The sequence below is a fragment of the Megalops cyprinoides genome, chromosome 17 (genome assembly GCF_013368585.1).
Source record: "Megalops cyprinoides isolate fMegCyp1 chromosome 17, fMegCyp1.pri, whole genome shotgun sequence".
In the NCBI taxonomy this organism is placed as follows: Eukaryota; Metazoa; Chordata; class Actinopteri; order Elopiformes; family Megalopidae; genus Megalops; species Megalops cyprinoides.
In genome coordinates this window covers 3,974,627-4,118,805 of record NC_050599.1, presented here as the reverse complement: position 1 = coordinate 4,118,805, position 144,179 = coordinate 3,974,627, and the positions used below count along the sequence as shown (strand labels likewise).

At 42.0% G+C, this 144,179-nt stretch overlaps 1 protein-coding gene across 2 annotated transcripts; it reads left to right on the top strand.

Moving 5' to 3' along the window:
* The first annotated feature begins 58,873 nt into the window (after positions 1 to 58,873).
* epha7 (eph receptor A7) lies at positions 58,874 to 122,652 on the top strand. Of its 2 annotated transcripts, none has more exons than XM_036549267.1 (17): positions 58,874 to 59,039; positions 60,910 to 60,974; positions 62,821 to 63,490; positions 77,486 to 77,641; positions 85,094 to 85,429; positions 108,598 to 108,722; positions 109,975 to 110,143; positions 111,209 to 111,317; positions 112,577 to 112,632; positions 114,830 to 114,943; positions 115,487 to 115,672; positions 116,166 to 116,227; positions 116,452 to 116,661; positions 116,988 to 117,137; positions 118,900 to 119,093; positions 120,473 to 120,628; positions 121,724 to 122,652. In XM_036549267.1, the coding sequence occupies exons 1-17, from the start codon at positions 58,946 to 58,948 to the stop codon at positions 121,836 to 121,838; spliced, it is 2,967 nt and encodes a 988-aa protein (XP_036405160.1). In that variant the 5' UTR covers positions 58,874 to 58,945; the 3' UTR covers positions 121,839 to 122,652. The 2 variants fall into 2 exon arrangements, with proteins under 2 accessions (XP_036405160.1, XP_036405159.1); XM_036549266.1 differs by having other exon boundaries at positions 114,818 to 114,943.
* Positions 122,653 to 144,179: the final 21,527 nt, after the last annotated feature.

Genomic DNA, 144,179 nt, shown 5'->3' with positions numbered 1-144,179 from the left:
AATCAGTGATTTACTATGTGCTAGATGAATTCCCCCCAGTTAGACAAACTGCAAATGGATTCTAAGTATGACTTACAGAATTTTATAATACAAAAGTGTTCTCAATAGCTCCTGCATGCAGTCCACACAACATAATTCAGGTATGAAATTCAAATGATAAATATGTCTCCAATCATCTGTAAAAATGTTCCCTGTTTCAAACTGAATTTCACTGCCAACTAATTTATTTGAAAATGTTCGTAAATTGTACTCTTTGTGGTACTTAAGTTGGAGTGGATCCTGATTTGTTTTGTACAGGCACAATATCCCCTGAAACACAAACCGCAGAGAAGAACAATATTTAAAATATGCATAATTCATGGTCTGTTTGACTTTTTACGAGGTGCTAAAACCAGGACGATATACACCACTCAACACTCTATGCCATGGCATAAATTCTTGATACATTTTATGAACTGCATTGCCTTTTTGTGTTTATACAAACTCTAATAAAAATCTGAATCATGACAGAGAAGCATTGCAGCTTTCCCATGGCTCAAATAGGAACTAAAACACACACGCACACACACACACGGGTTTGCCTATATGGGGAACAGCCATCACTGTTAAAAAAAAGTTTTTCTGGCGCCAGAATGTTAAACTAAATCACCAAGGGACTACAAATTATTTTCACACAGCATTTTCAGTAAATATTACCATATATAATATGACTTATTTCTTTCTATATTGATATTTGAATAAACAAACGAAGAGAAATTCTGTATTTTCATTCAAAGTAAAAGCACAATGTGGCGAATATATCGCCACTGTCTGGTCTACAACCCCCACGGAGACGCTTTCTCCGCAAACTGGGTGGATCTATAAAAAAACGACTCGACCTAACAAATGGCACATGTTGGCGTTCATAATTTGTCTGATGTTTCAACATTCCTTGAGTGTGCCTGCAGGTTGAAGAAGTGAAAAAGAATACAGATGTCAAACAAGGGGATGTGCCGGGTGTCCGTTTCTATAAACACACCCATAAATCATGCGTCGGCGCTCTCGGTCCCTGCGTCTCTTTCCGTGGGCAGGAATTCGGTCTGTGGGAAGGCCTGTCATAGATCATCATGATAAGAGAAGGGGAGTACATCTTTTACAGGTTGAGACCGACGCCGTTGCTCCACATGCAGGCATCTCTGTCTGCCCGGCCGTGATGAATAGACAGGCGTTTTCGTGAGAGCGGGACGGGCGGTGTGACAAATTCGCCGCATGTTTGAGTGACGCGTGTGTATGAAGGATGTGCATGGTGTTGCCTTTCACAGCGACCGAAACTTTCCTCCGTTACATAATGGCTTCACGGTAACTGTACTGTATGGTCACTCTAGGAAAAAAAATACGAACATGTTATGAATGACCTCACTGTATGGCCACTCTAAAAAAATACAAACATGTTAAAAATGACCTCACTATAATAATAATAACAATCCTATTCCAAATTTAAATGGGGCATTCATGTTTATTCGGACCTTAATGTTATAGAAACCACTGTCCAATTTCAGAAAGACAGAACAGTCACTGCACTGCATGGGAAAAAAAATCAAATGTTATACATTACCTCACTAATTTAAATTTTTAAATTGGGTCTTTTTTTATTCAGACCTTAATATTATGGCAGGGGCTCTCAGAAAAGAAAATAAGGATTTGAAAAATAAAACTTTGTTTTGTTGTGTGTGGGTTCAACATTAGAACTTCTGACAGTTACCATATGTGTTCTAATCAGCATTGTACTAGAATCAAAACTGTATTCTGTAATGCACAATTGGTTATTTTTATATTATTATTTATTGTATTATATTTAATGGTTAGCACAGGCAGTGCAAATATTTTTTTATTGGTAAAAGCATACATGAGATGGGGTTAAACAGATATAATTTCTCTTTGAATAATTAACAAATGTGAATTAAATTGGGACAGTGCATATTTTGAAAAGAAAAGTGACGATACAGTTAGTGTCCCTTGTGGCCATTACTGAGTATATAAAGATATTGAATTCATGGCATGATTTAGATGCTGCAAACCTTTTTTTTGTAGGTCACAGTAATTACTTTATCAGTCCTGTGTGGCCAGAGATCAATACACCGCTTTGTTTTCATGAAAATGAATAATTAAACATACACTTGGAGTTGCCACCGAGGATGTATATTTAACTCTTGAACTCTGTAAATGCACTTTGAAATCATACTAATCAAATTTCAAACAAACGGAGAGAAGCTGAAAGGGTCCAGTATTTAAAAAAAAAAATGTATGCAAATGAATCTTAGATGCCATTTGCTCACTGTTTGGATATCGGTTGATGAAGTTTTCCGTCAATATGTGACATGTTGACGCAAACCAGAGGACCACATGTGCTCATGACAGTTGTAAAAGAGATGAGTGATTCACGTGACCTTTTTTCCCGGGTTGAATATCGATTTCAGAACATCTATTGACAGGAAAGTGATGACCCTTCGTGAGACCACCACCAGCAAACACGTGGGGCACAGAGGCATGTCCCTCAGGTCATTATTGACATAGCTGTAGTATACGGTCACGCGGTTTGCAGCACGACAGAATGCAGATGCTTCCCTGGAACGATGAGAGAGCGTTTTTGATGAGGAGATTTATTTTGATTCTTAATTTGAAGCCAAGTGAGCGCAGCAGAGCTACCAAAACAAAAAAAAAACGGAAGCATACGCCAGCATTACTAAAACCAGTTCTCAATGAGGCATATTGTATCCATCTATTCAAGATCAACAAAGCTAATGTTTTTTTTCCTCATTTTAATTAAAAAAAGGCATATGATGATTTCATCAGAACTGTAAATATGGCTATAAATTTAATTTTCGACAATTAACTGGAACATACTCAAGTTTCACATCCTGCATAAAGGTGAGCATGCATGTGGTTGAAAGCTCCATTCATCACTTGTCTGATAATGCTGCCTGTTTTGATTGGATGTCACAATATAATTGATACATAAGCAGCCAATTCACCATGAGGCCAGGTGGACATTTTGGAGTTGATTGACTGCATGGTCAGTTTTGACCATGAGGAAAAAAAAGGGGGAACTGTGTGTGGTGAATTTAGTGAATTAGGCTCCGTTTCCTCATTCTGCATCTTCTGCACCCACACATGCCCCCGAGGCCCATGAAGGATGGAGAGGTAAACAAAGGCACAGCTACGCATGCACACACTCACGCACACACACAGCTGTCAGCTCCTGTTTGTGTGACAGCAGCACCTACTGTCAGCGGTGGCTCAAACTCGCCCGTTTTGTTTTCTTTCCCCTTTTTGCGGCGTTTCCGTTTAATGACAGGGTTTTTTTTGGATGTTTCAACCATCTGGTTATCAGGCAGATCCGGGAAAAATATTTAATCTAAGGTATATATCCAAGAGACACAAACAACTTACTCACCCTGCTAAATAATACTCGGGAAATACAATATCCAAAGAATCTAAGAGCAAATGTGACAATCTGACTATTCCCTCCTTTCAGGCTGTTCAATAACTGTTGAGTTGCCTCACAAGTTATGCTGCATTTTACGTTTCTCTGTTGAAAGGGTAAGTTAGAGACATATTCAAGGTACATGCATCTTTATGAATATTTATTCTTGACAAAATGCGCTTTCAAAACAAACATATTAATACCCATGGTTGAGAAAAAAAATGGAATGGCACTTCCTCCGGAAGGAAAAAAAAAAAAAAAAAAAAAAAAAAAAAAAAAAAAAAACTTTTGAAAGCTCACTGATTTGTGATGTATATGCTTGCATCGCCTGTCTCTCACATACATGGGTGACTTTTGATTTCCACCAAGCGGGAGCCATCCGATGTCACTCGATCCTTTTAAACTGAACACATGTGACAAGCTGTCCGGCCCCGACACCAGAGGCCTGCCCCTTGGAATGCTGGGAGACTGACACACGGGTGACCAGATGCACGCAAGGGCCCCCGCGACAGAACTGCGTGAAGCTAAAGTCCCTCAGAACGGGAGGAGGACGAGAAGCAGGCGAAACCGAGAGCGTGAGACATCCCTGAGCGACCAGCCGAAAACAAAAAAAAGGTACAAGATGTTGATCAATTCACAGTGGTGATTTTGATTCGGAGGATAATAGAGTACTCATGGCATCAGTCACAGACTAATTACACACTATCCCCCTTATTAATGGAGGGCAATCAGAACCTCTCAGCAGCTCATTTGCCAAAATACGCGTGAGCTGTTGATAGAACAATTGAAACAGATTGCTATTTTCTCTAATTCAAAATCCTGAAATCAGAAGCAAGCAGCTCAACAGTTGAGGTTGGGGAGGGGATTTACACCCAGAGATCACTGTTTCATGACCTATTCACCACCTTAGATTTCTATGTGAACGACTTGTAAATGTAGAAAGCAATTGTTAACTTTAGTGGGTAGAGCTATATGGAGTTATATTAACATGAATGGATGCACTTCTGTTCTATTGTGCTGGAAGTTGCCCTGCATAAGAGCATCTGCTAAATGCATGTAACGTATTGTAATATGGAAACTGACTGAAATTAGAAAAAAGCAAGTTGCATGTGATGTTCATTTAGTTAGTTAAAGGCTGAACCGCAGTAATGGTCTACATGGAAATATGTGTAGCAGGGAGGGAACTCCGTTATTTACATCAGCAAGAATAAGTGTGTTGTATTTTCTTCCCCTCTTGGAGCCTAAAGTGATAACAAATGCCTACAAGGAGGCAAAGTTGACAGTTCTAGGGCAGCAATGAGGCAGTGTTGCGCGCAATCAAAAATAATTCAGACAAAAAAAAAAACGTCACGCGCTTTTCAGAGATGTTTCTGAAAGGCGAACATACATTTACCGTAAAATCAGCTTCTCCATCTCGCTCAGTACCTGCCATCACGTCACAAGACGACAAGTCCAACGGAAAAAAAAAAAAAAAAAAAAATGACCCACATATCCTGACACTTTTAATGAAAATAGATGATGGTACGCAATGTATGGGACTAGAAACCTGACAGTCTGTCTCCCTCCATCAGTGTCCGGCCAGCCTCGATCTATTCATTAGGTTCTTCCCAAGGAATGAAGACATCTCTGCTGACGTGAAGCATAATGACGCATTTGCATTGGCGGGATCTCACCTTGCTGCATTGTCTTTCCTGTCAAATGAAGGTATTATTTATTGACAGACATGTGTACGGACAGCAAGCTGTCAGCATGACAGTATACAATCTAGTCTGTGATGATTATATATTAGTATATGAGATGTATGCTTTAGGTTAATGAACACATACCTCCACAGTTCAGATGTGAATGTATGGAATGTATATGAGGGAGCAGTGTGACTGTTTTTTTTTTTTTTTTTATAAAACTAGTCACGTTACATCAATTTACCCACAAGAGTTTGTGATTGCAATCATCGGGGGTCAAAGGGCGTGGTGTGTAAAAATAGCAACTGACAATCCATTACCTTTGATTTACACACATGTCAATAGCCAGATCGTTACAACATTTACTGGGATAAATCACCGCTCTCCCAGGCAGATATATTCACCACAACATACCTTACAGCTGACAGCTACTAATTGCCAAAATATTTACATGCTGCTCGGAGGCCAGGGCTGTGTCGGAAATCAGTCCCTTAATCTGCTATTTCAACAACATGTTGTCCAAAAGCAATTACCCATTCGGAGTTTCTGTTGGAAACGTCTTGACGTCTAATTGCCAAAGCGGCATTTTTACACGGGGGTCAGATGTTCGCATGAGGATATGTCAGTCGTCACTAACATGACGCCTACTTTCTGGCTCTTAAACTTTCACACATTCTTTATATATTAAGATATACTAGGAAAACAAACTATTTTTTGCAGTGATTTTGATCTATTTAATAAATGAAATGGGAGAAGACAGGAGGTAATTCGGAACACAGTACTAATTGTAAAAGTTTCCTCATAAGCTGTTTGTGAAACCCTCTTTGTGGTGCAGCCTTCATTGTTTGGTCAGTTTCACCAACATGGCTGTGTGATGTTAACAGGGTTTATCTGCTGGCCAACAGTGCCATACACACACTTGTTACGAAACCTGCGTCACGTTTACCCTGATGAGTAAAACCTGCTGCCCAACAGTGGCCCGCAATAAGCATTGCTTACCGAGACGAGCTCCAGCCACGGAGTTGTGAAACTGCTGAGCTGCACAATTGTCATCTGTGAAAAATGGTGCTGGAGGGGAGAGGGGACCGAAATAGCAGGAGGGCCGCTCAGCAAGAGGAGCAGCACATGTCGTCTTTCGGGGGGGGACGCGCTCCTGCAACTCCGCCCAAGACTCCGCCACAATCAATCACTGCTCCGCGCCCTCGTCGGGAGCTCATTCCTGCCTCTAATCTTTCCACCGATAAAGATCAAAGGTGCACGGGGTTGCGTGCCTGCTGGCGAAAGCTGCCTCGCCCCCTTCCCTCGGAGCGCCTCCAGGAGGCAGAACGTGCCGGAGCTGCGGTGTTTACGTCGCGTAAAAAAAAAACCCCACAAAATTACGGCTGAGACCAGATCGCACGGCTGTCTGTGTCTGTGGAATGGAAGGTTCTGGATTCCAAATGTCACGTGACACTTGTTTCCATCTCACTCACAAATAACAGCCAACGGCTACTGGTCCTCTCTGAGCCACTGAGTTAATTATGAGTCAGAAATTACTCACTTGGGTGTGGATTATGGTCATCTCCATTGTGAAGCCAGTTCCATGGCTTCATGTAACAATACTGGCCTGACTAATATAGTGTCAACATCATATAGTGTCAACAGACATTTTAAAGGAATCTGTGTGGTAACTCTTCTGTTTCTTTACCTTTTGAGAAACAAATAATCGTACTGTTTGAAGTATTACCTTTATTTCCTCTTAAAAAAGAAAATGAAACACTCAATTATTTTCAACAGAATATACTGGAAGAGCTAAACTTGTTTGGTATACAAAGGCAAACATGTAGATCCGCAAGTTATTAATTTATCATACCCACCATTAGTGACAGTTCAATAATACATACTAACGGTACCCTGCGCGTTTTAGCTGCTGTGCTCTAAAAATAACTAGCGCTCCCAACTTTATCTGCGAGGAAAGCAGGAGTGCAGAGAAGTGAAACGTCTTGATTTCGGCGATGCGCGAGATTTACCCCATGCAGAGTGGCAGAATGGAGGGGTGACGGAGCAGTATGCATAATTCATGAGCCTAAATTAACCCTGAGTGGAACCCCTCCATCAATCAGAGGGATCAGACACCACTCGGGGGGGTGCTGGGTGGGGTGGGGTGTGTGTGAAATGGGAGCGGATTGGGGGGGGGGGGGTTCTTATCTTAACAGAGTAACACACAGCCATGTGTTCTAACTTGCCACCAGAATTAGCCACCCACTCTGTCAACAAGTGGCATGTACTTTACGGAAACAGCGTATGGACAGAAATGGGGGACGCATTCAGGAGAATCTAGAAAGTTTCTTGAGGAGCCAATTTGTCAAGATCAACGCAGATGTTTTTTTTGACAATCGATAGATGTTCTCTGACAGCCAATGCTGCTCTTTTGAAACTCGCAAATGACTCGAGGGATCGGCGCGGCTGTAAAGATGAGAAGACAACAGACAACTTCTTGAATAAATGAAGGATTACTGCTGAACTCAGGGGCATTGCAGGTTAGGCTATACTGCTTGCCTGTGCGTGTAACATGCTAAGTGAGGTCACCCTTTCAAACCGGAGAAGTAATATGAGACGTAAAAGAAACTTCCTCTTCATCACTGACAGCTTTCTACCTGGAAGAGCTCTGATGAGGCTCCCATAGCATTATGTTTTATCATAAACATCCTCACATCCTATTCTGTGGGAGTGTTATTTGCGTCTGATCAGCCTGGCTGATATGCTGTAATATACTGTTGATATACTGGAGTTTAGAAATTCAGCTTGTCAATATTCATCTACCAGAGCAAGCACGCCTTTACAATGCATGAACTACCTCTGTGAAATAGGAACCCACTTTATTTATTTATCATTTTACGTTCCTGAAATACAGGATAATGTTTTATTGATTGAACAGCTTCTGAGAGGTGCATTTGCATGAAGCCTTTTTGCACCTGCATCAAACTCCTTCTGAATTCTTCAAGTGCAGACTCTTAATATTAAAACAGAACAACAGGGAGAAAAAAAGAAAAAGTCTCATCTCTGTATTGTCACATTTGGAATCATGCTGATGCATCCATTTCCGTGTCCTTCAGATCCGCTCAAATGTTTATGACTCATATGTTTCCAAGTGTTTTTAGATGTTTTTTAGATGTGGAGTCACTCAATTATTATACTTGGAGCTGGTGCTGGCCTGTGATGTACCATCATGACAACAATGGATTCTGTGAGGAAAGCTAAGACCAAGCTGAGTCTGAGGGAGACATTACCGGTCACTTAGCCAAGGCTAGTCTACCTTGGATCTTACCCCAACGAATGCATTAGTGCTGTTCTTTGCAGTATTGTGCTGTCGGAAATGAAGTCCTTTCATAGGCACATTAAACTACAGTCCTTCATACAAGCTGCATTAGAGATTCAAAGCATTATTCAGCGGAGAGAAAGGCTATTAACTCTACTTTCTGGGACAAGTTCCAGCTCTGATCAGAATTCTGCTGTGTTTAAATCCCCATAAGAGTTCTTCAAACAGGCCTGGCGTTTTCTTTCCACAGACAAGCCGCAGACACGGAGATAATAATGTTAGCCGTGGTGGCCTTATATCAGGATCACTGTTTGTTTAACTGCATATTCATTGGCTTTGCACTGATAAAGCTGCGCGGACACCTCCCTCACGGACACCGCAGAGGAAGTACCATGGCACTTTGGAGGAGGCAACCGTTTCATTCTTTTTTACACTGGCGTTTTGGGGCGGCAGTGTAGCATAGTGGTGAGGAGCCGGGCTTGTAACTGACAGGTTGCTGGTTCGATTCCCTGCCGGGGCAATGCTGCTGTACCCTCGGGCAAGGTACCCAACTCAGAATTACCTCAGTAAATATTGGGCTGCATAAGTGGATATTTGTGACCTCATTGTAACCTATGTAAGTTGCTCTAGATAAGGGCATCTGCTAAATGACAATAATGTGCGTTAGAGAGACCTTGCTGAAGTGACATGGCGGGAACCAAACAGGAGCCTGTGGATTCTTGCAGCATACACCAATCTCTTTTTGATTACACAAGGAACAATTGTGCGTGTTTGCTTACCGACTTGTACTCTTTCAGTGGGAATGCTACAAATGAACGCTGACAGCACCACACAAACAAAATGCTTTGTGACGATGTACTTTTAATTGCGGAGTTTCCTTTGCGTCGTGACTGAAATGTACAAATAGAAGCCGCCACCTTTTTTTTGGTCTAATAAAAACAGATGACAAAGATGATAATTATTACCAATATCATTACTCATGCAGTCTCAGGGAAGTACCCTTTGATTAAGCATCTTCTGTGTTCGCGTCCTACATCTGTCTTGTATTGCCTTTTTTGATTTATTTTTCCTCCTTTGCAGGAGGGGAAAAAAAGAAAGAAAGAAATAAAGAAACAGAAAAAAAAGTCTGTCTGATTTTCAAAGGTACTGTACCTTTGAACATAATTAAAGGGAACATCCTTCACAGTCAGTCTGCATGTGCTTCTTCAACAACCCGTCTGAGATGTTTGAAATTCTAGGGACATTTCCACTAGATTTCCTGTTATGGCATATTTCCTCCAGAGTTTTCTGTGCAATATTCTCAGAGCCTCTCCAATACCATATACAGTTTTTTCTATTTGGGTCAAGCAGCAGACGAGCGTCTGTAGATAGGGAAGCTGTCAGAGGAACCCTTCACTTAGCAATGATTGACATAAAGAGGCCTCCTGAACAACTTAGTGCCATCTTCATGTACGGTGCAGCAATCGAAAAGCACAAAGCATTGTTTCCTGACACAACAGCAAAGCGTCAACCGACACGTCCATCCCTATACTGCGTGCTGAATCCTGCTCACCAGAGGAATATCTTTGCATTTTGTGGTAGCCATACTAATGTGAATGATTCCATTGACAGCACGATCACCTTGAAAGTGTCACAGGAGAAAAAAGTAATGTTTTAATTTTCCCACAAAAAGAGGACACCTGAAACTTTTTCTTTTGTATGTGGAGGCAGTATACCTGAGAAAGGGTAAACTTTCAAAAATCCAGCAGTAATGTTCTTCCTCTGTGAGTCTCAGCACTTAATGAGAAGAACAGATGTCATCAAGAAAGCATCAAGTGTCCTCCAAAGACTGCCGTAGGAATCAGTCTAAGACATCACCTGAGCAGAGAAAAAATTGTTTTTGCACGATGCATTGAACAGTGCCAAAAGGACTTCCAAGTCTGAACTGTCGGTTCTTGAAATTTGCTGTGTTAAATGTATGGGTGTCACCTGGGGCATTACCTTAATTCACTGGCTAAGACATTACCCGGGTGTCCATCTGCACCAGAAATGGGCATGGGGTTCGACCCATGGTCTAATTACCTTAAAACCAGCTGGTGAATGAAGCCTGTAGCACTGGCGTGCAAGCGCAATGCCAAGTGTCCAGCTTTCGCACTGTTAATGAGAAATCCTCCAATGCTTTTTTTCTTATTATTTTGTGCATCTAGTCGTTTGTGCCAACAGTACCATACACCGGTTCCAGATGGTTCTCTGTATGTCAACCTCTTGAGTACCATTCAGACTGTGGTCTTATTCATTGCAAGACTACTGCCTCAATGCCAGTCGCTATGGCCAACATCTGCTAATGCGCCATCTGAAATATCTATGGACATATGCTAGAGTAGTAACAAGTTATACATGACAGTTTCTTGTTTAATGAATCCTATTTATGAGACGGCACTAATACTATTCACATCACATACATGTTATTAAAAATAAATAATAAAATGCATGATTCAAAGGGGCATTTTGAAGTTATGATTCATGGGTGCAGAACATGTTTGTTGATATTTTTTGTTATATGTTCAAATCCTACTCTTTCAGGTGGGTCTATTCTGAAAGCAAGTTGAGAAGATGCTGAATCTTTATGGAACGTGGTCAAAATTAGACCAAGCCCTCATTTCACATTCCTTGCTTGTGGTTCTCATTTTCTTTCCCCCCGCCAGTCAAACCAGGATGAAATAAAATGAGAGAATGCGGTTCTCTCTAACTACTGCACCCTGGGATAGCTTTGATGAGAATTAAAAAAGCAACCCAACCATCTTTAAAATAATTTGTCGACTGCAATCCTGACTTCTTACTTATGGCCATGAGTTGCTGCAGTTACCTTCGGGACCCATTCACTATGACCCAGTGATAAGTGGGTTTGGAGTCAAGCGGTTTGAACAGGAATATGAAATACAGTGTTGTCTATATAAATCTGTAAAGTTGTGGACCTTAAAAAAAAAAAAACGGTGAACTCACCCTTTGAGCCAGGTTAAGTGGGAACATGGGGACTGAGTTGTTTGAAGCCATCTTGTTAATCGGGGCTGTGGACGTGGCATAACCTTTTGGTTTTAATGTGTTTCACATTGCGGCACCAGGCTGGCCTCCCTGCCTGACAGAGCTGTTATAACTGTCACATCACTGGCTTGCTTCCAGCAGATAAGAGGACTAATATAAAAAGAACACTGAGCACTTTGCCACCGTAAATGAAGGAACCTGACTCGATGACAGGAACATGTGTAGGATAACACCGACAATCCACGTCAACCTCCGCTGAGTCACACAGGCTAAAAGGCGCCGTTTGAATATCGTCTGCTTTTTAAGTGCTTTTTTATGGTAATCCGGTTGAAACATTTAAGTTAATTACAAAAGAAATAAACAAAGAAATTGAAAGTGAAGTGATCAAACTGCTATCACAACAGGATCTTAAACCTTCGGGTAATTTGTTTTCCACTGAATTTTCCAGGAATTAAGAGGTCAACCTCTTGTTGCCGTTTCCGCCCTGAAATAAGTAGGCCCCAAAGTAAGTTTGATCCATTTGTAGATTCGCAGCATCAATCAGCTCCTCCTGTCAGCCTGTCGGAGACAGAGGCCCGAGTTCTTAGGGTTATACTTTGTGTTTTGTGTAATGAAAATACATGCGGTCACACTATGTATTTCCTGGGACGGTTTCAGAGGGGTGCTTTCAAGAGAGGATCAACTGTCTGTCTCATCAATCACGGAATATCCGTCTGGCAATCACTCAGTAAGTCGGCGACGGCGTCGCCATCAATAACGCCGCTCTGACAGCCGGCTTCAAGGGGCCATAATAGTCCTCCTCCCTTGAAGTCCAGCCTGAACAACTCTCTCCAGCAGAGCAGGCAGCTCTCTGCACTTATTTAAATGAAGTCACGGAGCTCCGTGTGAGTCCGGTGGAGGACAAAAAAGCAAGGAGGCCGAGACCATGAAAAGCGATTAACATTTCCACAGATTGTAATTCCGGGCAGCACCGTCGCCTCTATTGTCTTAAACTAAACGGATGAAGTGTCTGTTTACTCGCTTATTTCAATAGTAATTAAAATGATAAAATGGCTCGATCGGAGCAGGAAACAGCGAGAGAATTGCAGGGTGTTTTTTTTTTTTTTTGTCACTTATGCACCGAGAATCACGGGGCTGGTTAAATCAAATAAACACCACGGATATCACCACTTCCATTCTTAATCAGGTCATGAAAGCTCTCCATTCTGGGACCCCTCCAAGCATGACAAGTAATAAATCAGTCCTTATTTGATTTCTTTTTTTGGCTTGTTTATTTTTATAATACTTTTTTTCATAAGCATGACACTTTATTCACAGAGTTATTTTTTTGCATTTTTTCCTGTGAGATTAAATAGTGGAGGTGTTATATCTCATGTTGTTTCATGTTTTCTCGGTACCATGAGGCATTTCTAAATAAATGGCTTTAAAGAATAATGGCCAGTGAGCTACAGTGTGGTGAAGAGTACTTCTAAAGCCGGTGTTTGAAAAATGTGGCAAATACTAGCTGCATGAGTGACTGCTGGGAAACTATTCAAGAACCTGCTTTGAACATGAAAGTATGTACACTAAAAGGTATTTACTAGGATATACTAGGATAGGATATACTATACTAGGAGATACTAGGAGGAAGAACTGCTGATACTCATAACTTTAACTATATATTCCTCTGGGAAAATGACATGGGAATGGCATAATCTGAGAAGTGATTTACATGATATTAAAACAAGAATGCTGATTTTTTAAGGCATTTAAGCAAGCATTTTCAGTTTCAGATCAGATACATTGAAATATGATCAAAGAAATGCGTTTAACATCCTTCAGGTTCAAAGGCGAAAAAGTAGTGCACATAATTCGAATTTCATAATATTTCATCAACAAGAAATAATGAAATAAGTTAATTTTATAGTTTGATCTTAACTTATGAAAAATGGATGTCTCTTACTCATAATAGTTGTGCAAAGCTAATATGACACTGTAGGTCATTAAATATTAACTATTTAAATGACAAACTGGCTGGAAGATATTTGTCCTTTGAAAGTATGAGGTTTAGCTCATGTAGAATTAGTTCAGGTTTAGCCAAATATAAGTATTGCTACAACCACATCAATCTCAACCCTCACTCTTTCATTGTATGGAAGTACATATTTTCTGAATGTCAGTTTATTGGGTGTTATATGACTGACACGACCAAGCCAATTTCAGAAGTCAGGTGCTTTAAGAAGAGAGGTTTGCAGTCCTGCTTCCAGAATACTCCAGATCCAGTGGTTGCTCTAGGCATTTTATGGTGGCAGGTTCGATTTTTAACTTGATCGGCAACATTTTTGCAAGTCATGTTATGACCACCAATTTTCTTTTCTGAGGTGTAATTGTTTAATTGATACTTTTGCACATTCCTAGCATATACAATTACATACATATAATTACTAATTATGGCCAAGGGCCTGCCCTTTACCCACAAACTGCACAAACTACAGCCAATACCTGATACACATGCTAAATTAGACATGAAAGAGAATTCTGGGAAGGTTATTCACATTTGTGTCAAATGTGTTGGGCATCAATAACAGATATAACGCATATTTGTGGATAATGAGCAGTAAGTGTGTTGTAATTTAGTAATATTAGCAACATTAAGAGATAAAAGAAACAATAGCCTGCATTCAGAAATTAACTTTATAGTTATGCATGTTGAACTTATTCACTGGGGCATTCCAATCTTAAAAGAGTTGGAAAACGAGGCAAAGGCCCTACTTCATAAACTGCATGCATGCTTGTGTGTGTGCGCGAATGTGAATGTCATAACATACAACATAATGGATGAGTGGAACTGGAATAGTTTACAGGAGTTCTGTATTCATTTAAAGTCATGTAGAGAATCTCGCTCTTCTCACCGTATTTAGTCACAAGGACACATGGAGTCTAATTCGTTGATCAATAGTTTGTATAGTAATCAACAGGAATTAGTTGAGTAAAGCAATGTGACCTGATCATTGGCCAGGAATATGGAGGCCTTTGCTCACTGCCTGCTTGGCGGTTTTATGCCTACCTCTAGCTAAGACCTGCTGGTATCCCATTTAGGTAAGTGGATGACAGTCATTTCTCATCCTAGCCTGTTGTACTCAACAGTAAGCAGCCTTTTCCTCACTCATAGGCATTGATTGGTGGTCTCACACACTCAGGAGGGTTTAGGCCATAGCATTGCATTACATTTGGAGAAGCTGACCCACACTTCTCACAAAAAAAATGAAACAGAAGGAGAAAAGGAACCAAAAAGAAAAGGTAATCCCCCCCCCCCCCCCAAAAAAAAAAAAATCAGCAAAACCACCAGCCCAAGCACACAGCCACAGTATACTACTTACAGAAAAAGTTCCCTACTCCAGCCACACTCCTGTTTTTAACCACTGCCAGTTAAGGCAGGTGTGGCTCATTAACCAATAGCTGGCCTCAAACAATTAGACAGACACTGAAGACATTTGCATCTAAGCTGTTTCCAATGACATTTTAGCATAGATCTGTTATTGGCAAATTAGTAGGTGATTTAAACAAGGGTACCAAGGAACATTTACACAGCATTTAACAATACAATTAAACCACTAAAAGGATTCTCTTTTATCCAGTGTGACTTAAACAGCTGACAGTTCTCATCCCTTTATACAGCTGGGTATTTCCTGAGGCAATTTGGGTTAAGTGCCTTGCCCGGGGATACAACAGCAGTGCCCCAGCGGGGAATCAAACCGGCTTGGGCCACAAGCCCTGCCCTGTGCCAACACCTCACACTGCTGTCATGATAGCGCTACTTCTGTGGCACCTGTGACCGGTCAGGTGTGTTACCCCAGCTGGGGCTTCTGTCCTCAGCCTACAACCACAGACACCTGCAACTCAGCTCATTTCCCATGAGTCTGTGTGGGAGGAGACTCTGATGGCTGACCTCTTTTGACCCTGCAGGTCATGTGGACCATGCCCACGATTACTGGTTGATAAGGTTACAAATTAATGTGGCTCTTCCGTAGTGTGTACCCCTTAAAAAAGTATGTGAAGACAACTTCATGTTCCTCATTTTTCTTTTCTCCTTATCTGAGTCATCTTCTTCTCTTTATTGCTGTGTATTTTTATATTATGTTAATTATGTTAATTTTACTAAAAACAAAAAGATTTGCAACTGTGAAACAGTTATTGAGTAAGGTTTTACCATATACCGATTATGCATCACTAGCACTATAGAAGAATATAGATATACCATTTAAATGAAAATTGCACTTCTCAGATTATTTATTTTTTGCACCTTAACCAGTGATTTTTGCACCTGCTGTCCTAGGGGACTGTAGACAAAATTTAATCCAGTTTAAGTAACTAGCAGCAAGGTCACTCTAAAAAGACCTTTGTTTCCATCTCAGTAAAAGTCACAGTGTCAGAGATACAAAGTAGTCTAACACAATTATCTTGTTTAGAAACCACACACAGAGGTAATCTTATATGTGTTTATTTCTCTGTGAGACAGGGATTACATGGCTTTTGAGCAAATTTACATTTAGAAGTGCTTTGTCAATTTGCTTTCAGGGCAGTTGCTTTTCTTGACTTAAAAGGGTGAAATGAATTACTCTTCCCTGTCAACTCCTATCCATAACAAAACATTTAAAAAATGAAAAAAAAACATATAATTGAGAGCAAAGATACTGTATCTTGGAATGTCAGAACAAGTCTGTTGTTTTATCTTTTTAGTTTAAGAACAGTTTATGCCACTATAACAAGATATTCCGGTTTTCACAATCATCTGGTTTACTGTCCTTTGAATAACATTGACAGTTACAGAAAGCAGTAATCTCCTCAGGCTCAATACAATCATCCTAAAGTCGTCAAAATCCTTAAATGTCCCAAATGTCCCGAAGTTATTACTTTGCACTTATTAAATTATGACGGATTGTTCCTTGATAATGCTGCCTGAATAATAAAGAGAGGACATGAATATTCATCAATAAATGAAGGATACAGTAAATAACTTTTAAGTAAAAAGTTTTTAATGCCTCATAATTAGTTTTAACATGAGTGAGACAAAGTAGATACAAACCACTGATTTTTTTCAAACCTGACAGCCTTTTGCTGTCAGAAAGGGATATCTTGCATTTTAGGCTTTGTTTAGGGTGAAGGGGCTCTCCGGTGCCATCTGATTTATATTTGTGGGACACATTTTTTCAAGTACATTTTTGCTACAACTTTGAATCCGTTCCAGGCTCCAGTTTCTAATTTGATGGGAGATTATTGTAAGCGTCTGTCCTGCAGCCAGCCTGGTTTCTACCAGCACAATGGGAGGCCGAACACTCAGGCGAGCCATTTGTGTGTTTACTTTGCTCCTTTTAATACACAGCTTTCATTTTAACATGAGCACCTACATTAAATGTACAGATGCCTTATCATCTGTTACTTTTCCTTGAACCCATTACTATTTTTTTTTTTTACATTTTTTCAAAGAATGGATATAAAATCCAGTATTTTTTCAACCAAGGAAGCTCTTTTTTTCCTCTCTATTTTCTCCTCATTTTATGCCTTGTGATCAATAAGCTCTTTGTTCCTTTGATCACTGTGTCTATATGCGCCCAGCACACATAAAAACTGATTTTTGTCCTGAGCCCACAGACACAACCTGCGGGTGGATCCGCACTCTGTGAGAACATATGGGGTCAATTAGACCGAGTTGGCTCCTGGAAGGATTTCAATTGATCCACAATGGGGACCTGCAGAATAGGTGGTCTCAGGCCATTTGGCAAAGCAATTGTGGGCAGCCTGTGAGTTAGCAACATGAAAGTATCAGGTGTTAGCCAGCAAATGATCCGGGAAAGGTGAAACCGTGACACCAGATTGGCTGACTCCAGCCTTGTGTCACTGCTGTTTGCAGACAGACTAGTGAAACTGGGCTGGGAATTGGTTGGTGCTACACAGTTTTGTACAGCCACTCTGCAACAGAGAGAATGCATAATCCTGGAAGCACGCTTGCCCAGGTTTTCCACATCATAGGTTAATGCTCACTGGGAAAAAAAGGAAAAAAAAACACATTTAGTCTCAGTCAAATGTTGGTGTTTTTTTCCCCCACCACGCTTTGCATTCTTTGTTTGATTCAGTCTTTAAAATTTTAGTTTGACTGCGTTTAGCATTGAATTCCATGTAGTTGTTTCTGCTTTCACCATCCCCCGGCTGAATTTCTAACAATGGGATCTGCGGAGATTTCCAGACACAACGTTTGATGCAGTATGACACAGAAGAACAACAATGTGGAATAATTCAAAACACACAGTAGCAGGATGTATTTTTTGAATTGTGGTTAAGTATAATTTAAGTAAAAGCTGAGCCCTTGTAATGCTATACACATGCATGGGGATTGAAAGTTGGCTTGTTGGTGTCCCATTTGAGGAAAACTTAATTTAGAGGAAAATAGGGTAATATATTCCAGGGGACTTTATCTGAGACTAAGAGCATGTTCTTGGATCACCTTCCATCTGCATGATTTAATGCCAAAAGAGAGTACAATGGAGCCTCACAATATATCTGTAATTGAGAAGCCTGGTTTAAACAACACGTATAACTGCTTATTTACCACTCTGTAGAACAATGAATTTTCAGGTAAATAAACTACTAAACAGAGCAATGAATAACTTCCCACAATGACATTTCCTCTGTGACAAAAAAGCTATTTTACTTTGGATTTTGAGGGTGACCTTTCCGTTCTCATGCATCATTTATGTTACCTCAGAAAATATCTTCCAAAAGGCAAGGAAGGAAGGCCCGGCCAGCCTGAGCTGAATACATCTGTATATCTGCGGATGGCCCCTCCATGTATCTTCATTACACCATGTGTGTGTATGTGTGTGTGTGTGTGTGTGTGTGTGTGTGTGTGTGTGTGTGTATGTGTATGCACACGCGCATGTGCATGCACATATGTGTGCGTGTGTTCATCTGCAGGGTGAGAAGGAAGGAAGGAAGGATAGGGATGTCAGGGAATGCTGCAGGTTCAAGGGACAATTCCGCCTTTCAACTGCTTCTATTTATTTCCTGCCTGAGCGCTGTCATCGTAGCCCGACTAGATGAAAAGCATTGTCGTGTAAAGAAACTGAAATGAAAATCCTACTCGACCCAGCAGGAGAAGGGGGGGGGGGGGTATTATCCCCGACTCAATGGCTCTTCCCCAGGATAGTATCTAATTCTGGGAGGAAAATTTCTTCATGTGGCCACCTGCCGTCGTCAGCTTTGTCCCGGGATCACAAGTTGTTCTGGGTGACCGGTCTTAGGACACGGCGAGAGGAATGCACTCAGCCTCCCTGCTGACATTTAGATCTCTTTATTTTCTCAGCGCTTTCATTCAGCCAAGAACAACCGGCCGGAGTGAGGGAAGAAATGCCACAGAGTCTGTGTCCAGGATTGAGGGGGGGTGGGGGGGAACCCTCAGACAGGGGTTCGAGAGGCAGCTCCACCGGCACTGTGTTCTCTCTGCAGAGCCTCCTTTCAGAACCAGGCTGGTGGGCCATTTGACCAGCAGAGACCGAAACAGTCAGAGCGCTCTGCTTTTTCCGGTACTCTGCGGAAAGAATAATCCATCCATTTCTTTTAAAAAGGAGGCTTTCATCATTTTACAAAAAGAAAAATGGAGTGATTTTTTTTTCTTTTGTTAATCTCCAGTCACAAAAATCTTGTACTGCAAATAATGCATCTATTATACAGCAAAGCTGTTCAGCAGTGGGTAAAATGAGAAATGGTTGTTATATTATTAGTCAATATAATATTTCTTTTTAAAGATGTCCGCTTGTTAAAATATAAATATACATAATAAAAATGGATCAGCATCTTAATCATGGCTAAATTATTTTATCCCTTTTTTATATTCATTTTGGGTCTCCACACTAGTGTCTACATTACATTACCTTCATTTAGCAGATGCTCTTACCCAGATTGACTTCCACCACAAAAAAAGTGTATCCATTCAAGCTGAATGAGCAACAGTGTCAGCCCAGCCTGCTGTAACACAGTATATTATCCAGCGCAACCCTCACCAGGGTTTTTTGTTGGATGTGTTGCTGTCCACCTGCATCGTGCGGCCAAAGAGGGATTCAGCCCATAGAATGACAGACGCTGCTGACTCCAGCACTCCCTGAATAGCAAGCTCTTTTCCAGGCAACGGGTGGGTGTAATTCTGTGAGGACCCCTTACGCAATTTAACAAAGACAAAAGTTCCCACACAAAGAAGCTAAGAAGAAGAAAAAAAACAGAGGCCCAGAGACAATGGTTATAGAGACACTTTCATCCTCGGCATGTTAAATCTGCTGATCTAGCCATGATAATTAATAGCCAGCTGCATTTTCTCCTGCTTCCTTTCAAGACACCAAAATGGTAAGTGTTCCCAGGGGTGTTGTGAGTCCCGCTTGTTTCATCATAGGCAAACTCTGAAGCAGGCGTTGTTGATGTTTCTGCATCATTGCTATTATTTGGAACTCATGTTGGACAGCAAGACATTACGGGCCAACTGCAAAGTGCACAGATCTTAGTTGGGTTTGGAAGCTGTGGTTAAATGAAAAAAAAGCCATTCCAGTTCTGATGGAGTTCAGTGGTCTGTTTGTTTAAAACAAGCTTTAAATTCCTACTTGAGTCTCTGCATCTGGAACTCTTAGATTTATAATAAGATTGAAACAAGACAGAGAGACGTCTATGTCAGAGAATATACTGATGCATCTAGGGTCTAAAAGGAGGGGTTAATCAATTAAAGCCAGCTTCCGTATAACTGATGGTGATAGTTTGACCTGAAAACGATGCAAAATGTCTATGAACCTGCTGTGTTCGGGTCAGTTGAAGTTGTGAGAGGCAAGAGTTGAGTTACCACTATTCCTGACTCTTAGTCAATTGCCCCCACCCCCCATCATATGCTCACATTAATATGTAATGACCAATGAGCTACCATTTGGGGTGGGATTATATCAAAACCACCAAGCCACTGTAAGTGACAATGCAGCGCCATTGAAAATAGTTTGACCGCATTCAGGCAGATCAGCTCAGTCTAATCACCTGTCCCACAGCATGTCCAATGGAAAGCAATCTATTATGCCAATTACCGAGTGATATGATCGCTGTGATTGTCTGCACAATCCCACTTCCTTTACTGTGCTTCTCTATGGCTCGAAAAAGTCACTTTCCTGAGAAAGGGTGCTGGATTAATATAGGACAACTTTTTTTTTCACTAAAATGCATTTTCTCTTAAGATGACATGCTGGTGTTGATTGAATCCTGGCCTTGGTGTCAGCTTACTTATCACGCCCTCATCTAATGTACATCTGCCAGATGTACACTGCCTCTAAGTGCCTGTCTGCTGTCTGAAGAGACTCTCATAGGGTGGCCGTGATAATTTAAGATTGTTATTCTGTGGCACTTCTCAATTTACAATCTTGTGATTCTTCCTTTAACTTATTGGATAAAAGGAAATACATGCAATTGGAACAGGAATAATTTAAAACACGCAAATACTGTTGACTAAAGGTGGTGCATATTTATTTAAATACCTTTTACTTGCCAAGGTGGTTAAGTTGAAACAGAATACATTGGAGTCCCTTAGACAAAAAAAAAAAAAAATATACGACAATGCCAAATGTACAAAAGGTGATATTCAAAACTTCTAGCCTTGAGGCAAAATATGTGCCTCAACTCTGTGAAAATAGTTTAGGACAAAGAGACTTACTTTCAAATTGGCATAGAAGCCAATATAAAACACATTTTTTTGTAATCACATGTATCATTTTAAATTCGGTTTACGGCATGCTCTATTCCTGCATTTCAAGGTCTCTGCTTCCAGTAATCCTAAACAGAGAGGTGTTTCTGTGCTCTCTGGCCCGGGCCTGTGCACGCAGCTTTCTGATTGGACAGTGTTGCTCACAGAACCCCTCTTTGTTGTTGGGCCTCAGTGGCTCAAGAACACAAAGCATCATCTAACCCCCTTTAATTCATGCAAGATGGCTAAACATCATGCTGATTGGGTATCATAACCGCCCCATTTTCCTTTGTCTCAGGGCAGGGGGAGAAGTGTGAGCCTGCACACAGCTCCATGTGCAGGGGAACCATGTTCTGCAGGAGACCCTTGTCTTAGAACATTGTTTTTTTTTTTTTTTTTTAACAAAATAGTACATATACACATGTAATACTTGTTAAATAATTAATCTGAGAGAAACACTTTTTAACTGGTTCTGATACTGTTGAGTTGTAGAGAGCACGATACCTGTTGACTGTCAGCACTCAGCATAACAACATAATCTAACTTACATTTACATTTATTCATTTGGCAGACACTTTTATCAAAAGCAAGGCAGAGTACAACACCAGCAAAAAGCCACATAAGGAGTCAACAATATTAGAAGGGCAGCATGACCAAGTTTCAATAGTTGGCCAGACAAGGTGTAAGCTAGCTGGTGGAGGTAAAAGTGTGCGAAACTATGATTGAATTTAGGTGAGTGTGGAAGAGCTGTGTCTTCAGATTTGTCCTGATAATAGTGAGACACTCAGCAGAACAGACGAAACTCTACCAACATAGCAATTCAGTTGTGAAAGAAACACCTTGGTCTGCTTAAAGACGGACTGGCACACCCATCCACCACTCTCTTTCTCCCTCTCTTCCCTGAATATTTTGAGCTGATGAATGATCATGAAAAAAAAGACTGTGGGGGTTTAATGACTGAAATGTACGCTAATTCGCAGGCTAGTTAGCACTCATTATCAGACAGGATTCATCAGATACATAGAAGCGGTGCACTTAGCAAAAGCGCTGAGGTGCAACAGCTGGCATTTGTAACCGATCTAATCAGTCAATGGAAATATGCGTTTGGGATCTAATGAGTAATGGCTATTTTTTTCTTGTACTACTTATTTTATCTTCCATCTCTCCAAACCACTAATAAGTAACATTTTGGATTTTGGAATGCCATAGGGTGCAATAATCAGAACCAAGAACTGAACCTTTTGCGATGGGACGGGGAAGGGAGTGAATCATATGTTGGGGTGTACACTGCACGGTACACTGAAATACTAATGATAACAATAAGAAGGGATAGAAGAAAAGAAGAAGGTGTTGTGGCAGACATTTCTGACAGTTTTGTATAGTCTTTGTGAACCTTATGATTAAAGGTTTGTTTGACATTGCATTGTGTCATGATATTTTTGCTCAGAACAAAACTGCAGACTCAGCTTTTTTTTTCAAATGAAGAAGAATCTTTCAAAATGAAGAATTTTTTTTTCTCTCTCTGTGACATGACAGAAATCTGACTTGAAGGCAATAAGGTGCCCTGCAAGTGTCTTTATATTTTATATTTTACACACAGCTTTTTGGAAGGTTTTGTTTTGTTTTCTTTTCATTACATATTTTTGCATTAATTCACAACATGGATGCCTATGATGTCTCAGAGTTCAGACAACAACAGCAGAAACACAACTGTGATACACCGATTATAATACTTTTTATCATGAAATATTTTCTCACTCTGGAAAGCAGACATTGTTTACAAGGAAACCGCGGGAAGTAACATATCGCCATTGCTCTGAAAAATGCATTATTTTCACATAATGTATATGAAACGTTCTGGAAAGGGAATGTCTACATAAAACTTTCCAGATGGAGAAATATGTGGTGGCAAGCAGACAATTTACCATTATACATATAAAAAAACCACCAACTGGGAGGCATTTTCTAACAAACCAGGTAATCTGAAACAGTAGCAAGGCTGTGTTAAAAAACAGAGGAATGCGCAAGCGGGAAGAATCAATCACACAGCCCCACCTGATTATCAAGTGAAACAGACCATCAACGCTACACAGAATCTTTGTCTGTCAGTTCTGTGGCCACATTAATCATCTGGGGTCGCGCCAAGCCAAATATGAGAGTACAAAATACCATCAAATTAGTGTGTTTTTTTTTTTTTGAACTACACAGACTTTCCGTTTTCTCCTTACGGGAAGCCCCGAGAAGGCTGTGGTGCTGACTGTAGAGACGTGCACATCTCCATCTACCAGGCCGTGTGCCTCATGATTCAGTTAATGCCTTTGGTTTCTCGGGATGTTGATAATCAATGCAGCCTTAATGTGACACAGCGTCCTTGGAGAGTTTACACTGGGGTGTACGCCACAGAACATAAACATTCTATATATTGTTTTACATGACATGTTTTTACAATACAGTTATATATATATATTTTAAAACTCATGGTTTCAGTTTGTCTAAAATATCTTGTTAGCAGGTGATCCAGACACTGTATACTGTAATTTTTTGTGCATTTGGGTTGCTTCAATTCTCTTGTTTTCTTCCAATTTCTGTTTGTTCCAAACGTCTTAATCTTATTCTTATGCTACCCAGTATGTTCAGCAGTAGCTAAAGACATCAAATGATAACAATCGGAAAACACAATTTTTTGTCACAGGGAAGGGCAATCTAAAGCTGTAAGATTGAATTCCAGCCATAACAGTATTAATAAACATTGATTCCCTTTTGGATGTTGATATGCAATGATTGCTATGAGCAGTAAATGCTATGTCATCTATGGCTACACTGTGTACACTGGACCCTCCTCACATCAAATGCAATTACGCTCTTTTTGCTGGTAGTCATGGTGAAAGACCATGAATTATTTCTCCAGAGCTTCAAGAGGATACGGTTACATTTGGGGCTAATTTGACATTAAGGGCCCACATTTGTTTTGAAGGGTACATGTGTTTTCTGACGGGGACAGCAAAGACCTCAGATAACTCAGGCTGCAGTTCAAAGCGGCAAACCCTTTAATGTCAACAACGCAGCTGTGTTTACACAAATGCCTTTAAAAGGGTCAGCATTGGGTAGCCCAACAGGGATGGTGTGATGTAATACGCCTGTTAGGTGACCTCTCGTTCCTGCCATTGCGGGACTTTGAGGGATGTTTCCGCGGTGAGCCGAAGCCAGGGCACTGGCGAGACCCATGCGGTAACATGAGAGACAGCCGCAGTTAGAGAACATTAATATTCCTCACGGCTTTACCGCTACACCCACGTTAACATGTCAGCGTTTCTTACTCCAAAGACTTGAGGACAAATCAACAGGGATGCAGGTATATGGAACGAGTCCTCTAAAAGTCACTATCTCAGGAGAGAGGAGCACAAACAAGGTTGCAACAGAAAGCCAGCTCTGAGCCACTGGGAGCCAACTGAACCAGTTCTCTCTCACCACCTTACTGCTCCAGTGATTTTGCTCCTTTGGGCTGACAATGGTCTCTATTGAGCGAAACCACTACGGTGGGGAGCAAAAATACAATGCCGTTCTATTGGTTTATTTATGGTTATGTTTACGGCAGGTGGAATTTAATGAGACCTTTCTCCCAAGTAAATTGCACCTCAGTGTAAAACAAGTACAAGTTTTAAAAAGGAGCAAAAAAAAAAACAATTAATGCAGACTCATTGATGGAAAAAACAAAGTCCTTTTAGAAAGTTTTATTGAATGTAAATTTGTCCTTGCGGATGGGTCATGAAGCATTGCCATCGTAGCCCTGAATTGCCTTTGATGATTCTAGTCTTATTTAATCATGAAAAAAATTATTCTAATTTTAAATTGGGTTACACAAAGTTCATAACTACTGGGATGATATATATAACTCATTGTAGCATTGCTTACTTTCTGAAAGTCTGGAGATAACCACAATACTGTGCAATTTTTTTTTTTTGCTGTTGTTTTGTTCAGAAAATTTTTGCTTTAAATTACATTTCCTTATATCACATATTCCTGCATGAAATATGAGCAACATTTTAGTTTATTTTGGCAATAAAGCAATCTATGTGTAAGTAATAAAAGGCATACAGGTAGTTATAGGAAGTGCATCCCCACAGGAAACCGCAGAAAAGTATATTTCCTGGTACAAAAATAGCAAAAATATCACCTCTGCATGTATCCTATGTTCCTTGCTTTTAGCAAAACATTGTGGTTCAACACAGTTCATTACAGCGGAGATCATTGGGCATGGTTAAGGTATTAATTTTGTAAGGGGGATTAACAATTTTACCTGAGGGGGTGTCTAATCCTCTTATTTTGTAATTTGTCCTTAATTCAGAGTTACTCTTATTTACTAACCAATGGATTCAGTCTGAATTTGTCCTTACATCCATCGGTGTATTATTGTTTAAATCTTAGTTGACCTTATGTACCTGCAGAAAGTCCCAAATGAGAAGCAAGGACAAAAAATTGAAACAAAATAAAATAGCAGTGAGTGAAACTTGAGATCCTTCATGGTGCTTTTTAAAACCCGGGAATCACGACTGTTTGTAATTTCCATATTTTACAGCATGTGTTCTTAAACCACAAATGTACTTACACACGTGTTGCACATTTTCCTGGGCCTGCTTTAGTTTACCTTTTAGCCAGTAATGATTTTATGAAAATTAAATATATAAAAAAAATCGAATACCGCCATAATATTTCAAATATGAGCACATGAAAAAAAAGTTTTTTCAATTAATTTTTTCACACGATTTACATAGAATTTACAAATATGTTCACAGAATTGCTTCTATAATTCTAATTATCTAGTGGTCCAGACTTTTTCAGATAACACCTGTGGTGGACTCTCAGACTAAACCAAGACAGAGACACAGATATGGCTACTAAAATAAAAACCAATAAATCAATAAAACCTATTTTATAAACCGAATACAGGTGGCAGTTGTTCAGTACAAAAATGACAAAAAAAAAGTTTTATTTTCTTTTAAACGAGGCTTTTGTTAAGGGGTTTTTATAAATCTAGAAAAAACAGAGGGCCACTGCCAGATGACAGGATCTCCTGCCTCCTTAGAATCAATAAAGTTAAACACAATACGGCAAGAGCCTAAGAGCAAACTGTGTCCTGATGGAGGATTCAATAGCCCAAAAGAATGCGTGGGAATGGAGGATCGCTGGAAGAAGCCCCGGTCTCACAAATTCTGCGCTGTAATAGAATGGGAAAGAGCAATTGACCCATGAACCAGCCTGAAAGAGAAATCACTTGTTCCAGTAATGACTTTGCTTTCCACCTCACCAGAGATTGCAGATATATGGCCCCTGGTCGGGCGGAATACAAATTCTCTGGACCTCGAACCGAAGCCGAGCCCGAGTCTGCGCCCGGGATTTATGTTCGATTTACTCGTGAGCAAAGCCGGGTCTGTGGGAGAGTGGGAGTCGTGTGAACGTGCACAAAAAATTTAAACTGGAAATTATTTGTCATGATGAAGATCTATCTGTGAATATTTTTGAAAGTGGAAAAAAGCCAGACCATGGTAAAGTTAGTCCCTTCAAATACCCTGTTGGAGCATTTTTTTTTCCTTGTTTCATAGCATTAATCTCCGTTCTTGCACAGCTGATAGTGGAAAAAGTAGAAATGTAACCCATGCTAATGTACAGAATTCCCCACTTAGTCTACTAAAAAAGGCATCCTGTTACAAGACAAAAAAGTAGGTGCATGTGCTAGATTTGAGGTGGGCGCTTATCTCACTTATTAGGAAACGTCCGCAAGCTAAGTATTTCAAACATATACTCTGTAACACATTTACACAGATCCAACATTCAACAATACACAAAGGTGCTGATAATGAAAAAAAAACAAAGTCATTCATTGTTCCAGTCATCTTTGAGTGGATCCAGCGTTGTGTGTTTCTCCATGTGTTAAATTGGCCATGCCCCGACCCCCCCGCCACCCCCCCCAAACCTCCTTGTGATCCTGATAAGTGGTATTAGCTCCCTCCCACAGTCCATGGCCTCCCCCACGCTCCACCCCCTCTGCCTCTAGTCATGTTTTAATCGTCCCTGGTGTTCCATCGGAGTGAGACCTTATCCCCCCCCCCCCCCCCAAAAACCCCTCCACCCCCCACCCGCAACCCCCCATACCCCGGATTTCACTCTCTAATGCCTTCCTCCTCAACTTATCTGTCTGCGCGTTGCACTCTCTCCTGGTGACAGCCTTTCCCAAACCACTCCCTGATAGTCGAATATCTCCGTGACCAAAACATGCCCCACACCACGCGCCCTCCATTTTTTTTTTTTTTTTTTTTGCCTGGAGCCCGACTCTGGTCATCTGTCTTCCTCAAATCTATCTAATGGTGTGTTTCCCAGGCTCTCTACACGGCCAAGCCAGGTCTTTGCAGGCCTGAGAATCAAATGGCTCCGCTGTGTATTTTTAGAGCCTCAGTAATAGAAATATATGGAGAGCTCCGTGTGGGCAGAGTCGCAGGCTGACAGATAGAAATGTGCGCATCGGCTCTAAAAATGTTTACCATTTTCCCTTGGCAGCTCAGAGGAGTTGACGGGACCCCGAACACAGGGAAAAGTCCAAATAAATAAAGAAATAACCCATCACAAGGGCATAATTCTGCGTTTCAGAAATGCACAAGAATTTTTACACTGCGTGTGTATTTATATCTCTCCAGGGACAGCATGCATTGATAATTCATATTCAGCTTAGTCAAATGGACTTTCCATGTTAATCCATATGATACTCACCCAAAGGAGACACCCTCCATCGAGAAGCTTGCATTTGTCAGCAAAAAAATGTTCAAGTGAAACTTTCCTTTGAATTATAAAAATGAAAAAAATTGAGGGAGGTATGATGTAATTATCATGACTTTGTTACAAATGATGTCAATGACAGTTCTGATACTGAAATGACTACTACATAGGTAAATTAAAATAAAATTACTACTGCTGCTTACTACTGAAGCTCTTGTGGATATTGTTTTCTCTGATTCATTCACATCTCTCTGCAGAAAGGGGATAAAAAATCAACTTTTCAATGTACAGTTTGCTTAGCTTTTTTGATTCCTCTTTGATGAACTATAGCAGTAATAATTTTAAAATATTTGTGTTACCCACAGTGTTACTGCACATTACACTATTAGCTAAATCAGCCACTGTGTAAGACAATGATAATAAACATTATATTTAAAGCAAACAAAAATGACTTCTTTGGGAAATTCAACCAATAATTTAAGGGAGTAATTTTGAGTATATCACAACAGTATGTTTTGCAGGCTCTTCAGCTAGCAAAGTGTGTGTTGCTAAAGTTTATGTTGTTGTACTGATTTGTTTTTGTGTTTTGTGAAATTCCTCTGGCAGCGTAACATGGTCAATGCACAGTGGTGTCATGTTTACTTTAACAGAGAGCGAGAGGAGGAGAAAGAGCCATCAGACGTACATCTTTTTTTTTTTTTAAATACTTTACCTAAAATGCAATGGGAGCACTGAAAAGTTTCTTTTTGACAGAGATACGATGTGATTGTATTTGCAAACAGCCCTGATGAAATAGTGGAAAAAAAAAAGAAGAAAACCCCCATCTGTTTTCTGGTTACATTTTCAAACATTCCACCGAAAGCCAACAGCATGAAAGGATTAGCTATGCATTTCTGAGGATAAGATAGTGAAATGAGAAGGGATACTGTACGGTGCAACAAATGCAGCCTTCCCTTCAACTTCGGAGAGAAGGTCATTGTTGAGAAGTACGCACGGTATATTTGGAAGGAGTAAAACTGTCTCTGTGTGTAACCTGCTGCCTTGTTCGTTGGAATGTTTCCTTCGAGATATTATTAGGGTCAGGCATGGAAAAGGGCAAGACGTTAGGTTCCCCCTGGGGGGCTTTTCGGGAATAATTTGGGGAGAAGGTTACATTTCACTTAAGAGCTTTTAAAAGGAGAGGGGGTGCCAGAAGGTCACACAAGGAACAACCATCAATTAAAGAGCAATTAGTGACAGAGAAACAGCTCCATTTGCAAATACAGTAGCAAAAATTTTTAAGGCAATATAGGGGAACCAAACATAATCCAACTGAAATGCATATGTCCAGCACTGCGTTCCAGCACTTTTGAGAAAGGGATACGACACAATATAAGTGTTCCTGGCTGACAAAGCAACAAAGGGCAGCTGTTACAGGAGTCTCCACCACGAATAGAAGGAAAGGAGAACTTTTTTTTTTTTTTTTAACTTTTTTAGCTCTGAGACTGGTAACTGTCACTTTCAATTGCCAAAAGATGACTTATGGTCCTGGTTTGAATGGTCTCGTCTCGCAAAAAATTTAATTGCTCCCATTGTTACGTGCCTTCGCCTCTCCCTGTGTCCGTTCCCTCGGCATATCAGGTTAAATATTAATTGTCTGCTCTGGGGAGATCACTTATCGTGCTGAAATCAAATACCGCAAACATTCCCCTTCTGTGACTGCAGAACGTTTGTCCTTAGTTAGGTTCCATTGTTTTGGCAGAATCATTAGAACACTGGAACTGGGAATGTGTGGAAAGGGAGAAGGTGGCCCCACCTGTCTGCAGTGCACAAAGCTACACATCACAAAAAAAACTGATGACACGCAGAGTGACTGCAAGGTAAATAACAAAAAGAACAAGCCCCAAAAAAAGGGTGCGACCCGTGTATGCTTCAGGTGCAGTTATTGGCGTCTGTGCTATGGAAAAGGGGGTACTTATTCAGTGCGCCCTGATTTACTGAAAGCAGAAGGTAAAGCAAAAGGTGTTGCATAGTATACACTACAATAAACACAGTTTGGATTTTCTGAAACAAAGTGGGTTTTCTGTTCTCATTTTTATAGTCCTGTTAACACGGACCTTAGCTTTGTCTGGATGGCGAGATTGCAAAGGAGCAGAGCCAACCTTGAGCTGTCATTCTATGGAACAAGGATGTGCGATGCACGTAGACCATCAAATGTCAAATAAACAGTGGTGCGTTTCTATCACAGCTACTTCCCGAGTGTCAGGGAAGCTTTTCAAACTCATGATCCATGCTGAGATTTCAGGGTGAAGGAGAAAGCGATATTACTGGGTGTGTTAGAGAGGGATAACATCAGAGTCTCAAAGGGATTTTTTTCTTTTTTTTTTTTTAATGACACAATGATGCCTTTGAAACGGTTGTCAGATGGGGTGGGCTCATTCTCTTTTGGGTTAAAATGTCCACATGCACGTGTATGTATGGGCACATGCGTGGCTCAGAACAGCCTCTGCCCGTATGGGCCTCGTTCCTGACCCGCTGACCTGCTGACAACTGCATGTCCCTCTCTTTCTCTCTCCCTCTATCTCTATTTCTCTCTGAGTCAGCTCACCCTGTGTGTGGGGGGGGGGGGGGTTAGGGGGCCATGACCGGCCCAACCCAAACTCCTAACGACACCCTCCGCCCCCCCACATGCACCTCCAGCCACGCTTGTCACAATGTCATTACTATGTCCACTGCCAGCTTCGTGACTGCCCCCCCGAGATAAACCGCATTCCATGCTCCTCTATATAATTGATGCTGACAGGAAGACGAGTGTCATGCAACTGCCTTCTTTCTCTCTCTCTCTCTCTCTCTCTCTCTCTCTCGCTGCCATTACCGTGTAAAAAGACAGAGGGAATTAAAAAAAAACAAACAATCTAGGGATAGACAGATTCAGACATGGCTCTGTCTCTCCCGTGACTCGCATAAACCTTTCACCGCAGAGGTATCAGATACGGCCTAACCATGTTTCTAAGGTGAAGGATCTCAGTTACCATTAACCAGAGTCTGTGGAGGCACAAATGCCATATGTCTGTCTATTTAAAACCGGGTCGCATTATCCTGCTAATTCATCCTCGTCAGGTGGTCCCTGGGAGGTCTTAAACTATTTCGGTCAACTTCATAGATCCCAGCCTTTCATGACATGTTGGATTACACACGCCGCAATTCCTCGAATTAAGCAAACTGAGTCCATCTGTATTTTGTCATTGTGAATTTTTTTCTCCACCTCTTTTTTTTTTTCGAAGGCTACATAGATGGCACTCGATGCAATCGTATTACAACAGCGGGGCTCCCCGCATTTACCATAGTGTAAGGACAAAGTGGAGTGTTATCGATTGGCTGGGCGATGTTGCCGCTGAAAATAACACCAAAAACATTTATAGGATGGAGCAGGATGGCTTCCCTGCGAGTAAATCAATCTAGTTCACACTGGGGGCTGATGTGAGGCAGTCAGGTCCAATTTCATTCACAACGCTTCCCTGCCGACACTGCCATGTGTACACCCGACTGCTAATTGGAAGGACCGGCGTAAATTGCAGCAAAATTATACGTGACCTTCTGTTTTTTTTACAGAGCAAATACAGCTAACCTATCACATATCTTTGCTAGTTGTTCTTAGAATGCCATTACAAGTACATATGAAAGCTAGCGTTTTGCTAGTTGAAAGAATGCTCGTTTTTTTATGTTGGTAAATGCTGACCTTGTCAGACATAGTGTCTCTGTTGACACTTCCATTCTTGTTTTTGTTTTTTACCTCTTTTTGCTTAGAATTAAACAAGCACATTAAAGTTTATCCGATAGTGGTGGCAGCAGCAGCAGGCAGGCGGTGGGGGGGTAGGGGGGGGCGGACGTGCATCTGTAGTAAAAAGCTAGTGTTATAACATGCTTTAAAAAAAAATTTAAGTTGCCTGCTGACCAATATATCCTCGGTCCATTTAAACATTTCCACTCAAAGTGGATTTCACTCAAAAGGCTTCCATGAAACAAAACAAAACAAAATTTTTTTTTTGTTTCTTTGTTGTTTTGTTGCTTCTGTTGTTGTTCCAAGCTTTGTGGTTGTGATTTTTCCAAATGGTAAAGTTTGGCTGAATTCCCATTGGTTCTTACTCGTCCTCTCATTCACTAATTAGTTCCTCTTCAATCAGTGCGTACCTTATGTTTTGCAGTCATTTTTGATTACTTTATTGATAGGAAAGTTAATTGTGAAATCGTGGCCAGAGGGAAAAATAATTATCTGATAAACCTGCATCACAATCTATAAAACTGGAACAGCAAAAAAAAAAAAAAAAAAAAGTAATACTATAAGTCAGAAGAGTGAATTTTTTGCTGTGCTGCAGCTGGTTGGTTTCTGTGGAAGAATTCTCAGTTTGTGGAAGACCCGGACATATGCTTTGTAGATTTGAAATAGACATACAACATGAGATGAAGAAGGGCTCTAGAGGCTTTGCTGACATGGAGTGAGACACGTGAACGGGTCGCACGGAAGATCAAGAGTATCCGATGTGAAACATGAACGTCTCGGAGTGTAAACTGAGATTTTCATGTTTCCTCTGGCCAGGGATGTCGCGCCTGCTACTCCTGTTCCAGCCGTGCTCAATCACAAACCAAAAACGAAAAAGCAGAAGGGAGAGCCATGGATTGCGCTAAATTTGAGGTGATCCTCTGCTATAAACCAGGTGGTTCATTTCGGGTGTGCAGCCATCTTAAACCCAGCCGAATGAACAACACACCAGTAAATCAGTTTTTAACAAGACAGTTTGTGATGTAGCACTGGGTGCCAAGTTTCCTTCTGTTAAAACCGTACCCCTCACTTTAACTCTCACATCCCAGGCGTGTTGAGCGTCCGTGCCACTCTGACCTTAAAACAACTCGCTGTGAGGGCCTTCCGGGGGGGGGGGGGGGGGGGGCAAACCGTCCCATGAAGCACCATTTTGGCCGCGCAGCTTTGCAGTAAAATCGATCGATCAATCAGTCGCGGATCAATAGAGCATCGACTCGCTCAGCGTGTCACGGGACAGAGCAAACATTTTCGCTCGGCTCCCTCCTCCAGCCTCTCGCACCTACGGCCTGCAGAGGTGACCCGCTGCCTCTGCACGTAGCCGGGCTGCCGCGGGGAGTGTTCCTGCGGAGGGGGTGGGAGGGCGGTGCGGCTCTCTGACACGGAGAACAGATGCCGTACGCTAACAAACAGCACAGTGGGCCACAGCCTCCCGCTGTGACTGGAGTCTTCTCCGTCGTAGCAACAGGAAGCCCGAGACTTACAGCTGCCTCAGTCCAGGGCCGGGTCGGAATCCGCACAGGTGCTATGTAAATCAGCACCAGGTTTGTTTTGTGCGATTGTTTTTTTTTTTTTTTTTTGGTTCCCTTTGTGTTTTATGGTCCTCTGGTGCCTCGGTTACTCGTTCGAAAAAAGAGCGCCGTTTGTAGGAGTAGCTCATCTTGATGAGTTACTCAGAGAATCAGCAGGAAATCTGCTTTGAACTTACAAGTACATTACCAAGGGTACAATTTTGTGACCTAAAAATGGAAGACATATAACTATCTTTTAGATATAAAAAAAACACATTTTAAATTATGGAAATACAAATATCCTTGGCCTAGAAGAGTAGCTGTAAGATCTTTGTGTTTAATGTATTACGTGCATTTTGGTTACACAGCTTGTTTGTATATGCAAATGAAGACATTACACCCCTAAGTGATTTGATTTGCATACTGACACATAAAAATGCAAATGAAAGAGAAGTGTTAACAATCAGATTTTAAGTATCTTTAAATATCCTGTTTATTGAGACAAACAGTCTGCATGTGCTGAGAGAGGGAGTCATTATAACAGTCATCAGTCTAATTAGTTTGACGTATATACTTAGGGTGTTGTGTGCATTGTGTTATTTTTAACTGGTCAGGTGAAGCTTTGTGAACCAAACCTGGGTACTTAATGGGGCTGACGCCATGTATTGTCACTCAATGGCTGATTTGAACCAAAGTTCTTTGCTCCCCATGATAAAAAAAAAAGTCCAACTGATTTACAGGAAGTAATCAGTGGTGGATAGACTGAATAGTGTTTGCTGTTCATACACATGAAATGTTTTTGAAGGGAATAAAAACAACCAAGCCAAATTAAGAGAAAATATAATTCAATTTTTAAAAATTTAGGCCTTTTTGTAATTAAATCACCATGGGCTAGAGAGCCACCATAGAGCCACGTCATTACGTCATTGTCTTGCTTTCCTGCTAGTGCCAAGCACAACAACAAAAATGGCGGACTACATTGTCTCTTTACAAGTGTTGCTCCCGGCTTTGCGAGCCTACATTGGCATCCAAACATGACTGGTCCAATGCATTTGTGCTGCCCGTCGTCATTGCTATGGAAGGCGATTACGTTCGGCAATGTTATGAAGTAGCATGCTAACGTTAGCTACTGTTACCAAGGTTACTGTTACTGTTACCAAGGTTACTGTTACCAAGGCCAGCTAGCTAGCCATCATTGTTTCGTTCGTAACATTGATGTGAGAAATTATTAGCTCGCTCTTCCTTTTAGGCAGACTAGGCGCTACACTAGCTTTGGTTTTTTTAAAAAATGGCAGTCACAAAGTTTTAGTTGGTCTTGTTGGTCACGATAATCCCGCACCCAGCCCCTGACGTAAGTGGTTCTTGGTTTTAGACCAGCAAAGTGTTGGTGCCGCTCTCGAACCAGTTTTCCTGGCCGAGAGCCGGTTCTTTGACTGTCGAAACGTGAAGAACTGGTTTGAGATTAGGCACCGGCTCCGAACCGGCCCTTGAACTGCCTTGGTGGAAAAGGGGTCACACACACAATACATTCTGTAGAGACACTGATGGTATGGCCGGTCAGCGTCCACGAACATCTTTAATAAAGACGCTGGAACACAGAGTCCAGACTATGGCTAAAACCTGATTTACAAACATGTTCTGAGTCTGCGTCTGAAGAACAAACTCTTCGAACCAGCAGGGCTGCATTGTCTGCTGTTGTAGCTGACCTCTCCTCTATTAATTTGGAAACAGTACACGCTAGCTACCTTCTCCATCAGAAACAATAGTGTCTCTCTCTCCATTGCTTAGCTAAATAATGTAACTAGCTAGCTAATGAGGGATGAATAGCTTTAAGTTAGCTAAACAATGCTAGCTAGGTGGTCCTTAGTCTGTTGCCAGAGATTGTATTTCATCAGTTAGTTGCTGTAGTTTCTTTGTTATATCAGACAGCGCTAGTCTCTCCTCAGCTAAGCTCAATTTGACTAAATGGCAGCCAAAATGTTGTAAACAGGAAAGGGTTTGGCCTGAAATTAAGGGCGCTCAGGCTGGAGGTGAGACAGATTTTTAAAAGGAAAGTGACAGCTTCTACATAAAGGACCTTTTTGCCTGTCTCCAACGTAACAGCAAGCAACAGAACAGATACATGACCTGTAGCGCTTGCATGAAATCAATATACAATATATAATAATAAAAAAATTTAAAAAATCATAGCATGCAACCAATGTGTACTAAATATACAATTAAAGTTTAATAGGTCACAGTCTAAGTTTACAAAGAGCTTTTTTTTTTAGAGGTTGTGGTTTTAAATGACCTTTGTGTTATTATAATATTACTGGGACTGGTTGTGTTGGACTCATTTTTCATGGTGTAACTTTCTCCATGGTATTTTTCTTTGCACTGCTGTGTAAAATGTACAAACAATGAAAAGACAGACTTCTTCCCAACCCCAAACAATTAGTTTCAGCTGAAAGCAGTTTGGACGTTTATAACCACACATCTAATAGGACACAATCTACGCTGTCAGTGCTTGGTAAAAATCGCACCCTCATACCATAATTCTCTGCAGCCAGCTCTGAGACATACTTCTACTTGGATCAGTCTGGCAATGTTTTACTACACCTTTCCTTAAGATGACAAAGTAGTTTTGATTGAATCCCAGCCTAAGGGTACAACAGTATGGGGACTGAACCCACAATCCTCTACACCACTCTGCTGCCTCAGTGACGAGGATCTGAACGGCTCAGAATAGGCTTACTTTCCCATCCTAACACTACATATACACTTTATATACATGCATTTTCAGGTCAAAATGTAACAATAGCTAACAATAGCTGTTAGACTTTAGAATATTTGAAGCTGGTGCCCTCTGAGAAGTCCTGCATTGTATTACATTTGATGTGCTTTGATTTTACAAATCTTCACAGCTTCCAAAGAGTTTCTTTGCATATACAAGTTCCGCCCTCACTTTTCCTCCAGAAATATGCTTTCATGTTACATATTATATAAGTGCAGAACTTTTTTTTTTGTCACGGGCACATTTTAATGATCTGCTCACACTCGCATGCACAAAAGCAAGCTTGAACAAACATATACAGACATACACACACACACACACACACACACACACACACACTACACACTGCACTAACTGATCCGTCACACAAATTCACAGTAAAAAGTACTTATTACATAAACTGAGTTCGGCCAAAGTGCACAACAGTGCCAAGGGCTCAAAAAATAAGATGCAAACATGCATTTAATTAATCTACCATGAATATTTCAAAGTTACATCCCTTTAAAGCAGGATTATTATTTGGTATCTAAAGTTATGGATAAATTATGAAGAGAAACAGGCGCAGCTTGCCTGCATTTTAATTACTCCCTACTGCAGGGGAAATAAAAATTACTTTTCATCAGCTGCCAAATAGTCTACCACCTACAGTAGTGGAGTGAGTCTTCCACATTGTGGAGTGCCACTCAGGCAAACGGTGCATTCCAGGCTGAGCCTTGGAATACGACATGCAGTGCAGCAGTTTAGATTTAAAGTAATGGTTGGTCTGTGATCAGTGTTGTAGGGAAGTGTTTCAAGGTTTTACGCAAAACGCAGATACAATGGAAATGATTGCGCTAAAAATTGTGGGGCGACTGGTTGAGCAAGCTCTTTCTCTCTCTGTGTCTCTCCCTGTCTCTGTTATATTACAGAATAAACTGTATACTCTTAGGTAGAATTATAAAAGTATAATGTATATGCATGTCATTTTTCCCCACAGTTAAAATTGTATACTTGTGAGTTGTGTCTTTTCTTCAACATTTGAAAAGGTTGGAAATTTACTGAATGCCATGGAAACATGAAGTATTTAAGAAACATCTTAAACCATGTTTACGGCGTTAAGGAGCAGGATTTTTTTTTTTTTAACATTTTTTTTTTAGTTTTTTAATAAGTTATCAAGTGTTGTCCTGCAGGTCCACTGAGCCTTTTAGCTCTTGCTCAAACATGCTCCACTCCATGTTGGTGATTTGCAGCACAATCTCCTCAGTCTGACTGTGAAAAAGGTCAGGCCTGGGTGCTTGTCTCGTCCCTGGTCTTAAGCTGATCCACAAGCCCCCCTAATCTCCTTAAAACTGAGGTTCCAACTGCCTGTTCATTAGCCAATCAGCAGGGTCTGGGAACTTCTCTGTGCTTAATGTTCACTTGATGTTACACATTTAAACGGAGTAAATAGTCTCTGTGGTTTCGCTTCGTTTAATTGAGCAATAAACTTGAAAACTACCAATGAATCTACGGCACATATTCTCTTTAATGGTTTTTAATGACTGGAAACCTGCAATGTTCCCTGCATTGAAGGAAACTGGTGTCATGGTCGATTGTTTAAATTGACTGTAATGTCTTAGTGTAGACAGAAAATAAACAATTGGCAATCAGGTGCATGGATTCTTAGTTTTCTTTTTCACACTGATGGGGGCAATTGGAACTGAAAAAAAATGAAAACGGAACCGAAGTTCAATATTTGAAGAATGACCCAAAAGACTCTAAGCTGTAATACCAGCTTTCAGATGGGCTGCCATTAAAATAAAACTGTGAGATGGCTGGACTTAGGTAATTCAGCCTACATGACATAAGGCAATGTAAGTGTTGTAGACTTCATGAGTGTAAATGGAGGAGACATCCCCGTGGGTATTTTCAATAGCTTTGTCCACTTACTCAATTAGCTGTGATTACTGACCTGGCAAAGTAAAAGCTCCCCATTCCCCACTGAAGCCGCTGTGTTTTAACAAATTTGTTAAAAGGGCATTCTACCATCTCCTGCAGATCCCACAAAGGTGAAGAATCTTACTGCAACTCACAGCGACGGAGAGAATACATTAGAATATAAAATACGTAATCAGTTATTTTTAAATAAATGCACTGCAATTTGTCATGTCACTGGGACTGTAAAGATGCACCTCGGCGTAAACAAATTTTTTTTTTTTCATCCTCACAATATCGATTAGCATTCTTCTGTTTTCCAGAGTTCTGGAATGGACTTTCTGACCCCATGGTGCGTTTTCACAGAGAGTTAAGAGGGAGCGCCATGTACAGTCCATTCCGCCCAATTTCAGGCCTGTGTGTCCTCCGTGCTGTCATGGGGTGACAGGTAACCCGCAGGGTGGCAGATGAGATCTCTGATATGGTGCTCTGCCAAAAAAAAAAATCTCCAGTCCTCCAAGAATGCTTTAATTCCCTAACGAGGGCTTGAGTTTTTGGGTCCTGTGATCTAGCAACCGATGTATGGTAGTATACCTGGCTTCCCTTGTCTAGTCAGGTTGCACAAATTAACTTTGGCTTGAATAGTGTTATGCTGACACTGACTGGTTTGGGAGTGTCATTAGCCTGGTCTGACACTGTTACATTACATTATTAGCATTTATCAGATGCTGTTATCCAAAGCGACCTACATAGGTTACAATTCTTTACATGTTACCCATTTACACAGCTGGATATTTACTGAGGCAATTCTGGGTTAAGTACCTTGCCCAAGGGTACAACAGCAGTGGGGAATCGAACTGGCAACCTTTCGGGTATGAGTCCTGCTCCTTAACACTATGCTACACTGCTGCTACTGTTGCTTGTTCAACTTGAATGGGTACACCTACGTTATGTTGTGCTGGAAGCCGCTCTGGATAAGAGCGTCTCCTAAATAAATGTAATGTTATGAATGTGATATGTATTTATTTATTTCTGCATAGCTCCATGGCTGTAATCTGACATGACTAGGGGGTGACCAGTTGGCTCGGTTTGCTGCTTTAGCCCCGTGGCTCTGCTGAAGGAGCCGACGCTCAGCACGTCGGCCCGGCCTGGCCCGCGAGGCTCAAGGCTGTTTAAATCGGTGGCGGATTCAAAAAAAAGGCAGAGCCTCCCCAGTGACAATCCCTGCCCCGGCGCTTGATGTGATGTCAGCCCCAGTGACACGCTGCCTCTGCCTGGCTCCCCACCTTCGGACAGGTCAGACGCAGCCCCTGTCAGCCTCTGTCTGCCGGGAGAGGTTCAGCCCAGATGCCAAGTTGACCCCTACACCCTTGTGTGTCTTGTTTACCCTCAGAAGTTGGCACCTGTACAAAATTCAAAAAAAAAAAAAAAAAAAGCACAGGTCTGCTTCCTTTTCTTCAAAGCAGAATCTGAAATTGACAACTATGGGTTCCGACTGCGTTCAGCTGGTCCTTGGGGGGGGCTGCCAGAAACAGACCTGGGCAACGCTTCCCACCTGACTGTGAGTTCGAGTCTTTTTCAAAGACTAGGCGAACTTCTTTTTCTTTAAAGCTACCTTGAAAATTCTATACTTAGTAAATAATAAAACATATGAATTTTTTTTTACCAAGAGACAAATTAAGTTGTAACAATGTATGAGAAATAGGCTTTCACAGCAGCTTGAATATTATTTTTTTCTCCTTCCTGTTCTTAGTTGGGTTTCTCATGATTTTCTGCACTCCCTGTAAATAATGTAACACACAAATGGGAATTTGAAAATGCAACAAATTAGATTTTAAATACATTTGACCCTTCAAGTTAGAGGTTAAAAGAATGGACGGCAATTAAAGACAAGCCCACTTAAATTTCCTAGTTTGCTGAATAGCATTCTATTCTTGGTGAGCATTAATGCATGAGTAATTATGTGGAATTATTCAATAGGAGCATAATTATGCAAAGTCGTTTAAATGACAGCCAAATCTGTTGCATTATGTTCATTGTTTTGCAAATGTGGTTGATGATTGTGTTATCTGTCTCTTGCTTAGCAACACCTGTTTAGTATAATTAAAACAAACTTTGACATAGGATGTTGACTGCAGCAATCAACATACTCATAAATGGCATTCTTCTCTGGGTAATGGCTAGGTAATAACTATCCTTGTGATGAGTTTCCATATGAGGGGATTTTCAACGCATGAAAAATCTATATAACTTAATATTCAGCGTTGTCTTGATTGGTGAAAAGTGAAGCTCTAATTGATTTACAAAATACTGTTACTGTAGCACTTTTTGTGCTGTATAATGATTAATGCAATTTAGGAAAAAATATATGTATGCGAGTAGATGGCCATACACATATGTATGTATGTATGTTTGTACTGTATATGCCTGTATGACTTAAAGGTCATGCCAGTATGTTCATAGGATAATGTACAGCACACCTACTTTTTTAATACCAAGATTTATTAACTCCTTCTACACCAGCAGAAATTTAATAACGCATGACTAATTCATGGAAAGAACAGGCACAAATAATTTTTCAGACAATGTGGCATTCCGTAGGCCATGCAATTATTGACAGCCCATGATTCAAATGTGAGAAATATCTAATTATGGTGAATACATATTCTGATTAATGCACATGTTTGTAGACCTGCCTCACCTTGATAGATGAGGCCTGTGTGGTGAATTTTACCTTGTGGTTATTAAATATGTCACCACAAAATGTGCCAGATTAAATTAACAACAACCATTAGTACATTGCATCTAATTTATAAGGTCGTTTTAGTTGTGATTATATTTTGTGTTGTTACACTATTACAGACCCTTATGTTTGATGATTAAAGATATGTTACAGTGGTCTTGCAATAAAAAGATGCTAAAATTGCATTGTGAATTCTATATAGATGAAGCAGAGAGAAAAATGGAAGTAAATTGAAGTATTTTGAATGTTCCAAGATTTGAACTGTAGTGTAACTAAAATGGGATCACCTATGTCCTCAAACAGAGTTCCCAAGAGGTCAAAGTCAATAACCCATTACATGGATTAAAAGGGCCTTGCTTTTTCCTCACTGCTCTGCACTGGCCAACAGATAGCTTCTGATTTTTATTCATTGGTTTCTATCACAAAGAAATAGTTGGTAAAGAATGTGTCAGAATCAATCTAGTATCAGGCATACACACTCGACAGAAAGACTCACGCTGCTCTCTATAACATTGGACTTCCTTCCTCACAAACAACAAAAAACAAAAAAAAAAACAATCCTATTTTGTCGGAAACCGTAAGCAGTTGCAAGCTTTGCACAAAATCCCCCCAATGATCAACCACCGTGGTGAGAAAACACATTCTGGTTATGAGCTGACAGCACACCACCGTTATTAACCATGCTCTTCATCTGTGACGGATCTTGCAACTTATTTCAGCAGTGTGCCTCTGATTGCATCTAACCTTAGCTGTGAATCTCTTAGTTTTGGCCGTTTAGAACATTTAAAGTGATTCAGCGTGAAATGCCTCTCGTGGCAAGCTTCCAGCTTCCTCCTGAGGTCCCTTTTTTGCAGCAGGATACACCGTTCCACAGCGGATGTGTGTGCAGTCCGATTTCGGCCTAAATCCACCGAATCGAGCATTCCCGAGCAATATACAAACCTGTTGTCCCTCAGAATAAGAATTTGGACATACGGGATCCCCCAAAACAGCAGGATTTTTTTTTTAATGAAAAACATGGAAAAAAATACATAATGTTCCTCTAACTGGTAAATCCAGAAATGGGAATATCAAATAAATCCGACAGCCATTCTGACTCATGTCTCTGTAAGATGACATCTTTTAACGTTGTTGTGCTTTGTCATACAAATAAAAATACATATGCATTTGGTTCAGTTTTGAAAATGTCATTGTCAATGTGTCCATTCAGTGTTCTGTAGACCTAGTTGTGAAAAGAATAAACTTGCATATTTTGTCATCATAAACTAATACAGTATTCCAAGTATCAGCATAAAAAAACAGCAACAACAGTAAGGACTTGCGTTTCCATAACACATTTTATATGTGTTCACACCACAGGGCAGCTCGCACCAGCAAAAATTGACTAGCGGGGTGAACAGCGTGCTCGTGGTCATGGATTAATTTAACAAATGAAACATGGGGATGACTGAATGACCAGATCGATTGGGATGGATTGGGATTTTGGCTGCTGTGCCCGGGTGCAGCTTGCTGCTCAGTCTGTTGGCTGTTTCACTTTAAGTGTGTTTACAGGGAACCGGGTTCAGCCGAAACTGTTTCACCTCTTCAGAATTTTGGGTGGTAGGGGGTTTGAAATTGTTTTAAACTCCAGTACTTGGTCCGTTTCAAATGTCTGACGTTAGTTCTGTCCATTATCCTAAAGTGAACTGTTGTTTCATACTTAATAAACTCCTTACATTAATGAACTGACTTGAGAGTCTTGCAACTTTCCGACAATAAACTAAGTTCATGTACTATTAGACCACTCTTAGACCAGATCATTACGAATGCAAAATAATTAGTCTAGCCCAATTCTTTTTGTTATTTTTCCCAAATGTTTGCCTACCCGGCACTTATCTCTGTGCTTATTATTTACTTATTTGTATTTTTCATTTTCAGCCTGGAACTATCTGCAAAATTATGGAGGTACCGTACATATGCATACTTCTTTTTAATTTGGTTGTTAATTTGTTTGAGAGAGTCTTTTTGGGTCTTCTGCTTTTTTTCCTTTCTTCTTTTCACCTTTTGTTCTTTTTTTGTTGTTTTCGTCCACTTCTGTCTCTGTTGGAGACATGAACACATTAAAGTGGTTGAATTGGGGGTGGGGGGTGGTGGTGGGGGATAGGACAGTTTCAGATGGGGGTTGCAGGGTGTGGAGAGACAGCTGGGGGGGGGGGGGGGGCAGTTCTGGGGAGACAACACCACAACAACAAAACACTATGTTGAATAATGTCATCCTTCAAATGAAGGGGGGGGGGGGGGGGGGTTGTCCAGAAGAAAATATTCTAAAAATGTTCTGAAAAAAATATATACATAGAAGGTTACCTTTAAAAATTACTTTAAAGGCAGAAAAACAATGAATCTCTGACAAATCAGAAGTTTACCTGTTTGGGCATTCCTGAAGGTAACTGTGGGTATACAAAAAACTTGATTAGCTAGCCAACCTCTTATTAAGGGGAGGCAGTGTAGCATAGCTGGTAAGGAGCAGGACTTGTAACCGCAAGGTTACCAGTTCGATTCCCCGCTCAGGCACTGCTCTGGATAAGACTGTCTGCTAAATGCCAATGATGTACTGTAATGTAGTGTCATGTTCTGGGACAGTGTCAGATTTAGGTGGACCTGAATGTGATCGCTGTGAGCAGAGAGAAGGGAAGCGTCTGAAAGAAAACCGTCAGGGCGGGGGGGAAGGAGCCAGGAGGGCTGCATCTCTGAAACAAAATGACCGTGATAATTCAAAGCTTGAGCTGTGCCTGCAATAATAATGAGGGCTATGGGCTGCGGCAGCACACACCGTAAACAGATGGATCAGAATTAGAGCAGATTACAGAGAAATGACATTTACCATACGAAAACCATCCAAAATACAGTCTGCGACAGAAATGTTCTATCTGGCAGAAAAAGAAAACGAAAAAAACAAAAAAACAATTTAGGATTCAGGTTCAGAAAGAGAAATAGGCCCTTTACTTGTGCCCTTTATTTTGTGAAAACACATATCCCGAGCTGCAAAGAACAGCATAACTATTCAACGCAAACTTGTGTTACAGACCGCTTGTGCAGGCTAGCACAAACCATGGGCAGGTATTTAAAAACATAAACCTGAGTGTGATTTTTTTTAAAAGTTGCTGTCAGGGAGTCCAGTAAGGGGTGTAACTCCTCATGTGGGAGTCTCTGCTTGGAGGGGCCACAGGGTGGGTACCAGATGCAAGGTCAGAAGCAGCTGTGGTTAGTGTCTGTTTCTACCTGTGCCTGCTGGGAAAACTGGTTAAGGAAGATCAGCGAGCTGGGGACTGCTCTCTCCCGCCCACTCCTTTCTGAGTGTGAGACCGGCCCGCGCAAATTCAAAGCGAGGGAAGCGGGCGTTTGAAGAAAGCAGCCCTCAGGCAGTGGGCTCGTCTCATCCAAAAACGGGAGTGGAAGGGCTTTGGGAAGAGCTAGCGTGGTTAAATCTGGAGGAGCGATGTTTAGCGAGCTGTCTCGCCTCCTGAAAAGCCTTCCAGCTGCTTGGGTTTTACGGACCCAGTCAGCCTATGTCTGCCTGCTCTGTTCTCCACACTCATTGCTCCTTTCCAAACAAAAGGGAAAGTGTACAGATACCCCTAAAATTCCCTTCCTGTTTCATTCACCACACTCTCTAATATCGGTCTAGATATTTAGGTGTTCGCCTGTAGTATAGCATAGGTGATTATGCCTTTTCCCGGTGATTGTATTATGTTGATTATTGTATTATGTTGATTGCTTATCAGCTATTTGTATTCTATGTCTGCATCTCCTAATGTTCTGTAAGTAAAGGTGTACAGGGGAGTTTGCCAAGTGTATGTGTAAATAAATAGCTAAATAAATAAATAAATAAATCCATACGCAAATGAGATTTTCATTACAAATGTGTAAACTGTAGCTCTGTTGTGACCCTCTTTCATGTTTCCGGGTTTTAATTTCGCTTTCTGTCAAGCAATGCAGTGTAGCCCATACAATGACATATGAGACTGGTGGAATTTGACTTTCTGGGTGAGCTTCTTAAATTCATCTAAATTATATCCATGTAATATTTCAGCTTGCATCTGTGGAATCATTCAAACGTGAGGAAAAGGATTATGTGTGCCAGCTGCCCGCAATAAAGACGAAGTAGAATGCAATTATCTCATGTGATATCTAATTATGTTCATGCAGTATTGTGTGTTTCAATGTTAAATGCAGTTTATGGTTTGCTTTTTTTTGGGGGGGGGGGGGGGGGGGGGGGGTGGTTGAAGGGGCAAGGAGGCTTGTATGGCAAGTTTTGCTTTAGAATGGTAGAATACCACTGAAGATGAATTCATTTGAATATAAACTACTTTATTCGCTGCTTATCCTTGCCAGTGGCTACATTCGCATTGGTGTGTCAGTTTGCAATTTTGGTATCTATGATCTACTCCCAGCACACCCCAGGGGGAAAAAAATTATCATGATTAAAAAGGTCATTCCAATATGTTTGTACCCCTTGACTCTGTGAAATCATGATGGTTTAAAACCACATTCCCAGGTGAGATGAGACATATACATTTTTCATCTTTGAAATCATTTTGTGCGATATATAATGAAATTGCTTTTCAACAGATGGTGCTCGAGTCGTTTTAAAAATCTGAATTTGATCATCTTGTACCTACACCTTCTAGTAATCCTTTAGAGAGCGTGAAATGGGTTTCTGCTGCCAAAAAAATTAAAAATGTTAACATGAAAATCAAATATTCTGGTTCAGCTGAATTCAGAGCCTGTGCATCATTTCATAGCTGTCGTTATGCCCAAATAGTGCGGTCCATGATGAGAGGACCTGACAAAGCAATTAACCTTGATGAATGCATTCGTTCTCGACGCATATAGCCCACAATTAGAGATGAAACACAACATACACCAAATGAAAAAGGCCCACATGAAATTTTCAGTCACCATAAAAAGTGGTATTCTCCTTGGCTGGGGCTGGCTTCTGTTTGCACACAGACTGAAGTCCTCGCCCAGCATGTGCCAGAGACCGGACAAGGAGCAGCAGGCAGGGTCAGCCTCTGTTTCTCCAAGAGGAATTCCCACCTTGGCACACACTCTGTGATCAACATCCACCTGCCTGTCTACCCTGTTACATTCCAGACGACCGTTACAGTTTCTTACGTTTCATACAATGCAGCTGGACATTTTCTCATATATATACACGTTTTTAACGGTTCATAAATAAAATTTCAGATTCCTGAAAATAAATGACATTTTATACGAAGAGTACCTGTTAAAATGAAAAAAAAATGTGGCTGCACATACATTTTTCAAGAGATCATTCTTGTTTTCTGGCTTTCAGAAACAGAGACGAGCTAAGAAACAGGTGTAGAGGCCCTAGATTAAAGATGTAAAACCCCTGTTGATTCACACGTAGAGAGCTTTAGGATTTCAGCAGGTATGTTGTCACCACAGGATACGCGGTGACATGAAGTCTGCTCTTGTTTTTGTTGAAACTGGAAGAGAAAGGCTCCCCTTTTCAGCGTGTGATTGCGGTTCGTCTTGGATAAGAGCAACAAAAGGCGGGGCACGCCCTGTACAGTTTTCCCCATTACTGTCAGAGGCGGCGTGGCAGGCACAGAAAGGCAAGAATGCTGAAGGAGATCAATATCAGATCTGAAAGCTGAGAAAAGATTAATCGCAAAGGTGAAGAAAAGATAACACGTCACGAGAAGCTGTTGTTGTTGTTTTCTTTTCTCTCTTTTTTTAAACTGAATTAACTGAAGAAAAAAATACAACATAAAATTTTCACCTGCAATGATTCTCCTTAGGACACTTTTTACTGACATGGAATAAAACACTTGTTGATTAAAAATGTTTATTTAATTCAAGACTCTACTTTGAGTCTTTCCTAATGTTTGCATGTAGTATCAGTTAATAGTATTTGCAGAATTTAACTGGATTTTGAGATATCTACCATGTTGTATATTGTAACTGCCATAAATAAGCAAAGTAGGAGAAAACATCAGTCTGCACTGAGTCCACAGATTACAGCATGTTAGCTGGTGAGAGTTTGTTGATTTTCCTGTGCCTGAACCTGGAGCTTTTACCTCAGGAGTTTGAGGCTGTATGCTTTATGGAGGTTTATATGCTGTGTGCGGTTGTGCAGTTCCATGCTGCGTGATGCAAGATATTTGACCTACATTGCTGTGTATTCAAAACATGTTTTTAGCTTTGTGAAACGGGTGGACGCTTCCAGCAACATGCCTCTGCAGCACCTTCGGCCCAGACCTTCGGTTGCACTGTGTTACACGGAAACTTCAAATAATAAAAAAAAAAAAAAAAAAATGCCAAGAGCACAAAATAGCATAACACTGGAATGACTTAATCCCTGCACACAGGCGTAAACATACATGGTGCTTTATTAACTAAACGTGTGGCACGGCCAGTAATTTTAAACAGATGCGAAATTAGCATGTCTGATGTTACCAGGACTTGCATTCCTCGGCATTATACTACTTAGAGTTCCACAGACCCAAATGTAAATAGACTAACAGTAAACGTCCCAGCAAGATCAAAACTCTCATTATCCTCAGCCAATAGTCAATGCGATGTATAAACTGGTCAAATTATTAGATTACCTATAGGTTGCAGGTAAAACATGAAAGAGTTCTTCATGTAAATATCAATCTCACACAGGTACCTATATCCTATCCCCTCCACAGCTACAACCCATCCAACTTCTCATATACAGTTGACACCATAAGTTAAAAGGAAATGTCATATGTTCTTTTTATGAAATAATAATAACAATAATAAAAAACCTTTCCTTTATCTGAGTCCACGAGGAGATTTAAAAATAAACAGTTTAGGAGGAAATGAGGTCTAAAGGCTGCCTTTGAATGTCACTCAAGTGTCACCGATTTGACAGAGAGAACATTACCCACAAGCAGGAGTGACATAAATGTCCATTGAGCAAATCTAATGCTAGTGGGTTAAGATGATGAGCTGTTAAGATGACTTATTATGTTTTCCAGTGCCATATCTATTTTGTCAAGGGAGAAGGATTTCAATTTAATGGCAAAATATAACTTTACATTCATTTAAAGCCACAATGTGATATTGGAGCTTCTTTGTCATTATTTGGCTATTATGAGGTGAAGCTCTTGGAATAAGGAATAATTGCCAATCTCATTCTTTATAGTTCTCTAATCCTATGACGCTGAGCAGACTGAAAAATTGAAAGCGTTTCAGTTCATATGCTTTGTGACTTTGAGTGTCGGTTTAGATTTCTGATGTCGATTCACGAGTTTAAGAAGATGTAAAGCACAATTGTTTCTTGATTTAATTATCTGATAACATTGTCCTAGGTATGCTTTTCCAATTAAATTCTTGTATCTCAGCCCGTCTTGTCAATTCTCACTGAAACCCCTCGCCCCCTCCCCTTCATATTCCTCAGTGTTCTGAAGTTTGGCAGATATGAATCTATGTAGTGTCCATCATCTTTGAACAATTTTACGTGTTTTTCCATGTCAAGTAATGCAATGCAATCTTTTTCTTGCCTTTATTTGTAACATCACATCTGCTATTACAGATTTTTAAGTCCTTGGTGGAAAAACACTCAAGGAAATAATCGGCACTATAATTTCCACTATACAGCAATTATTTATACTCAGTTTCTTGTCAGATGACAAATGCAAGCATTAAAGCAACCATTAATTCGTTGGGTTAGTTTGTAGGTTTATTTTATCTAAAAATTACTGACCATTAGCTTAGCAACTCTAAAGAAAGTAGCAGAATAATGAAGTATAATATGAAGCTAGCTACTTTGCAAAGACATGCATAATAATAATAATAATAATAATAATACCTTAAATTCATCAATTCATCATAATAGTCAGTCAGTATATCTCAAAATTTTGTTTTTCAGTCCCTTAATCATGATCTATACTACCATTTTTTTTTCAAATATGACTTATTTTTGGACAAGAAGCAACTCCATGAGATGGAGAAAGCTGGCCTCTGTCTGGAACATTTCACTTAAATGTCTGTTATAGTTTCGGAGTGAAACGGAAAACAACATTATTAAAGGACACCACTCAGGAAAGGAACAAGACATGCAACGCTCACAGGTTGTCTTGCTCAATAACCCAGCAGCGTGCAGCGTGTGTGTGGGTGTGTGTGTCTCGTGATGTCTGAGAATATTTCATGAGGACTACTGTACAGAAAGAGGCATTGAGGATCAGCACAGCACAGCAGTTTTAAAAGAAAGCATCCTCATTTTTGGCAAATACGCCACCTTAGGTAGTGTCTTTTAATTTATATTGCCCTTATATAGGGACCTATTAAAATGAACATTTTATTCGAATTCTACATTTGGAAATGTCATCATTGCTGTTATTGCTGTCTGGAATGCCAGTCTAATAATAATAATAATAATAATAATAATAATAATAATAATATGTCATTGTATTAACTAACAAACTTTTAATTAATTATTCCTCCATTAAAATGAAATGGAAATGAAAGTCTCCAGCATGTGCCCGTGTGTGCATTAATATGCTGGTGGCGTGCTCTTGCTCAGAGAGAGGTCGCTGTTGCGTGCCCGTACTTCCCAGGGCACCAGAATTAGCATGTGAAAAATATGCCACTTGTTAACTTGCGTGTGACTTTTGGGTTTGCATGGCTGTCAGCCCAGGGATGGTCAAACCTTCTCTGTAATATGGGAGGGGGGGGGGGACAGCCACTGCAAGAGAGAGAGGAAGAGATAGGGAGACAGAGAAGATACAGAGAGAAAGAAAGTGTGTGTGTGTGTGTGTGTGTGTGTGAGAGAGAGAGAAAGATAGAGGGCGGTGAGTGAAATGGGAAAAGGAGGAAGATTAAATGAAAGGAGAGGGAAAGACAAAGAAGGAGAAAGGAAAGAAAGTGGGCATGCTTGTGTGTGTGTGTTTGTGTGTGAGAGAGAGAGAGTGCTTGTGAGTGGAGGAAGAAAGAGAAAGAGGAAGTAGGGGAGGGAAGGCAAGAAAAGCAGTTTGTACGTGTGTGTGAGAGAGATAGAGACAGAGAGAAAGGGAAAAGGGAGAGAGTGAAAGAGGGAAAAAATAGAGACATAGACAGATAAGACACAGAGATATAGACAGAGACAGAGAGTGAGGGAGACACAGACAGAGATGGAGAGACACAGAGAGATAGAGATAGAGACAGAAACAGAGAGAGACAGAGGTGAGAGAGAGAGAGAGAGAGACAGAGACAGATAGAGACAGAGGAGAGAGGGAGAGAGAGGGAGAGTGTGGGCCTGAGAAGGCTTGCATCTGCTTCAGCTCGCAGGGTTGAAAGGGTAGGCGCAGAACGGTGGTGCATCGTGGCCCGGCTTCAAAGCCATGCACAACTCAGCACTTCTGCCTTCTCCTTTACCCTACCAAAGAATTAATGGAATCAGGAGATAAAAGAACAGAGGAACTAGGGTATATGTGTGGATCTCTTTAAAGCTTACATAATCCCCTTTGTTTCCCTTAAGGAAAAATTAACTAAATCTGAAGTCAAAAGTCCATGAGGGGGCCTAATGACGGCACTGAGCTGAAACTTTGCAGGGAGCCAGTGGCATCTCATTAACGCTCACACAGGTTACTGATGGTGTTAAAGACTGTTTTATTATTTTTTTCTCTTAATTTTGAGTTGTAATGTATGGGCAGGAAGGACGATTTCGGGACATGGGTTTTAGGAATGTAGGAAAAGAATCGCAGACAGACAATTGATGTTTTAATGATTGCAGGATCCTCTCAAGGCCACTCATTAATTATCTGGGAGCTTGGAGGTTCTGCCAGATCTGGAGAAGCTAATATTATTTCACAGTATCTCAAATGCCAGATGAAGCAGCCACATCAGCTCAACTTCATGGGGAAAGACATCACGAATGAATAATACATTTAGACACGTTGTAACTACAAACAGGATCTCAAGGAAATGAACATAAAATTCAGCCCTGAAATAAGACTGCTCGCAGACCCCTCCAGACACAAAGTACAGTTCAGTAGCCAACATGTACCAGCACATCCTCTGACTGGCTCACAAGGGGATTGCGACTGGATTAGCGTTTATGTGGACTGCCCAGTGAAAAATAAGTGTAAATCCCTCGATATTTTTTTAAAGAGTAAAGGCAGTGGAGAATGGGGTGTGCCATTTTCTTGAAGTCTTCTTATTTCTGTCAGAAACGCTAATGTTGTAGCATCATCTCCCTTTTTCTGGAGACTGTGTTTCGCCTCTCTGTTGTCAGCTCAGTGGCGTCTTATCTGTGAAATGCTTACGACTGTCATTACAACAGTAAATATGCGTTATGAGTGAGAACGATTAAGTGATATAATTTTATCTAATGCCTGAAGTCCAGCCGTGCATGCCTTTCAAAACTCAACATAATTTAATAAAACGTGAGCTGCAAGACGTTCAGTTTAAAATTCTGAGTGTTGGCCTGAATGTGGGTTTCTGGCGAGAAAGGAAGAAGAGGCAGAGGAGGAAGAAGACATTTATTTACTTAGTTCTTCTCCACAGTTTTGCCATATGCTTCTCGGTCTTTGCAATGCCCAAATATGGCCCAAGGCATACTGGCAACACCATGGATCTAGTTACAGTGATTATAGTATAACTTTATTGTTTAATGCTGTTAGTTGTATTTATTTAAATAAAAGTTATGATCACCATTTATGAACATAATGCAGGCTACTTGCTTGAGTCATCAAAAAATGCTGATGCTGTTTTCATATTTAAGAATGACCCCTTCCTTTGATTATACTGATCTCATGTTTTAACCAGTGGAATAACCACTGTCCTGAAAACGAACAGGTCAAAGGTCATATATCTTTGAACAAATATCGAGAGAGACAGTGGTCAGGGCGTAAAGTTAAAAGAGGACACTTTTGCAATCTGCAAAACAGGCATAAAAGAAGTGGAAATGGTCAATAAGTGGTCTTGTTGGTTGATGAGCAGATAATTGGAGTGGAGAAGACACTCATTTATCAGGGCTCCTGGCTGCTGCCAGGAAGCCGGAGTGGGTCCGTCTGTGCTGGGGCTTCTCTCTCTTGGCTGGCCGCACTACAGAGACGCAGGCCACGGATCGGCGAATTGGATGCAGTCAGCATTTCAGAGCAGGCAGCTGAAGAAACAGTGAAATGATACACCTTTCCTGCTGGCCCCCTCCTTCAGATTCAGGAGTTGTGTTCTGCTCTTTCACGCAATGGAAACCCTAACTGGGTGTCAGGCTCCCCCCCCCCCCCCCCCCCCCCCCCCGCCTCGGGCAGTTGATTAATAAGAGTTGGTACAGTAATGTAACCCTGTTACCACATTTGGATCCCGGTCAAACAAGTACCAGTCTGGAGCTCTGGAGGACCTGAGTGGAAAGCTTGTGTATGAGGTAAGTAAACCTTTGTTATCTTTAGCAAAAAATAAACTAACTTTAACAATTAACATCTGCATAATACTATACTTAAGTAAACTAAATTCTAAGCTAAAAGAGAAGCAAGGGTAGATTCATTGTTATTTGCAGAATTATTTTATAAGCATTATAAGGGACGTGTGTGAATTTCATCCAAGCTATTCACATCTGCTTGGTGTAATGGTAAATCCTTATAGTAATAATTAATGCTATGGAACTTTACAATTATAGTTCCTCACTGGGTATGTCAGGATGGAAGGTTAAGTGGAACAGCATATTATTATTTTTTTCCATGGCTCTGTTGAAGTTTAGAAGGAACTGTAATTAATTTACCTGGGTCTCTTAGCCCCTACTTGTTTTCACCTCTTTATTCCCAAAGTGGTGTGATTTTATTATATATTATGTCAGATATATCGGTCCCATGTCATATCTGCGTTCTATAACCTGTCTGGTAGTGCTTGGAGGAAATATTTTCTTTACTCAGTTTAATCTCACATTCTAGGAAAAGTGCGAGTCACGCTGAAAATTGTATATGAGGATGAAAACGAGGCCGTGAAACAAGAGCCGCCATTTCCCAGTTTATCCTCAGTAACATGTTTTCACATAAGTCCGAACCATGTTAATCACAAATGACATTCCTGCCCTCCACACCGACATTTAAAGTTGATTTATTTGCTTATTTTTTGAACAAAGAGGCATGTTCTCTATCATTCACTCAGACATGCAGGGCAACACGCAAAGCTTTCAGGCCTGAAGAGGGAAGGCCTTTGAGAAATCACGCCAAAGTACACAACGCAGCGACATCAGCCCCGAGTGAGCCAATCAGGTCTGGGCCACATGAAACGCGGCGCAGAAACCTACACCGGGCGGCTTCCGTGCCGCTGGATGTCTGGATGTCTTCATCCGTCACTCCAGGAATCCACAAGTACCGCAGGAGACCCTGAAAGACAAATGACACGTAAACCGGGGCCGATTTCGGCAATGACTTCCTCAGCCCCCGGCCTGAGTTGTGGTGATCCTTTCATAAGCTGCATTTAGCGGCCAACTGAACATCAAGGGAATGTCAAAAAACGAGATTTTTAAAATTTGTTCAGTACATTTCTGCTAATCCTATCTTTTCGCTGTTCAGTTTTACTGAAGTCAATAGCAATGCTGGTTAGAGGCAAGTGCAAAACCGAATGTCTGCTTTAATACTGAGAATACAGTGTGTATTGCAAAACAGTCAATTAGTTATTACCGAGCATACTTTTGTGGAGGGGATTACTGTGTGTTTTATATGAACATATTGACCAGTGCATGCATGTAAGTGCATTTCCTGGTGACACAACTGGTGACAGTTTGTATTTCACAATTCTGTTCAAGTCATCAACTTATAGGTAAGTAAGTTGTTTTTCATATTACACTGATAATATGTATAGTCACTGCTGTAGATGAAACAGAAATAGACATCTTATATGATCATTTTTTGATTAAACATATTGCAATTGATTTCCAAAAAAGTTCAACTTTTGAACAGTTTTGGTTTTATGCATAACCTATAACTCAATTATTTTCATCACGATGAAGAATCCCCCCCCCCCCCCCCCCCCCCAATGTCTCCACAACAAGGCAGATAGAAAATAAATTTTAATTAAGATAACTTCTCAAATCAGTCTATTTGAACGGCCTAATTGGATAACACGTATTAACGAGTTCCGATAGATGTGTTTCTCACCCACGCTTTCGTTATTAAATTAACTGTGACCTTAGGCATGAGCAGGAGCTAGGAATAAACCCAATATGATTGTTGTCTTCATTGAAGCTTTGCATTTTTAAACTTCCGTCAGACAGGGAGGGGACAGATGTGTCTGCTTACATCAACAATCTGGTGTCAGGTGCAAATGGGTCTGAGCTTCCTCACAACAATACCGGGGAATTTTTCAACACTTAAAGATTTCCTGTGAGGGTCTCATTCCACATTACCGATCTATAAAAAGGTTTAAACTGTTGTCTAATGCAACCCCTGTGTTCTTATTCTCGATTGCTATTAAAACCCTGGGTAAGTGTTTTCTCCAGGGAACAGAGGCAGCTGCCTCCTCCTTCTTCCAGCCTTGGATCAGGCTACAACTTCCAGGTCTGCCACCCACACAAAATCCCCCATCCACCCACGCTCGCACACACACACACACACACACACACACACACACACACACACACACACACACACACACACACACACACACACTCACTCAACTCTTCATTCGGTTTAAATATAAACTGCACAGTATGCTGCATGTCTTTGCTTGCTGATGAGGAAAATCAGTCTGTTTTTTTTATGGAGGAAGAGACCTGATTTCATTGGAAAGGGACCAGGCAGAGACCTGACATCACTGGAAGGGGACCAAAAAATAAATGAATGTGTAATCTGATGTAATACATTATTTGGTATGCAATTTAACCTCAGCTTATTCATGTAAGAGAAGCTTTCCACATCTGTTGAAGATGAATTTTTTTCCTCTCTATTTTTTAATTGAAAATTTAATTGCTGTAATAGTACAGTTACAAATAAAACACCATGTTTATTCTTACTGAAATATGTAAAACCCGGAGCTCATCTGTAGGTATAAAGGAAGCTATTACAGCTCTATCAGGTCACAGCTTGCAATAAGCTTTTCATCCTGACCTCCCGGGAAGGTACAGCTGTATCGCCCAATCAGACCAGTTATACTTTTGCACAATAAAATGCAAATTCACATTTAAAACGGACACACTTGTTCAACAGTGCAGCACTTTTTCCACATGATTAAAACTCAGGAAGTGCCCTCTGACATTACCATTCACTTCCATTCCATTTTCGTTATTGAAATAAGATAATACAAGTGAAAACGAACTTAAAAAAGTTATTTTTCAAAGTCCACTAATATGTGGTTTACTTTTAATTTATGCAACAGTAGGTGGAATATATTTAATATGAAGTCTGACCAAAAACAGGAAAAGAAATACAAATGACCCATCTTCATTGCACCTGGCCCTTACACAATAGCCCTAATAACTGTATCTGAGTTATATTAGTGATATCACTGAGCGCTGAACATCAGGAAACATTACCAAATGAGAAATCCGCATGAACTGCTAAAGAAAACCCTCTAAGTATATCTGGAAAATAAAAAAAAAAAAACAGAACCAAGGTTTCCTTTAATGTTTTCTTCCCAAAAGACAACCGGCCTGTGAAGACATGCAGTAAGAAATTAGGCCTATGGCAGGTATAACATGCAGGCAGTTAAAGAAAAGACTGTAAATGAGATTTAAGTGGAACGTCTTTTATGGAATGTGTAGGTGTTCAAAGAAGACTAGATCTTCTTCAATGACAGGACTTTGTGTGTGTGTGTGTGTGTGTGTGTGTGTGTGTGTGTGTGTGCGCGCGTGCGCGTGCAAGTATGTGTGTACCAGCCCCGCTGCAGAAACGTTGCATCTTGGTGGAATTGCAAACGTTTAAATTCCACATTTCACCCAGAGTTCTGAGCTGGAATGGAATCAATCGTCAGTGTTCCGGCCTTGCCCAGATTCTGACACACATGTGATTGTTGTCTTTAGGATGCTCACGCTGAGAGCGCAAGTTAGAAAAACAGTTGCAAACAGAGGTGCTGTCACATGCATAGAGAAGTCAGTGTTAGAGCTCTGAAATGACTGTTCATCAGCTCTCATATCGATCTGTGTTATTTCTGTGACCGTGAATATTTAACAGCCATTCTTCTAGAATGAGAAAACTGACAGCTAATTATGTGAGAGATAATAGCACCAACTATCCCCTTTTAGAAATATGTTTTTTTTTATTATTATTAGTTTAATGTTGACATAAATTAACACTGAACAAAAGCAGCAGTCAATAAGGGAAAAACTCCTACTGTCAGCTTATGTTATTGTGAACTAGCCACAGTACATCTTGGCAATTAAAGGCATCTACTTTCTAAGCAATGATTTGCCTTGAACTTTTAAACTCTTTCGCCTGCCCTCAGATTCGTGCACACTTTGCTTTTCACTTTAATCTGGGGGAACCAACCGACAGCTCTTCGTTGAGGACATGCTATCATTATAGCAGCTGATGACAGTTCTGAAATATGCAACATGACTTTTCAATGCACAGTTCTATAGTATGTGGTGCACAGCATGATTTTAATCAGATCTCCTGTTTCTTTAAAAAAAAATCACGCAGAAATGTCATTTTCAGTGTTATGCATAAGGCTCAGGAAGTGACATCAGGAAGAGGTGAACAAATGTTATGTTACTATCATTATTCTTTTTTCTTTTCCTTCCAGACCCCATTTATAGGCTAAACTAGCGAGTGTCCTCCTCAGTAGTGGAAAGAAGTATGCTACCTGACCCTGTCACAAGTGATTCAGCCATAAAACAGACCGGGAATGCTAATGAACATTGTGTAGGCTATGAATATTCAAGACCGACTTCATGATAATTACAATAACAAAGCAAAACAAAAAGGGGCGAAAAAAATGAAAAGCAAAGGGTAATCTGCTGTTGACAGAGAAACAGAGAATACTATCAACAGGTCTGAATTAATGCAAAACTGACTGTAACAACATTCTGTCACATTTTCTTAATTCTGTCATAAATTAACATTTAAATACATCATTTATCTTATTGTATAATAACTTTAATTCATCCAAAATATTGTATAATTAAAGTAACTTTAAGCCAGTTTAATACTCTAATAATTGAGTATACGGTATAATGCAATACTGGAGCATGTATCAAGGGTAAAAAGGATTAACAATAATTTGCATATTAAACAGGCTACAAAAACAGAGGTAAATAAACCTTGAAGCAAGTCCTTGTCTGTTTCCATCCATTTCAGATGTATAGTTTATTAATCAATATTTGTAAGGCCATGATTACAGTTGTTTTTACTTGTACAAGGTAATAGAGATTAATTAGTGACCTGCAACAAATGCACTGTGTATGTGAGGGGGTAATGAATTGCTCGCTACTCATTTATCAGTGATTTGCCACGTTGCCTGAGTGATTGGGAACTTTACGTTTCTTAATTGTGTTTTGTGTTAATCTTGACTCTCCTGCCTTGCTCAAAACCCCAGCCGCTCAGTCTTTGCGCGCGGAACCTCTTGCGCGGCAACGTCAAAGCAATGAATCGGCTGATCAAGCCCCACAGCCCCGGACTCAGTGGGATCCCTTATATCTTAAGGTCACCTTCTAAGATATACAAAACTTCCTATCTTTCCCCCGTAAACTGATGTCTGCACAGCCGGGGCCTGAGGGAGGGAAACTGTCTGCAGTTGCACACCTTAATGGCTCTTTTCATTCAGCAACACTGAGCTACCGACTCATACAAACAGTAATGTCACACACACAAAAAAGCCCCTACAGTGCGGGACATGGTCCAGTTTTCAAATTGGCCTTTTTTAACGTAGGAATAATATTTGTAATCTCGACAGAGTCAATTACCGGCTGCTTAGTTCCCATGAATAATTGAGAGGCATTACTTGTGTTTTCCTCGCATGTTGGAATTCTCAGGATTAAACTGTTGTCTTTTTGCTGTCTGTGGAATGTTCCTCGATAAAAGGGTAAAAGTATGGGCAGAAATAACAATGTCAGAAATCACACAGAACCGCACTCAAGCTGTGCAATAAAAAAACAGAAAAACCGTCTAAGAGGTATTTTAGGAAATAAGTCTGAACCCGTTTCATGTGCACGTTCTTTTCGGTTGCCAACTTTTCCCCATAGCGCTTCTGAACAAACATGTGCGTTTCAGATGTGTTCAGCTTCAACTGTGCTTGTCATTCGTAGCATTACACTGAAATAAGCAGGAACCAGCGTGATCCCAAAATAATTCAAATGATCCCTGTTTGCTCTGTTTATTTAAGTGCAAAGTAAGATCCACAGAGCATGACCACTGTGTAGATTGTTGAGATCAGACAACTAAAATGCAGTGTTTTTTTACACGAATACAGGGCCCATGCTCCAGAGAAATCCTTTTTACTAAACTTTTAATGATTGAGCCCATGCTGACTTAATGGGCCAGTACATTTTAAGAAGCATACAAACACCCTGACATTTACTCACTTAATGAACAATACTTGTCAATCAACTCAAACTAAACACTAAAAAATCTTATCAACTTGCAAATCCCCTTTGCAGCAGATCAAGAGTTATATGTTATTTTGGTTGTCAGGATATACATTACCTGCCTAATTTATATACCCATTATATATTCAGTCATGTCAGCAGTGTCTCGTGACGACATTGACACGTGTGACATCATGTAGTGCTTTTTCGTAATGTGCATATCTCACAATTTAATAATCTGAGATTAAACTATAATAAAACACGCTGACAAAATGGCCTAGATTCTAGACATGAAGCAACGTAGACAACCTTAACAATAAAATGCATGCATTTTGTCCTTGACAACTACGGTAATTAAACGCATTTATATTATCATAATTATCAACGCTTAAGGAGGCCGATTAATTACTTAGGTGTCTTCTCTAGTGTTTTTAGAAAAAAAAAAAATCACATTTGATTTCTAATGACAGCGTGGTCCAAATTTCTGAGGCACGTTCGTACAGTTTCTTCGTGTCACTCAACGCTAAGATCCGCCTCCGCTGCGCCTCCATTCGCCGGAGTGATCCCACTCGGTGGGTCTATGCTAACGTCGTGTGGATGCATCATCTGTTACTCCGCTTGACGGACAGAGGGTATGTTCCAGTCTCCGCCCTATAGCCGCCGATGCTATTTGAGTGAGAGACGGATAAGCCGTATATTCAGAGCTGGTTCAGCGTCGTCAATGGCAAGCGGTGTTGTGGCGGAAAAGCGCATAGTGACTAGCTACAGTAACTTCCAATCGCACCATGGTTTCGACGTCGATTCCTTGCCTGTGGATTACATTTTGCCTTCATTTATGTTATTACGTGAACACTGGAATAGCACAAAATACGAAAGAAGGTAAGCGCTAAAGTTTTGTCTCTCCTCGCCTGCGCATACAGTACTGCAAATTGACTCGACCGTGTGGTAAAGTGATACACAACGCAGGACCTGGAACTATTTGTGTGCGCAGCGGTGTTAAAATGAGGTGCGTGCATAAGAAACGTTATGATGGCTCATTAAAAAAAAGCCTAGATAATAAAATAACAATTGTAACGAAAATGTCGAACGCGCAATAATATCAGCTATTAGTAATTACATTCCAAGTCTTTTAGTGATGCTTTGTAAGGAATAATAAACCACTACGTGCTTAAGGTGACAAGAAGTCTTAATGATATAAAGTTGACCAGGTTTAAATGACAGTTTATCTCTGTCAATCTGGAGTTGAATGGCTAGCTACGTGTTAACAGGAGTTCCAACAGACTGACCTCTCCAAAGCATAGCGGTAGCTTCATTAACGCTTACATCAAATAGCTTGATAGCTAAAACAAATCCGTCATAGTTAATAACAAAAGATGGACCCCATAATTGTATAGATTCTTTTTAAAAAATAATAATAATAAAAAAAATAATCTAGTCGCATTGTGCGTTTTAAGTTTGAAAAAATAAGGGAGGAAAACAAAGAAGAACGGGATAAAAAGTATGTCACAATGGTATTAAGAGCTATTGTCAGCGATTGTCAGTGATCATATCCGTTCAGTTTATGGGTTATCCCTATGTTCTGTTTAAATAACATCCCTGATGATGTCCACGGCACGTCTGATTTACAATATGGCTTTGTACCCTATTTTATCAGATTTCTTAGAGACAAGTGTTATTTTTGACCTTCAACACAAATATGTAGCTAGCTTTTGATATATTGAGAGAGCGTGTAGATTAGCTACTGTAGACATTCAAAAATGACCAGTAGCATTTACATTTATGGTAGATATATTTTTAAACATGGTTGGTATCTCGCTGCCTGATAATAAATGAACATATAGAGTGAATAATAGTCTCATACACGCCGGGGCATTTGAGAAACACAGGTTTTCCAAGATCGAACGCGATGACACCAAATAGACAAATTGAGACGCGTCGGCCGTCGGTAAAAGTAATGTGCGCTCCGTGCTTTCGACAACGACTCTTCCCGGCAAACGAATCACGGTCGCTCGGAGTCTGGGAGAGAGTGTTGACTTTAACCCCCCCTCAAACGGATTTTCATTCAAGAACAAATGAGATTTTTATCCGCTAACTTTTTTTGTTTTACGAGGCCGAATTCTGAGCTATGACATTGCCACCATGACACAGTGTTCTGGTAAGTTTTACAGAGCGAAAGCATAGCTTCAAGGTTCCCGCATGTGTCCGTACTGTGGTATCGGCGGGTGGAAGCAGGTGTCTTTTTGCAGTATTTTAGCAGTACGCGTTTATTTTCAAAAGGTACCTTCAACTGAATTGGAGTGATTGGTTCGCGGAGATACACTCACCAGATTCCAGGAGATTATTAACAGCGATGCCGGTGTAATATCGACGTCTGTAATATGAATAATTATTACGTTTCACATTGAGCCGAACTCAGGGAAAAGAACTATGCACTAGAATGAAATCTCGGCGTCACACTGCCTCTATTCTCAATGTACTGCACGTTTCACTCAAGCAACTGCGTGTTTTACTGGTAGAGCAGGTGCCTGGGCTTTGCAGTTAAAAGTGTTTGATTTACGGCACGATATGTCCGTTCAGCTGGGCTGTAATTGCATACTTTAATCACCTTAGAGAACGGATTACCAGCTCTTGTTATTCTTCTTAGCATTTACACTGAATTGATGTGTCTGATACTTTTATCGACCTGGCACGGTGACGTGCGGGGGAAATACATTAATAATTCTAATGCATCTTTATTTTTTGCCGACAGTGATCCTGTTGGATTCAAAAGCGCAGCAGACAGAGTTAGAGTGGATTTCCTCTCCTCCTAGCGGGGTAAGTACTAAATTACTAAATTACTCTATCTTGTATGAGGAAAATATATAACGCTGGCCTACCAATATATTTTGTTTTCATGTCAGTTTCTTTTTCGGATAAATCCATCGATGGGGTGCCTCAGTCGTAGATTATGTAGCGCTCTCCGTTCAGGGTTTCTCTCGTGTTCATTTGCTTGAATGGCAGATATAGTCACACGTAGTTATGGTTGTAATATGGATTCTATAACTACGCCTGCCTTTTTAATACGTTTGTTCAGTTCCAACGTCTGTTTCAGTGTAGTTGACTGGAGGAAAGAACAGCTTTAACGGAACATTTGCACACTAATCTGAACATAAAACGCCTTGCTTGGCACCGTGTTAGTGTCAATATAAAGTGGATAATTTAGAACATTTAATTGAGAACATTAAAGTGGTCTTATATGACGATATGTTAGTAAGAAACTATGTACTAATTACTCAATAACCCAGCAATTATAAGAGTTTTTTTTTAAATATACATTTTCTTATTTCTGTGTAGAGCATCCTAGTCTTGCTCTGGAATGACACAACAACCGACATAAAGTTATTTGTGGAAAATTGATACAACCTCAGTGTAAAAAGAAAAAAATGAAATATATCAGAAGAGTGAAATGAAGGATGAAGAGAGGTTTCTGTCATGTTTCCTGTGATAAGAAAATGGGATTAGCTTGAAATAAAAGTGAAATTTTTAAAATTCTAAACTCTTTTTTTTTTTTTTACCACGAAACACTTAATGTGTCTGAAGAAAGTTTTCAGTAATTGTCTTCCACAAATGTGATTTTGTCTGACTAATTTGTGATGATAAGAACTCTTTTTACACAGACAAGACAACGAGCTACTTCACCCATAGACATTCTTTGAAATTTGCTCAGAATCTTGGACTCTCTCTCTGAGAAAGGCCATTTGTGTGCAGTGTTTGTTTATGTAAATCAAGTCAATAGAGGTGGCATTCCAAAAGTCCAGGCGGTGGGTGGCATTTGTGTGGAGTGTTGATGCTAGTTTTGTCTTTGGGCTTTGACTTATGGCCCAATTTTGTCTCTCTTACAAAATGGTTTGGCCTTAAAGTTCAATAATGGATTTAAGCCCGTAATTACATCTTTGTCATAAATTACACAGCTGTTTTGTGCAATGTGAAGCTGTATTAAACCAAATATTTGGCAATAAAAAAGTAATATGCTCTAAACTTTGTTTTCCAAAATTAAGGCCAACGCTACTAGCTACCCTGCTTCCTGCTCGCCCACAAAAACAAAAAGAAAAAGAAAAAAGCTTATACTTTCTCACACTGAACCCTGTCGTGGATAACTATACATATGCCCAGCTGGCGTCCTAGAAACAGTAGTTTATATTTACTTTGGTGTTCAAGCTGCAGTCCTCTAGGATACATTTGATACAAGATGGATGCCACTGTCTACATTTTGTGTTCTTCAATGAGTCTGCGTAGACCTTAGGCATTGATAGCCATAGGCATTATTACTTCCTTTGAGTGCTGTTCTTATTCTAGGCCTGAACAATGCAGTATGATCTGCGGTTACTTGTCCAAATGCTGGAATGACCCCAGAGTCGCTTTCACAAATTACAGTCTCCGGGCCTCCGGAATTAGAACTTAGAAATCTGGATACACAGTTAAGCAATGCCGTTAAGTGGTGAATTTGAGCTCACAATTAAACCCACAATACTGAACACAATATATTAATTTCAGCTGGATGTTCATTGATTTTTTGCTACTGAATTACAGCATGTCTTAAGAGAAGGCGGGAGGGGGGTTGAGCTACCTGTCTAAGCGTTTGAGTGAGGTGAAACGTCAGACTTCTCTCCTCGTCTTTCAGTGGGAAGAGATCAGCGGGCTGGATGAAAACTACACCCCCATCCGCACCTACCAGGTGTGCCAGGTGATGGAGCCCAATCAGAACAACTGGCTCCGGACTAACTGGATAGAGAAGGGCGATGCGCAGAGGATTTTTGTGGAACTGAAGTTCACCTTGAGGGATTGTAACAGTCTGCCGGGTGTGGTGGGGACGTGTAAGGAGACGTTCAACCTGTATTACCAGGAAACGGAGTCCGAGGTTGGCAGGAATATACGGGAGAGCCAGTACGTGAAAATTGACACTATCGCTGCCGACGAGAGCTTCACCCAGGGGGACCTGGGGGAGAGGAAGATGAAGCTGAACACCGAAGTGCGCATAATCGGGCCCCTCTCCAGACGCGGGTTCTACCTGGCCTTCCAGGACGTGGGGGCCTGCATCGCGCTGGTGTCCGTCAAAGTGTATTATAAGAAATGCTGGTCGATTATTGAGAATTTGGCCACTTTTCCCGACACGGTAACCGGGTCGGAGTTCTCTTCCCTGGTCGAGGTGGAGGGGACGTGCGTGAGTGACGCGGAGGAGGAGACTGACAACTCTCCCAAGATGCACTGCAGCGCTGAGGGGGAATGGCTGGTGCCCATTGGGAAATGTATCTGCAAAGCTGGATTTCACCAGAAGGGTGATGCGTGTGAACGTAAGTACAGTGAGTTAATTATGATCCTTTTTTTCCCTCGCAGCAAGTACAATACTTTGTAGGCCACATATAACTTTTAGCCATAATGTATTTAAGATAGGAATATTGTTCTGGATGAATGACTGGCTCCGTTTACTTGTAAACCTGTTGCAGAGGGTAGCAAAAATTATTAACTCAAAACTATATTTTGACTCTTATCAGACTCTAAAACTAGCATATACTGTGACAGAAAAAAAAAATTTCTGCATTTGTTATAATAGGAGCTAAGTGTTCATTTTGATTTTTAGTCATTGGTATGTCTGCATATTACTTTCCACCCCATACCCTGTTTTTTTCTTCTTTTCTGAACGCATTTGACTTGCTAATTCCAAGCCAAGTTAATTCAGTCAAACATGCAATTGACAAATAAGGTCACGTTAGGAAATTGTGATAGCAAACATAATTTGTTTTGCCCGTTTGACAGCCCCATAATGAAGGATAAAGTATGGGAGGGGGGATTCTTGATATTATAATTGGAATCCATGTTAATTGTTTGATTACGGGGCTCTTAATTTATAGCGGTAACTATGTTGACACTGGGATTAAATGATAACTTGCTCTACAGTTTAGCTCTGTGTTTCTTCGGTAAGAGTGGCTCTCGCTGGCAGCTGGCCAAGCAATCACTTGCCGAATACACAGGTCTGGAGGAAGTCCAGGCAATCTTTCAGTGTTCCTCTGCCTTTTCCGAAATGACCCTGACAGAGAAAGAAAACAAATAGCCGCCTCCCTGTGGCATTTAGAGGTTGGGAATATGCACAAAGTTCCCTAACAGGAATCTCCATCGCGAACTTCTCTGGCTGTACATTTTACTTCTTTGTTGTTTTTTTCCACCAAACTGGGGGACTGGTTCCCTAATTAGCATGAAAATGCCTCTGGTAACTCTGGTTGTGCAAAAGTGTTGTTTTCCGAGGCCACCTGACTTGTGAGATAAAAGTGGGCGTGGGTTAAAAGAGAAACCATTTAGCTCCGGGAGATTTTAAGTGTCCGGTCTTGTTGGCCAACCTTTTCTGTGTGCGAAATGGGCTTTACTGAAGCAGCCTATAAAGTGTGCAAACCAGCAGTAATTGAGCAGTGTGTCTCTCAGAACAAATTAGTAGTGCATGGGGCTTTTGTTCTGCACATTTATCACAAGTTACCATGTGAAGGGTACTTCATAAATGTATTATACTTTAAAAACCTAACAGGCTGCCGCCACAGTGCTGCAGCTAATGTTTTGAGGAGGTAATTTAACAACAAAGGACTGCTTCAAAAACCAAGGGAGCATAATGGTAAAAAAGGGAGAGAGAGAGGGTTTATTTCTGGTTATTGGGGTTATTAGAGAATAAACACGTAAATAGCAAGACATGCATTTTCTGCCTCAGTGGAAACCGTGTGGCTAAAAAGCAACAGAGGACATCATATGATCTACCGGCTGAGTGCAAACAATGTAATAGCCTTGCTTAATATAAAATTAGAAACCTGTTCAACTGATTATAAATCACTGAGCAAGAGGAAGGGCTCAGAGTGCCGAACTGTAGCCCTTCCGAGCAATTAAACAAATCTATCCCACGAACGGGGACGATAATTGAAACTGTCGGTTTGACCATAAGGCATCCATTAGATAATTGCGACCGCTTCTAAATAACGCGGGTGTCTTCAGACGCAACAACCTGGGCTCGTATTCCTGTTATTCCGGTGTTGTCAGCTCGTCGCTTTGTGTCCAATGTGGCACAGCCAATTTATTACAGGAATATTTGATCTAGGGAGGAAGGAAACTGTGCTACCAGCGTTTCATGGTTTTTAGGCCCTTGTGATAAAAAGGTGGCTCATTCTGATGTCATTGGCTGGAAAATATGGTGTTTTATCAGACAATGGATTCCTGCAGCAGAAGCCTACATTTTTAAAAGGAAGGCCTTTCAGAGGGCCTTTAAATTCCTGGACCAGCTCATGTTGTGAAGCACACAGGGCGTGCCCCACACGCACAGAGTCCCCCTTGAACTTTCTCTCTAGGGTGTTTTCCAGCTTTCTGTGTTCTTCTCCCTCCGCCCCTCCCTCTCTCTCGCCCACTCTCTCTCTTATCTCTCTAATTTCTTCTCTTACATTCTCCTTTATGTTTTTTTTTTTCTTTCTTTTTCCCTCCCAAGCAGCAGTATACTTCCCCTTCCCTCCCGGGTCTGAACACGCAGCAGATGCGAGTGCGGCTCGGCCCCGCATCAAATGTGAAGTAGCGTGGAGCGGGGGAGGTGTCTGCGATGAGCTGTCTGTCATGTCATCCGAGAAGCCCCCCCTCCGTGCGCGCATGAGACTCCTCTAAAGTGTGTTGTGATCAAGTCATTCATCACCATCGGCAGAGAGGGACCGCCTGTCTTTCAGTTCACTCTCCATATCTCCCGCCATAGCCCTCTCCATATCGCTGACTGTTTCTGAGGAAGCCATCGCCGCTAAAAAAACAGTCCTCTCCTCCTCTTCTTCCTCTGCCTTGTCCTCTCTTTTTGCTCTTCCCTTTCTTTCCCCCCCTGCAGAAGAGAGATATGTTAGTTGTGTTGCTGGTGTTGGAGGAAGGACATTTGAAATGGCTTTGCTACACGCATAGGGTGTGTTTGCACAGAGACGTGTTGTGTAAGTGTAGAGGCCATTCATTTTAGAGTCTCCTGTAGCAAGAGGCTCTCGCTGAAATGGAGACACTGGGTCTTTTAGGCGAATGGGAGCCTTGTAGAAAGACATTGGTGCCTTTGTTTCTCTGTTCTGCGCAATCCGCGGAATGCGTTTTGGGTAATTTAACACATCGGGTAATTATACATTAACTCCTATCTCCCAACAATAACTAGCAGACAGCTGACCTTGCCGCCTTTATGCGGGACGAAAAAATGCCATATCTCCAGATAATCCGTACGCTCATTTTTATCTCTGTTATCGGTACAGTTTAACGACCAGCTCAACACGACGGCGTTGCGACGTTGAGGAAGTGCTGATACCATCCGTCTCAGAGCAGTCAGAAACTCAGGACAGAAGTCAGTCAGGGAGTGATTGATGGCCAGAGTCTCAGGGGAGGAGCCCCTTGGCTATTGAGGCTGCCCACAAAAGCCAAGGTGTGCAGAGGCAGTGGGCCTGGTAGGGCAAGGCCCTGGGCCCCGGCAAGGCTACGCTTAGCATTTCAAATTAGTCAGGGAGTCCTTGCACATCCCTGACACCTCCCTGATTGATAAGGTGTGTGTGTGTTTACGTTCCAAATGGCCATCCATTACAAGTGTTAGTGAGCTTAATTATGTAAATAAGGGGAGTGTGGTCATTCCCCAAGGGGGGTGTGGACACCCCACGCTTTAATCATTTGAAATGAAAATGGTGGGCTGATGGATTGGCCTCCTGTCACTGCCACTGTCAGTATGCCCTGAAAGGCTGCATTCTTGTGGAGGCCGGAGTCTTTCCTCCGTTTTGTTTCCGGTGGCCGGATGGGCCAGATGTGGCTTTATATCCACAGCGCAGTAAAGCCAACGTGGCTGACAGCCGGCACAAGCGGCGTTATGGATTGGTTTTAAACATTGTGCTTTTAATAATATCTTTCCTATCAGTTCCATCTGTCTATCATGTCAATCTCATCATAACAACATAAAATATATGTATACAAAAGCATAGTTTGTAATATTTCAACTTTCATATGTAGGCAATGTAGTACACTAATTTTGCAATGCTTTATAAATATCTTAGAAATACTTTTAAATCTGCATTATTTTACACATTAAAATGGATTCAATATTATATATATATATATGTATATATATATATATATATATGTATATATGTATATTTGACATTTATAGATTTCATACATATATTTAATAGATATCACAATAAGATTTGTTAATGTGTTATTTACATACAAAAAGCATTTTTACATACAATTGCAGAATTGCATCTTCGCCCTACAGTCACATTACAAACACACATACATGCATGTATGCATGCGCGCACACATGCACACACACACACACACACACACACACACGTGCGCACACACACACATGCGCACACACACATGCACACACACACACACACACATGCACACACACACACACACACATGCACACACACACACACACACACACGCACACACACACACACATGCACACACACATGCACGCACACACACACATGCACGCACGCACGCACGCACGCACGCACGCACGCACGCACACACACACACACACACACACACACGTGCGCACACCCATGCAGAGAACACAGGGATGTGTGCATGTTTTACACATGGAGAACAAGTCGGTGGGAAAAATTGGACGGCTTTCACGCTACAGAGCACTTCTGAGCCCGTTTAAAAAGTCCTCTCTCTGTGTTCAGGGTGTTAGGGGGTGGGAAAAAAGTGCAAGGTTATGTAATAAGTTATTGATTTTCTCCTTAAGAGAAGATTGAAGTGCAGAGCCACCCTTTCAGAGTCTCCGAGGAGCAGCGGTGGTGGAAGGGGGGGGGGGGTCTCCCGACCGGCTCGGAAGGTGTTAAGATCCCGGCCCTGTCACATATCACTTTCACCCGAATGCCACGGGGGGAAACCGCACTAAACGCAGAGGCATTGTCTCGGCTGACACCGTGTTCGCCTGTCCGATCGCATCCTTCCCAACAGACAGCAGCAAGCAATTACAAAAAAGACATCTGTGCCAAGGTTTAGATAGCTAAAGAGAGTGAGCTCAGGAGCGTGAGCGGTATGGAATGGTGGGGGGGGGGAATCGATGGAAACGTCTAGACCTGTTAGCGCGGGGGAGGGATGAGGGGCTTTCCGAGCCGCGGGGAACGGGGGCCTTTGTTCGGCAGGAGGAGGGGGGCTGGAGAGGTCACTCCTTAGGCGCCCCGGGGGTCAACCGCAGCGATCATCCATCTTCCGTCATTGGCAGTTGTCCTGTCACCTCCACGCTCACGTTACTAAGCAGAAGAGGCAGGCCTCCATTGTGGCCGCCGGACCGTTTGCAGCCAAGTGTAAATGAAGTTAATATTCACTGACCTTATGCATAGCAAATGAGAGACCCGGGTGTCACCTTGGAGATAATGCCATCTCAGGGCGAAATGGCGAAATCTGTCCCTTTCTTTCTGCGGTGTGTGTGTGTGTGTGTTTGCGTCTTAGTATGCATCATCCACTGACATTTAGGGTAAAAATTCTAAACTGTGTGCTGGACATGCAATGCTCCATTTCCCAATTAGTCAAAAAATATTATATAGGCCTATAATTTTTGGCTAATTGGTGGTTCTTCTTTCCCCTTGAATTTTGTTCTCCAGGAACACAGTGAGGGGTTAAGCGGCTTGTGGATTTTTTTTTCCCTTCCTAAATAGTTCACTGAACAGTTTCTGTGTTTCCACAACCATTAAGTGGATTATTTTTCATTATCCACTGCTTTATATTCATATATACATGAGTTAGTTCCAGCAGCTTTTCAAGCAGCGAAGAAGGAAAACCTATTACCACATCTGCGGGGCAGAGGCCAAATTTGTTCTCTGTTTGAGGTGGACGCGAATGTTCGGAAGAAGGAGTTCTGTTTCTTGAGATCCATTAGACCTGCATCGAATTCAAAGCAATATTCAAGGTTGCTGTCTTTCTTCAGAAGAAAAAAAAATTCAAAAAAATGTATTTTTATTCATTATTCTTTCTCCATCATATGCAATGGCTATCTCATTTATGTGCAACTGCTGCATAAAGTAAGCGTTAATACATTGATAAAATGATCATTATAATTCATTTGACCTAAAATGGTGGCACAGTGGTTATATGACAGTTTTACATTATGTGCAGGTAAAATAGATGTGAACATTTACTGAAGGCAAATGTAAGGCATTAAAAATATATAAGATATCTGCCAGCGAAATGTTTGTAGAGGAATCTGTGGCATAGAATCTGACTTCTTGACATGTATTGTATTCCTGTGAAAGTGAATGTTAGTTAACAGATGCAGCAGTCATGGTACTTTATGCTAATTGTTTATTTATTCATTTACTTTTTATTTGATATTCAAAACACACTGGATCCAACAGTCAAATAAAAGCTTTTCTATTGCAGGTCTCCCTGTATCATTTTAACAATATTCTGTTCCGTTTTTTTGAACTTGTCTGTGTAAGGAGCTGTGTTCTGCTAAGAGGATGCGTAAACCTTTCTCCACTTGTCATTAATGGGTATTTACAACTGACACATTGTTATACAGAGGAATGTAAGTTGCATACAGTGTCCAGTGTGCCACCAAAAACATAAACCTTTCTTGAGATAAAAGTATTAGCTGACAGCATAGTACCATGTCTATCTATACAAACTACAGTAAGTAAAACAAAGATAATATTTTTCAACCTCTTTCCCAGCAGCAGAATCTAGATTTCATTTCCTAAAAGCTGACCTGAGAAAATAATCTAAATAGATCACTGTGCAGCGGTGCGGGGCTTCATTTAAATGTGACAGGCGAGTTGGCCTAATTATGGCGATTATTATAATCCATAACTGCGTCGTTAGCGTTTATTTAAATGGGGGCACGGACAGGAGGTGAGGGTTTTGGTCTGTGATAGATGGATGGTTTTTCCTGGCCTCACGTGACGACCTGTCTGACCCCCCCCCCCCCCAACCCCCTCACCCCGCCCCTTGTGGTAGCGACACCCTCTCTCTGAGAGCTGGGTGTGTGAGGGCACGCCGAGAGCTCTTTGTGTATAGCCCGGGGGCACTGGGGGGAACTGATGATAGGTCAAGCGGCTGGTTTGCCATTGTCCCCACGTTCAGCTGTTCCTGCCACAGAGGCAGGGCCTGAGAGGGCATGTGGGGCAATCTGGCGGTAACGTTTTCCTCACGAGTTCTGCTGTTTTTTTTTTTTCCTTTTCTTTTTTTTTTTTAAACTGCTGATTTGTTGTGGTAGTAGGGGGCCTTTTGGGGGTTTATACCCTCGGCTTTTATCACCCGAAACGGGACTCTTTTCTCCTCTTTAACGCCTTTCAGCAGAGGTCCTTTCCGGACGGACCTGCGGACCTTGTTAGAAGTGACCGCCCAGCCGAGTGTTCCCTCTCCCCTCCTCCTGGGTTAAGTGAACTAAAGGAAAGTCGATTAGGCAGGGACATTTTCCACGTCAGGAGGAATTCACTCGGAGAGCCTAATGCTGTGTGATGAGTGGAAGCTGAGAAGACGTTCGGTCTCGAGGAGAGGACGTACATTCCACGGGTGCCCGGTTCGGCTCCCGCCTGGGCGGACCTCGGTGCAGTAAATTATGTAATTGATTTAACGTTAAAGCGAACTTTGTTTAACGTTGTCCAGTCGTCGTGATTAATCAGCTCAGGAGTGCAGGGTAGAAGGATGCCACGCAGGTGTTCAGGCCTGTTGTGCAATAGTTTTATGACAGTAAAGTAGTGCAGGCCTACTGTAAATACAGTGATGGTAATATGTGCAAACTCCGTGGGGACGACTTCATTTCAGGTCTTCTCACAAAAACAAAATGAACTATCAAACTCCAAACAGAGAGTGCATCAATAACACTGAACCTTAAACAGACAATTAAATGGATCAGAGGCTTCATTTCTCATCAGAATAACCTTCTGGTATATTCAGCTATATTTCCAGACAACACAAAAGCTAACATGATTAATGGTAAACAAAGGAAAAGATTTATTCTTGGCAATAGTGGCAGCAAGACAGAGCCAATGAAAATGAACTGGTCGATTGCCAGAAAATGTCAGCTCTTTGGTAGCCATCGCAGAACTCTTCTCCCAGTCAAAAACCCTTCATGCTTGCTGGGGTTTAAAACTGTCGTTAAGGCCATCAGGAGAGTTTAATGGAAAATTCTGATGCTTAACTTTACTACATATGTATAACCGGAGGTTGGAATTATCATTAAATAATAAAAAAATCGGGTAGCCCAGCTTGAAAGTGAGTCTTTAGTTGGACTGCCAAAGAATACCAACTAGATGGACCTTGCAAAGCTTTGATAAGACTTTGGTATGTCAAGCACTGTCCCTGAGTTAAGGATTTTTAGAGAACAGCCCTGGGTGTCCTTTAAGGCACTGTAAGACAATGCTAATCTTTTCTCTGTTTCTCAAGGAAAGCTTCTTATCTCCCCGTAAGCACAGGTACCGCAGATGAATGGGGTGGTTGTCTGTGTGTTTTGAACTGGCAGGAGTCATCCAGCTCATTCCCAGTAATGCGGGGTGATACGTGTGAATTAGAGAGAATATGATCGTTTCTCTTTGCCATTTAATCTCAGATTTCGAAGACTGTTAATCTACTTTTTTTTGCCATATTGTGTTACGCTACAGAAGCCCTTTTGCCCAGACGTAGTGGTGTGTGTGTGTGTTAAATGAGTCTGCTTTGGAAGGGACAGACTGTGAATCTCATGTCTCCATGCCCTAGCCACCCATTCCAGCAGGGCTTCAATGTGTTCCTCCCCTTTATGTGTCCTGTCATGGTTTCCTGGATCTTGGATCCCTTGCCTTCTAAAGCTGGAGATTAAAATATAAAGCCCAGATGTTCAGCTAATTACTTGTGTGTCTGCGCTGTGTGTGTGTGTGTGTGTGTGTTTGTGCGCGCCTTGCATTTGATCATAATCCAGTCAGATTGTAAAAAAGGATTCCAAGATTTACAGCTCAAGACAAAGTGAGAAGGCCCTTGTAAAACATTGGATCGCGTTTTTCTTACTATGTAAAACTGGTGCTTAAAACAAAAGACCCAGTAAGGACAAATCAGAGAGCTAACACACATTTGTTTTAAAGGAGAAACAAGCACTTTGTGTCCTGAGTGTTCCAATGCATCTTGACATGTATAACGAAATACAAATAAAAAACGTAATCTTATGTAAACAGAAGCGCTATCTCTAACATGTTGTGTTCAGACAGTGCTAACCCATTCAAATGCTAATGCTATCACTTTCTAACAACTTCTGTGATAGTGCATTGAGCCAGATGAGCTTTGTCATCGTTTTATTGGATAAGATGTGTATAATGTTTGAAATAAGATTGAAAGAAGAATCTTAGCGTGTGTAAAACTTGTTCCTTTTATACGTGGATGTTGGATATGTTTAAGTTTACCATCATTTTGCGGAGGCAAGAGAAGAGAGTAGGTGTAAAAATCTGCTTTTTTGACTGGAATGTGAAAATGTTAGACAACCGCGCTACGCACCTAGCACAAAACAAACAATCACACAGCACAGAAAATAAAACACGGATTTCCCAAACAGTCTAGGGTGCACTTCCTGTCTTTGCAGAACCACAATTAAAGTTGATATTTGTAAAGACAATCCTCCACTTTGGTCTGGGCGGCGGATGAATGGGGAAGACGGCGAGCATTTCAAATAAGGAAATAAAGTGTTTCCTTTATCGCGTGCGACGCGCTCCGCCTGGCATTCATCAGCGGGGAGGCCTGCGCGGCCGTCCTGTCGGCTGCTCTTCCCCTGTACCTCCTTTATCACTCTAATGGGGTGCTATCTCCCAGCTCCTCTCCGCGTCCCCGCTCCTTTCGCCACCGTGCCTCCTCTCCTCATGGACTCTGACAGGCGGGCGGATTCAACACATAATCAGGCTGGAGGGGAGGGGGGGCGAACCTCGACAGGGCATGTCAGCCGCCGTCCTCGGAGACGACTCTCGGAAGTTCGCCTCCTGTGTGGCGTGTGTAAGTTGGTAGCACCTCCAGCCTCTGACTCCTCCCCCTTCTCTCCCTTTGCTCGATTCAGGATTATTCCAAATCGAGCGTCCCTCCAAGCCATGCTAAACCGACATGAGACAGGGGGGTGGGGCGATTGGGGGGGGTGGGGGGTGGGGGAGGACTTGATATCTCTCTTTGTCCCCACAGACCCGAAATTGCCTCTGCCCTTGATGGTGGGAAAGGATGGCTACCCTGATTTAATTTAATGGTTAATGGGAGGTGTTGCTTTTCAAATTTTTACAGACTGAAAAAAAAAGAGCTTGATCTGCAGCTTTTTGGTAATGGTAGTACTAGCTTCGAGGCGCACAGTGAAATCCGATCTGTCAATCAAAGTGCTACATTAACCGAAGGAAAACGGCTCCGGAGCCATTGCATCACTAAGGGGAGCCGAGTAATAATTATCAACCAGTATGGCCACAGGAAACATTATCTCGGACTGTCACAAAATGTCACTCCGGGTTCAGAATCTCATCCATCTTTTTTCCCCCCTTTTTCTTCCTGTGGCCTTTCTACAGTTTGTCATTTAATCGGCAAACATTTTAAGCACTTGGATTCCGTTCAAGAATGTTAAAAAGCCGGACAGAATGAAAAAAAAAAACCTAGTATCTTAAACCAATAGAGCATTTTATTTTTGTGTGTGTCTGAGCGAGATAACGGCTCTTTGTTTTATCCACGGTCTCTCAGCGAGGAGTGTGATGGAGACATTCTCAGCGTTGTAAGCCGAAGCTTATTCCTCACCGAGTTCTAAGGCTTCTCCCGGGCTGTCAGCGCAGTATATAAAGAAATGCTGACTGCAGTCTGTTTTTTCCCCTTTTACTGACTGAGAAGGCTTGACCACTGGAAGGCAAATTACAGACGCAGACTCTCCCTCGCTCGGCTAAGAAGCTCAGTAGAATGTCAGACAGTTTTTAATCTTTTTTTTTCTCCTCCACTGCTCAACCTCAGTTTTGTTTTCTAAGCAGTGACTAATTTCTTCATCTTGTAATTGGGTCAAGTGTTCATCTCAGCCCGTCAGTAGTTCTCACGGGCTAATGTCAACAGGAACACTTTGACAACTGTTGATCTGAGCCACGGAAAACCTGTTAAAGAGAGACCAGGCTGTGTTCATTCAGACTTTTGCAGCAATGTTAATGCGCACAAAATAACTACAAAAGCGTTTGAGATTCAAGCTTACAGAGGGGGTGGGCAAAAAATTGCTATGAAAGTTAACCCCAGGAAAGGGTTTAATTTGACACATGAAGCAGACTCCATGTGGATGACCTGTAAGAAGCTGATTTACAGACGGTCCAACGTGACCCCCTTCCTGGGTTTTATATTCTCGTAAAACCAATCAAAGCGCCCTTCATTGAAAGCTTCTTTGTTCTTTCTCCCATTTGGAAGTGTGCCCTTGCATAGAGGCACCACTGTACCATCAACACTGGCTTAGGAATATGCAGGAAGGAGGCATGGCAAATATACTTTGTAATGTTTTGAAATTAATTTAAAGACTTCTTTCCAGTTTTGGCATCAGAACATATGCTGCATTTCATGCTTCAGTGTACAGTACAAAAGGCAGGGCATTGTACCAGTAAAGCAATCATGTCTGCATCCACACATTACTGACAGCTACAAGACATGGAGCAGATGTACAAATGCCAGATAGATTTTTCAGACGTTCTCTTCAATCCATTGCAGCGGTAAAAGTAATTTGTTAGCGAAAGAGTATTTTGGAGATAGGCGCTCCTCCCAGATAGGCGCTGTGTGGTCATGTTTATGCATATCATTTACACTGAAGCTGGAAGAAGCGGTAACTCAAGGGCATGTGATTTCCACTGCTTCTTCCTTTTTTTCCGGATTATGTAAACATTTCGTTTACGTGAAGCTGTTCGGATGCACCTATAAACAAAGGCTGATGACCAAAAGAAAAAATGAACAAGGCTGGTGCAGGAAACAGCAACACCAGGAACTGTTTGTCTTTCAGAAGTTCTTGCACTGACTTTGATAGCGCTAATCTCGGGGTGGTAGCCTTTCTCCGTCAGAGTGGCTGTGGTCGGGCCATCTGTGTACGCGGGCCGTGAACCGAGCTGTGCTTTTCCACTCCAGATGCGCGTCCTCCAGCCCACGGCCTTCAGAAAACGAAAGGCAAACGGACACAGTGATATGTCACAGTTGTTACAATATCTTAAATGCCTGTTCATTCCATGTTCGTTACGTTGGCAGTGTCACGTCATTGTTAGCGCAGGCTATCATAAAAAAGAGAAACACATATCAGCATCAGTGTGTGTTTGAGTAGCATGCGATTCCTGTGCTCATGGAGATGCCTGTTTCTGTTTTAAACATGCCGCTTATGGTTGTGATGGAAGGATGGCACACGGGCCATTAGTCACGACAGGCGCATTAAAAATGTAGATTTTGACTGGAATTCGCTAAGTGGGTTGTTGCTTTGTCTTGAGGTGAGCAGCGCAAACCGCGGCTCAAGGCATTTCGGCAGTGCAAGGTTCCTCTGACCATTTCCAAATCCTGTTTTCAATTAAACATACTTATAGGTAGAGAAACATAAGATAGTCAGTATTTTTTTTTCTCTTTGTATCCTGAAAAAGGTCTCATTTCATTTGGCCGCTCTGTGAAATGAATGCACAGTGACAGGGCTTTCATGTAGCTGAAACTGGAATACCCTGCCCACCATATACATAATTACAGCTTGGCATGGAGGTGCTAAAACGCTGTAGCCTGGACCTCTGTCCTCCCTTTTTTTTCAACCTTTTCCTGCATCAAGTATGTGAGAATGTTAGGAAGCCACAAAACCACATGAAGCAATGTAGATCTGGAACCTAGCTATGAAAACATTCAGTATGCTTGCATTTTTGTGCCAAATATCTGATCTTCATGAAAAAATGAGTATGGTAGTATGCATCCTGCACGATTATCAAAAAATATTTTTAAGCCTATAGTGATGTTGTGTGGGCGTAGAAAAGAGATGATCATGACCCAGTTAGTATTTCTTTCACTGTACTTCACAGAGATTTACAGAAACTGTTGACTTTATGTTTAAAGGGTAATAGTTCAAATCCAAGAAAGATTTTTTTTTTTCTGGACAGTCACTATATGTTACTTTACACAAATTCCAACATTCAACACCAGCTTTGCCAACAGTACACTCAGATACTTTGTACATATGTCCGTGAGATGGTTAAAAATGAAGTCTGTGTCTATTTATGAACTACACAACACAATATCTTTCATAAATTAATATAGAAATAAAGTATGTGTGTGCGTGTGTGTGTGTGTGTGTGTGTGTGTGTGTGTGTGTGTGTGTGTGTGTACGTGTGTGCCCGTGCACATGTATCGGTTTTATGTGTTTTCATTCATACACAGCACATGCTTATTTACTAATGCATAGTTATGATCTTTCATATTCTTTTAAAGTAACACTGTGTCCACATAAAAAGATGAAATAAAACTTGAACCTAAATTATTTATCACCATGGAGTTGAGATGTTTTTGCAATCCATGCATGTAGCCATTGGCGATGTAGAAATTATTCATGAACTGTCTTTGATCGCTGTCTGAGAAGTACACTGGTGTCACCTTTACCTTTTGAAGGTAAAATCAGTTAGCCTTTCGTAAGATTTGGGGTTGCATTGCAATCTAACACTTACGGTGCTTTGTCCGTACCTTTTTTTTTGGATAGATACACAACTTACGCATCATCACAAGTTCAGTGGTCTGTGAAATCAATTCAAACTATTGAGTGAGTAACTTCAGAAATGTGGTTCAGCCTTACACTCACCACACAGAGTTTAAAAGAGGGTGCAGTATCAGTTAAATTAAGATATCTGTGATCCTCCCACACATCAGATTACCCAAGTGAAGACATTACCCCCTTGTTATGGGTCAGTCCAAAAGAACCCAGTGCAGGCTAATATGCTGTTACAGGTCAGACATGAACCCTGGGGTACAGATCAGTCACAACATGGCAGTGTAGCATAGCGGTAAGGAGCAGGACTCTTAACCTAAAGGTTGCTGGTTTGATTCCCTGCTGGGGCACTGCTGCTGTACCCTTGGGAAAGGCACTTAATCCAGAATTGCCTCAGTAAATTTCCAGCTGTATAAATGGATAACATGTAAAAACTGTAAGTCACTTTGGATAAGAGTGTCCCCTAAATGACAATACTGTAATGTAATATAACATCTGTAGTTGTTCATGAACTGAAATGTGAACACAGATCTATGTGTTATATATATATATATATATATATATATATATGTTGTATTGCTATTGCTGTGTGTAAAGTGAGTTTGAACGGGTGTGTGCATCTCGCTCTCTCCTCCCCCTGCAGCCTGCGGCCGTGGATTCTACAAGTCTTCCTCGCAGGACCTGCAGTGCTCGCGGTGTCCGGCGCACAGCTACAACGACAGAGAGGGCTCCTGGCGCTGCGACTGTGAAGATGGCTACTACCGGGCCCCCACCGACTCACCCGCCGTGGCCTGCACAAGTAAGCCCAGAACGTCCGGTTCCGTGCAGAGATCCAAACCAGACCCGCTCTCTGCCCAGAGCCAGAGCCAGAGCCAGAGCCAGAGCCGTCCGCCGCGCGTGCTACCCAATACCCCCGCATGCCGATATGTCTTTATAATTATGTTGAAGGGGCCTAGTTGTGTTCCCTTTTTTTTTTTTTTGCCTTCCGCGGGTTGCTAATGATCAGTGGAGCAATTTGCCATTTCCTGTCTGAAAGATTGCAATTATAGTCAGCGGCAGGCCCGGCAGCCTCTCGCGTCTCCATTTGTCCTGGTGAGCGTGGCAATTACGTGACAGGCGTTGATGACTTGTTTACTCGGGTGAGGGGGGGGTGGGATGGGGGGAGGGGGGGAGATCCGTTCAGGTGGGTGGGGGTCCTTGGATTCCTAAATCCTTGAGTCTGATTTGGCCGGGGCGTGGCGGCTTCCTCTTAAAGCCGTTTTTTTTTTTTTTTTTTTTTTTGCGGGGACGGATTGAGAAGCGGCGAAATTAACTTAACTAAACAAACGGTATCCCACGGCGGGACAGGACTCCCATTTACAAGGAATCTGGAAAATGAGAGTTTTTTCCACTGACAGCACTGATTCATGGTTCGCGTGCTAAGGCCAAAATGCGCCTTGTTTTTTTGGTCGAAATTCCCCCTCCCCGGTCTTAATTCTGTGACTGACTCAAAGGCGAAACACGCTGTAAAGCAATTTGACCTAATTGCTGCCCGGTGCCCCCCAATCAGTAAACTGGAGAGACAAAAGAGCCACATTCACCATGTAACCACTCAGATCATTTTATGAATGACAGATCCATTAGTTTTCGAGCCCGGCACTCCGCTGCGGTTTTACTGTCTGAAGATGAATAACACGCTTTACTCTTCCACATTTGGGTCTCGCTTGACCAGGGGCAAAATACACACGCGAGGAAAAGAAGAAAGAGTTTTCCTGTTGTTTGTTCTCCAAGTACTCCTGTTACAGTATCATTTCTATTTCAGTGCTTCTGAAATTTGGTGCTTTCAAAAATATGATGTATTATATAATCATATAATTATATATGCGTGCACACACACACATATGAGTATGTAATATGAAAAGAGTTTATTTATAGATCTATACATGGTTGCTTATCTCAATTATCCCAGGATTACCTCATTTTGACCACATGAGATGTCAGGAACAGATTTTCTGTGTGGATTTTACAATGGCGTCAAATGTAATTGTAACTGGATGTGAATTTGCATTCGCTGAATAAACAGCCTGACTGACAGATTCTTAAATGAGCACTTGGAAGCCTGCAAAATCTTAGGCTCGGGATAAACATCTCCTCAGAACGTGGATTAGGAATGTCTTTATGAAATTTTGACTGAGAGGGAGAAGATTAAGATATGTTGCAGGTAAATTAAGGGAAGCATTTCACAGAAATAAATAAATCTCACTGTTAATCTTCACTTTCAAATGTCAACAAAACAGAAAGACATACCTCTCTAATATTTGTCTATTTATGAAATAATCCAGTTCATGTGAAAGTCATTGGCTTCATTCATATGCGAACCTCTGAGGTAATGAGCTATATAGAGGGCTTGGGCCGAGTGCTTTTTCTTTCGTGGAGAGGAGAGACAGGCGATGTTGATAGGTTCTGGAGTCCCCATCAATCACGCGACAGCTGTGAGCAGTACCAGCGTTAGCAAAGTCTGAAAAGGGCAGCGGCGAGCAGACCTTCCCTCCCCACCCCCACCCACTGGTCCCCTCGTCCGCCACCGCGCCAGGCTGACATCTCTCAGAGCCTCCATCCTGCCAGCAGTTGCTAGGGGATGGAGCGGGGGCCGCGGGACGTGGAAGTGCAAAGAGCTTCATCTCCTGTCGTGTGCAATCTCACATTTCTGGAACTTTTCGTTTGGCGTCGGGAGCGCATTAGCTGGCTCGGTGTAGGAGTATGGCCAGGGGTCAGCACACATGTTCGCGATAAAGGATTACCACTCGGATGATGTGATTTACCATAATCTAGCACCCCCCCCAATCCTAAAGTCCAGATAGTTCACCTCTCCAATTAGTGTCTGGACCAGGCGAAGGTACAAATAAGCTATCCGAGAGTTTTTTCCAAGCAGTGGATTCTCTGTTCTCAAGCACTAATTTGATAAAATGTCTAAAAACTCTGTAATGAAAAGAGATGAACTCCTTTGAAGAACTCAGTTAGCATTTAGCTGTTCACAGGACTACTAGTACATCTAGTGTTTTACAAGGTCAGCAAACATATATAAATATGTTTCATTATATAAGCGTAGTGCTCATTGTCTGATTTCTTGCTATGGCGTTAAGTGGGAACAGTGAGAGCAAGACATGTAATCTCACCAATACGATGTCTGAGGTACTTCCTTTTGTATTGTAACTGCCTTAAATTTGAGCAATTACCCTCAGAGAGTGTTAGATCTTTCTATTCTGTGTGTGCCATTCTTTTCACCGAATGCTAATTTGAGGGAGATGATCCTTAAATTCATTACTCAGTTTAAGTTAAGGATGTGGAGTCACAGGCATTGAAATGAACGCTCCCTTGAGCCATGACATGCTGTTTCAGAGGCCTGGCTGAAATTAGGGGGGCATTTCCATGGCAGCCAGTGCTGGAGTGTTTGAAAATGAGCATCTGAGTCTGGAATCCATTAGAGGGGCAGCGTAATGCAGAGTGAGAATTTGCCATCAGAGGTGCGTACCCATTGCCACAATCACAGGTTTGCCCAGACAGTCAGACTCGAGAATTAGCTTTATTGTGGCAGGCGCAGAAGGGGACGGTACACACACGCACACACACACATGCACACACACACACACACACACACACACACATGCACACGCGCACACACACACACACACACATGCACACGCGCACACACACACACACACGCACACACACATGCACACAGGCACACGAACAGACACGCACAAACACACATACACAAACAGACACACACATGCACACATACACACGCACATAAGCGCGTACACACACACACGCACACACACACACACACACACACACACACAATGCAGCAGTTGACAGAGACATCAGCTTCAGCTTTGAATGTTACAGGGACATCCCAGACTGTGAAGGAGACAGAAGGTGAGCGTGTGGAGCGTGAGGCTTCTTTGGGAGATGTGCGTGTGTGCGTGCCTGCGTGTGCGTGTCTGAGGGGGCAAAGATAAGACAGAGAGAGCTACAAGCCCTTGAGCTCTGAGGATCAGCAGACAGACAGCAGAAGCTTAGGATGTGTCGCGGCTCTGAGCCGGAGGTAAGGTACCGTGAGAAGAGCTACCTCCCTGCAGCCGGGAGAAGCAGGACAGGGAGAGCTACAAAGGCACAGGAAGTCAGCTGTTCAGAGCAGGAAGGGAGATATCACTGCTGACATGTCATTTACATTCACATTTGACAGTTTAGCAGATGGCCTTATCCAGAGCAAACTTACAAAGAACGTGCGCAAAATGCATCTAAGAAACTAGCATGAAAGAGTGATGCCGAGAGTTCTGTACGAGGCACAGACGGGGTGTCAAATGCATTTGAATTAGCAATCAAATTCATCCATGTCATGCATTTAGAATTTGATTGCAGTAATCTTAATATGAACGCACCGTATTCAGGGTGGTAATTTGCATTTGGAATAGGTTGTATTTATGCCCGGGTCTGATTGTTGACTAATTCATGATTTTTTTGTACTTGAAAGGAAAGGGAACAGGTTATGTGCACATTCATTTTCATAAAAGACTTTTGAACACATTTGCATGTGTATCAACATATTTTTGACACTAAATTTAGAGGCAACACTAGGAAAGGTTGGGAAAAACAGATATTCATGATCATGTTTTGAAAATTCTGTATCTGGGGTCCTTTCCCAACATGTGCAGTGGTTGCACTGATCAGGATCTATTGAGGGGATTGGGGGGGGGGCGAGGGGGGCACTGCTTGTGTGTGAGCAGTATAAAAGAGAAGGTAGCAGGGTGATTTGCCAACAAACACAGCGTGTACATGAAACAAAAAAACAAAGTAATTCAAATGAATTCTAAATTATAATTATAATTCACCACTGGCTTTGGGTCCCACCATGTCCTGCCATTACCATGTAGTGGCGGGGAAAACGCTGCCTTGATTTTTGCTACTTGAGACCCACATTAGAATGATCTCTGAATAAATTAAAGGATTATTAATAAAGCGTAGCCATGGAAATGAAGGAAAAACAAACAGCGGAGAGATAAGTCGAGGCCTGTGTGTTGCGTGCGTCCCTGAAGTGGATTAAGGGAGGCTGAGCATTAGCATCAGAGCCCAGGTTCTGCTCTCCACCTGTGATTCCGCCCCTCATCTCTGAGCCTCACCTGCCACAGGTGGAGAGTTCCTCGCCCCCCGCTCTGTTTCCGGAGGAGGAGGTTGGGGGTGGGGGTGAGGGGGGTACAGCTGACGGTTTATGTCTCTACCTGTTCCATTATACTTCATGCAAATATGTACGCAAATACCAACTGGGATAAGTAAATAACTTAATATTAACCATTCATACATTGATATTGTGTGGGATATGCAAAAAATATAGTGCATGGAAGCATAGCTGAAACAAAAAAGAGTTACTCTTTGGTTAGGCCTATTCTTTGCACTTCGTTGTGTAATAGAAATAATGCATTATTATTCTTCCAAAACCCCACCCCCCAAAAAAGCAGCAGTAGTGGATAAATAAAATTGAGGATACCAATCGGATGGTTTTGGCTTCAGTTTGATAAATTGACTGTTCCTGACTGACCTGCATTCAAGCGACTTTGATTGTTGGAGAAGCACTATGCCACTTCGTTAGTCAGAGAGTCCATTTGGTGCATTTGATGAGGTGATTTCACCTGTTCAGTGTCACGCCTTATGGAAATCAAGAAGTAAAAAAAACAGAAGGGGGCCGGTGCGCCTCCGATATGAAGAGAGAAGAATGTATTCGTGTCGTTACTGTGTTGGACACAGAATAAAGTCAGCGCGGCGTCACTCATCATCTGGAATGTTCACAGCCAGCAGGTTGTAACCTGGCAAGACATTACAGCCGGGCGCAGTTCGTCAGTGATAGGCCGTGAACTGGCAGACCATGAGTCACAACTCTTTGTCAGGGCTGAGACTTCATTATGCACCTTCCTCGTGATTGCTTCTACACTGCCAGGTCCTCTGCATCAGAAACGAGGAGCTTACGACAGTCTGTGCGCGAGCGGTTCGTCTGTGGGGATGTAGTTACACAGCTGTCGTCTGCAGGCTGGATGATCTCACCGATATCCATCGACACAGCTGAGCAACTAAGTTATTAACGCAGCTGGTCTCTAACACCAAATGGACTCGCTGGCCATAGAGTCTAGTCCTCTTTAGTGATCAATCAGGGTTTTTGGGCAGACCACATTGATGGATGACGGTGAGTGTGATTACATTGCATTATTGGCATTTACCAAACACTCTCACCCAGAGCAGCATACATACATTACAATTTTACATCCATCCATATATCCTTTTATAGGGCTGGGTAATTTCTGAGGCAATTCTGAGTTAAGTGCCTTTCCCAAGGGTAAGAAGGGGAATCGAAACAAGCAACCTTTCAGTTATGAGCTCTGCCCCTTACCGCTATGACACACTGCTACCCAATGCCCATATACACCATTTTTGTACATGTGGCCAACCTACAGGACAAGGAGCACAAGGTCCTAGTAGCTTCTGTGCTTTATTTGCAGTGATTAACAGTGATATATCCAACTGCATGACGCTATGTTGACGGAGTTCTGGGGCCTCGATGGTTTCGCTTTCCGTGGGCTCGTCCTGACACGATGAGATTCCAGCAGGACAACTTCCGCTTCCGTGTAACAGCGGTGAGATGAGAATGTGAGTCACATCCGGAATGCTTCCGTCTACCTGCCAGACCGTACCTGTAGCTGCACGGAATATTTGTGGGAAGAACTAGGGTGATGTGTGGCGTCTAGCGCCCGGAGCCCAATCAAGAGGCACGTCCTTGTCCAGCTGCAGTGGGAATGACACAGAATCCCACAAGATTGGATCTGTAGAGAGGTGCAAAGCTTGCGATCCGTGACGTACTGCTGGTGTTGCTTCACCCACTGCCAGGCTTTGGCTTTCAGTGTAGAGCCCTGCTGATCCACCCTGCAGATGAACAGGTAGCCAGCACAAGGCCATACTTTGTGATGTCACAATGCTTGAAAAGAAGATTTTTTTTCCTGATAGTTACTGTTTGGTTGGGAATTTGTTGCAGTGAGAAGAATCTTTTGATATGAAATTAAATGAAATAATGCTATTCATACAAATTGAGTTACATCATCATTTGGAGGGCAGCATTTTATCATCCAGCACATTCATTGGGCTGCTTTGAAGGAGTGGTCACGATTGCTCGGATTTATGTGACTCATGAATTGCAGAGGTGAGTCATGTTTGCTGCCTGCTTGTTTCTCAAAAACAAACTTGAAGTGTCCTGTCTGGACTGCGCTCTGTAACAGGCAATCCATTCATTTTATAGCTCCAATCATTATTTTTTTACAGGGGGCAGACAGTATGTTCACACCTGCCTAAACACCAGTTCTCCAGACGGAATAGCACATCTAAAATTGATCCCTGAAGTTACTAAAACCTCTGTGCTTTATTAATACATTTTGATTTGGTGTTTTATATTGAGTGTGTGTACATTAACTGATATAAATTATAAACAGCACTTTGTAGAACAGTGTGGCTGGGTGTTGTAAGTGCCTATGGAAGTGAATATGTAATAAAGGCCTGCAGCTGCTAAACATGTGTTCACTGTTTTTTTAAGTAGTCAGAATTTACACATGTTGTATAACACCCACTAATTATTAATGAGAATAACAACTGTGATTTTTTCCCCCCTGTACTACTGATAACAATCATGCCCATACATAATAAACTTTAACAGCGTCCTATACTGAAATATATGCAGGAAGGAATCCATTTTCATTTTCCTGACAGTTTTTTTTTTCCCCCATTTGCATACTAATGCTTCAATCCATTTCAGTCGTGGCCAGTTTCTTACCCTCAAATTCCCTCTTTAGGTTACTCTTTCACAATGTGTGAGACACCCTACCGGCACGGCCCATAGCTGGCTCTGTCTCAGATGCTGTTATTTAACCCTTTCGCACGTAACTTATTTTACGCTATGTAGCACGCGTGTTACATGGTTGCACGCATGGGTCATTATGTTTTCATTAGCGTTATTAAGTTTCTCATAGTTTTCACCACCGCGTTTGCTATATTTTCTAAGGTTAAACTGCTGTTTCCTCAAAGCAAAAATGAGTTAGTATTTTTCCAATCTGGTGTTCTAATCGCACCGGTTTTACCGTACGCGCTAAAAAGCTGATCGCACCGGTGCGACCGTACGGGCGAAAGGGTTGAGTGTCGGTCCCTAACGTCCCCTGGCTCCCCTCTCCCGTCGCAGGACCCCCCTCTGCGCCGCAGAACCTGGTCTACAACATCAACCAGACGACGGTGAGCCTGGAATGGAGCCCGCCGGCGGACACAGGCGGCCGCAGTGACGTGACCTACAGGATTATGTGCCGGCGGTGCAGCTGGGAGCCCGAGGAGTGCGTGCCCTGCGGGGGGAACGTGGGCTACTCCCCCCAGCAGTCTGGATTAGTGGACACCTACGTCACCGTCATGGACCTGCTGGCGCACGCCAACTACACCTTCGAGGTGGAGGCCGTCAACGGTGTCTCGGACCTCAGCCGCACGCAGCGGCTGTTCGCCGCCGTCAACATCGCCACCGGACAAGCAGGTAAGGCCCTTTTTTTTTCCCCTGTTTTTATTCTCTCCCCCCAGTGTGAGCAGCGGGCTGAAATGTTCAATTCTCCCTTACGCATGATGGCCTCTTACCCATTTATTTCTTTAGTCGATTTCTGTGTTGCTAAATGGCTTGGGATGTGCACGCAATACTCGGACGCTGTGGAATTGCCTTCACAATGGAGTCACAAAAAACAGAAGTGTAATTTTCAAATGTAGGCCCGCTGCTTTATTGGCTGCAATGATCATTTGTCAGCGCACTCGACAAATGCTTACTCATTGTAAAGATTTTAACACCTGCGCTCTGAGGGCCGTATTTATTACTTTCTAACAGGTTCACCTCCAGGGTTGCGTTTCTACACCACTAAATGATTGGCAGTTAGGATAATTTAGAAGACCGAGAGAGGTATTGCAGTGCTTTGAAGATAGGAATCAGGCCCAGATATGTTTTTACGTGTAGCTAAAGGAGGACAGCTCTCCTGGCTTGCGGTGAAATTAAATTAAATGCATTAATTTTTTTTGATTTTATAACAGCCAGTACAGTTTGTTGGTATGCATATTACTTTTTAGTAATTTGTATGCATTAATGATAATGTATATGCCAGAGTTATGGTGAAAACCATTATTAACGTGGTGAGCTTAGCTGCCATTAGCACTACAGGAAGTTACACTCACTCCCCCTCAGGGGACTCCACGCGTAATTAAAATGCTATATCTTTGGCAGCACGCTCCTGTTAAAACATGGTGGAAACTTCAGCTTCGTGATTATTTCCATGGTTCCTCCGAAGAAGGCTTCGTTTATGCTTAAGCATCCATGAATATCCGAGTATGTACTTAGCGTTGGCTTCGTCAGTGTGGATGTTTGTGTCTGGAGCAAGGACAGCTGACCCCCAGTGATGTCGTATGCAGCCGTCAGCATCTCCCTGCTGTCTCAGTTTGCGGCGGCTGGAACACGCCCAAGTGCTTATTTAATCTGTGTACGAAGATCTGTTTTCAGTTGAAGCAAGAAACTTTGGCCCGCAGAAAGGAAAAGGAACCAGAGATAAGGGGATGTCAAAATATTGGCTCCTGTTTTCTACAGCAATGAGGCTGAGTAAAAGCCAACCCTTGTTTATTTACAATGAAAGTGAGGCGTATCGATGCTGTGGCAAATAAACGACTTGTACACTTATACGTTGATGACACTTAATCAATTTCTCGGGCATATTTCTGTCTAAAAATGGTATATACTGCGTTTGGTCTCAAAGAGAGGACACTGCATACAAAGTGGGTCATCCAATTTCGTAGCCCAACGCACAACTCTCACGGGCCCGTGTTGAACAAATTTCATTCCGTATTTCTTTTTTTTTTTTATATTGGAGAAATTAAAAAAAGAACAAACAATGACCAAAAAAAAAAAAAAAAAAGTAAAAGATGAAGCAAGGCACGTCGTAATCGGCCCGTTCTCAATTTGCCAGGGGGGCTGACAGACACAGAGGAAGAGATAATTGCTGGCAGCCAGTGGAGTGAATGTGGGCCGAGCCGGAGGGGGGATGATGTATGCTCGGTGACAAGGTTCGTGACAGAGACTCGCACAGGAGTGTGCTGCGGGTAGCCACGGCAAGGACACAAGGACGTAGGAAGGAGACCCGCGAAAAACAATTAACGAGGCCTCCGTGTGAGCCTCTCGCAATTACCCACGGCATGCCGACAGCACCAAATTACCACGCCGGCCCTGCGGAACACCCCGCTGCTAGCTGATGCGAAAGAAAGGCAGGTGATTGGTTAAAAAAAATTAGGTTTTCTTGCGTAATTGAAGGGTTTCACAGTAAGTGAAATACTAGCACTCTGATGCATTTTTTTTAACGTTTATTGTATGTATATCAGGATATCTTTTGTGAATTTAGTAGAATTTGTCTGCAAAACATTGGAAAAAGGAAAAAAAAAATCACACAGTGAAAAAACTAACAATTTCATGTCAGATGGGTTTAATTTCTCCCTATTTATCAATAGAAACATATTTCGGTATTGTATTTTTTTTACATCCATCCAAGAATAAGATGGCATGTAAAAATGGCCGAGCTTTAAGAGATATAGATCTAGAAAGGACAGTGACCCATGTCCACCATCCCGGTCACTGGACCTTCAAAAGTCTCATTTTTCCGTGGCTCGGAAAGTGGACGCCTCAGTGCACTTTAATTGGAATGTGGAGTGCTTCCTAAAACAACGACCACTTCCTGGGAGCGAGCAGCACTTGTTAGAGTGACTACATTATTAAACCTTAACGCCTCATCATCCAGAATTCATTAACCTTTTCCGAGACTGGAGGAAGAGTCATACACCCTGGGAAAAAAAAAAAAAAGTGTTGAACAGTGTGTTGTCAACGCTGCTTGTTGCTGGTGCATCTCCTGTACAGTAATCCCCCCCAGAACTGGAGAACTGGGGAGTGAGCATTGTGCGGATGCAGATGGCAAAGCTGTCTTTGAGGATTTCTCACCTCCCCTAATTACACCGCAGAAACTGTCTTGGGGGTGACGTACCTACAGTTGAAGGTGTTGAGTGCTTATTGTTCCCAGAAACCTAATTGCTTCTCAGCTCTGTCTTTAATGGGCTTAAATAGCTGGTGTTCTGAACCCTTAGGTTCATAAGCTTGATCATTTTTAATTCCTTTCTGTTTTTTTTTTTTTTTTCTACCTCTGCTGTAGGAAATGCAAATTTGTCATCTTAATGCTGTGAGTAGTTCGGAAGAGTTGCGCTGGATGTCACACGAGCGCATATCAATCAGCTTTCAGATCGTCACTTGACAACTGCACAAAGCTGCCCTCCAAGGCTCTCTTTGAGATGCCTTTCGTGCTGCGTGCTGGTAAACAAGGCTCTTTTGTTCTTCCAGATGCCCGTGAGTGGGAATTGCTTATAGAATAACCATTAATATTTATTCAAGAGAGCGTTCGCATCTTTGAGCCAGAAAATTCACTGCGGAGCGGAGCACAGAAATAGGACTGGAACTGGCAAGGGGGATGGCGTGCGGGACCTCTGCGAAAGGGTAGGATTCTGCAAAAAAAAAAAAAAAAAAAAAGAGTGTTTGCTGTTAAGGCGCGAGTGGTAAAGAAGCGTGGACGATGTAATAAAGGAACAGGACCCAGAGGCTGTGGAAATTGATTTTAATGTCGACTGCAGCCCTCAGCTGGAGTTCAATGTACAGTTTATATACTTGCGTAAAGAAAAGCCGCAGCTCAGGAATAGAAACGTTTAGCTGTTTGCCAACCAAATGTCTTGCATTATTAAAAATAGCCTACATTAGCTCAGACTATCTGAAATGTGATATAAATTCGATATAAATTTTTACTGTGATCATTCTAAAACCTTCTACTTTTATCCCTCCCCATGTATGCACTCTGCTATTGTGTGTGGAGTCGAACGTCTGTTTGAAGTGAACGGCTCGAGTTGCTTCATCCCTTTCAAATACACAGGAAGATGTCCTCCGCTCATTTCAATTCCATTTCACTGTATGCGTGTCTGCCAAGGTGGTTTCTCTTCAGGGTTACTTCAGGGCTATCTCAGGACATGTCCATTTCAATCGCCAGAATTGGATGTTAATTCACCAGCAGGAAAACAAAATCGCGGGGATTTTTTTTTTCCGGGAAAAGAAAGATCTCCAGCGGGACTCCTGTTGCTTAGCCTCGTGTTTCCCCCGCTGTTAGGGAGAGAGGTGCAGCCAGTGGTGAAAGAGTATTGAAACATTTCAGAAGAAAACGCACAATCCCTCTCTCTACCTTTGCTCTGGGAGGGGGAAAAAAGAGCTTTGTGTCACGCATGGATGTAAGTAAAGCATTTCACTTTGATCTCTAAGGCCTCTCTACCTAGATATGGATGGGAGGCAAATATCTTTGAAAAGCCCTATTCATTGTTTGTTCATCAGCAGAGTCTGGCTATTAAAAAATAGCATCTAAAGTTGCCAAAGTGTTGTTTAATGAAGGGTGCTGTCAGTGCATGACACAGGCATCCTTTCTAGACAGTCCTTAGGACTCTCGATTAGCAATTCACATGGCAAGTTTATCAGTATGAAATGGATATCCTTCGACGGATTAGTAAAACTGACGCTTTGGGGAACAATAAGGATATTGATTTATCACTTTTATGTCCTAATCTGCGGTAATGACAGTAAGCGTTATGGATTGATTGATTCGGAGGTGTCCCAGCTGACCGGCAGCAGACGGTGTAATTTTCTAGTTAAGCAGATCCTGCTTTGTGGCATTTGTCTGCGGGTTTTACGTTACCTGGGAGTCTATTCCTATTCTATTCCTGTGTTTTTTTTTGTTTTTTTTTTTAACTCCACACACAGTAATTTGATGAGCGCCGGGCAGAGCAGGGAGATTCAACAGCTGCAGTGAAACTGTGGTGGTCTCAGAAGACCTAGCTCACAGTACTTAACCTGTAGCTTTCTGTAAATGCCTTCTGATTTGTCTGTCACCCAATCCGTCAGCAATGAATAATTTTCATGGAAGGTGCACTTTAATTACTTTCCCATTTAAATGGCATTATCGTGCCCTATCTAGGTAATTAATCTCCCCAAGTATCCTGTTTCAGGTTTTTATTGCTGGCAGACGAGCCCCCTAAATCCCCCAGAATTCTCTGTGCTTGAATGAGCGCTGCCTCACAGTAGGGCCTGTCCCATTTCCCCCGAGCCGATCCCTGTTGGAGTCAGTGCGCTGGCTGCAGAAAAGGCCCTTCTGTCTGAAGAACAGAGGACTGTAAGCATTCTCCCTGCCCTGTCCAAATGACGGGTCATTTCTCCCTGTCAGAAGAGACTCAGGCGTCTCTGCAGAAAGCATGGAGAGCTCTGACTGACGGATTCGTTACCGTCCCTCGTCACTGTCAGAAAAGGTGGCATTGACTTTTAAGTCTTTTAATTTTTTTTCCCCCACTAATTAAAGGTACTGTATGTCTGTCCATCTCCTTACACTTCCTCTTTCTCTCTCTGTCTGTCACTCTTTCTCAGCTCGTTTCCACTTCCATTTTAATTGTAAATTAAATTCTCTGTTCTCTCACTACAGCTCACACACGTAGGCTGTGTGTGTGTTTGTAGCCATTATATATTTAATATGTGTATACATTAACCTATATGTAGAGACACACACGTGCACATGCTTATGTTCGTAAAAAAAGCAGTTACTTTTGTGATTATGATGTTTCTGCTCTGTGGGGAATCTGTCAAAGTTAAAAGGCGATGCTGATTTTTATTCAGTTTCATCTTTTACTCCAAGCCTCTTCTCTGCAGATGTAGAGATGGAGACACGCTTAATTATTTAGGCTCCTGTGAAGCATCGAGAACAGCTTCTGCCGACGGAGCTATTGTTTACAACAGCGAAACAGAAGTTTTTCTGGGAACCGTACCTCTATAGCGTTTACGCAAGGCTTTCCTTTCACTGCCATACTAATGAAAACATTTTAGAGGTAACCTAACCATTAGCATCAGCATCATACAGTTTCTTCGTTATGTGGATATATATATATACACATGCATACACACACACACACACATGCGCACACGCACACACACAAACACAGGCTTTTTACGCATGCCTTTTGATACAAGACTGGAAATGGCAAGTCTTGCTAATGTAGTGTCACATTGTTTACCTCTGATCTGAAATGTATTCAGATTGAACATCTGTCTGTAATCCTTTCTGCGAGTGTGCATTAAACGGTGTGTATTAAACCATAGCGCTGAATGTGATTTGCCCTTGATTTAGCTAAATCAAATGGTATTTGACATTCTGTCTTTGCTAATGGGAAACTGATCTCTTTGACGTTGCTCTTGTATGTTGTCCTTAATTAAAGCCAGTTAATTGGAAAAAAAATATAAAAATTGAGGACGTTATTTTGAAATAAGCTTTTTGTTGATTGTGAAGCATCCATCTGGTTAACTCAGATCTGTCTCTGATTCTACCTAAAGGGTATTTCAGAATAGGACAGATTGGTGCTTGTGATATTAGGTAGTGGGATGCATGATATTATAAGATGTTTGGCACATTGCATGTATGACATGTTTTCATGATGAGAAGGGAGAGGGTGTGACACCGTGATGTGAAAGGGGTTTCAGCTGTGATTAAAGCAGGCTGCTGGGTGGGGTGGCATGTGGTGGCTATCCCCTTTACTGCTCATGGGTGATTCGGAGGACCCTGTGCAGGAGCTCCACCTGAGACTGCGTCCCTCTCTGTTTATGTGGAACACATGGTCCTCCCCCAAAAAAAAAGCAGATCCCAGGGAAGAAAATATTTCACTTCTTTGAAGTCGCCGAGGTATCAAAGTGTTTCATTTCCTGTGGAGGGCAAAAAAAAGTAAGAGTGGCAATAAAACCCAAATAGCGATGCGAGTTGTAGGTGTTTGATAGCGGCGAAACCCCCCGAGAGCAGTCACCAGAGTTAAAAACAAGTCGCTTGGCAGCCGCGGCCCCCGTCTCCAGACCCTGTAGAGGGAGCAGGTGATATTGCCTCAGCTGTGCTGTGGGGTCCAGGAGGGCCTCTTGTATCCCTGACAGGCCAGATGATTTTTATCCATTTTGACAAGTAAAAATCCTGCTGTCATTTGCTGAAATCCAGCTCAGTCAATCAGATGAAGTATTGGAACTGACCACTATTAATCGTATGACCATTACACCAGAGTTTCTGCTTATTTTTGCTAAACTTCAACCTTCAAGGATAGGTATTTATAGTCAGACTGCCAGTGAAGTCAGTCATAATGTTGCTCAGTGTATCTTGTATGCTTGTGTGCTTAATGTACTCAGAATCTGGCCCTTAAGGCCCCTGAAGGAAAATAAACGTGTGGGAAAAGCACAGACAAATGATTTGCAAGCTGGTTTGTGTCTTTCATTGCCTCATCAGCCCGCTGTCTCCTGCAGTGCGAAGAACTAATTACGTCTTTAACCCCTCCCCTTTTGTACAGACCATCACATTTGGTAATCATAATGAGTTTGAGTCAGGCTGTTCCTGCCGTAAAAAAAAAAAACAAAGTGTATTTGCTCGCGACTAGGACCGGCACCTCCAAGAGGACTGCGAGTAATTATTTGTGACCTTTTGACCCTGGAGGCTGTTGCCCGGGAGCCTGGCGGTGCGTCCTAATCTGGGTTTCATTCCTGCACACCTGCTCTCCTCCCTCAGCTGTGCGACTCACCTCCCCTCCTGACACCAGCCCCGCGCCGATACACTTTTTATCAAAGTGGGGAGAATATATGACGGCCATCTGGTACCATGCTTTTAATGACTCGGTATAAAACAACAGTAAAAAAGATTATGGCTTCCACAGAGAGAGCGGGAAAATTTTGCTCCGGAGCAGATGGGACACACATCTGGTCTGAAGGATGTTAGGAAGGGCACGGGGGGGATGCGTCGGCTGGAAAAAACGTCCCCGCACTTTCAAAACGTCCCTGGCTTCCTCTGTATCCGCTACCCCCAGTGATCCATTATTCAGGCTCCGTTTAATGTAAAGTCATTATTATTTTGGTCATCTCAGGTGCTCTTTGACAAAAAGCCTTGAGGTGGCAATTTAATTGTGTGTAGAGGGCAGTATGTCTTGGCCATGTGTAGGAGAAGGAAAAAAAGAGATTGCAGAAAAGGTTTTTCTCTGCTTTATACTGCGCTGAGGACCCCTGAGGTGTGCAGGCGTCCATGATCAAACCGGGGGGACCAGGGGTACAGGGAATCTACCCCAGGATTTAATTGAAATTTTTTTCTAACAGATCTCATCAAGTTGAAATCTCCTTTTATCAAAATTGCAAAAGAGCTGATCCATTGTGCACACAGTCCAATGCAAGCACACACGCTGTAAAGGACTGAAAGGCCTGAATTGTGTTGATGGGAATAAGGTGCCAGGCAACAAGTACGACTTGGAAATGTTTTATTCGGAAAAAAAAAAGAGAGAAAAGCAATAAACCAAGTAGTCTGTTTGCTGACATGATGTAGGCTTTAAAGATCCTGACATAAGCAGTAAACTTTTTTATTATTTAACATAACTCTTGTCTCCCGGAGGCGGCTGGAGTTGCACAGTGCTCTGGTTTGGTACAAATCAGTGCATTTTAAAGCATCTTAACTCTTGAGAAATATGCTTCGAGGCTCCAGCCATGACATATCAAGCAATTTGATGTGTAAATTCTAGCATTAGGATATTCAGATTTTTGCATGCGTGTTTGCTGCAGGATTTGGCTAATGCCATTCCGAAAAGGAGGCAGAATTGTATTGTTTAAATGGTAAATTATTCTCCGAAGCAAAAATGAAATTAAAATGAAACTTGGAACAGTTTGTATCTTTAGAGACCAAAGTAATTAAATTCCTGTTTTTCTCCCAAATCTGTGTGCTTTTACACAACTGACAAACAGCAGAACTCTGCCAGAAATGCTGTTACATTACAGTACCAGTACTTTTTAGAACATTTCTTATTAGGCTACAAATGATTTACAAAACAGTAGTTTTCCTTTGGGGTCTGGTGCTTTTAGTGAGACAAACTCAAGTTCATAACTCCAATCGATAATATCCGAGACTTCCTGCTTTCATCTGTTCATGTGTATTGAAAGATGTATTTTGATTTGAGAATATCAGAATTTCTGTTTTCAGTTGAGCCACTTAAAAACATTTCTACGCCATTTTAAAAAGACAGTGGTTAAGAAAGAAGGGCACTTTCTAAATAAAGAGAACCTCCCATGACATGTGTCTCATCTCATCAGTGAGGGGCTCACACAAATAAATCAGTAAGAGGTACATAAATATGATGCAGAATCATGATCTTAATCACTGCACATGTATGACTAAGACTATAAGATATGTGACTGTACTGGATAATGTGAAATGATCTATCTTTATATCTCACATTATTAAAGACGTAGAAAGCAACATTTAATCAACAGCCAGTTTTAAGTATAGCTATCAAAAATTTAATTTGCTTTCAGTTGTGCGATTAACACTCTTCCTCACGTGGTCATTGGAGTAGTCACTTTATTTATTTAAGTAATTATGTGTGAACTTACATTATCTCCATCTGGAATTGTTGAAAAACTCATTGCAAAAGCTGTTTGTAACTGACCATGTGTAATGTGGCTAGCAAAGGGATGGTGTGTTTTACCACAAAGTGGGCTTGTCAAAATTAAGGCAAATGACCTCCCCAGCAGGGGTTCAGTTGGGTGACCCAACCTGACTCCCACAGGTGTGTACACTGGCTGTTCCTGGTGCAATGCAGATGTAAGAACAGGCCTCATTCAGCCTGTGAGTAAAGGGCTTAAAAAAAAAAACATTTTGTTACTCCTTTGTTACTTAAGGTACTGTAGCTCACTTTAGACCACAGGAACATTTTTCACATTTGCATGATAACAGGCCAACATCCTCCAATTAACCAGTGACAAAGTGGATTTGGATTCCCTGAGCAAACACACCTCCTGACACAAAGACGGAGTAAAGCCGTTGTCTGCTTTGTATCTACATTAATTGGGACAGGGGTTTGGGACAGGCTCAACACCCTGAAAGCAAACGATCGAACAGCCCTCCCACACGGCATTAAACCCCCTTCTTTTAACGCGTTAACACTCACAGTGATCACCAATTAATGCCATGCTGAACCTTCTGTGCTTTGTTAGCTCTGTTAGCCTTAATCAAGTTGTGTGTAAATTGTGTGCTATCTTGTTTTTTTTTCTTCTTAGAATAAAGTAAGGCTTTTTTTTCCCCTAAATTCAGGCAGAACTGGCTAATCATGTAATCTGCTTTAGCGAGTGCCCAGTGCCTGGCCTGTCTGTAACGTGTAGTAATGTGTGCATTGATGGTGGTCCTCAGTGTTTGAGATCTGCATCACAAACACTCCCTGCCACCGACAGCCCTGCTCATCCAGAATCCACATTGTGCAAAGCCGAAAAAAAAGAAGTGGGTTATGGATATGAATGGACGGACTAGCTATTCTTCGCTTTAATAGCAAGGATTAAGGCAATTCAACCCAATAAACAAAGAACAGGCTGGGACAGCTTTTTTAATTGTGCTGTTTGATTAATGGAAGTTGCGTTAGGCCAGGCATTTTAAAGAGACAACACAATTAAACGGGATTGAAGGCACTGACTGCTGATTAGTTCCATGTGGAGACGGTGAATTTATTTGACCACGAGCACGCGTTTTCGTTTGTAATAGATTAGTTCACATTGTATTTTTTTCCCCCCTGTGCATAAAGCATGGTTCAGCAGAGACTTCTGTTCATACTGTACCTGCTTATTATTGAAAAGAATAAAATGAGGTAGAAAAAAAAGACTCAATAAACTAAAGCCTGAGCCCTTGTATTTGGCCGTGCTCCAATCTTTAATCAGCAGCCTAACTTCAAAGGCACTGCAAAACCTCTCTATTTCCCTCGCATTTCAATAATTTCCACTCGGTCTGATCCTTTCATACACAGAGAGAAAGTGTTTCATCTGAACTGGACACGGCTGAGTTTTATTAGGCCCTGTCCAGGTTTTATCATTTAAAGTAACTCGCAATAAGTTCGGCACAAAGCCCTTAAAAGCCTCGCTTTGATCTTAAATTAGAAAACATCATTCGTTTAATGGGCCAATTACAAAAAATGTTTTCAGTGATTACTTAATAACGCGAGGTATGTTACACAGACCATAAGTCAATTGTCGCAAACGAATAGGTCTTCTTTTTCCACCAGCACTTAACCAACAGACCTAATTGATGTAATTGGTCTGACCTTCTCCGCAGCTGTTTTAAACTTTGTTCTATTTGCTACCAGTGGCACTTAAATGGGCTTTGATTACTAATGCTTTAGAGCAATTTTTTTTTTTTTTAATATGAAAACATCACATATTGAGAGACGATTTAAGCCATTCTGTTACAACCCATTACAACAGTTGACAGCTAAATTCACCAGACAAACTTTGAATTGTGCACCCGTTGAGAATAATAATTATCATGAGATTCAGTAACACTGGAATTTGTAATTACAGAGATTCTGAATTCTGTGAATATTTGAAAATTATACTCACACCCTCAAGTATGTTCCACCATCTGAGAACCACTTAATCAGAATACTTAAGTAGCATAAGTATAGAGTACTGTGTCCAATGTTCTTTCACACCTTCTAATAAAGAGGTGGAATCTCTTTGTTGAGAGATGACAGTATTTCCAAAGTATTCCGAGTTGAAGAGATAAAGGAGTGGAGTTTAACCACAGGTAGCACAGGAACTGTGAACAACAATAGCAACAACATGAAATACTTACCTGCATTCCATTCTTGTCAGAGAGTGGTAAAGTGTCAAAGGTGAAGTGTGTTTTTCATTCTTGCATTAATTACATGTTTTTTTAATGTATATAAATATTAATGGATTAGTACAGAATTCCCTGGAATAGAACTGTTTCATTTTGTCTGTTGATTGGGGTAAGGGCTACAGCGTTAGGCTAATTCAGGCGTGAGCTTTTGCGTGTTAAGAAGACCAATTGTGGAAGCAGGGTAGTGGAGGTGAGGTTAGGGGTTACAGGACACTGCTTTGTCTCTTTGTTTGCCAGTTAGAGTCTCTCTGGTTTTGGGTTTTGGTCACACAACATGAGAGAGGGCATTGTTCTAGCAGGTAGCATGTCACTCAGCGCAGCTTCTGTTTCAGACGTTTCAAATCAGCAGCTGAATTCAGGGGAGGGCAAAAGCTCTCTTGTCTAGCTGAGGATAATTGGTCTTTTCTTGGTCTTGCTGTTAGATTTTTCTCTCTGGAGATGTAAAAGTGAATTTTAGAGGTGATCGAGATTCACCTGATTGCTACTGATTCGATCAGAATATTTTTTATAGGTCAGAGATTGTGAAAAGTTATTTTGAATGTGCCACTAATACGCTACTGTTTTCTTGTGAGATTAAAACAGAAGACCTTTTTTTGGCTTTCACTTTGTCCCTGTATCCTAGCTATGCAGTAATCTGGATCAGTCAGTAGCAGTGGTTCTGCTGCAAATTAAGTTAGTGTTAGTAATTGCTTATTATTGTAGCTGGGTGGTCTGTCAGTCAGTACGTCTCTTTCAGGTGCAGAGTTTTTAGAAATATTTTACCCAGCCTTGTTTCTGTGATCCACTGTGTTGGAAAATCTCCACAACAGGAACAGAGGGAGTCTACTGTATCTGCGGAGATTCACCATGGAGCTATACCCCTTTTATGTTTGCAATTCATCTTAGTTTATGGTTTTGTTGAACTTTTTGTAATGATTTTACCCCAGTAATATATTTGTGAAACACACATATGTCTCTGTATATTCATGTTTCTAGAAAACATGCTCTGACTTGCAAGTGAACTTGAGAAAGGATATCTGCATTACATTCTCCTTTTTCTTCTTCTTTTTCTTATTAGTAATAGTAGTAGATAGAAGGGCAAAATTGAATAAAATAAAGCTTATAGTATAATTTTATAGTTTATAAGATTTTTTATAGGATCTAAGTGGGAAAAAATCAGATCACACAACCACATCCTTCAAGTTTCCATCAATTAGCTTCTGTCTGACATAAATACCGACACCACATAAAAAAGACATCAAAGCTAACAGCAAACAGATTAATGATAATGTAACTGCTTGCTGCCGATGACAAAAAAAAAAGCAAAACAGCAAAGCTACGGGGTGACTAAGCGATATTTGCGCAATAGCAGTCTGCTGAGCGGAGGGAGGGGCTGGACTCGTCTGAGTGTCTGAGCCGCGGTTACTCATCAACGCTTCTGCTGACAATTGTTGCATCACTGTGATTACTCGCTGGCGAGTTCGGCGGGCGTTTTATGCCGTCTGTTATTGTGTCACGCACAAATCCTGTAATGCCTAGCTTAGCTGAGCTGATTTTACTAGGGGTGAGCATGGGTGGTTGCTATGTGTCACATTTGTTGACTGTTCACCCTCTAAATACTGTAAAGTACAGTCCTAAAACTGTAAAGCTGGATGTTTTTACATGATATTGCAATCTCGTAATTTTTTAGTACTGCATTTTTGATAGCGGGATTTAAAATATGTTTAATTTAACATATTTTAATGAGTGAGCCTCTCCCTTATGGAGTTTTAATGCTCCACTAATGTAGCGTAAGGTCAATGTCACCTCTGCACGGATCGTTTGCTTTTGTGTGGTGTTGATGGTAAGGCCGCGGACGACACGGCGGGGTCTCAGGAAGACTGAAATGTTTCTGGACAGAGTCTTGACAGGGATATTGGCCTGAGAGCAGTTTATAGCCAGGTGTTGGTGTGCGGCGCGGAACCCGGGCCAGATTGCGGTGGCCAGGGGAACGCAGGCACGTGTACTCGGCCTCACCTGAACGATAACGAGCAGTCATTAGAGCTCAGGGGCCACAGCCCCAGAGAGGGGCAGGCGGCCGTGCCATTAAAAGGAAATTGCATTTTCTTTGTTTGTTTTTTTTGGTCAGCTCTTCGGCTGGTTCTCATTTTGCTTTGTCTGGCCTCAGACAAAATACGAATATTTGCCGAGCAGAAGCCTCGACGCTCTCATCTCCCACTCCTGTCCCCTCTCTTTCCCTCTCCCTCTCTCTCTTTTCCCTTTTTGAAGGTAATTTTGCTACAATGGAGCATGTCCACGCTGCCACAGATGTGCCTCTGTCTCCCTGAGTGATTTGATTTGTGCTGAATTAAATATCACAAAACACCCTTCTCATATGGAGATCATGAACAGAAAAGGTTCTCTATCGATCGGTCACATGCATGCAGCTCGTATGTGCTGAACCTGCCCCTAAAACACTGGAGTACAGTTACCAGGGGTAAACAGCCCTGGTATTCTCATCCAGGCACAGAGCTTTGCAAAATAAATAGGAATGTGTGTATGTGTGTGTGTGTGTGTGTGTGTGTGTGTGTGTGTGTGTGTGTGTGTGTGTGTGTGTGTGTGTGTGTGTGTGTGTGTGTGTTTGGGGAGTTTCTCTTGGAGACAGATGATCAACATCTGGACCTTGATCCATAGGTAGGGATTCAGCTGCATATTTCCAGGAGCAACAGGCTTGGTCAGGCTCAGCAGTGGTATCAGCAGAAATATGCAGGGCCTGAGCATTTGGGCACACAATTACAGACAAGGCTGGAGGGGCTCTGGATATGATTTTGCTGGCATGGACGCCGTCCAAGACTGTGATTAAAGAGCATATGAACGCTGATTAATATGATCATCTTCTTGATGACAGAGGTATTTCTATAATAAATGAATGTTTATGATGCCAGCTCTCACTGATCATATGTTCCCCCCCACCCCCACCATGCTGCGAAACGCTTCTGCAGTTTTAATTGGAAGTTTTAATATTAGCGGGCGCCGCCGAACATACAATTTATTTGCCACTGATAAGAAAATGAGAAATTTGGCAGGGGTGTGTGTGTGTTCCTCCCGCTGTATGGAAGCGTAAGGTAAGAGGCCTCGAGGACTGGAGGGGAAAAACTGAAATAATGTCACGGCTTTTGGTGTTTTGACCCTCTCGCCCGTGCGTTTGGTTTTCTGAATAATGCCGATGTTCAATACTCTGGTTGCATGGATGTCCAATCATCGCTTCATTCGCGCCCCGTGGCTTCAAGGGCTGCGCTGACATTTCGCAGAAATGAGAAGGCTGGGGTCCTTGGGGCTAGTTAGCAAATCCTCTGAATGTCCACGGTCACAGAGCTATCCTCGGGAAGACTGGCATCTCGCTTTAATCTGGCCTCTCTCCCTTTACACTTCAAAGCCTTTGTTTTATTAAGATAAATGATAAAGCCACCATGTATGCAAACAAATCTCTTGCTAAGCTGTTCCTGTGTTTGAACAGACATGCCTTGTAGCTACTTGTAGCAGGAAAAAGGTCACTAAGATGGATAATAATTGAAGCCAAGCATTTACAGTGTGTCTGAGGCCTTTCATTTCTCTTCTGGCTGGTGTTTCTTTTGAGGATAACACATTTATAAAGACAAGTCACTGTGTTAAAGTTGTTAACATTATTACCAAATAGCTTACGAGACAAAGATTTGAACAGCGTATATTTGAGACTGAGTAATGCTTTTTGCTCCGTCTGTTTGCTGAATGGTTATGATCTCCGGAAACTCAGCTATAAAGCCATCAAATACCAATCTATCCGCATGACAGAGAGGAAGTTTTGCCTGTTTGACAGAGAGGAAGTTCTGCTGGATTTACTCTGGTTAAGTAAGTTCTGATTAAAATGGACTGAAGAAATCTTCAATGTATTTACAGAACCAAAGAGCTTTGGCTTGGTTTAACCTTGTCATTTATATCCACTGACCACCCTGAAACCACTGTCTTCTGTCAGATTGATGATTCTACTTTCATGATGTATTTATTCATTTGATTTATTTTTAAATCAGAAGCATGCTGCAAGTTTCATGGCAAACACAAAAAGCTAACACTGAGGACATGGTGACATGCAAACTACAGCATGTCTTTTCTGATGTAAACAAGCAAAGAACCTACTCAAATGCAAAGACCATAGTACAAATGATTATTTTATTTATTTATTTTATATAAGTTTGTATTAACAGAGTTACCTGAGAATAGTCTATGGACCACAGGTACTCTGGTCAATCTAAAGAATGGTGTGTTTGGTGTTAAAATATGGTTTATTCCACCAACAGGTAAATTTGTCTGTTGTGTGCCTGAATATTCATTTAGCATGGTTGTTCTTCAGCCATTCAGATAATAAATATGATTCCATAATTTTTTTTTTTTTGGTGCCAACTTTAAACTTTTCTAATCCGGACTTGGAGTCGCAATAGGAATTATTCGGAGCTTCAAGCCATCAGGCGGTTTTCGATAACAGAGGGGCATCTGTTGGATTAGTGCAGGGAGGTACAGCGTTGCGTACTCCACACAGAACAAAATGCTGTTTTGGAAGAAGAAAATCGCACACAAGTTTCATGAGAGTTTTTCTTGGCGTGGTAAAACGGAACACACCATCTGAGGCATGGGAGACGTCAGCGTTTCGCTTTTTGCATCATTGTATTACGGTGAAATTACACCGTTGTAGCCGGAATGCGAGTCTGAGGGTTAAGGAGGGATGACAATATGAGCATTACAGACTTCTGGCAGGATAAATGTCCCCATGCGTGCCCTTTTACGGTCTGCTCGCAGGACTCTGGGAGTGGGGAAAGAGGCACTGATGATAGCCTGCCAGCCCGGGTCCCTAATTTGGACACTGACACAGAGCGGTTGAGTGGTTTCAGATAAGTGGGGACCCTGCTGGCTAAACAATTATGTAACAAAGCTGACCAGCGATTTCTGCATCTGTTACACAACTGAATGCCGTTCGGGAAGGCGTGATGGAGCTCACAGCATGGATACTGTCATAGGTTAAAATGAACTCGCCGTCCACACACACCAATGAGATGTAATCACGCGAGGTGTGTGCAGCCTGTGTGTGTGTTAGCGTGCCACGAATATTAAGGAAATCTTGAGAAACCGCTGTGGCTGACCATGTCCTGTAAGTGAGGGATACCAAAAAGACATTTTGTATTGTATGCAAAATGTTGCACTGTTGGGAGTTTTTGCATTTTGGCTCAAAACAGGCAAATATAATTCAGTTATGATTTCTGATGAGAATGTGGTCCAATGAGATAAAAGTATTTTGATTTCCCATTTAAAACTCATCCCTTAAAGCATTTTAGATGAGCTTAGAGGAAACCATTGCTCTCTCTCCACCCACCCAAACATTACATTACATTTTCTTTTTTCTCAGGATATTTTTAATGTAGGAAATTGGTTTCGTTATCGTCCTGTTGATCTAGAGAATGCGAATGAATGTATGATGAAAAGGTTTTAGAAGTTCTTTGAGGAGTGAAATAATGATGTGAAACTGTCATTTTGGTGGCACAACCAAGCTGTCAGCGCTGAACTGTCAAATACGTATTAATCATCTCCCCGTCGGTGCCGAAAAACTGTCAACCTTCAAATGGAACATGAAAGCTCAAACCCAGACCCTCCCCCAAACGATTCCCAGCTAATTGCTTTCAAGTCCTGACTTTTTGACCTCGCTTGAATGCCCTCTGTATGAGTTTTTAAAAGTCCTGTATTGTTATGCAGGTAGCGTTACCTCCTTCCTCTTATATACTGTTGCATACTCTCAGCTTTGCTGTCAGAAATACTTTAAACTCTTGCATTCCTCAAGACTAATTTCACAACACTTAATGCAGCATTATAATTCAGTGGAGGCTAGAAAAAAATCAAATAGTTGCTTATTTGAATAACTCTCACATTTTGTAGAAATAAACGCTCTGGTCTGAAGAGGTAACCATGAGCCAGCAGTGTAGGTGTATAGAATAGTATTAGGTAACTCAGCATGGTGGATCAGGTGCTACTGGCCGATTACTCTCACCCACTGAAAGAGAATGGGAGCATTGATAGCTCTGAGAAAGGCAGGTGTGTGTCTCGTCTCACAAAACAAAAGGGCTCAAAACAAGCAGAGACGAAATTCAAGATCAAAATGATGAAAAATAACAATAAGACAATTATCTGTACCCCATGTTCAGACTTTGCTATGGGAAAGAAAGTAGCTCAGATTTTAGCTTGCAAGTGACTTGTGGCAATCACAAGCCCAGATGATCGAAATCAGTCAATCAGTCTCTCCACTAGCTAAATAACCCATGGAAACACCCCCCTCAATAATTCTGCTCCCTCAGCAGGTAAACTGTTGAAAAGTTAAAGCAGCCAACAGCGGCTAAACCACACAAGAACTTAAAGAATCTCCCAAACACACAGTGAGGTCAGGTCTTTATATGTTCCCACCTCAACCGCCACCAGCTGGATTAATCAATCCACCGAGATGCTCATTAACTGACGGAAAACATTGAAACAAACAGAACAGGATTGTAAATCTTGAAATACAAATACTGGGAAACACAGTTAGATATTCTTAAGACAAGAACTCTCTATGCCACTTATAAGTAAAGCACTTATTTAAAAGCCCTGCAAAGGAACAATTTCCTAAGCCTAATTAAGTTCAATTAAGCAACAGGTGCGTGATCACTAAACAAAGGAAGGTCTTCTATCCTCGTATGTGAGGGGCAAAATATATGGCGTATTTCATTTTTCTTACAAACTTTAACCATTTAAACCACAAAACACAGTTAAACTAAAGCCTTTTACGTTGACATTTTACCCCTTTTTTGTAAGTAGTAAAAAAGAAGGGCCTATGAGTATGGGTTAGATGCATTTGTGATGTGTGTTTAGGTATTTAGTTTCCCGATGGAAGTAAGATTGAGAATTTCCCTGTGTCAGGTTTAAGTGTGGGTGTGAGTTAGAATATATAGCTCTCCGTAAGTCTCTGGAATAGGTCTCTGAACGGACCCCACCCTGACATCACAGTCATCAAAGCTGTAGCTTTGATCTCCTTTTTAAAAACCCGAAGCGTCAGCGAGCGGGCTGGGCAATTTTACGGCCTGGCCGGCGGCGTTTGGCGTGCCCCTCCGCAGGTCTCACCTGCAGGTGACAGAGCTGTCGGCAGCGAGCGGCAGGGGAAGGAGCGTTCCCGTGTTTGGTCTCGAGCGCGCTGGCCGGGCCCGCGAGCGAGAAGCTTGTCACCGCAGTCTCGTCACCGGGCCGAGCTCGTCGGCCGGGCCCGCGAGCGGGAAGCTTGTCACCGCAGTCCCGCCGGTTCCCCTGCACATTGATCAAAGCCCCTGGCCCATCATCGGCCGCGGTTGCATTTTCTGACTCAGTGAGCCTCAGCCAGAATGCAGGGAGCACAAAAGCGAATTCTTTTCCCTCCCTTTCTCAGGCTGTCCCCTCTTTTCCTACTTCCCTGCTTTTCCCTCCCTTTCTCAGGCTGTCCCCTCTCTTTTCCTACTTCCTTGCCTCCCTCACCCCCCTCTCCCTCTCCCTCTCCATTTCCCTTCTTTCTCTGTCACACTCTCTCCCCCTTCTCTCTCTTTCTCTCTCCCTTTTCCCTCTGTCTCTCTCTCCCCCTCTTTCTTTCCCTCTTCTGTTTCTCTCCCTTCCCCTTCTCTCTCTCTCTGTTTCTCTCTCTCTCTGTCTCCATCTCGTTCTCTCTCTCCCCCTTCTCTCTCTCTCCCTTTTCCCTCTCTCTCTCTCTCCTCCCTTCTCTCTCTCTCTTTCTTTCCCTCTTCTGTTTCTCTTTCCCTTCTCTGTCTCTCTGTTTCTCTCTCTCTCTCCCTCTCGTTCTCTCTCTCCCCCTCTCTGTCTCTCTCTCTCTCTGTGCAACGCTGGAAGGTGATTGAATAACCCTCTCAGCCCGGCCGAGGCTGGTTCCAGCCCAGGCAACACTTCAGCCCTGTGTGTGGAAGCAGGGGTAACAATGAGGCGAACACAACGCCAGCTCTTCTCGGCCTCCCTCTCTGGCGGTGGCAGATTTAGTATGTGGGACCTTCCTTTGTGAGCAGGGTTACGATGTCAAACGCAGAATCCAAGATGACATCATGCCTTGTTCTGCGTGAGCTCGGAGACGACACTGTCGCCAGTCCTGATGGCTTCACAGAGCTCTGGAAAAGATGTATTGAGAAAGACTTGGGTGTATTAAAAGGCCCGAGCACCGAGTGATAATAATAATAATAAATAAATGTCAGGCTCGATAACATGGGGCGAAATCAAGAATGCATTGAAAGATGTGACTCATTTCAAAAATACAATTGATATGTTATTTTCAAATGCAATTTATCAGACATGTCTCGCCCTTCCAAAATATCACTGAGAAGCACTTCAGAAAAAAATAGTAATGATAATTTTAGCCTATTTGTATTTCGCAGTCAGCAGGAAGGAAGGGATGGTCATTTTCATTTAACAGACTTGATTCGAGCAGTTTGGTAATTAAAAAATGAGCTTATAGGCCCATTATGGTTCACAAGCCAAGCAAAGGGAAGAGGAAAAGGAGCTTATGTAATGAACTGACATTTCGCTGATATTGCCGCGGAGCTGGCTGAACCACCCAGCAGAGCAGAAAGAGAACCATATTAATATTCCCATGTGTAATGTATTCTAAATGTATTGAAATTTGGGGCATGATCGAGAGGGCCTTTCCGAATGAATTAGCTTTACAGCAGGAGTCGGGGTCACTAATACCTTCTTTAATATTGCAGAATAATTGCACAAATGCTTTTCCCAAACAGTCACTTTAAGACAGGCGTAACAATTATACAATTTTCTGGTACGCTTAGTCCCTCAGGTATGTTAAAAGTCTCTGAGTGCCTGGCTGGGCTCTGGCCTCTGTGATACTAAGTACGCCATTAATGACTGTTACAGGGTGCTCACTGAATAATACACACAGGTAGGGCTAGAGAGAAAACCGGGATCCCTGGTGTTACCGATCAGCCGAGGTCTTCACTCCGGATGTCCTGAAATGCAGTCGGCACCCGAGCAGGTATTTATTCTGAATTGCCCTGACATCTCTTGTTTTGAGGCCCTTGTCAGGCCTGTATGATAATGTCAGTGATCCTGGAGGACGTCGGCCTGGCGGTGCTCTCCACCAAACTGCGCACATTACGGGCAGCAGTGAGGAGTGAGCTCTGAGTCAGACCGGGGGGAGCAGCAGTAGGCGGAATGAAGGTGTTAGTTTGGGTTTTTTTTTTTCTTCTTTTTTTTTGCGCAAGTGGCTCACCGCTGGAGCCCTGGAGGCATGTCTGACGGCCGCTTGGAGTGCAGCTCTCACGGGAGAGAGGGAGAGGGAGAGAGAGAGAGAGAGAGAGAGAGAGAGAGAGAGAGAGAGAGAGAGAAATGGCTGAGCTTGTCTCGGAGACGCCGCACCTTAATTACAGGGCTGTGGCACCAGCATGTGCAGTTTGCCGTGAGGGCCAGGTCACTCGCCTTTGTCCCAGTTCCCCCCCCCCCTCACAAAAAAAAAGAAAAAGGATATTCAGAGAGACGCCTTAAACTCCCCAAACAAACTGCCAATGTGGCCAAGTGACAGACAATAAACTGTAAAAAGATCCAATTACTGCCTTACAAGTGTTTTCGGTGGTACAAATGTCACTTAAAATTGCGTCTCCCCACATCCCGTGGCGGAAGTCCTCCGTGGGTAATTGACACTAGCCTCTCGCGGAGGATTGCGAAGGAGGCAAGAACAAACGCCGGATCAGAACTTCTCATAGGAACACAATCCGGAGGTGTCTCTGGCAGCCGAAAACTTGCGGGCCAGCGGCCCAGAGGGAAAACTTTATTAGAAAAGCTGGTGGAGTTTATCCTCTTTGGACTCCGGGGCAAAAAGGACTCTTGATGAGAATGAAAATGACCCACAGTGGTCTGCAAAGGCATCTGTTCCGCATAACCGCGGTTCGCTCTGCCCACAACTGCGATTGATGAATTTAAGGAAATGTTATTTTCTCTCCCGTCTCAGACAATTTAAAAAAAAAACTTTTTTTTTCAGCTCCCACTGATATTATTTTGAGGAACAATCACGGAAGTTCCTTAAATTCAACACTAAAAGTTGAGCGCAAGCTGCGTTGACGTTATAATTAATTAAGATTGCACAAAAACCTGCGTCTTCCAGCTAAGCTTATTCACCACAGTGAGAGGGATACATTGTCTGTTTTGCCTGGATTACACATGACACTTCACAGCTCGGTTGTGGTTTCTGTGAGACTCCTCTGTGGCTGCTGTCATATTAGTGTCAGGAATACTGGAGGCTGGTAATGAGATTTTAATCCATGTGGAGACATTATTATGGGTTCCTCCAATAGCCAAATTTGCAGTCCGCTAATGTCACAGTCCTCACTGATCCTGGATCAGGGAGCAGGACGTGAACTCGTCAGCACTCCATTTGTTTTCTGCATAGTACTTGCAAGGGAATGTTGTTCTCTTTCCTCTTTGTAGGAAAAGTTTTTTTTATTGGTTTTGTTTTTGCAAGGATAAGCCTACAGCTATGGCCCAATCACAAATCAAATTCCAGTGTTCCCCAATGTTACAATGTCTATGAAGAACAGAGTCAGTGGAAGAGTGTCAGAACATTAAATACTTTATATAATTTTTTGTAATTTTGCTACAAGGCCTTATTTTTGTATAAAATCTGTACTTTATAGAGGGTCATATCACCTGACCTAGAATGTTACAATGTTCACAATGTAACATTCTAGGTCCACATATAAAAGATGACTTTCACTTGAATAATAACACGCTGAATACATATTTGAATATATGTCAAGAGATTAAGTTCTCCCGGATGCAGAATGGATGAGGGCATGACTGAAACAAGCTGTGCATTCCATGATTATTTGTCCCCTTTCCTGTGAATGTGCTCAGCCAGTCAGCGAGGATATGAGTTCATTCTCAACTGTGCAGCCCGAAAACCACAACCCCCTTACACATAAGCGCCTTGCTTATCATACAGGAATTCAAATAAATGAGGGAGGCCTGAAGCAGGCCTTCAGAAACTTTACTCCCAGTTTCTATCCAATGCAAATGGGGTGGCAGTGTAGCATAGTGGATAAGGAGCAGGACTTGTAACTGAAAGGTTGCAGGTTCAATTCCCCACTGGGACACTGCTGCTGGGTTCTTGGGCAAGGTGCGTAACCCACAAATGCCCCAGTAAATATCCAGCTGTATAAATGGATAACACTAAAAACCTACTAGACCATCTGCAATGTTAAAGTCACATGACTAAAAGCAACTGATTTGATTTGCTGGGGCACGGGTGGGTTTTCTCGGTGTTTTTCCACACATTTGAAACGGTGAGTCATCGTGAGGCGCATGGAATTCAAAGCCGACAAACTCGCAAACTTTGCAAAAGTTGACGATGCCGAAGTTGACGGCTAAGTGCGACAGATAATTGCTGCGCATTAAGGCAGAGTTGAAGGGTTACAGGTATACCTTTTTATAAAAAGCTTTCTGAGCGCCTCTGTCACCGGGAGAGTAAGTGCCGCCGGTTCCGCTGACTTCATTTAAATTAATTTACCTAATTGTCATTCATAACCCACACATTGCGGGTTTTTACACTGACTGGGATAATGCCGTCTTCCGCTGTTTGCACTGTAATTGAAATTTCTATTATGGAGTGTAAACACTGGGCGAGCGTGAATATTCATCAGGAAGAGGAAGAGGGAGAGGGAGAGCCCCCCGCGACGCTGTGGTGGGCGGCGGGAACGGCCCGGCATGGGGCTGATTGCAGCTGACACGCGGGCGCTCGGAGACGCGGGACCCGAGTTCGCCCGGCCCCTGATTGACGTGTCTGTCTCTCTCTCCCTGTCTTTCCCTCCCTTTCTCTCTCTCTCCCTCTCTCTCTCTCTCTCATGAACAGCTCCCTCTCAGGTCAGCGAAGTCATCAAGGAGAGGGTGCAGCAAAGGAGTGTCCAGCTCTCCTGGCAGGAGCCAGAGCAGCCCAACGGCGTCATCACCGAATACGAAATCAAGTACTACGAAAAAGTGAGTGTCAGGGCACCACAGGATTGGGGGGTGTGTGCATATCTGTGTGTGTGTGTGTGTGTGTGTGTGTGTGTTGTATGTTGTGTGTATGCATATCTGTGTGTGTATATTCTGATGTGTGTGTGTGTGCGCACACATGTTGCGTGTGTGCATGTGTCCGAGTGTCTATGTGTTGTGTGCGTGCGTGCGTGTGAGAGAGTGTGAGTGTGTGTGTGAGGGAGCGAGAGGGGGGGAGAGGGTCCCATACAGCTGCCTTAATGCAGGGCAGTTCCAGACAGTTCTATGTAGCACTCCCTGTGCTGTTTAATCCTTTCATTTTATTTATATCCTGCTTTCATTCTCTGGGCTATCTGTGTGCTTTCAGGTCAGAGTGTTCACAGGATTTTCTTTGGCTAGCACATTCTTTTTCCCATAATTGCAATAATGAATGAGGTGCTCATTACATTTTCACAAGCCCCCGCTCCCCTTGCACCCACTCCCCCCCCCCCGAAACCACAGTTCACCGCATTACAGCATCCGCCCAGGATTAAAAATCTGCCGCAGCGTCTTCTTGACCTCCGCATATCAGTAATGTTCCCCGGAGCCCACAGTGTGTTAATCAGGGGAGGAGAGCAAGGTAGCCCCTTATTTGCAGCTGAAGGGAGCAGAGAGCATGGGGGGGGGGGGGGGGGGGGGAGTGGAGGGGGAGTGATTGTTAACATCACAAATTGAGCCTGGATTTATCAGGATCTGGGATCGTATTGGCTACAGCCTCTGAGGCTGTCAAGACAGTATGTCCCATGCCCCACACTATAGCTGTACTCCGCCCAGCTGCAAAAGAGAAATCAAGAATGACTCCCACCCTAATAAGCTCTGGCCCCCCATTTGACCTTTACAGGGCAATAACATACAGATAAAGTGCAAATTTGTAAGATAGTGCAAATGTATTCAAAGTCATGTGCAAAAGTAGAAGTGGCTTCTACTGCCTGTCATGTATTAGGTTTACTGTAGCTTGCCTTTACAGACAATCCCTTTTTGGGAGAGTGGGACAGTCCTACATGAGTAGGAATTTTATTTTATGTCACATTAATTTGCTTTTTGATAAATTGCACGCATTTTAAAGTTGGGTTGGCAAACGCAGCTTGCGTTGTGGAAAACACTAACTGGCAAGCACTTGTGTTCCTAAGAAAGCAATTAAGTAAGGCTGATAATCTCGAAAACGACTTGAAAAATAATATTTGTTGAAGTCCATTTTTGTTTTGTATTTGCAAAGGACCAGAAGGACCGTATTTATTCAACTGTGAAATCCAAGTCAACCTCGGCCACGGTGAACAACCTGAAGCCCAGCACAGCGTACGTGTTCCAGATCCGGGCCTTCACTGCGGCAGGGTACGGCACCTACGGACCCAGGCTGGAGGTCACCACCAAGGAGGAGGCTTCAGGTACGCTCCCACACACACGCACATACACACGCACACACAGACGTACGCACACACACGCGCACACACGCGCACACACGCCCCGACCATCCCACCCACACGCACACACAGATGTACACACACACACACACATACACACGCACACACAGACGTACACACACACGCGCACACACCATCCCACCCACACGCACGCACAGACACGCACGCACACACGCACTTGCACACATTCACACACAGAAACTCTCTCTCACACACACACATTCATAAGCTCATGTACACATACATACGCAGAAATTGTTTATGAAGCTAATTTAACAATCATTAAGCGTTCATTCATTTTTTAAGAGTGTGCGGACTTGAATCTGTGAGTTTATGTGTCTGTGTGCTTGTGTGTGTGCTTTGTGTGTGTGTGTGTGTGTGTGTGTGTGTGTGTGTGTGTGTGTGTGTGTGTGTGTGTGTGTGTGTGTGCGCGCGCGCGCACATGTGTGTATGTGAGGCAGAGAGAGAGTTTTTACGTATATTGTTACACATACATTGCAAGTGTTCTAGAATGTGTGCCAACTGAAACAGTGTTTCATCACTAAATGAGGCCTAAATGAGAAGCCATCCAGCCTAAATGTGTCATTGTTTCAGATGAAGGTTACCAGCCCCTCATCTGGGATTGTTAAGATCACATTTTAAAACAGCACAACCAAGCATATAGAGGTCCTTTCAGTAAAAATAAACCACCCTTCCTCTCTCCAGAAGGACAAAATCACTCATGGAAATCACTCTGTATCCAAAAGCGGATACAGCTCAACTCATCTATGTCCAATTTCTTTTATGATGAATTATTATTATTAGCAGCAGTAGTAGTTGTAGTTGTACCCGTAGTAGTACTATTTCTAGTGGTAGTGGTAGTCTTTGTTGTTGTCATTACCGTTATCATAGCCATAATCATATGTCATTATTTTCTTTATGATTCTTACGGTTTTTGGCTTTTTGGGTAGATGGAGTGATGGTAGCAGGGTTATCCCCGACTGAGCTGAAATAAGAGCTTATTCCCCTCCGTTCTGCCGCTCTTTTCAGCCACGGTCGTCTCGAGCGAGCAGAACCCGGTCATCATTATCGCCGTGGTGGCCGTGGCGGGTACCATCATCCTCGTCTTCATGGTGTTCGGCTTCATCATTGGGAGAAGGTACGCTCTCGCTGGCCCCGTTGACTCTCCGCTACTGTGAGTCTCCCGCTTGTCAATTAGCCTTTATGTCACTCACGGGCTTCCATAGCCATGGAGTCCACGCGCACACTCGCTCACACGCCATCATCTGTCGCATGCTGTGGTAATGGATTGTGATGTGTTATTTTTTTGAGGGCTCACACTGTGAAAGAACTGACACTATTTTTGCATTCGCCCGTACTGCTTCTGTTCTGAACTGTAAGTGGTTTCAAACAGAGAGGCTGTGCCTCGTTTCCTTTAGTATAAATCGGGCCTCTTTTATGTTGTAACGGGTGTCGGTTGAGATAACAGTAATGTTGCTTTTCGCACGTTGCTCTCCGTGTGCTTTTTTGCGCTTTCATACGCATGTTCTCTTGGAGCATCCCATCCACGTCTTTCCATCACAGCCAGTCCATTTTATTTTTTATTTTTCCAACACAGTTTTGTAAGGAGTGGACATTACCTGCAAAGGAGAATTGGCACGTTTGTAACTTAATCACGTGACTGGAAACTTTCAGTGCACTTCCTTACTGCACTCATGTGCATGACTGGTACTTGTTGTGTTGTGCTGCGGTCAGCTGCTCCGTTAAACTGCAAAAAGTATCCATGTGTTGGCAGCGGCCTGCTTAAGTACATTTTCAGTCAGATTTTGCTGGTGACTTTTGGCAGAAAAGATAATATAGAAATGTTAAAAAATGAAAAAGAATCATCCAGAAAGAAGGCAGCAGAGACAACTTTTGCATTCTTAGTCGAATGATCTCATCTGTCTCCTCAATTGGCTTTTTTCCTCAGCTCAAAAAGTATAGTAAACTATGTATGTATAGGATGTGTGCGCATATACCCTTTTTGTAATATTGTAATTAATCTTAAAATTAATATTAAAATTTATCATTAGTTCAAGAATTCATTGAAATATATAAGTAGCTCAGCTGCCTTTTTTTGGGTGGTGATGGTGTTTGGTAATTGTACGGAACAGTTACGAATTGCGGTAGATTTGCATGTTGTGATCTCTGTGGGCCCGTTGATACTGTGTGCCCGTAGTGTCAGAGCAGAGCCTCCGGTCTCTGAGTGCGTTCCTGTGCGTTTCCTCAGACGGCGGTGCCTATCTGCTTTAGTAATCAGGCTCTCTAGCCGCTGCCCTGTTTTCTGCTGACGTGGTGATTTTCTCGCACTTTGTTCAATGGCCGTCAGTTGAGTTTTGTTTTTTGTTTTTTTTTTTTTTTTTGCTCCTCCCCACACAGGCACTGTGGGTACAGCAAAGCGGACCAAGAAGGGGACGAGGAGCTCTACTTCCAATGTGAGTTCTGCTTCTCATCAGCCCGGGGGGGGGGGGGGGGTTCGGGGGTGTACGGCTCAATTAGCGTGCGTCCGGAAAGAGCACACGGGGGGGGGGGGGGGCAAATGGGACCCTAATAACATTTAATCCTGTTTCATTTCACTTGCTTCTGCTAAAAACAAACAAAAAGACGGGAACCACCACAAGAACATCTGCTCTGGATTAAGCAGACGAATGTGCAGAGGTGAGGAGGGTCTCCAAACTGTAAACATGTGAAAATAAATTTTGTTAAAAAAAAAAAAAAAAAAGAAGAATAAAAAGTCCGGTCCGAGAAGAACTCTTCATTAAAAATGTATAGTCCTGTAGGTGTGGGATGCGTGTGTGGGGAGAAGGGAGGCTCTCCCTCTCTCTCTCTGCGCGCATGGAGCCGAGATGCACACAGCGCACTCAATCCCAAGGTTTCCCCCTCCTTGGCTCCTTTACCAATAAGTTTTTTCACTCCACCCCTAATGATGCCCCAGGAGAAGCAGCTGCAGACAGCTTCCCGGCGTTGCCGTAATGATCTGTGCTGTAGGCAAACTGCTGATTTGGAAACAAAGGGTCAGGGTGTCACAAGGCGCAGTGGCTGGGGGGGTGGGGGGGGGGGGTGTTTCGGGGGGTTGGCGGGGAGAGGCAGGCGCTCCGCGGCGGCGGCCCAGTGCTGCTGCTAAGTATCTGACAGATCAAGCACCGGAGTGGCCCGGCCCTCCCGCGAAAAAGAACCCTCTGCCGTCGCTGCTGTCGGAGCCCATAAAGGGATCCGCTCAGCGATATTAAATGACGAAGCGCTGTCGGGGCGACAGGAGCCAGATAGCCGCGTAAATTCGAGTTGTAGGCCCAATTTGTCCAACCCCGTTGTAGCGCGGAAGCTCGGCGATAAGACGTCCCCCCTATCAGATCCGCTGACAGCTTGGATGGACGAAGCAATTATAGGAGCGGGTGGAGGAAATATCTGCTGGCATCGCCGCTCGCCGATGCAGGACGCGGTCCTGTTTGTGTTATTGGAGAGCCCGACATGCTCCCCATGACTCCGAGGGCAGAGCAGGCTCCTCTGTCAGGATTTCGCCTGGAGCTCATCAGTAATTTAATTGCGTTATTTCGGTGTGTTTATTTCCTTTTTTCGTTGTTGTTGTTGTTGAGTGTATTAGTTATACAGTATTAAACAGCTTGCGGGATTGGAGCTGACAGGTAATATTGTAATTAGGGAAATTTGATCTGAAAAAATTAGGTCAGTGGAAGACATTAAATTGCCCCAGTGTAATGAAATTCTTTGGGGGTAATGTTCAAAGTATGATAAGAACTGGATGCGTTTTTAATGCATCCATTTTATGCATTTTTTTCTGACAGTTCCAGCAATTAAAATGGAAAACAGAGGTTTGTGAAGTGTAACAGCAGAGGATCACTGTTAGTGCTGATAAAGAAAAATTACAGAAAAAAAGAAAGAAAGAAAGGCACCTCTCGTGTCTCGTGTGGACGTGCCTCTGATAACCTCTCTGAGAGCCGGCTCATCTTCGGCTATTTGAAGATGACACACCAAACCTTTCATGCCGCGAACCCACAAGCAGCACTTAGAGCATAATACAATAACGGTGTCTTTTTTTTTGAAATGAACTGCTTCTGAACTGCTTTTGAACTTCAACCTCCTTCATTTCCCAAAGTAATGATATAAAAACAACAACGGATACTTCTTCACATTCTAATTCATCCGCTGAATTCACGAACCTTCTCAGTTTAAAGACTGTTAATAACGGCTGACTCTGGTAACTTGAGTGGAATCCTAATAATGGGTCTGATGTATGTACAGTGCACTGAAGTCTCCGTGTCTCACAGTGCTTCAATTAAGGAACAAAGGTTGGACTGCAATTATTTTTCAACGTGACAAAGGCTGTAGATTAAACCTTAAGGATAAACAGAGGAGTAGGCTGGCAGTGAAATATCTTTGTACGCAACTCCATCAGCTCTCTTTTGAGGAAATCCTGAAAGGAAACATAATAGTGCTTTCATTTACATTTTAATGAAAAAAGTGATGGGTTATTGAAGCCCTGATTCTCATAAACACGCTGTGTAGTTATTCCTTCCCGGTCGTTGCCATCGGTAACCGTCCATCCGTCTGTCTAGTGCCGTGTGCGTATTTAATCGTAACAGTAATCCTCTTACCCGTCTACAGTTAAATTTCCAGGCACGAAAACGTACATCGACCCCGAAACGTACGAAGACCCGAACAGGGCCGTCCACCAGTTTGCCAAAGAGCTGGACGCCTCCTGCATCAAGATCGAGCGGGTCATCGGTGCAGGTGAGCCCGCTGCCTGTCCCGGGTTGGGAAATCTTTGCTCTTCTGTGTACTGATACTGCTATATGGAGAAAAATTGCATGTTACAGGGTTTCTGCATGTTAGCAATGTAGAGAAAAAAGATGCACGCTTGATAAATCGTTGTCACATTTTGATTGTACATCCTCTGCATGTGTGGCCCATAAAACTCTTGTCTGCCTGAGAGCAAGTCCTAATACAGTATCATCTGTAGTATTACGTAGTGGTAAGGAACAGGCTTGTTACCAAAAGGCTGCTGGTTCAATTTCCTGCTGGGGTATTGCTGTTGTACCCTTGGGCAATATACTTAACCCACAGTTGCCTCAATAAATATCCAGCTGTATAAATGGATAACATGTGAAAATTGTAACCTGTATAAGTTGCTCTGAATAAGGGTGTCTGCTAAATGACAACAATGTAATGTCCATTTACAAGCTCAAGCTGGTATGTTTTGCAGTGTAATCACCTGTTTGTCAGGTATAGAGCACTAGTCTTTATGTAGGTTATGAATGATTTTATTCCTTTCAGGGGAGTTTGGGGAAGTATGCAGCGGACGCTTGAAGCTTCCAGGGAAAAGAGACGTGTCTGTCGCCATCAAAACCCTAAAAAATGGCTACACGGAGAAGCAGAGGCGGGACTTCCTGTGTGAGGCGAGCATTATGGGACAGTTCGACCATCCTAACGTGGTCCATCTGGAAGGCGTGGTGACTCGAGGTGACAATGGCAGCCTCTGTCCACAAGCAATAAATGTGACTGGCTATACACAAGGCCTTTCGCTGTGAGCTGGAAGGAACCATTATGTTTTTTCAGTTTCTGTTAGTTTCCAATCCCAGGGTCTCTCAAACACACACACACACACACAATCACACACTTCTTATTTCAGTTGCTGAGAGCATGTGAAAAGGGAAGGATGTCAAGGGTCAAGAGGCTGAACAACACAGCATTTAGGACTGATATTTTAACTTGCTTTTAAGAAAGAGTAATACTGACAACTATTTCACTGCTGCTCTTGCTAGATTGAGAGTCATTTGTGAGATCACTCCTAGACCAGATTATGAAGCAATGTGGAAAGTTAACATTGTATTATATTTATTTTCCCTTAGTGCTACAGATTACATGAAGTCATATGTACTGTATACTTGCATTTAAGAAAAAGATATATTTAAAAAATGAACAATATTAATAATGTTTAATCACTTATTTTCAGGAAAGCCTGTCATGATTGTGATTGAATATATGGAGAATGGATCGTTAGATGCATTCCTTAGGGTGAGTATTAACTGCCTTTATTTATAATAAAAATAGGGGATCAATGTGTGTTATTGGGACAGTTGTATTTTCATGCCTCTTAATTAAAAACAGTAAATAAAAATGGAGAGTATTGCACATTTTGGTAGCGATGCTGATTAGTGTTTATCTGAGAGAAGAGTTTGCAGCCGCGCTGGACTGTGAGGCGTTGTTGTTAGGCTGACGCGTCCCCTCTGTGCCTGTAGAAGCACGATGGTCAGTTCACGGTTATCCAGCTGGTGGGGATGCTGCGGGGCATCGCAGCAGGGATGAGATACCTCTCCGACATGGGATACGTCCATCGAGATCTGGCAGCGAGAAACATTCTTGTCAACAGCAATCTCGTATGTAAAGTGTCCGACTTCGGGCTGTCAAGAGTGATAGAGGATGATCCCGAGGCTGTCTACACAACGACGGTGAGTGAATTAAACCCTGAGCGCATTAACCCCCCCCCACCTCAGCCTCCAACTCCGGGGCTACCACAGAATACAGAACTAACACCATGGCAGCTAAAAATGGATGAAAAATGAATTCATTGTTATGCCTGCCAGTGTTGGTTCAATATGCGAAGCATGCACTTATTATTGTGGATTTTTTTCTGCGGACTTTGCTGGTGCTGCATCCACAGTTTTTTTTTTTTTTCTTTTTTTGAACTCCTGCTAATTGATGTTTTAGGGGAAGATTCAGGATATAATGAATTTGATCTTTAGCCTGGCAACTGACCTGCATTTTTACTGAACAGGGTGGAAAAATACCGGTCCGGTGGACTGCGACAGAAGCCATCCAGTATCGCAAGTTCACCTCCGCCAGCGACGTGTGGAGTTATGGGATTGTCATGTGGGAGGTCATGTCCTATGGGGAGAGGCCGTACTGGGACATGTCCAATCAGGATGTGAGTTGCTGTGTCATGTTTTCATGCTGATTGAATGCTGCTGTAGGGAATGTTGTGTTTGCTGTGCTGTTTCCATTAAGCGCATACATCCCTAAAGCACACTGTGGTTCAGACTTTGACAATTAAATTTTGCAGATTTGGTCTATGAAAATAACGTTAGCATTGTACGTTGTTGCTCAAGAAATAAAGCCACTATTATTTTTTAAAAGGACAGCTTGGCATGCGTTACAGTGATCCAAGCTGGCTTTTGACCTCTATAACAAGCTTGGATAATGCGAACAAAATTTGCCATCAGCGGAGCTGACTAGCTTCATAGAAATGTACTTAGTCATGCAAATCCAGAGGCAAAAGCGTCAGCCGCTGTTGTTTTTTTTTTTCAGTTAAATTGGGACAGACAAATGTTGCAATGGCGTTCGTCTCATTGAAAACAAAAGTGGCTTTACAAGAGTTTGGCCGCATTAAAATTCCAGCAGAGCGGTGATGAGACGTGTGAAGCAAAGTATTTTAATCCCGGCGTGTTTGCGAGTATGTGTCTGATGGATGCTCCGTCATTAGGCTGATCCCTCGCTTGAAATTAAAACTTACGTAAGCCTCCAAATATTCACAGAAGATAAATACGCCAAGCCCAAGAGCCAAACATGATTTACAATTTCCATCCCAGCCCAAAACACAAACCGCTTTGATTAAACAATAGATGTCAGACGTTTCCGAAGAAAAAGTCACATCTGGCCAGAACCACATGCGTTAGACTGGAAGTAAAATTCCACAGAAAAGAAACAAAGTATATATAAATGAACCTTGTAAGGTCTGTATAATTGGTCTGTGCACAGCATGGCCTGCTAAACGCCTTCCCAGGAGTTTGCTTTCAAGCACGTCTTGTCTTTTTCCTGAGAACTTTCAACCGACTAAACATCCAGTTGGATTTACATGTGGAATAACAAGTGTAGGACAAACCTCTGATATGCAGGAGAACGGCTGAAGATACACTTTAATTGGCATGCATGACATTGTAATATCCGACAGGCATCAACATCAGAGGTTTTCTGCTCTGTCATATCCAGAAAAACAATTCATCTGGGTATTCAGGAAGGGAAACATTTACATTTCCTCAAGTTTTACGCTTTTGACATCCCATCCCTGTATCTGTTTCTTGTCTGACCTGGCCTGACAGGAGTAAAAGGTCCATGCAGATTGTCTTAGCCAGGCGTGTCTGTCTTCAGAACCAAACAAGAGTCGAGACTTTACCAGATATTTACGGCATTGACTATCTCATATTTTTTTAAGTAAAACAAACTGATCTTTAAATCTGTCTGTGTGTAGTTAATACATGATTTGCATGGCTATTCCTCCTCGGTTTAGAATACATCAGTGAGAATAGTTTTTGCTTTAAGGTAATGCAGGCATACACATAAAATGAGTTTTTTTGGTCTCCTGTTCAAACTCCCAAGGAATAAAAGAAAAATAAATCTCCGTCCCAGGGAAACAACTCTCTTTTATGCGTAATTGATTACACCCAGTTCTGGTGTGGCAGACAATGGCAGTTGTTACAGAGTAATTCTTTCCTCTTACAGGGATATTTAGTGTGGTTTTGTGTGTCTGTGATGTTTTTGACAAGCTGATATCAAGCAATTTGTTCAGCCCGATTTTCCTAGAGAAGGTAATTATGGGCCATCACAAACGCTTAACCAGTGAGCAATTAATGGATGAAAAGGGACGCTTATTTAAAGGGTGAGGCTCACTGTTGTTCTCTATACGTTTGCAGGTAATAAAGGCGATTGAAGAGGGCTACCGCCTCCCTGCTCCTATGGACTGCCCACCGGGTCTGCACCAGCTAATGCTGGACTGCTGGCAAAAGGACCGGGGTGACCGGCCCAAGTTCGACCAGATAGTCGGCATCCTCGATAAAATGATCCGCAACCCGAACACTTTGAAAACCCCAGTGGGAACATGTACAAGGTAAGTCCTGCCGCATAGGAAAGACTCGCACACACTGATCCCCCAGCGGACGATAACCTCGGTACAGAGTTACTATTTCACAATCTCAGCCTGTCTCAGCCATTATTTTGCACGTGTTAACCAGTTATTGTTAATTTTAGTCCTTTTCTAACCGCTTCTGGGTCACCCCAGACTTCCTGCCAGCTGATATATCGGCAAGGGCTCGCAGATAAATCGCGCTGAATCAATAAACTAAAGCTTCCACCGTGGTTTTACGGTCAATAGAGAGGCTTTTAAATCAATCCCTATAATGACTTCCTGTGACTTTAAAGTTCTTTGGGAACTCGGGATCCCAGTGTGGCATTTGTCAGATGAAATCCATTTACGGTAGGAACATGATCCCCCCCTCTGTGAGATTGAGGACACAACCTGAAAGAACCGTCTAAAGAGGTTCACTGTAAGAGGTTGCTGTCAGCCATCCACTGGTAAAAAAAAAAAAAAAAAACACTGAATGATTTTTAAATGAGCCTTTCAGTTGTGCTGTATTTTTAAGATATACAAAAAGGAGCAGTGCATTTATCTTAATCATATATTAAAAATGCACTAATTGCGCATTAATATTCCCTAGAGCAAGGGCAGGAGTGGAGGAATGCAGCGTGCTCACAAAGTAGCCAAAGATCATGACAAAATTATAGAGAGCACCCTGACTATTATAGGGAGATTTTAATTGGTAAATTGTAGCACCAGGCTGCAGTAGCTAATAAGGCCTTCTACTGTGAAGATCACAGAGCATGCAGTACACTGGCTTGTACTGTTTTCAAGCACTCAGGCAAATGTGTGGCGGTACATTTCAGCCTCTGGTCTTTATGAAACATTCAGTTACAGTACCAGTCAAAAGTTTGGACACACCTGATTTAAGATAATGGGAAACATGCATTCAGAGACATTTTGATCTAATGGCTTAATGCTTAAATGCTTGAAATTTGTTTCTTAGACAAATATAAATATTGAAGTTTATGCTTATGTATGAATTTATTTCCAAAAAAGTGTTTTTTAAAAATATTTTTTAGATTCTTCAAAGTAGCCAAATATAAGAGTTTTGATTTGTTTAACACTTTTTGGTCACTGCACAATTCCATTTGTGTTATTTCATAGTTTTGATGTCTTTGCTGTTATTGTAAAATGTGGAAAATAGTAAAAATAAAGAATAAAAATTGTGTCCAAACTTCTGATTCGTACTGTACATTTATTGCAACCAGTAGCGTCTTTGAACACCACTAGCTTGTTGTGCATGTGTGTACAGAGTAGAATGTGGTTAGCTTTGTTTCCAGGTGGACTTTATTTAGTTAAGACTGTAGTCCTGTTCTACACTGTGACATTTACTCTCCTTCATCCTGCAGACCGATTAGCCCCCTTTTAGATCAGAACACGCCAGACTTCACCGCTTTCCGCTCGGTGGGGGACTGGTTGGAAGCCATCAAAATGGAGAGGTACAAAGACAACTTCACAGCGGCGGGGTACAGCTCGCTGGAGTCTGTGGCGAGGATGACGATCGAGTAAGTAACCCGACCATCCCGGAACCCGGCTCTTTGCCGAGGTCAAGCATCAAGGCTTAGCTGATGGAACCAACAGCAAGGATATTACAAATGCTACCAGGCATTACCGATACCCTTTTGTACTGAAATGTATCATTGTTTATACAGAATTCATTTTTAAAATGTCACTTTTTATTTTCAAAAGATTCAAATGTTTCAGAAGAGGAAATCAGATAAGCTATGCATTGGCATATAATTTTCATATGCCATGTGTTGAGGCAGTACATTAGTGCCTTACAAAGCTGAGCATTTTCAGAAGCTATGGCCGGGAGATTATACTGATGGTTTGAGCCATTTCTGTGGTCTCTGAGGTGGCAGTGCAATCACAGCGCACAGTGATTATACCTATTATACAAAAACGTACTGAAGACACTGACCCCGGATTCAGACATCATTTGCTCGCAGTTAAGTACAATTGTTACTTTTTTTCTGTGGAGACTCAACTTTAGTGCTTTCAGCAATCACCGGAATTACTCTGTAAAAAAGTAACATTTACGTGTATTTGTAAGTTCAACTACTGTAGGTTTAGTAACTTTTATTGTTCGTTACAGGACTTCTTAGTTCAGCTTGAAACCGTGGCAGTGTTTGTAGCTGTTCTCACACAAGCCAAAATGGCTTAAATTGCCATTGAAAATTAAGGCGAAGCCGTTTTGCACTTTGATTGAACTGACTCACAAATCTACATTTCAAGGAGTGAAAGTGTTCTGCTTGTACATACTGTTCCAGTTTTTGGACATACCAAATCAGTTATCGATGACTATGAATAGCCTTTCAATGAAGCTATTTCCACAAAAAAGCAAATGTGGTACCCAAAGTCCTTTTGAACAACCTCACTGAACAGCATGTGAATCTGAATCCGAATAGCTGTCATATTAGACAGTACAGTGAATTATATTCTAATTAATGGATAAGGCTTTGCTGCATGTTTATGGTTTTCGTTTTTTTTTTTTATTTTTTTTTTTTTATTTAATGAAATACCCGGGGCTATAAATCCTTGTTGTTTTGGCTCTCCACGGTTGAGTGCTGTGATTTATGACTGCCTGTTGTCTCTCCTAGGGATGTGATGAGCTTGGGAATCACTTTAGTGGGCCATCAGAAAAAGATCATGAGCAGCATACAGACTATGAGGGCCCAGATGCTTCACCTTCACGGCACAGGTGTGCAGGTGTGACGGAAAACACCGCCCCCTGCAGGGAGGGCAAAGACTGACCCCAGAAACAGTACCGCCGCAGTGGCTGCTGTGGATAATTATTGGAAAAAAAAAATGTGTCGTTTCCTGTGTCTGACTTTTTTGGATTTACGGAATAAGAATCATTCCCTTGTTCTTCGGCGCCGTTGACGAGAAGGATCCGAACCTTCTGTGGTCACTGAAGAAGAGAGAGAAACTACCTGGACGTACAGAATTTTTCAAAACTCTGAGGGACTTTGAATCACATATCAAAAAAAAAAAAGAGGTGGCGCATTTGAAAAAGAATTTTAGGGTTTCACTTGGTTCCTTTTAACTTTGTACATTTTTTTGGCCACCATCAGTATGGATCTCACAAGAAAAAGTCCATACAAGGACGCTGGTACGCGTGCAGTGGTGATTTCAATACTATTTTCATCATAGTTTTGTTAATTTTGTGTCAGCCACAATGATATGGTGTGGTGTGAAACCATAACCAGTGTTCTTTTCTTTATTTCTTTCCTGTTTCTTTCTTTCTTTCTTTCTGAACTTGACAGGGTAAAGCCTCTCATTCACAATGGAGACTAAATATGTTTGAAAATATTGGTGGGTGTTTCGATAAGACCAGGTTGTGAAGCAGCATTCAGTTTTGTTTCACTTGTTTGTAGTGTTTTTTCCCCAGTATTTGGTTTAAAGTTGAGACTAATATCTTGCTATTTCAGAAACAATAACCACTGGGATGTCTGACGCTTACACAGGGATGTTCTGTCTTATACTTATTTGAAAATGTAGTGGTCTTATTTGAAAATATTTAGTGATAAAATCCTTTAAAAAGTTAAAAAAGTGAAACATAACACCTACCAAGAAACAGTGAATAAAATTCTTTAGATTTGTGAATATCAGACAGAAACATGGAGACATTTTTACAGTTCCACTAAAATGTTTTCAGCTTAATAATCAAGATTTTTTTTCCTTTTTTGATTATGTAATGAAAACACTCCACAGATAGCACTATGGATTGTATTGAAGCTGTAAGGCAGATTCAGTATGTTGAAAAACGTTAGCTGCCGTGATCCCTTAAAACAAAACAAAAACAAAAACTTTCTACTATAAAGCAGTGTTACTTTTCAGTCCACCTCCACATTTTTACTCTTTCACTAAAAATGTGGAATATGTGAAAGTTATATCAGAGAATAACACTGTCTTGAAGTTGTTTTTGTTTTTTTCAGGTATTGGTATGGCAAAAGATGCGTTGCGGTTTCAATCTGCCTGAAGTCTTACTTTGAGGAAGGGATTGTATGTTGGGTTTCCAATGTTATTGTGGTATCCTTCCTAGAACTTGAATAAATGAAATGAAATGAATCCATTCTTTCATTCAGAGGTTGAAGTGATAAAAAAATTGTTTGCGTACGATTAACAGAAGTGTTAAGTCGACCAAACAGAGCAATAATAACCGCGGATAGTATGCCATCTAGCCGAAATGTCACGGTGCTAGGTTTTGTAGATGCTGTAGCGTCGGGGTGATTTTTGCAGTCACTGAATGGAGCAGGAGTACACATTGACCTTTTTCAAACAGCGGGTTGCCTGGTGAGCCTTTTGATTATTTATTTACGCGCGTCTGCTGAAAGTGTCCAGGCGTTTGTGTATCTGTAACATACATGGAATTAAGTGTATTTTTTCCTCTTCCCTCCCCATCTTGAGTTTGGGCACAGTTACAAGAGAGAGGCTTGGCAAAGAGTGTGCTAACAGCCAATCTACTGGTGCCATCGCGGTCTTGTTTGTACAACAAATGAATGTGCTATCATCTTGAATTTATCTTCAGAATTGTAGTCTTTTGACAAACTTATTTCCTTTTTTTATTGAATATTAGGAAAAGATAGGTATTTCCAATTGGAGTGATGTAAGGGGTTGTTCTGAAATGTTCAGAATTAAAAAAAGAAAAAAAAAGAAACAGTGTGTGGATGGGTAAAAGCAATACTGTTAAGAAACTATTTTGATTTCATGTAAGGAACGTATTTTAGATGGAATGGAATGCTGAATGTCATTACATTCAAAGAATAATGGGAGTCTTTGAATAAGTCGTATGATTCCTTCTGATGTAGGCAACCCTGGGTGCAGTCTGAGCTGATGATTATGGTAACTACAGAGAGGAAAATAAGTGTACATAGGAGCACCAGGGCACGAGTCCATGGCTCATTTACGCAGTGACGTGTGCACTGACGAGCAAAATTCAGCTCTGTTGTTACAGTCCCCTTTTGTCAAAGATGCGACCCGTGCCTGGACTCGTCCCTGGAGCCATTTTCACCTATTTGGTGTGTCAGGCTCGGCCCCCGGAGGTCTGACCAGTGCCCACGTGGGGAGTTTGGAAGCCCTCCACGGCCTCCTGGCTCAGCGTCACAGCCCCCACCTCAGCAATTGGTTTACTGCCAGACTTTTGAATTGAATACCAGCATAAACGCATTAGTCAGCACAACCCCCACAGTCGGCCCTCTCGGGCCCTCCGCCTTGCTATCAAAGGGCCAGCCGTGATTGGCCCTTACAGGCTGGGCCGTGATGTCACCAACGCCCCCCCCCCCCCCCCCCCGGCCCCCTCAGGGTTTGGATCCAATAGAGACGTGAAGGTTGGCCAACATGAGATTATAACACAACAAGGTGTGCAGTGGAACAAAACGGAGAGAAAAAAAGTGTTGAAAATTTTGGATGCCCCCCCCTCACGATTTTGGCAGATGTTTCCAAAGAGATAAGCACTGTTGATTGTGTTGGAAAGATCATAAAGATCAGAGGAAAACTTTGTATATGGTCTATTGTAAAACTTGTACATTTTATTTATATTGTCGTTTTTTACACACATTTCTCTGTAGTGAGCTCTGAATACATTGAAAATGCACTATATTTTTCTATCTCACTTGCAGAAGATTATTGCCACCCAGATGATTTCAGTTGTAAATAATTTCTCATTTAGGACCAAAGATGGCTTATAGGTTTTCCATTTATTTTATTTGATTTGATTTTTTATTTTGTTTGTTTTTGTTTTTGTTTTACTTTTAGATTAATGTGCAGTAATATGAATTGTCAATGTATTATTTATTTTTCTGTGATGAGAGTATTGAGATTATTCACTGGTCAAAAGTATTTTTTCCCCAGCAGCAGAACTGTAAAATCATTTACCTAGACAATTTCTTGTTACATAGACATTTCTTTTTTGCTTTGTAACCTTTGTAATAGACTGTACATATATTTTTGGAAATATAATACAATCTCTACAGAAACTTTGTTTTTTACCACTGGAGTTTGTCACCCGAATGACCTTATGATTACTGTCTTACTGGTTGAGAGACAATATTTTTTACCTTTTGTCTACAAGGTTACTAGTCACTGGGGTAATCTTAAGGAATTCATTGGTAAATAAGTGACAAATTACTTTGTCCTTAGAAATTTTAAAAGTCATCCTTGAGTTGATGTCATGAAAATGACCCAAATTTTGTTTTGATTGATGGCAAGCAGATGTAATACAAAGGTGAAGCCATTGATGAGACCACTAATGCTAAATAATGACACTGGTGTGTGTGTGTGTGTGTGGAGGGAATCTGAGATATGGGAGTGAGCCAGGAAGGGTGTCATTAAAAAGACATTATCAGGCCTCCAAAACTAAAAAAAAAAAATCTAATTAAAGTACATCTTCTGGGAATTAAACAAAGAATCTTTAATGGCTGTATAAAGATTATATCTCTCCAGATATTCTAATATTTATTTTATTAAGTCTGGTGGAATCTTAACATTTCATCCCAGAGGCAGACAGAATTCAATAATAAAACATACATGTTTCCAAAATGGTTTTGCTCCCATCTGCACACTGGAGCAATGTGCCTCAGAAATAGGACAAAAACGCTCCCTAGCTCCCTGTTCGCTCCGTCCCTGCTGATCTCAGATCAGTGACAGCTAATCACACGGAGTGCTCACTTCCTGATCCCTGAACAGTGTAGAGTTTGAGGGAACATGGAACCAGGGGGATGCTTGCAAGGCAGCTACAGTAGAATTGGATGTGAGGGGGCGTGGCAAAAGTGAAAGTATGGGTTTAGTTCGTTGTGGGCCTCGTTCAGCTGTCAATCATAATGGAACAAGCCAATGGGATTCTACTTGATTGGATGTACAGCAAGGTATAGGAAGTTGAAACTGAACCAAGTGAATTGTGTGCATCAATAGTCTTCCCTCAACATGGGTTCGTAATGAGTCAATCTAGAGGAAAGTCAACGCATTTTCTTCTTGTAACATTTCAGTTTCTTTGTTTCTTGTTGTGAGGAGGACAAATTGAAATTAGTCAGTAGATTAATCACCAGATGGGCGAGGAGAAGGACCATGCACGAACAATAAACAAAAAGAAAGCAGAACACTGATTTCAAGACACTTGGTTCTTAATCAATTCAAAGCCTAATGTTGCTTTCTGTAATCAAAACATTACTCGCCTTCCAATTTACACAAAAACCTCCATTTCCCACCAAGTAGAGCAGCTCCAGGTCTGTAGTGTTTACAGTGGAGGGAGTCTGTCCTTTTTATTGCACTGAACCTGGCCAAAGAGTGGTACGCATCCTGCCAAAATGGATAAACTACAAAATTGATTACTGCTTTGTAAGGCCTCAGAAATGTAGTCTACGGGTCTCATATCATGATCCTAACATTTACCATTCAATACCTATCTCAGCATGGATTGCTGGCTAAAACTTTGATGCTGCGACCATTTTATTGTAAGCAGTTGAAAGAAATGAAATTGAGTTCACGCAGCAATGGCAAATGTAACTTTATTTTTACTGATTATTCCAGACCCCATGGCTCAATTTTCAGCAGATTTCATACATATTCTGTTGGGTATGAGATGGGGAAAAATTGATATTATATAATGTATAACCTGTAATTTTTCTTTATGACACAATGAACCAAAAGCCCTGCCTGAATTTTAAAGAAGAAATTAGGAGTTGGAGTGGTCAGAACACAGTCAAGGGCAGATGCGTAGTCTCCGTGTAAGGGCAAAAAGGCCGCTGTGGGGAGAACAGAGGGGTTGTGTGAGGAAAGCATGATGCTCCCGGGCGGTAAATCAAAGGTAATCCCAGAGAAGTAATTGACTAGGCACTGTGCTATTTATCATGACTGATCTAAAGGTGATGCCATTGATGAGACCAGTAATGCTGAATAATGACACTCAGGGGTGTTCGTGTGTGTGTGTATGTGTGTGTACGTGTGTGTACGTGTGTGTATGTGTGCACACGAGCGTGTGCTCACACGCACGTGCACATGTGAATATGTGTGGGTGATGGGGGGGGGGGGGGGGGGGCTGCAGGCGTGTGTGTGTGTGTGTGTGTGTGTATGTGCGTGTATGTGTATGTGTGTGCCTTATATCATCCAGGGCAGACTGGGAGATTGAGGTTGCAGTCATGAAAGGCATCTTTCAGAACACATAGACGTACATATTTTTACCAAACAATGCAGTTCTGTTTGGATGAAAATCATGTTCTCCTCTGCCACGCTGTGCAGAATATGTATATAAAGCTGAAAATCACAGATGGCTGAGAGTTGAGGTCACAACGCCTCTCTGGTCTTAGGTGTCTTATATGCAAATATGTGTAAGACAAATGCAGGTTGAAACATCTGTCTCCTGTTTGTGTCGGGGATATATGCAGTTAATGTCCACAGCAGATGTGTTACCACACCACCACTGTCAACTGAACAGTAGAATTGCACACACTTGGAGATATACTTCTTTTCTCATTTGCCATAACCACTGTAAGAACTATGTAAGAGACAAGGAATTTGCCATATAAAAATTTCCATACCCATGTTCGTTTTAATAAGTAGAGATTTAAGAGTCACTTACTTTTGTTCGTAGATTAATGGATCTTTTTATTAATCTAAGGTTGTTGGAAAAGGCCATCATGAGTATATGACTGATCAAACTGATCTTTCACAGATTGAACTTCTTTTATAGGGACTAATGTTCTCATTCTTCCATAGTCATATAAGGTTTCTGGAGATGTGAAAAAAATCTTTGATGCTGATATGATATCACGCTCTCACCATCCAGTCTACTCTCATGCACGAAAGGGTAATTATTTCTGGGTTTGAAATTCAAGCGTGGTTTAAATAAGAATCATTAGTTCATCTCAGAGAGATAATAAGATTCCTCAGACCACAGTCTCATGCTAAGCTGATTGAAGTTGTTTGCACAAGACACATTCATGGATAATGGACATCCACATTTGGGATGCAAATCTAACATTGATACCTTGTGGAATATAGCCTTTTTTTTTTAGATTTTTTTTTTTTTCAAAAATCTCTTTTTAATGAAAAGCACACAAAACTCGAGTCAGATATTTAAAGTTTGGATTATGGTATATGCTTTGTACCACACCAGATACACACAGCCATTCCATACAGAATGGCTTCAGTGACTTTGAAATTGCCCTGATTCGTTTTACGGCCTGACTCATGGCACCTTGCAACATTAAGAATTTAGGTGGTAGTAAAACGTTTCTCCTCCTCTTGGCTTGCCACCCTTAGGCTTATGATCAATTTCACTGACTGGCAAATGTCTCTTTGGAGGAAGCTGATGGCTTTGGCAGATATGATGGTTTCCGCAAAGATGTACACTGCAGTAAAATGAGTTATGGCATCTTAGCTCAGCGATTAACTGGCTGGCTAAGCCACAGACAAGTCAGAGGAACCAGCCAACTCAGCCTCCCTGTATACAGTCCTTTAACGACTGTCATAAAGACGTGTCAGACAACGTGATACACCGTGACATTCTGTGGTGTGAAGCATTTATGGTGGCAACTGAACCTGAAAATGTCATTTTTGGTGTGTGCGGTTGCCCCCGTGTGCATATGAAATGAGCGGAAATGTTGGCAGCACTGACTCATGGCCTGACACCTAATGTGTCTCTCATGTCCGGTAGTCACAGAAGAAATGATCTATATTTGTTTTATTTCTGTTTAATTCCTGGCCATTTCTTCAGTTTGTAATTTCACACCGCATTTAAAGGAGACACAAGGTTCCTGTACAGTATTTGACAAGCATAATGATAATCGCACAGCATTTTGGAAGGCCAGACAGTCAAACTGTGGATTACTGATTGAATTCAAATAGCTTTCATGATCAGGACATCAAACGAAGTGGAAAGAAAATAACAACAAACTCTGCTCCATCAAATCTAGGAAAAGAACAGGCGCACTTAACAGCATGTGTGCTTACTGGATGAGTCACTTCAATCCAGGGGAGAAAAAAAAGAAGCAGAAAACAGCTAAGTCGAACTTGACTTGCACCACAAAATGTACTCAGGGTTCAAGCAGTTAAAGTTGAATGGGAGTTTGTTTCTTTCCGAGTTCAAAGTGAGGACCACGCATGCTTGCATCCTCACAGAAATTCATTCACTCACTGACCAGTAATGTGAAGAATGAGGAGGCCATGAAATCAGAGAATGGGCCATTGTAAATTCCTCTTCTGGAAAAAAAAAATGTGCAAGCAGGCTTTGTGACACCATTATCTCCCCATCTCAAATGAGATGTGTGACATTATTCGTGGAAACGAACAGATTTGAGATCCCGTGGTTTTCAGGAGTGAGTAACTGTGTAAACAGACCAGATGGACCGACGTGTCCTCCATCAATGAAGAGGAGTGTTACTGTACGTCGCGAATCCTTGAATCCTGTTCTCTTCCTGTCACAAACACCGCAAACCTCATTTGCATGTGCAGTAACCCAGAATGGAATGTGATTTGATTTATTCATTTTAATGGTAAGAAGAAAAAAATGTAAAATGAGATGAAGTGCATGGATTAGTCTCGTCCATCTGGTCTGTTTTCACTGAAATATTCAGCATTGTATAATTCACATCAGCACTGTCTCACGGCACTCCCCCTAACCAGACTGCTATTTACATTACCCATATAGATTACAGAAAACTGTGAAGCCAGTCAGAATATAGAGTTTCATCAAATTATCCACTAGCCCCACTGTGCCATACAGAAATGAAATATAATGTTATATACTGAAAATGCGTTGATCAGCCAATGAATATAATGCAAATACAATTAAAATATATTAATTGCAATGTACCAATATAAATAATATGAAATATTTTAAAAAGCTAAAAAATATATTCTACAAAATAAAATTCTCTTGATGTTTTATTTATATATAGAGATATGTATATAGATTTTCATACAGGTGAGAACAGCCACTTAGAACAGTCCATAGAAAATAGGTTGTTTACATTGCCTTGTGGGACAGTCAACTCTTGAAGGAATCTGTTGTCTACTCCTTTTTCCACACATCCTCTCTTACGGTGGCGAAAACAAGTAATCAGTGCAACCACTAGCTAAATAGCACCAGCTAGCTAGGGGAAAAATACAGTCAAACCTGAAACATTGCAATGCCTGCTGAATTATCTGATAATATGATGTATTTCGTCATATGTAAAACAAGGTCTCCGTTGAGCTTGCCATCTCAAACGTATCATACTTAAACGTATGTTCAGTTTAGCGATTTCATGCGAGTGACTTACAGCCGTGCCACGCTAATTCCTTCTTTGTCTGTTGAAAATGCCAGATGCTGTGTTCTCATGCCCTGACCGCAGTGAATACTAGGCAGCCAGCTGCACCTGGAGTGACCCATTTAAAAGCACACCTTGTCCTGCATATGTGTAAGTGAAAACAAGTTAGAAATCATTTTTAGACACATTTATTTTTTCTTGTTTTGCTTCTAAACAAAATAAAACATTTTAAATGTCCTGTATTGCATTGAAAATGTTAGGATTCTCAGTTATTTTTGAGCTGTTTGGTGTGAAGGATTTTGAACATTATGATTATTCACTATTATTATTATTATAATTATCATTATTGTATTTTCTGTCTTGGCCTGCTAGAGAGTGAGATTTATTAGTAGCAGTGTGTTACAGTTGTCATACATATTCTGAATTAAAAAACTTTTTTTTTTTTTAAATGCGAATGTGGCTGTTTGCCGATGTTGTCCTATTAGTCGTCCTTTTGGGTCACACGTGTCCTCTCTCATACAAACAGCACTGTCTTATTTGTTTCTGTCTGTGTAATGAAATCCCCCTGAACGCTGGATCCCAATAAAACAGGGGGAGGAAACTGCCCCGCTGTAGCTGATAATCAGAGCTCATGATAACCGCTGGAGTAAGTACGAGGCTGCCATTAGGAGGGATGGGTACCCGGAGACGCTCAACCCTGCCTGGGGAGCCGGGCTGATGGATGAGGGCAGTGGGGCCAGGGGAACCGGCCACCCGGCAGGACGAACAGGCTGACACCCGGAGCCCACCCGCACTGCAGACACCTAATGGAGCTCATATTGATTTAGGGGAGTGAGCGCTCTGCTGAAGGGTCTTATGGGAGAGCCGCTAAGCTAAAAAAAAAAGAAGAAAGCACAGGAAACAGCCACAGCATAGTCCTCCCTTACAATATTTTCTGTAACAGTTACTGAAGGATTGGATAGTTTGGGGTAAATAAATACACAAAGATTGGGGTGTATTCATTGATTTAACTCAACAGCAGGGCACCTGTACATGAAGCACGGCACGCTGATGGTGGCACTACCCTTTTTGGGTTTCGCGTGTAATAAAAATATTGGACGCCATTATTGATGTGTTTGGTTATCTGATCTCAAATGTATTGTCCCTCCCGTGAATAGCTGTGTAACAGCTTTGAGCCATTATGATGTATAGCGTACACCTCCCCTCTCGACCTTGCCACGGAGTATTCAAGGCAAACTGGGTTATCTTACCCTCACCATCACGGGGGGGTGGGGGGGGGAGCGCCGGTGTGTGGAGGTAAGGGGCAAGATCACCGCCAGAGGAAGGGTAGGCCTACTGCAGGACCAGCATCCATCACACCTCGTTTCCTGCCTGATTAATTCACAGGGATTGATGTGGTGAGGCGATGATATGTGGATGCATAGAAATGCGTAATAAATGCCATATTTTTTTTGCGTAGATCTTTAATTTCAGTCCAAGCCATTCAAATTCTCAAGTGACCCAGATGAAGAGATCTCACTGAAGAGTATATATCTGTGATCTACAGACTCTGCTGAAAGGTTGCATGTGAGGTTTGTTATGGTGTGTGTGTGTGTGTGTGTGTGTGTGTGTGTGTGTGTGTGCGCGCATGCTGGCCATGTTTTTCTTTTTTTTCTGGTATTCATTTCCATTTACATTATTAAATATTCACTTTGTGGAACATCTCAAATTTGGTGAAGATTACTTTCACAGTAAATAATGTATTACTTTTTTTCCAGCTATGGAAATTGCTTGATTACTAAATTAACACCCTGGCCTTCATTCAACAGATAATTGTTAACAAGAAATCTAGCTTTCATTTACAATTGTTTGTTCTATTTTAGTGACTGATGCAGCTGTCAGCTGTGGTTCGCATCTGTTAGGAAATTGGTTTTGGGTGTGTGAGTGGGATGGAGCACAGGATAGAGAGATGAAAAAGAGACTTCTGAATACAATAGAAAGTAGACTTTTTCAATTATTATTACTATCATTATTATTAATATTAGTAGTAGTAGTAGATAAGGCACTAGCATCTGTAGCTGTAGTGAAATATCTTGCCACACATATGATACTGTCATTTGAGATGACTGAGAGATTATGCGGAAGACAGAGTGTTATAAAGAGATTCATCTTGTGGCTACATCTTCCATTTCAAACAAATGATTTTTGTGGAAAAAAGTTTTGCTGATGATAGTACATATTACACAAATGCACAAAATTATAGAATAGTACATAAGGCCACTTTGTGTACACAATATTGTACAATATTAGCTGCTGGCAAAACTTTTATAAAGGTTGAATTTACAAGTTTAGCCCCTCTTACATTCTAACTAATAAATCCAATTCCAGGAATGCCAAACAGTGACACAGAATATTAAACAAAATCTTTATTCTGTATATATTCAATATTTTTAAAGGCATCTATGTGTGGTCTGCATATATACAAAATGAGCATGCACATTTCAAAGATCAAAGCAACAGAGGCTTATAATTTCACATAACACTGTTGACTTTTAAATTCAGCACAGTCCTGCAATTCATATAACAGTCTTTCCTCCAGTCCACTTTCCTCATGATAAATATAAGATGATAGGTAATTTGGGTTATTGATAAGTGAATCCTGGCAAATGGTTCATGTGACTATTATCTTTGGTGTTCCGCAGTACCCCAAATGAATGTTAAGCATATTGAATATCATTTCATTTTGAAGACATACATTTCTACTGCTTTGCCAGTGAGTATCTGTAATGAGAGACTTGTGTGTGACCTGATTTTATATTTTTTATGTTTATACTGTATCTACTTTCATATGAATTTCGCACAGCCATTTATGAAAAGATGGTATCCCCAGGGGAGGGGAAAAAAAAACACAGCTGAAAAAAGCAGCAAGTCCATGAACAATTTCATGACAGCAACATGTGTCGATATGAATAAGACTCCTATTCTTTAGACATCACATACCAACAACTGACTCCCTGACTAAAATGTACTCTTATTGTGAGATCTGAATGCTTTCTCAGACAAATCTCAAATTTCTCAAGCAGGCATCAGCTATCATAATGCGTTTTGTACGTTCAAAGCTCATTTTATTGTCTGTTTCAGTCCCAAATATGTCCAGGGAGAAGCTGTAAGGAAATACTGCTTTTTGAATGAGCCGTAGACTAAAATGTGTTTGCCTGCAATCAAAAATGCCCTGAAAAGAAGTGGGTTTTTTTTTTTTTGGATCCTGAGAGGGAGGGGAAGGGAATGAGCTAAACTGTAATTGGATGCTTTTTTCCTTGTTGTTATTGTTGGTCTGTGGACACAAACACACCGGAAATAATATCTTTCCCGCCACATGCTTTCGACAGCTCCGATGGCATGTGGCCCAGGCAAAATGAAACCTCCTAAATTTATTTTCAAGATTTGCATATGATTACCTTACACTCTGTCACCCATATGTTCAACCTGTATTAATTGGTTTATGGTAAAACGGGGGGGGGGGGGGGGGTAGCAACTAGTAATCAAGTTATTCATTGGCATACTGTTCAGAAATGGCAATGCACAGATTTAAGGAGAGACCTTTTTTCTCTTTTTCCCCCATTTGGTGCTACAAAGCAGCAGAGACACTCAAAATGGAAGATGCTGTTGACCTTTTGTCAGACTACTCCACTCACTACTGTGAGGTCATTCCAACTCTAGGAATGAGATCAATTGCATCCATGTCATTTCGGCTCACGCAGCTGTCTAATATCAACTTTATTCCACTTGCTCATGCTGTCACCACACGCTAGTCGAACCATGTGGCCGTCTCTCTGATCCCTTGCTTAGCCTCTGGTGTGGTGTCTCCTTGCTGGCTCTGATTTGTCTTACAAAGCCTTTGTGTTTCTTTCCATAGCATGGCATATGTGGGTCATGTCCAAGAGCCAAGCCTGCATCCCCCGTCAGAAAAAAATAAAGCTGAATACAGATAAGCTACTTACTTAACATTGCAGAAATACACCCTATGCCTTATGAATATATGTATAATAATATAAATGGGGTTTACATTACTATTTCGCAATGTTCCATGTCCCAGAGGAATACATATCCACCCTAAAAAGAATATTTTTGGAATCTTGCTAAGCAGATATTATACGGTGTAAGAGATATTGTCCCAGATTTTCAACATGGTGCTGAAGGGACATACATGTGCAAAAGGGGTTTTTGCCATTTCCCACTGCGAAGGCGGAAAAATGCTGACGGTATCCGATGGCAATCCCGGATATCTCAGCCTGTGTAGCATTTCTGTTAGGATGGGGGATGGATTGCCACCGGAGGTCTCATTAGGGTCTCATTAACACCGCAATGAAATGATATTCTCAGTTCAGCTGCCACTTTTACATACATCCAAATATTTTATTCATAGTATAAAAAATCTGAGCCAGACCACAAAAACATCTTATTGTAAAAGAAAGTTGTGCAATTCAACATTAACTTTAAGATTGAATATTCCATTCATATTCCTTCTATTTTAGAGAAGACTATGAGCCACATAAATGAAACAAAACCGTTTTGTCCATTTGGATGAACTTTAATGTCAAATAGTACAATGCGTTATTTTTTCACAATATAGTGACAAGTAAAGGCAAACACTTCTGAACTGAGGTAGCATTATCTGTGTGGGTTTAGCAGACTGTCATGCCAGTGAGAGAGTCAAGTTTCAAGCATGCATTTTCCTCTGTTCTGAAAGGATGTTGTAACTGTCCCACTGATATTTTAACAGAAAAAAATGAACTAGTCCCATCACTGCTCTATTATGAGTAGAAAAAGTATTACATGATTACTGTGTCAGTGCTCTAATTTGCATCTTGAAATGACCCGAGCTTGCTAGCTAATTTAAATTGAACAGTGAGCGGATATCAGTCTGTACATAACTGGAATAACGCGTATAGCTAGCAGGCTACCTAACAAGAAATGGAAATAATGGTAATTACCTTCTACCTACACTAGCACATTGTGAACCACCAATACAATGCCTGAATGAACACGCTTCACTTGCATATGTAGTAGTATCCATGAAGTGCACACCACACAACACTTGATATGCATGCGACTTACGCTGATGTCAGAAACTCTGGCCTCGGTGTAGGCGTGTGTCGGGATGAGCTACACTGTAATGTGAAAAAAGGACTTGTGTGCTCTGATTATATGAGCTAGTATCTGACAGGCCTCAAAGTCAGGACTGTTTTTGCTCAAGCATGAATCACTGCATTTTAAATCAGAGGTAATTTTTATAATAACCACTTGAACTTTTTTCCACTGTGATTTTATTGAACGTGGATTCTCCATATGGGCCAGTCTGCTCCTTGCTGTGAAGGGCATGCTGGGAACGGAGACAAATCAATCAGGTCCCGTGGCATATTCATTCTCAGTGCAGATGTTCACCAAGGGGAGAACAGAGGTTACAGGCAGACTGTGATATTGGAATGAATTAGCTTTTCCGGCTTCTGCCTTGTCTTTTTGCCAATGTCTTCATCGTCATCAGAAGAGAAATAGTATTCTTTGAAATACTGAAAAGGGGAGTATGTGTTAAAACTGAAATTAAATTAAATTTAGTCTAGCACTGTACATATAAGCCCTGGTAAAGATTCTCCAGATATTGGATGCAGGAACACATTTGTGTGTGTTTGATTTGCGATGACAAGTGGTAAAACGAGATCATTTTGTGAGAGGCCAGGCACAGGCCCTCGGTAGCTGATCAGAATGCATCGCGCTCTCTCAGAATGCAATCTGAGAGTGGCCTCAGTGCTATTTCTGTATTTCACAGTGTGTAAAGATTACCATCACTCTTAAGGGAGAGGATCTTTTGTTTGCTGACTGCAGGTCAGTTGCACTATTGATGGAAAAATGCTGCCTCGCTTCCTTGTGTATTTTTTGCACTAATTCCCCATTCTTGAGGTCACCGCTGTAAGAAGAGACCACTTCCACGAGCAGGGATATACAACCTGGATGCAGTTTTGAAAAATCGATGTTTTATTTAACAGGCTGTTTTTATAACGGTGAATAACCATAACTTTTTACCACCCTTTGTTTCTGCGCCCCGTTTTACTGCTCTTTGTCACGGACCCAGGATCTGAGTCAAAACCTATTTTTATCCAAGATGGGAAATAGCGTAATGGAATAACAATATTAATACATATGAAAATAAAACTTTAGATGTCTGTTAAACATTACTTGCTATGTGTATTTTTTTTTCTATCACAGGACTCAGAGCGTATGCATATTAAGAAGATAGTCATTAAATGCAAGCCCTACTTTGCTGAAGGCCGATGTAAAATAAGTCTCTTGTTTAGGGTGTTCAAGCCAGACAGTGCTGTGTGGTATAAGGTAAGAGCCATGGAGTTTGTACAGGGGGAACCTTCAGTGGATACACACAGTTTGTTCTGGATACAGATTCTAATTGCATTTTAATGTGTCATTAAAAATAAAGCCATAAATCAACTGGTAGCGGGTATAATTGAGGTTTAGAGATTTAATGGCCCTTTAGGCTGAATAATCCCAGTTTCCGAGGAGTGGGAAGAGTGTGCAGTCCAGGATAACAGGATAAATGCAGTGAGCATTTGCTTCATTATTCAAACAGGAAGGCATCCTATTTTAATTGAGTCTAGGATGACAGAATAGGGCATTATGATTTCATATCAAGGATATTGTGTTTTTGAAATCCGAACACCATTTGCGGTTCAATAGTCAAATATGTCAGTTGGCAGGCCGCTCCATCTTGGCTTTCCACTCCCAGCCTTATGATGTGTGCTGACCTCTGGAAGCACATACTTTCGAATCACAAGCCAAGTAGTCTGGACACCATTAGTGAAACCTTGAGCGAATATGGTGACTGTGAGGAATGTTACTATGCCGTCCAGCCTTACCGGTTTGAACCAAGGAGGACAGATATTTAAAGTGACATGGAAATATCAACAGGGAGTCGACTGAGAAATATTTCAGGAAAAATTCGCTGGGAAAGCTGGTTAGAATGCTGGCGTGAGCGTAGCTGATGCAAACATAACTGGCGGAAGCAGCTAAACTAGTTCCTCTCTGTTGGGGAAAAAAGAAAAAGATCTGCACTACAGTAGCTTCCCTGATGGATATAGACAATTTAACAAATAAAAATAACTGGGCTGGACAAGTTTATGGCATGACTGTTTCTACTGTCTGAAACTGCAGAGAGAGAGCAAAATGAAAATAGCATTTGCAGCCTACTCGCGAACGATAGCTGTGCTCACGGTTCTTAGCTTGGATTTCAGTTCCCAGGAGCCTCTATTTTGGTCGAATAAGCAGTGGAGAGATAAGATTAAAGTCTAAGGTAAATGTCCCCATGTGTACTGGCCAGTGAGGAGTCATAGAATAACCTCTCCAGCGAAATCACAAGCAACTCGGACAGGTCAAAAGACAGAAGAGAGCAGACATCGCAGGGGGCAAAATTCATAAAGATGGCATGGGAGGAAGGTGGTGGAAGGCTTAGATTTATCTAAAGCAGGGCAAAGCTAGAATGCCACAGGCCTGGGAGTAGGAGCGTGTTGCTTTTAACCCACGTTATAACGGTAGCTACACACACATCATGACTTTCGTTCTAGCTAATGTCACGATTTATCAGTAAAACAGAAAGGAATACCATAACTGCTTGGTAGTAATGCGTGGTTGTAGAGAATCTGGCACACACAACAACAAATAGGAAGAATGAACAAATATTCAAAAAACAATAATTTTAAAAACCAACAAACAAAAGGAACCAGTCTCAGCACACAGGCAACTGCAGAAGAAAAAAAAAAAAAAAGTGAGCTCTCCTGCTCTCCAGCCACACACCTGTATTAAACAAGCCTGCTTCCGCAGGTGAGGCTCGTTAACCAATGGCTGACTCACACAGACATAGACAATTAATGGAGCAATTGAACAATTAACCCATTTGGTATGAAGCTGATGGCATGACATCTAGCTATTGCAAACACCTTGAAAAAATAAGGATCTTTAACATTAAAACTTTTAACAATAAGAAAACATGATTAACACCACATCACCATACACTGCAGTCATTTTGGGCACGGGTGGAGACTCCTCCTTCACAGTGGTAATCAATAATAATGGTATTGCATCTCCCTTTATCCATATTTTCTTTTGTAATTTACTAGTGTACAGCTATTTCAACAATGTGAGTGTAGCAATCACCACCACTATTCAGAGTTTTATGAGAGTTTCATGCTTAATGTCACTAGTGAAAACAGTCCCACCACAGCATTGCACAATTATTCCATTTTGCAGAACTTGTTTCTAGATGAGATTTCATGCTTTTAATATTTGGTCAGCTTTTACTTTCCCATGTATAAGGGCAAATGCATGTCAGTGCATTGCTCATCCACATGACAATTCATGTGAATCTTACAAATTCACCCTCAATATCAAAAGTATTTATTGGAAGGATACCATTTTATTATTTGAGAAACTTGAAAAACACATCACTGTGTTTATACTGAGAATCAATGCCACATCACTTCAATCAATCAATGCCCACTTCATTTTCAGTTGTTCAAACTTTACACCTGATATTTCTTGTATGGTATGCCTGCTGTTTGTTGAGTTAGAACAGGCAGCCAGTATGACTCATGCACATGTTAGAGAGCTCTTCGACCATGTTAGCCAACTGTCCTGCCTGACCGGGGAACAGAAAAATATCAGGATCAGGGACAACACTATGACAGGGAGGACTGCAAATTGTTTAATGAAAAACACAAAAATAAACGATTACAGTTATTTGCTGAGACATGGTGGTTTCTGGCATGGTGTATCTAATGGAACTGAGAAGCTAGACTCATAATAATGTGCTCGGAATACACAGTTGGTCAGAAATGTTCCATGCATTTTGTACCATTGTCAGGCTGATGTGCAGTGAATTAAATGATTTGCATTGCATACACGTAAACTTCCTCTGTGGGAGGAAATGTACTTTTCCATCAGAGTCTATGGGAGTCCCAGTATTTACTGTACATGAGTCCCACTATCACTATTCACACTATGAATCTCGGATAACATAATTTTCATATTTATTATATACTGGCACAAGAAACTATTTTTAGCCATGCTATTTTTTCATGAGTGCTCTGTAAAATGAATTGAATCAAACACCAATATAGTGAGTTTTCATAACATTGTCTACCTGTGGGATGAAACGCGACAGAATATTAAATATTTCATATTTAATGCCATGTAAGGATGTACCTTTTTAAAGCACAAAGGAAAACATTCAGTGGAAATACTTAAATTTCAAGGTTTTCTTTTTCTTTGGGGGGGGGGGGGGGGGGGGGGGGTGGTGATGGGGTCATTACAATACATTCTGTTTAAAATTCAATGAAGGGTTTCATATATGTTCTCTGGAAACCGCTTTGAAGAAGCCTAAGCCAGCAAACATGTCCACATATGCATCACTTTTGGATTGATCCTTACATTAAAGGCTGCACAGTGTCTCTACATCAGGATACCGGTAAAAAATACTTACCCTATTAAGAGAGGTCAGAGAAATATACCTGTAAACATGTGTGCACTCTTAGTCAGGCAAATGCATCTGACAATCTAACCCCGTTTGACACTCTGAAGAGGGAGCTGGGAGGGAGAGTCCAGAGAGAAGCATGACCAAAGGGATTAGGAGCTCTATTGTTAATGCGAAACAAAATGTGCTGAATTATGTACATGATATTAGTGATGGGGAGGACTGAGGAAAGATTCACCCTCCTTTAACCCATGTAAAATTCAAGAGTATGTAGGATCAAGTGAGGGAGAGAGAGGAGGTAGTGGGGTGTGGGGTGTGGGGGGTGGATTCTGGTTTAAAATTCAAGTCATTTTTATTGTTGTCCCACAGCAATATGTCATTGTCAAATGCTTTATCTGACAGATGCACTCTGGCCCACAGACAGCCCAGGGCCCTCTGGGAGATTTCACGGTGGCTTTCCGTCCCGACTGTGGCAGGTGTTGAGTCATCACAACTCTATTAGCTCCTCCATGGCAATGAGAGCACATTAATGTGATAGCATGAGATCCCCCGCTCATTACTTTAGCCAAGGAGCTTAGCCAACTCTGGAGCTGGCCTTTCCGTGGAGCCCCCCCCCCCGTCCCCCCCAACGGCCACCATAGGCCCCCGTCTGGCCTCAGGGGACCCGGTATGGAGGGTGGAGGGTGGGGAGTGGGGGGGGGAGGGGTCAGGGGAATGAACACATCAAATGCTCAGCTGAATTCTGGCCGCATCCCACAGACCCCATCCCCACCCCATCCACTTTACAGCATCTTGAAAAAAAAAAAGAAAAAGAAAATCTCCTCTGGCCCCCCTCCCAGCCAAACAAAAGAGGTGGACAATGGCTGACCACTGACAAGACCTCTCCTTCCTTCCCCCGCCGCGGTCATCCTCCTGGGCGTCTTTATTCACACGCAGATAAAGCCGTGGCGCAAACTCATCTCACCCGGGCCTCTGCTCTACGGAGGAACCCCCCCCCCCCCCCCCTCAACACCCCCACCCTCCGACCCTGTCTCACTAATCTCAGGTTGGCCCATCAAAGGGAGCCAATGAGAAGATGGCTAGCAGGCAGGCCCCCACAAACCCATCCAGGTTTGAGATAATTAGCTGGTGGATTTCCCATGTCCCCAGCGTGCTCGTCGCCCTGAGAACGCTCCTTTGTGAAGGGGACCTTTACCGGGTCTGAATGGGTTCCTGGAGGTGCGGAGAGGCTGTGGCCAGTGTTTCAACCCCTCAAGGAGCCTGTGATTGTGCTGCTTTCTCTCCCTTGTGGGGCTCTTCACTCCGAGGAGATTTCGGGAAAATTAAAAACACTGCACTGAGCTGCAGTGAACCCCATTCATCTGAATTTTTTGTAGTAGCTATCAGTGTACATAACGGTCTGGTACTTCTTTTTTTCTTTTTTTATTCTTTTTTTTTTTTACATCAGTTGGCTCAGGAAGGGCAAATTCAAAGTGGTTTTCTCTGGCAGAAGACCCACAAAGATAATAGCTTTTTTTCCATTTTACATTCCAGGACTGTCATTTGGGTAAACTGGGAACAAAAGTTTTACATTCACACTAAATATACAGCTTATGTTCTAATTTCCTTCCAGAGTCCTCTGTGATTTCATGAAGTCATACACACTGATGGAGGCAATGTTCTGATTCATTTCACACACTGTATATTCACTGAAGCAGATCGTTTTATTTTATTCTAATTTTAAACTCTCACTTACTTCCCTCCCATCTGCAGTTATAAATGGACATTTTTTTAAGAAAACCTAAAAACTGAACATAAATAAAAAATGCATTACCCCTCATGCATTTTAAAACATTCTTTTCACACACTGTTCACGAAATTAATCCTGGTCGCAGTGATGGAAGCACATCTATGTCTGGGCTCTCCTTGTGTGTTTTTTCAGTATTTTGGGATGCCTTGTCCTCTTATTTTGTCCCACGCAAAAATTTCATAATAAAAACTTATTAAAATATCTTGTTAATTTGCCTTCCAAACTAAATCGCGTTCATCTGGTACAATGCTCCCTTATTGCTTTTAGATTTTCAATTAGAGATAGCTATTTACCTCCCAATAATTTTAAATTAGATTTTAAATTAAACAACATGTAGTGTCATTAATTACCCCCCAAAAGCTCGCATTGTGACCAAAGCAAAAACCCTAATGCAAGAAACATGAAATGCTAATGCGGGCGGGGTTTCGCACCGCAGGTCTGACCGGGTAAACAGGGTTAGGCCAGGGCCTCGCCGACACAGTGGCGGAGTGATTAGTCGTCACGGAGACGGTGACAGCGGTGGCGCTAAGGCCCCAGCGGGTGCCCACAGGATCCGCGGGGGCCGAGGGGGCACCGCGTCTGTCACCCTCCTGACGCCGCCTCCGCCGCCGTCGGGCGGCGAGGGGACCGCGTCTCAGGAGGACGGCGGTGTCTTTCGCGGATGCCTCGCGGCCACCTGAGAGGGGGACAGCAAACCCTCCGCCTCGCAGCGGAAACTGGGTCAGGCAGCCGCTGCTGCCGCTGCCGCAGCAACCGCCTCTGGATCAGAGGGGGAAAAACTGCTGCTGCAGCACCAACCCCGCGCTGCAGCACCCGCGCATTTCCTGCGCGCTGTAAATACAGCATCACCTCTGCCTGAACTCTCCACCCAGTTACCAACAAGTAAACCGCTTCTCATTACAGTCTGTGTTCTGGTGCTCATTCTGATCCATAAAACTGAGTTCAATCTGTAAAAAAATAAAAAAACAAACAATTTATGACTGCTTAACAATAATAGTATGTGTACACATTTGCCATTATTGTACTATAAATCTGCAACTGAATATCTACATATTACATTATATTACAGTACATTCATTCAGCACTCATTTAGCAGATGCTCTTATAAAGAGCGACTTCCAGCACAAGAGAACAGAAGTGTATCCATTCAAGCTGAATGAGCAACAGTGTCAGACCAGGCCAACAACACTCCCAGACCAGTAAGTGTGAGCACAACACCATTCAAGCCCTACCATAAGTTAACTTGTGCAACATGACTAGACAAGGGAAGGCAAGTATACTACCGTACATCATTCACTAGATCACCTGACCAGACAGCCTAGAAACTAAAGGAAGCCAAGCACACACACACTAGCATACATCACAGTCACATTCTTCTCATGTTAACGGCCGCATGGTGTGACCAGTGATCTGTCCGCTCCTCTCCAGACTGCTTATGTGTGCGCATAGAAAACCCTTATTAAATCCTCCACAGGAAACGAACGGCGGTGAAATCACTGCTGCTTGGTTAAGAGGCCTGGGGCAGCGGCTTGGCAAAGGGGGTACAGCCTTGTGAAAGGGGGCGACCCTAGATCATGTCTCAGAAGTGTCCCCCCCCTCCCCTCCCTCATGCCTTTGTTAAAATATCAGCACTAACAGCCTTTAATAATAGTCAGACATTTCATCCAGTTCTGTTATGACTCACTGTTTGCATTTAATTCTTTTTTTTGCCAGCAATTTGGACTAATAATGTGGCCAGAATTATTAACATTACAGACATTCATATTTAGAGACAGTTATTAAGTAAGGTATTGAATTAAAAAAAAAAACAGGTCTGAACTGGCTGACCAACAACCCCAGATAACTCGGGTGAAAATGATGTATATTACTGATTAAAGCAATAGTCCTTACACTGACCTGTGGGGGAATCACAGCATTTTCAAAAAGTGTTAAATGAGAGGCGCGGTGATATATGCACAGCACCCTCAGAGTGTCCGTTTACAAGGTGATGTCATCTGCCTGTAAAATGAAACTCGCTCTGATTTGCATTAAGCGCACCCATGATTTAAGCAGGTGCAGATGTTAGCCGTTAAAAAAGTGTTTGAAACCCTACACCTGTGTTGTGATCAATGTGTTTTGTGATGCACCTTTCCCCGGGAGACGGATGTTTAGCAGGTCGCTCCTGACGTCCGGGATCTGATTGCCTGACCTTTGACCTCACTACCGGCAAGGCGTTTCCAGCCAATGTGACGGCGGGAAGTTTTGCGATCAGTGGTTTATGAAATCATTTGAAAATAACAAACTACGCTGCCAAGTGTGTTCAGGGATAGATTTTGAGATTTAGGATTATCAGTGGAGTGTGGCTAATAAAGAGCACATGCTCGTGTTTTTTTTCTTTGTCTCTTTGTTAGTTTATTGTTTATGTTGTCGTGCGGAAAATATGCTGGTTTATGTCAGCACCGTTTTTGGATGTGTAAGATGACCTGCTGACATGTGTCAGTCACGGTAGCCTCTGTCAAAGAGACGGG

Excerpts from the sequence above, each read along its gene's own strand:
- epha7 (XM_036549266.1), top strand. The coding sequence starts at position 58,946 with ATGGTTTCGACGTCGATTCCTTGCCTGTGGATTACATTTTGCCTTCAT. Across the intron at positions 115,673-116,165 it reads GGAAGGCGTGGTGACTCGAG|GAAAGCCTGTCATGATTGTG; the intron begins GTGACAATGGCA and ends ACTTATTTTCAG. Across the intron at positions 116,228-116,451 it reads CGTTAGATGCATTCCTTAGG|AAGCACGATGGTCAGTTCAC; the intron begins GTGAGTATTAAC and ends CTGTGCCTGTAG.